The 140,871-nt window shown below is 47.9% G+C and overlaps 3 protein-coding genes and 1 long non-coding RNA gene across 11 annotated transcripts; 3 read left to right on the top strand and 1 right to left on the bottom strand.

The window, feature by feature from the left end:
- Window positions 1-8,166: 8,166 nt before the first annotated feature.
- Window positions 8,167-37,750, top strand: NOL6 (nucleolar protein 6). The gene is made up of 26 exons (XM_065046957.1): window positions 8,167-8,237; window positions 8,372-8,584; window positions 10,003-10,119; window positions 10,381-10,560; window positions 12,721-12,889; window positions 13,599-13,733; window positions 13,858-14,021; window positions 14,462-14,582; window positions 14,883-14,941; window positions 15,105-15,206; window positions 15,735-15,850; window positions 16,277-16,454; window positions 16,791-16,913; window positions 17,073-17,221; window positions 17,676-17,751; window positions 19,591-19,731; window positions 20,028-20,145; window positions 20,365-20,519; window positions 20,755-20,918; window positions 21,355-21,507; window positions 22,685-22,782; window positions 23,988-24,112; window positions 24,272-24,361; window positions 26,899-27,096; window positions 36,076-36,177; window positions 37,369-37,750. Exons 1-26 carry the CDS (start codon window positions 8,232-8,234, stop codon window positions 37,516-37,518), a joined length of 3,402 nt encoding a protein of 1,133 aa, XP_064903029.1. The 5' UTR covers window positions 8,167-8,231; the 3' UTR covers window positions 37,519-37,750.
- Window positions 29,829-36,081, bottom strand: LOC135577399 (uncharacterized). Of its 2 annotated transcripts, XR_010469180.1 has the most exons (3): window positions 33,347-36,081; window positions 33,126-33,235; window positions 29,829-32,603 (listed from the first exon to the last, which is right to left on the bottom strand). It is a non-coding gene; the product is annotated as an uncharacterized LOC135577399 (long non-coding RNA). The 2 variants fall into 2 exon arrangements; XR_010469179.1 differs by having other exon boundaries at window positions 29,829-33,235.
- A 48,099-nt stretch (window positions 37,751-85,849) lies between the features above and the next one.
- Window positions 85,850-100,023, top strand: LOC102092228 (aquaporin-3). The gene is made up of 6 exons (XM_005504615.3): window positions 85,850-86,094; window positions 94,741-94,867; window positions 95,038-95,175; window positions 96,671-96,789; window positions 97,506-97,723; window positions 98,439-100,023. The coding sequence occupies exons 1-6, from the start codon at window positions 85,987-85,989 to the stop codon at window positions 98,605-98,607; spliced, it is 879 nt and encodes a 292-aa protein (XP_005504672.1). The 5' UTR covers window positions 85,850-85,986; the 3' UTR covers window positions 98,608-100,023.
- Window positions 100,024-104,919: 4,896 nt separating this feature from the next.
- Window positions 104,920-139,323, top strand: LOC102092415 (phospholipase A2 inhibitor gamma subunit B). Of its 7 annotated transcripts, none has more exons than XM_065046949.1 (8): window positions 104,920-105,134; window positions 111,670-111,712; window positions 133,789-133,870; window positions 134,510-134,608; window positions 135,814-135,930; window positions 137,101-137,250; window positions 137,392-137,532; window positions 138,938-139,323. In XM_065046949.1, exons 1-8 carry the CDS (start codon window positions 104,935-104,937, stop codon window positions 139,159-139,161), a joined length of 1,056 nt encoding a protein of 351 aa, XP_064903021.1. In that variant the 5' UTR covers window positions 104,920-104,934; the 3' UTR covers window positions 139,162-139,323. The 7 variants fall into 7 exon arrangements, with proteins under 7 accessions (XP_064903021.1, XP_064903025.1, XP_064903027.1 ...); XM_065046955.1 differs by lacking the exon at window positions 104,920-105,134 and adding an exon at window positions 127,923-128,006 and having other exon boundaries at window positions 111,375-111,712; window positions 133,789-133,868; window positions 134,485-134,608; XM_065046950.1 differs by lacking the exon at window positions 104,920-105,134 and adding an exon at window positions 111,519-111,561 and having other exon boundaries at window positions 134,485-134,608.
- Window positions 139,324-140,871: the final 1,548 nt, after the last annotated feature.

Raw genomic sequence — 140,871 nt, 5'->3', positions numbered from 1 at the left:
GCAAGCACATCATGAAAGCATATCAACTTCCCATTAGTTGGCTTCATGTAATTCAGGCAACCACAGTTTTGAGGTAAAGCTACCAGAACCACTGACTTTGGACAGCCCAAATCAGTCTCTCCCTCTCCACTCCTGACTTATACATATGGATGGGTTTAGTCCTCTTTGAATTTTTGACCTTTCAGGTTTGGTTCCTAAGGCAGGGTGTATAGCACACCATCCCAGCCTACAACCCACTGACAAGGTCTCCGGCTGTTGTACCATCCCATGAACCTCAGGTTTATCCCTGTAAAGCCCCAGAGCCACCCCTGCCGCTGGTGGGGGGGATGCAAAGTGGCTGCTCCATCCCCACACAGACACGTGAAACTTAATAAACCAGGTGAGACTTAATGAAACATCATCCACGCAAGCAACAAGTGATGACTGAGGGTCATTTTAATCAATGTGACACTGTGTTTTGTTTAAGGTTTCAATGGCTAGAAATGTATATTTTACCACCTTTCCTTGCCCTGATGAGGTTTCCCACTTCTTGGTCGTTGTGAAGATTGCTTGTTAGGCATGTGTTTCTGTGATATGGCCATACTTCGGATGGGCAGCCAAATATTACAGGAGTGCTTTTTTGTGTCATTACCCCATGTACCACAATATTTTTGCTGGGGAGTTATGAATGCCTCTATCATGTGTTAATACTTGAGAATTTGAAGCCCTTGAACATATTAATACTTCAGAAACCAAAGGGAGGAATTATTTAATCTTACAATGAAATGCAGATTCTGCTGGGGTGGAACAGAACACCCTCTCTGCAGAAGCAAGAAACCCCATCAAATCTGGGTAAAGCTGTTGGGAGGGATTGGATGGGCAATGAGAAGTGCCACATCCGCACATGGCCAGACGATGGTTTCTGCCTCTCTCCAGGCACTGTCACTGAGGTCAGGTTTTGGGGAGCCTGGAAAAAAAACAGCCGTAGCCAAGGGGGGTTAGGGGTGGATGCAAACGTCTGATGGGAAGGGCCCTGGGCAGGAGCTGGCTTTGCCCATGGGAAGCATGAGATATCCACAGGTGACAGAATCATAGAAACACGGAATCAGAATTATTTTGGTTGGAAGGGACCTTTGAAATCATTGAATCCAACCATAACCTAACTCTAGCACTAAGAGTCTCATTGATACGTGTTTTAAACACCTCCAGGGATGGTGACTTCACCACTTCCCTGGAGCAGCTTGTTCCAGTGCTTCACAGCCATTTCTCTGAAGAAACGTTTCCTAATATCCAATCTAAACCTTCCCTGGCACAACTTGATGCCATTTCCTCTTGTCCTATCACTTGCTACTCATGAGAAAATGATGATGCTGAGCCTGGGGACATGCTGATGTTTTAGCTCCACGTTTTAGCAGCCACATGCCTCCCCACACACCCGACAGCCCCTCTGCCAGCTCTGTGGGTTCAAAGACTGTGGGCATGCAGTTGCTGAGCTAGTTGGTGTCATGATTCCTTTCTCATAGTCATCACTTCAGACTATTTAGTAATCCAAGAGTAGAATAATGAGAAGGTGAAAGACATGCAGAAGGAAGAAGGTGCATAAACAAATTTGGTAAAGAGAAGATGAACGTAAGAGGATATTGAAAGTCAATGATGTCCAGGAACGGATGAAGAGAGAGAAAAAGTCATATTAAAAACCACTATTGGCCAGTATAAATCCTTGTTAGTGTTCCTTCAGTTTATTGAGCAATTTCTGTTGGCTGAAATGAGGAGAGGAGGAGAAGGAACAGGCCTAATGATAGAATGAGACTAATGACAGAGGAATGCCAAACTACTTAACACACCATTTAGCACCCTACTTGCAAACAGCTTTGGCAGGCCAATGGTACTTGGGTCCCCTCAAAAAAACCAAAAACGTGCAGGAACCATGCCTGCAAATCACCACCAGGCTTTTTGTTCTGCCAAGCATAAAGGGATGGCAGGGAGCAGCAACTGCTCTTTTCTTCTGAAACTCTCCCTTTTTAGGACACCAGAGATTCTCAGCAGTGGTTCAACACCACCCCTGGCCCTTCTTGTGTCACAGGAGAAGGGCAGGTCTGCTCCACCAGCATGGTGAAGCAAGTGAGGAACAGATGGAAACAGAAATAACCCAACAGGGAGGGGAAAAATCTCAGCCCCAGCCTGTTGGTCCCACCAGTTCTGTTATCTCATGGGAGTGATTTTGGGTACTAACTGCGACACCAGCTTGTCTGGTGTGGGGTGGCACACTGTGTGCTTTATGAGTGACTTCCATTTGTGTACTGTGAAGGGATGGGTCATGGTTTTTGGTCTGGGGCAGGTGGTCATGTACCTTCTGGGGTTTGAGGTTGCCTGTAGAACACAGCATGAGGTATTTGGGTGGCTTGGCCGTCTACGTGACGGTAGTCAGGGGCTGTGGCATGGCTTCTTTAGTGTGGTATAGACGTTTTAAAGGAAGCATGCATATTACTTTGGGGTGTTTTGCCATTTGTAAGATGGTACTGTTGAATTTGATGGCGTTGTCTGGATAGCTGGTACTGTTGAATTTGATGGCATTGTCTGGATAGCTGGTGCTGATGTGAGATTTCACAGGGGTGCACTGATGCTGGCTTGCTGTCCATCTATGCCTCTTCATAAAACAGGAACTCCAGGATGTCATGCTGAGAAGATGCTGGTACACAGAATTTGAAGATCCTCACCCTTGGTGAGAAACTGCCTGGGAATGACTTCACCTGGGCTAGGAAACTGCAGATTCCTGGGGATGGAGTCAGGAGAAGGATTCCTCTGACTCTCCAGGGATTTCTGGATGTTGAGGAGGAAACTTGGCTGGAGCCTGGAGCCTGGCAGTGGGTGGGCAGCTGGGGTCACACTGCAGCTCTTCAGCAAAGGTGGGATGGTGGGAAGTATGTGATGCCTGTCAGGGTGGGCGCAGGGTGTGGAATGATGTAAAATATTTTTTTTTTACTATTAGTATTAACAAGCTAAGATGGGGTGCAATTAATGACTCACTAGGTGCTGAAATACTCTATGAAATAACTTGTTCTGGGAAAGACGTCACTGACCCCGCTCCCTGCTGCAGGGCTGGCCGGGCTGCCTGGCTGCCCCTGGGGGGCGTACCTCCAGGAGCTGGCCTGCTTCAGCTCCCCCAGTTCTCCTAATGCCCCCTAGGTCTCCCTAGCCCACCCCAGCATCCCCAGGTCCCCCTAGCCTGCCCTGGCACCCCCAGATCCTCGGGACTCCCTGGCTCCAGCAGAGCTGGCACCTTCTTGCTGTGGTTGTGTGTGCATGAGTGCACGTGTCTGCAGGTTCATATGTACGTGCATGCCTGAATGTATGTGTGTGTTTGTGTGTGCATGTGTATATGTGTAAGTGCTTGCATGTGTGTGAGCATGTGACTGTGTATGTATGCATACAGGCATATGTTTGTGCATGTGCACGTACATATGTGTGTATGTGTAGAAATGTGTAGAGGGTGTGTGCATATGTATGCGTTCCTATATATGTGTATATAAGTCTACGTGTGTATCTACAGGTGTGTGTGTGTTTACGTGTGCACATATGTGGACACGTGTGTCTAGAGGTATTTGTGTGTGGTGAGGTGTGCAGATGTATGTGTATATACTTGTTTGTGTGTGCATATATGCGCACATATCTGTGTGCGTTTGCAGGAGCACATATCCCATCCTGGAGGCTATGGCATGAGGGCTTTCCCCTGGAGACGGGGAATGCAGGGTGCTGGGTGGTGGCAGAAGGCCAGGGAGGTTCCAGGTGATGCCCCGTTATCCAGCCCTCCCCAGAGCCAGACCCTGAGCCCTCCCTGTCACCCCAGTTGGGCATTACACCCTGTCCTGGGTGGCAAAGGGGGGTTGCTGAGGGGTTTGCACAATGGGCACCCCAACAACCCACCCTGGACCTGACATTTATCCCCCAAGTGACCACGTCCCTTCTGTGCAGCACAGGGATGTGACCTTGGCCAGAGATGACCAAACTGGTTTTCCCAGCCTTAAAAGAATATTGCACAGGGCTATAATTACCCTCACCTTAAATAAGAGCGGAGTCAACCCAACACCGCAGGTATGCCTGCAGCACCCCGAGGTGTCAGGCAGTGAATCACGTCTTGGGAAGCAGCGCGTCACAGCGGGGATGGGCCACGGTGAACTGGGAATGGGGGAGAGGAATGGAGCTGGGACACAGGGGTCCTGGTCCCGTTGGGGGCAAGAGGGAAGGGGGAGGAACGGTCAAGGAGCTGTTTCTTTTGGGAACATGGAGGATAAATTCCTCCCAAATTAGGAGCTGATAATAATTCGTACTCGGCAGAGTCACTGGGGCTGTCCACAAGAATTACTTGTGAAACCAGCCGGGAGTTAAACACCTGCGCTAACTGGAAGTCAATTTTGGACGCAACTTTGGAATATGACGGTGTGTGAGGGAATATGTGCACTGACACGGATGGGTGAAAGGAGTTTGTCTCCCCAGCTCAGGTAACAAGGGTACGCCTGCAGAACCTGACCCAGGACACTGTGATGGAGGAAGAAGCAATCTGAAGGTTGCAATAGGCAAAAATCCTCCCTGGCATGCTCTGGAGAGGGCTGGGGGTGTTGCTGCCGCTGGCTGAGATTGAGGCCATGATGCAGCAACTGGGCAAGAGCTGCAATGAGCAGTAACAGGGACCAGAAGCCTCATCTCACACCTACAGCTGTCACCTGCATCCCCACCACAAAAGTTTGTGTGCAGGAAGTGTTCTCCGAATACAACAAAGGGTCAGTTCGGGTCTCAGGAGACTTTCCTTGGAAACCAGGAGCCAAACACCCACTTGCAGGAGTCCTGGTTCCCTGGCTGACACAGGCTGAGAAACCACTTCCAGCAGGTCTTCCTGCATGGAAGTTGTTAAATACTGAGTATGTGAGGGGCTCTTGGGCAACGACGCTGGCAATTGTGCCCAGCTAGGCAGCAGGTCAGGCGACACAGGGGCTGATACCAGCCTTTTCGGGAACAGAAATAATGCTGAGCCTTGAGCAGGAGCCCGGCATTTTCCAAGCAGAGATGCTGCACAGCAGCAGCCTGTGGATCCCAGCCCTGTGGGGTGAAAGCCAGGTGGCTGCCGGCACCATGGACGTGGCGTTGCTTTGCTTTCCCTCGCAGACACAGGGGTGAGAGTCTGCCCCGCTCTGCCACATGCCAGGTGCAGCAAAGACCTGCAGGGTGGGCAGAAAATCAGCTGCAAACAGACTCTGAACTCACAGCTTTTTTTTTTCTTCTTTGTTTTTTTTTTCCCCCTCCAAGACCCACCCTGCTTATTTTTCCTAAACCTTGCTCCTGCTTCCTGTAAGCACTGCTTGTGGGCTGGATTTGGCTTAGGGGTCTTGTGTGCACGACAGAGCTCAGCCCAGTTCATCTGGGGAGTTCTCTGAACTCCTACATTTACCTTCAGGATGAATATGTGATTTTCTACCCTCTGTCTTAACATGCCCACGCATTTGCTCTTGAAGAGATCCTGCTTATAGTGTTTCCACAGTGCAGGTAAAAACCGGAACCGAGGGCAGCCAGGGCTCAGGGAGAAGGATTTGGATCTGGCATGGAGATCATATTATGTTCTGGGTTGGAAGGGACTCGCGAGGATCATTGAGTCCAGCTCCTGTGCCTGCACAGGACAACCCCACAGTTCACACCATGTGTCTGAGGGTGTTGTCCTGTCTCTTCCTGAACACTGTCAGGCTTGGGGCTGTGACACCTCCCTGGGGAGCCCATTCCAGTGCTCCAACACCCTCTGGGTGAAGAACCTTTTCCGAATGTCCAACCTGAACCTCCCCTGGCACAACTTCCTGCCATTCTCTCGGGTTCTGTCATTGGCTACTAAAGAGAAGAGTTTGGCGCCTGCCCCTCCTCATCCCCTTGCGAGGAAGCTGTAGCCGCCATGAGGTCTCACCTGAGTCTCCTCTTCTCCATGCTGAACAAACAAAGTGACTTCAGCCACTCCTCATACTGCCTCCCCTTCAAACCCTTCACCAACTTCACAGCCCTTTTCTGGACACTCTAGCAGCTTTACATCTCTTTTACACTGTGGTGCCCAGAGCTGCACACAGTACTCCAGGTGAGATGACACACTCCAGGCTGGGATGCTATCCTAGAGCAGAGTCCTCCTCAAGAAGGTCAGTCCCACTGGGACTGACCACAACATCCCTGCTTCACAATGGTGCACAGCAAGGTGCGGAGAGGTGAATTAGACTTTTTACAGTTATGCAAAAGCCAGTCAAAGGGCTGGAAAGAGTCCTAAAATTATCTGTGTCCCAAACTGCTGGCTTCTCAGTCAGGGACACACATAGGGTGGGCTTTTAAACACCCTGACAACTCAAATCGGGTGAGGCCTGGAGCTTGGAGTTGCTCTGTAAAAGCACATATACGTACAGACATATATAAACGGGGTATTTCTCTCGCTCTGGCAGTCCACACGCAGCCTGCCTCCAGCCCGCTGCCGGTTTCAAGCCCCTCCGGTTGCTGGCCAGGCTGGGTCAGGCTGTGGCAGCTTTGCCTTGTGCTCTCTGCAGGTCACGCACGGGACGTCCATCCCGGTGAATCACTGAGCACCAGAGCCCAGCTCTGCGGCGTGTGGGCAGCTCCGTGCTGGCTCTGCCCAGGATCAGCCTGCCTGCTCTGGAAAATAAACCTCTTTTTTTTTCTGGGCACAGGGAACAGTTCTCTGTGTTCATTGTGCCTTGAAAATGTGAAATAACTCAGGGTCGTTCTACAATCCTCATGCGGCTTCACTGCTGAGCCACCGGAGAGGGGTGCACCTCCACTGGCTTTCCCCTGACACGACTGCTCTGGGCTGCTCAGGGTTGTGGAATGCAGGACACTGTGGAGTGCAGAGGTAGAACTGAACACTAGCTGCTGCCCCTTCAGAGCCTCAAGATTGAGTGTTACTCTCAGTTTACACCCGGTTTCAGCAAAGCCTGAGTCTGTTGCTTCATGCCATGGGTCTTAACAGGTTGCTGATGCAACAAGTTGCATTTCTTACCTCTGCACTTCGTGCATTGTTCTCCAAAGTGAGCGACACCTTCCAGGAGCTTCCACAAGCTCTGTGCTGTCCACCACGTCTCCAGCATCCCTAGTGTGATCTTCATCAGGATTTGCAACGGGAATGTTCTCCTGCAGGATATCTCCAGGCACCACCAGCTGGTCCATTCAGTGGTCACCTCCATCTGGCTCAGCGTCTTGGACCAAACACACAGGCAAAGAAAACCCCAGAATTCTGTCAATTGACACCAATTATTTGGGCCTGGGGGTTCTTACGTTAAAGAAGAGCCACTTGTTCTGAGACAGGAACAGGCTGCCCAGGGCAATGGTGGAGTCACCACCCCTGGAGGGGTTTAAAAGGCGTTCAGACGAGATTCTTCGGGACATGGTTTAGCGCTAGAGTGAGGTTGTGGTTGGACACGATTATCCTGAGGGTCTGTTCCAACTGAAATGATTCTATGATTTTCCAGTGCTGGTTCAGATATTTTATTTTTCCCTCTCTCTCGATATATATATTTTTAAAATATGATTTATTTATTTTTCCCCAGAATCCCATCCATTGTGCAAACCTCAGCTTGTTTTCCTGTGCGCTTACTTACATCTGGCAACTGCGTCACCGGCTGATGCCCCAGTCACCCATCTAACCTCACACACAAACAGCCCCAAATTTCCCTATGTCCAGAGCACAAACACACCAGGCTGAAAACCACAGCCCTGTGTGTTTATTAAACCTCACACACCTCATCCCCCTCCCTTATTCTAAGGTCCCTTTTGAACACGATGTGACAAGCGTGGCGCTGCTCACACCAGTAGGCACCGCAGGTGGGCACCGAGAACTCGAAACCACGCGGGGCTGCCCTGAGGACTGCAGTTTTGGGGTTAAAAATTGTGCGTTTGGCTTACAGCTCCCCCAACCCGCCACCCCCGTGCCCTCCCCTCAGCCACACTGCCGCCAAGCGCCGCAACCGCTGCAAAAGGCACAGCTCCCAGCACGACCCGCCGCAAAGCGAGGAAACACCCCCCGCCTCTTTCCGCTCAGGCGCGCTCGCCTCCGTGGGCGGCTCCGTGGGCGGGGCGGGAAGGCGGGGCGCAAGCCAGCGCGACCAATAGAAACCCTGCGCCGGTACGTGCGGCCAATGGGGAGCGGCGCTCCGCGGCGGGCGGGGTGAGTGGCGCTGCACGTGGTGGCGGTGCCCACGCGCGCGGGTGAGGCGGCGGCCATGGCGGTAAGGAAGCGGCGGGGCCGGGCCGGGCCGGGGTCCTGGGGGCCCCTGCGGCGGATCCGGGACGGGGGTCCCGGGGGCCCCTGCGGCGGGTCCCGCCGGGCTCCGGGCCGAACCGAGCTGTGTTCTCCTCGCAGGGCTCTCCGGAGGCGGCGGAGGAGGAGGCGGCGGCGCAGGAGGCGGCGGCGCAGGGCCGTGCGGCGCGGAGCGGGAAGAGGGCCGCCCCGGCCGGGGACCTGCAGCCGGCCAAGCTGAGCCGGGCCGAGCTCTACAGACCGCCCACCAGCGAGGAGCTGAGCCAGCTGAAGGAGACGGAGGATCTCTTCCACTCCAGCCTGCTCCGCCTGCAGGTCAGCCGGGAGGGCCGGGGGGCTGGGCTGGGCCTGGGGGAGGCCGGAGCGCGGCGGGATCCCGGGCACGGAGCTCCCGGGAGGCGCCTGCGGAACAGACCGCGGGCCCTGAGCGCCCCGGTGATCCCGGGCGGCGGCTGCTCCTCTCCAGGAGCTGTCACAGGACCGGGGCAGAGTCATGGCGTCGTTTTGGTTGGAAAAGACCTGCAAGATCATCGAGGCCAACCACTAACCCAACAGTGACACTAAAGCCTGTCCCTAAGAACCTCATCTATGCACTTTTTAAACCCTTCCAAGGATGGTGACTCCACTCTTGCCCTGGGCAGCCTGTTCCAATGCCTGACTATCTGTGAATTTTTCCTAATATCCAATATAAACTTCCTTTGGCACAACTTGAGGCCATTTTCTCTTGTCCTATCACTTGTTACCTGGGAGTAACCCTCTCCATGCTACAACCTCCTTTCAGGTAGTTGCAGACAGTGATAAGGTTTCCCCTCAGCCTCCTTTTCTCTAGGATAAACAGCCCCAGTTTCCTCAGCTGCTCCTCATCACACTTGTGCTCCAGATCCCTCACCAGCTCCGTTGCTCTTCTCTGAACTCTCTCCAGCACCTCAATGTCTTTCTTGTAGAGAGGGGCCCAACACTGAACCATTGGGCACAGAAGGCACAACCCGTACGAGGCACTCAGTGTATTACTGGTATTTCCGCTGTAATTCTTATTACCATCCAGTGTCAGGCTCTGTGCCTCTCTTACACTACTAGAATTGAACCCCTCCAACTGCAGCATGGTGGGAGCGTGGCCATTACGTCCCTCACTGTGTTGGTTTATTGCTTACCTGGGTGAAAAAGTAACATCAACAGGTGCACCTGGCTTCTGTCTTTGACCAGCTTCTGGATGGGACAGGAGAGTTTATTCATGTCTTGGGAAAGCAAACTGTCTGTATTAGGGGGAGGTCTGGCTGTTGGCTAGATGACTTCTTGTGGTTGTAATGTTGGTGAATTTTTGAGGAGTGGCTTTGATCTCCTGAAGATCTGCTGGGTTTGGTGGCAGAATCTCTAGGGTCTGCAAGGTCATTTTCTGGGGCTGATGCTTTGTCATATTGAAAATGTTCCTGACAGCAAAGCCTACATGAATCACTCCACTTTTTTTGTGACTGAATGTCACGCAGAAGCTGGTGAGATGGAGCTGATTTCCATCCAGCGCATCACAGGAGATGGCAGGAGCTGTGTTATCCTTCTGGCCATGGGTTGACTGGACTCTCAGCTCTGGGCATGGATTGTGGAAATGCTTAGATGTGTTCTCCAGCTCACCTGCTGCCTTCTTCACCAGGCTCATGGTGCGTGCTGGAGAACAAGGTAAAGGGCAGGAGTGATTCCAGTATGGCAGCTGACTTTCAAGGTCCCCTTTTCCCTTACAGATTGAAGAGCTTCTGAAGGAGGTGACACTGAAGGAGACAAAGAAGAAGAAGATTGATGCCTTCCTCCATGAAATTAGCAGCCTGCTGAGCGCTATCCCAGAGACCCCAGAAACGGAAGTATGTCCCAGAGGGATGGAGGAGATAGTGTGACCCTGTATAGAGCAGGTTTTGCTCTTGCTGTAGGGGCAGAGGTCCCTGTGGAGTGTGTCCTTTAGGGACTAAAAAAAATATTACCTTACTTCATGTTGGAGGGGAGAGGGGAATACTCCATCTCTAAGCCCTGGGTACGGGTGCCTGCAGTTGTGTGGTGAGAGGGGTCTTGGTTCTTGCACCTGTTGGTGATGTTTGGTGTGTTTCACATGTTCTGTCTGTCCACAGCTCACTGACCAGACCTGGCTCCCCAAGGGTGTGAAGGTCCCATTCCTGCAGGTGCCATTCAGCGTGAAGGGGAGGTTCCGCTTCCTGCCCCCAGCTGAGCTGAAGGTGGTGGGCAGTTACCTGCTGGGCACCTGCATAAAGCCAGAGATCAATGTGGACGTGGCGGTGACCATGCCGCGGGTGAGTCTGGCTTCCAAGTGGCTTGGAGCCTGGCTGAGCTCTGTCCCTTCTGTGCCCTGCCCTGTGCTCTCCAATCCTGAGTGAAGTTGCAGCATCTGGACATGCGGTGTGGTGACTCCATGAAGAGCTGGGGAGTACTCTGTCACCACTGAAAGTTTTTGGCTGCTTTGATTTTAGTTACTCTTGAGCATCTTCCTTCCCTCTGCCTGGGCTGAACCTCTTCCACATTGCCAAGGAGATAGATACTGTACAGCTTTTTGCCCCATTGCACTTCTGCCCCAGCTCCCAAGTCTGTGTTGCAGGGGGGTGATATTGCACAGAATCACAGAATGTTTGGAGTTGGAAGGGACCTCTGGAGATCATCCAGTCCAACCCATCTGCTAAAGCAGGTTCACCAGAGCAGATCACACAGGAAGGTGTTCAGGAGAGTTTTGAATGTCCACAGAGAAGGAGACTGCGCAGCCTCTCTGGGCAGCCTGTTCCAGTGTCTGTCACCCTCAAAGTAAAGAAGATTCTCCGCATATTCAGATGGAACCTCCTGTGCTTCAGTCTGTGCCCATTGCCCCTCATCCTATTATTGTGCACCACTGAAAGAGTCTGGTCCTATCGTCTTGACAACCACCATTGAGATTATATATATTATTCAATATATTCATTAACGATTTAGACGAGGGAATTGAGTGTAGTATCAGCAAGTTTGCTGATGACACTAAGCTGGGAGGAGTGGCTGACACGCCAGAAGGTGGTGCTGCCATCCAGAGACCTGGACAGGCTGGAGAGTTGGGCGGGGAATAACCTAATGAAATTTAACAAGGGAAAGTGTAGAGTCCTGCATCTGGGCAGGAACAACCCCAGGTTCCAGTATAGGTTGAGAAATTACATATTAGAGAGCAGTGTAGGGGAAATGGACCTGGGGGTCCTGGTGGACAACAGGATGACCATGAGCCAGCACTGTGCCCTTGTGGCCAGGAAGGCCAATGGCATCCTGGGGTGTATTACAAGGGGGGTGGTTAGTAGATTGAGAGAGGTCCTCCTTTCCCTCTACTCCACCCTGGTGAGACCACATCTGAAATATTGTGTCCAGTTCTGGGCCCCTCAGTTCCAGAAGGACAGGGAACTGCTGGAGAGAGTCCAGCGTAGGGGCAACGAAGACGAAGGGAGTGGAGCATCTCCCTTATGAAGAAAGGCTGAGGGAGCTGGGTCTCTTTAGTTTGGAGAAGAGGAGACTGAGGGGTGACCTTATTAATGCTTATAAATGTATAAAGGGTGGGTGCCACGAGGATGGAGCCAGGCTCTTCTCGGTGGCAAACAATGATAGGACAAGGGGTAATGGGATCAAGCTGGAACACAAGAGGTTCCACTTAAATCTGAGAAGAAACTTCTTCTCAGAGAGGGTGACAGACACTGGAACAGGCTGCCCAGGGAGGTTGTGGAGTCTCCTTCTCTGGAGACGTTCAAAACGCGCCTGGACATGTTTCTGTGTGACCTCATCTAGGCGTTCCTGCTCCAGCAGGGGGATTGGACTAGATGATCTTTTGATGTCCCTTCCAATCCCTAACATACTGTGATACTGTGAATACCTCTCAGCCTTCTCCAGGCTGAACAGACCCAGCTGTCTCAGTCTCTGCTCATAAGAAAGTTGCTTCAGACTCCTCATCATCTTTGTAGCCTGCCGCTGGACTCCCAGCAGTAATTCAGTAATCCCTTCTCAAATTGGGAGCCCAGAACTGGACACAGAATTCCAGATGCAGCCTCACCAGGGCAGAATAGAGGGGGAAGACAACCTCCCTTGATCTGCTGTCCACACTCTTCTTAATGCACCTCAGGTACCATTTGGCTTCTTGGCCACAAGGGCACGTTGTTGACTCATTTGCAGGCTTTTACCTCTCTAGAGCTCCCTCTGTTTGCTGCCCAGACTTGTTCAAGTGGGGTGTGAGACAAAGTGATGCACTGTTTAGCTGTATGGCTCTGCTCTGTCTCCTGTGATCCTGGAGCCTGGTGAGCCAGCAGCAAAGTAGAGCTCCTGACTGACTTGGAGCTCCCTGGGGCTTCAGCTGCATGTTGGAGATGGGGCTGCCTGTGGGGCTGGGGTGAGCGATGGGTGCTTTACTGGCCTCTGCAGGCATGCGAAATGAGTTTACCCCATCCCTCTCTTCCCAGGAAATCTTTCAAGACAAAGATAATCTGAACCAGCGCTACCACCGGAAGAGAGCTCTCTACCTGGCCCACATTGCCCAGCACTTCTCCAAGGAGAAGCTCTTTGGCAGTGTGAAGTTTGCCTATATGAACAGCAACCATCTCAAACCCATCCTGCTCCTGAGGCCTCAAGGTAGCACTTGAGCCTTGGCTCTGGTGGGGACTGTGAGTGGGGGTTGACGTTAGGTGGAGGATGGTGATGGTGGTCTCATACCATGTGACAGCCCCTTTGGAGAGGGGTCAGTCTGGGGCTGTTGTCACAACTGGTGATAAATTTTGGAGTTTTGATGTTCCCAGTTCTCCTTTGCCTCCACACAGAGCCTAGTCCTCAAAGTCTCTTTCCCTTCTCATCCTCTTCTGTAGTATGACTGGATTCCCCAGCCTTGGCCCAGGGAGTAAAGTAGACCCTACGAAAACATGTCTGTGTCTAGCGATGTCCTCTCTGATTTCCCCATCCCTGCTCCTTGCCATCTCTGGCCTTTCCCAGGCAGCTGCTCACAATATGGCTCTTCTTGGAGATGACAGGGAGTGCATGGGCTGCCGGGTGCTGCTGGTTTCCGCAGACCCCAGGTGATAGCGGGTTTGAGGCTGGGACAGGCGGTGGCAAGGCCAGGGTGGACAGGAAGGTGCTGGTGTACCAGGCTGGCCAGTGGGGATGAAGATGGGACTTGGACATGAATAACGTGACCTTGGGGTTATTGTTGGCTGTGGGATATGGTCACTCTCTGCTCTGAGATGATTTCCACTGCTGCTGAGTTTTGTTGGGAAGGAGCTTTTTCCTCTAACCAAGCTGGGGATGCTCCCTGTTTTCCTCCTGCATATCTGTTCCTTGGTGCTTACAGGCAAGGATGAGAAGATGGTCACTGTCCGACTTCATGCCTGTCCTGCCCCGGGTCTCTTCAAACCCAGCCGCTTCTACCCCAGTAAGAACAATGTCCGGATGGCTTGGTTCATGGAGCAGAGCACCCCCAAAGAAGGTAGGCCCTGAGGGAGCAGGGTGCTGCTCAGTTCAGCCAGAGGCTGCACCCAGTTTGCTGCAGCTGTTTTGTGTAAACAGCAGGTTTGTGGTTGGGTCCAACATGCTGTCATCTCCCTGCACAGGAGCCGCTGAGCCCCCGACCCCTCACTACAACAACTCCATCCTTTGCGACACAGTTCTGCTCTCCCACCTGCACTTCTTGTCTAGTGCAGCCACTGACTTCCCAGGCATGAAGGATGGCCTGGCCCTTCTCAAAGTTTGGCTGAACCAGCGGCAACTCAGCAAGGTATGTCCCGTGCCAGGGGACAGGGCAGGCTCTGCTTGCCTGGCTGACCTTCCTTAGGCCTGCTCTCCCTTCTAGGGGTGAAAAGGTGGTGTTTTGGTCCTGGTGGGTGGGCTGGTGGGCTTGTGACTTTGATCTGTGTTAGGTGTCAAGGGATTCCAGTCTGCGCTGTGAGTTGCAATGAGTCTGTGTGTACTGGGATGGTTCTTCTTTGAGATCCTGGGAATGATGTAGTGGGTGGGGAATTCATTCAATTTCTCAAAGAACTTTCAGTTGTTACCTTTCTGCAAGGGGATCAATATCTCTGCTTGTCATATAGGGCTTCACCTTCATGTCTTCCTGCTGGGGTTGGGGCTTGGTGGCTGAAGCAGCTACGTGGGGTGGGCTCTGGGGCTTTTGGTGCCTTGTTGAGCTCTTTTTGACTCAGCCCTTTGTTTTCACAGGGTTTGGGGTGCTTCAGTGGCTTCTTGGTCTCCATGCTTGTTGGCTACCTGCTGATGAAACGCAAGATTGTTAAGATGATGAGTGGGTATCAGGTGCTGAGAAGCACCCTGCAGTTCCTGGGTGAGTTTCCAGGTGTCAGCAGTCTCTGTGTGAAGCCTGAAAATGGCAGAGAGAAGGGGGAATTGTGGCTTTTCTCCCTTTGATGCTGAGTGGGGTGGGGTGGACAGAAAGGGATGAGAAGGCAGAGGAGGGCTGGATGGAGCAGCTTGCAGAGAGGTGGGTAGTGTTGGAGGCCAGCATCATGCTGTAGCACTGTTTATGTTGTGAGACCACAGTGGTATTGGTGTGTAGCTGTACCACCCTCACCAGAGAAGGACATGTGGATGGTGGTGTGACTTGTTCCTTCCTGTCTGCCCACAGCCACCACTGACCTGAGCGTGACGGGGATCAGCTTGGTGAAGGATGCAGATGTCTCTCTGGTGAGCAACGCTCCTGGGGTGCTTGTGCCTGTGTCTGGCTGTGCTGCTAGTGCTCCCCAGGCAGGGTTGTGCTTGTTACAGGGATGTCGGATGGCAAGGAGGTGGTGTTACTCTGGTGTTTCTGCTGCACTGTGACTCTGAGGACTGTTATTTGCTCTTCCAGCCTGTCCTGGATGATTTCCACCAGGCGTTTGAAGTGGTCTTTGTGGATCCCTCTGGGCTGGTGAACCTCTGTGCTGATATGACTGCCAGCAAATACCACCAGGTACTGGGCAGGTTGTGGTGGCTTCTTGAGATGCCATCTTGGGAGCAAGCTGAGCCAGGCAGAGGGTGGTTAGGACTCTTGGAGAAGGATGTTAGACATGGGGGAGGGGTTCAGTGTTGCTTTCTAGGCTTTTAACATTCATCTCCAGCTCTGAAGGTTGGAAGTTAATTTTAAGACTTGGATGTAGTGCTGCCTTACCTGTCTCGTTTGAATGGTGGAGGAAAGTTGTTTTCCTGGGCACTTTTAAGTGAAGCCAAGCAGCTGTTCAGCAGAAATAACTATTTTGGAGCAGAAAAAAAGTGTCTTCGTGGCAGGGATATCCAGGAGGGACTGTCTGGCCAGCAGTGATAGCTGTTAGTGATTTGGTTTCATGCTGAGAACAGGCTGACTGGGATCAGGGTCTGCTGGTGAGCATGGAGCTGGGCTGTCTGTGGTTGATGGAGGAGCATCGGTGACCACTGTTGGAGGGATTTACTTTCCTTTTCCCCTCTCATGTATGCTCTTGCTCTGTATTGTCGCTTTACTCAGGTCCAGTTTGAAGCCAAGCGCTCCATGGAAATTTTGGATGATCGAATGGTGGACGGCTTTCAGGCACTGCTCATGACCACGAAGCCCATGCTCAGAACCTTTGACCATGTCTTCTAGTGAGTTTTGCTGTGCTGGTGGGGTGATGCTGAGGGGCCTGTTCAGATGGTAGCGAGCTGCTTCTGGCTTTGGACTGGAGCAGATTCAGATCTGCTTGGGAGGAGGTGGCCCGGACAGCTCTCAGACAGACACTGGTGCTTCTTGCATTTGGCCATTCTGCTTTTACTGTCTAGATAGCTTCCCAGGAGGAGGGGGGGGAATTCTTTGGTTTTTGGGAATGATGAATGTCCCAAGAACCACCATCTCCTGTGGTGGATCCTGATATTCCAAAGTGCAGTGTTTCTTCTCGTAGCCCCAATCCTGGGCCAGGACCCTCTTCTCCCCACTTTATCTATCCTCTAGCATCTCTCTCAGAAAGGGTTTGGTGGCAGAGATGGGTGGCCGGCTTCTCTCCTTGGTGACCAGCTTCTGTCCTCCTCCTGTAGCCTGAAGCATGTCTCCAAGCTGCAGGGTGCCTGCAAGAAGATGCAGCTGCTGAACGAGCTGATGGATCGGGGTGGGAACTACGTGGCCGCAGCCCTTCCCTTCATTGTCTCGCTGCTGACACGTGGCCTGTCTGGGAGAGCACTGCTTGTAGCTCATTCCTTGCCCCAGATCCCTGAGGTAACGTGGCTCAGCAATGACACTGTGTCTGTTGCAGCATGTGGTGTCTTATATGTCCCTTGTGGTGCTGCTGGGCACAGGGAGGGCATCTCTGCTGGCTGGGGCAGAAAACAGGCCTGACCCTTTTGTGGGGAATGAAGGACTTGAGGTTCTGCATGCTGGGGTGTGGGGTGCAGCTGGGAGACTTGGTCTGGGGAGAATTTGTGGCCCAGCAAGGGCTTTCCCTGGCTGTGCTTGCCCAGGACCCAAGAGCTTGTAGCTGGAGGTTTGTCTAGCAGCCTGATATCCCAGAAGCCTCATTTCTCTTTTTGATTCATGTTCCCCATTTTCCCACAGTGGCCGATTGACACTGAGCCCCCAAAACACAAGGATGTCGGGCCCCTGACGTTTGGGCTTCTGTTTGTCCCTGAGTTTGCTGCCAGTGTGCTGGAGAAGGGACCGCAAGCAGATCTCCCTGAGGTGAGGGTTGCACTGCTTATGCTGAGTGGTGTGTAGCAGAGCTGCTGTTGTGCTGTGATTGTGGATGGCTGTGGGGCTGGCTGGTGGTTGTGGAAATGGTTTGGCCAGTCCCAGTGGTGACCTGTGTCCCTGACCTGGCTTGGCCAATGTCCCTTGCAGGCCCAGGACTTCCGGACCTTCTGGGGGGAGAAGTCAGAGCTGCGGCGGTTCCAGGATGGCAGCATCTGCGAAGCAGTGGTATGGGAGGCTGACACTGTTTGCCAGAAACGCCTCATTCCTGAGCAGATCGTCAGGCACCTCCTGAAACTGTAAGTTGTACCGAACGGCCGCTGAGGCTGCAGCTGTGTGTGGTCATTGCTGCTCTCCTGGCTTGTGCCATGTCCCTGGAAAAAATATTGTCAGCTTTGTGCTTCAGAGGACATTGTGGTTTGTTTTGGCTTTGAAATCTGTAAGTCATTTCAGTTCAGTTGTGGTCCTGATGCTGCAAGGTGCCTCTCAAAAGAAGGTGGGGAGGGCAAGGACATGGTGCTGTAGCTTCTGCTGATGGCAGTGCTAAGGGCAAGGAGGCAGCATGGTTCTGCCCTTACGTACAGGTGGGATGTTGGGACACTCGTTGGTGGAACTGGAATAAAAGCCTTGCAGGATGCTTTGTGAAGTCCTCTGGGACCCTGTAGTGGTTCACAAGGTTGGGTCTCCCTATGACATTGGAAAGCCTCCAATGCAGTTTAGACCTCTGATCCTCTGTTGTCTTCTTCCACATAGCCACATGGACGTTCCTGAATCCTCCATCTGCTACACTGGGGCCCTGCTGGAGTCCGTGATCAGGCCTGGGCGAGAGGTACAGTTGTTCCCCCAGTGTGGCTGGGTTTTTCTGGGAAGAGAGGTATGGGAAGGGCTGAGAGAAGGTCATTTTGGCATTGTAGCCCTGAGGCAGCTAGGTGGTTCCCAAGAGAAGGAAGCAAGGGTAAGGAAAATGCTTGCCGGTGAGCTCTTGGATGGGCAGCATGGTGTTCTGCTTGGATCTTCTGGGCCTTTTTGTGCCAACCAAGGCATAGCTGCAAAAGTCCTCTTGCTCTGGTAGCCCGCCCATTTTCTCCAGGAGGCGTCTGACTGGCCTCCTCTTTCTGCTTCTGTCCAGTATGTCCACACTGTCTGAGGATATATCACTGTCCCACTGTGCTCCTTTGGCTGCACCTTTCAGGTGCTGCATCCTTCAGGTCTTGGGCCAGACACTCTCGTGCCTTCATCCCATAGGCCCACCTGGGAAACCCAGAAGGGCCTTTCCTGACATGCTGCGAAGTGCAAGATCATGCCCACTGACCCCTCCCTAGTGTTGCCTATCTATCTGAAAGAAAAAGATGTGTCCTGAAGGCTGGAAAACATCCCCCTCCCTACTTCTGCTCTCCAGCTTGTAAAATTAAAGCCTGGAAATGAGACGTGGCACTTTGGCACCGCTTTGCTGGTCTTTCATGAAAGCAGCTCTTTAGCTGGTTGTTGGATGGAGAAAGAAATTGTTGCCTTTCTCCTTTTTAAGAGCAAAGGGGACCAAATCTGACTGAAAGTCTCCTGTGCCAGGACCAGTTGTGGTCTGGACAGAGCCACACGTCAGGTTTGGAATTAGATAGTTGTTTGTACAGCCTGCTGTGTGGTGAGGCAGCAAAATCTGTGTGTGCCATGTCCCTGCAAGCTAGCCGGGAGTGAGCAGGGTGGATGAACCCCATGCTGAGAGGGGATGCGCTTTCCCACAGTCGGAGGGGCATTTAAGAGTCTGACTGTTGCCAATCCTTGACATATGAAGGAGAAACTTGCTGTTATGTACGAGGCAGTGGGTAGGAGTGTCTGTGCTCCCCCAGCTACTTGTTTGCAGGCAGCTAGGGAGTCTGTGGTGGTTGGGAGACATGGGGGATAAGGGAAGGTGTATGGTACAACCAGCTCCAGAGACAGACAGAATGGGGGTTTGTCATTTGTGGTGCACCCCGCAGAGGGTGCTGCTGCTCTGCCATAAAGCACAGGCTGGCTGGCTGTGTGTGGCTGGGCTCGGCTGTGTCTGAGCTGAGTGGTTTGGTGTTAGTGATGTCTCCTTCTTATTCAGGCTCCTCTGCTGCACTTTGGGAGGTGCAAGCAGACAGAACAGCACCATTTTTCCTTTTGGAGCTTCTCGTTCATCCTCCCCAGGGCTCCTGCGATGCACTGGATATGTTGTCTTTGCTTTTGCCATGCTTCACAGCTCTACCTTGGTTAAGGGTGTAGTTGGAGCAGTTTTCTGTTAACTGCTGCCTGTGTTGGCAATGAGAGGCACTAGCAGAGCTCTCACCTGGCCAGTGTGTGGTCTCTTTGGCCCCAAATCACTCTTAGCTTCTCCCTTCCTAATGAGAATGCTGGCAGTACAGCTTTTTGCACCACCTAAGTGTCTTGCACAGGAAATAACTTCACTTGCTGCTTGAAACACACCCTCTGGGATGGATGCCTGTGGCTGCTGGGGAGCCACAGTCTTGCCCTTGGCTTCCCTCTGTCTCTCTTACCTCCCCATTTTGCTGAGTGCTCTTGCCAGAAGCTCCTTCCTGGGGTGTCAATCCTGGCTCCTTGGAGCTTGGCTGTGTTGCTAGCCTGGGAGGGAGACAAGGTGGGCATCCATGCAGGAGTAGGAGAGATGGAGAGGCTCCCTGTGTGTCTGCAGGTGTCGGGGACAGGTGAGGAGGCCATGGTCAGCGTTGTCTGCTCCTACGATGACCTGAGCCGCAAGCTGTGGAACCTGAAGGGGCTGCCGCTGACGGTGACTGCTGTACAGGGTGTCCACCCAGCCCTCCGGTACACAGACGTGAGTGTCTGCGGGCACAGCCCATGCATGGGGGGTCTGTGTGGAGCTGGGGGAGGCCTTGGACTGAGGGGGAACAGAGAATGAGTCACTCTCTGCTTGTATGGCTCCTGAGAGCCCTTGAGGTAGTGCAGTGTGTCTTCTTTGCTGTCCCATCCTTGGTGCTGGCTGTGCACAAGTTGGCCAAGCCCTCTGTGTTGGGGTGCTTTGCTGGAGCGGGAGTTCTGGGGCAAGGGGGTGTGTGGTGCTGGGGGTTTCTGCTCCTTGGTCTTAGTCCCCGGGTTGCTGTTCTCTCCCAGGTCTTCCCGCCCATTCCCATGAAGCCGATTTATTCCTTCCATACTCAAATCAAGACCAAGCACTTGCTGCTTCCCTCAGAGGAGAAGCCCTGCCCAGCCTACATAGCCCCTTTGACAAGTAAGTGGGGAGCAGTGTGAGTGGGAGATGATGTAGTGGGGGGAAGCAGAGGCAGGTGGCAATGCTGGCTCCATTACTGCAGTGTTGGTGTGCTGCAGGCAGGAGCAGAGCCCTGGCTTTTCCTGCTCTCTTGCTGCAACCTCTAATCCCAGCTGTCCCCTTCCTACACCTCATTACTGTGTGGGGCTCACTGACCTCTTGCTGTCCCTTTGTCCCCAGTCATCTGCCACATGGAAGGCAGTGGTCAGTGGCCACAGGACAAAGAAGCCATCAAGCGCATCAAGGCGGCTTTCCACCTCCAGCTTGCTGAGCTCCTCCAGGAGCAACACCACCTGGTTTGCAGACCTGCTGTCACCCACACTGATGTGTACAAGGTAGGGGCACAGCAGGAACCTTCTTCAGACCTCACTTGTTACTGAAGAGGCAGGTGGGGTCTGTGGGCATGGTCCCATTGGGCAGAACCAAGATTTGGATAGAGCGCATAGAAAAGAGCATAGTGAGACTCTGCTGATGCCAGGGTGCTGCTGTTGCATCCCTGAGGTGCAGCGTGGCACACCAGCCTGCTTATGTTACCACCAAGCCTGACCTCACTGTCTGCTCCCATCTCAGGATGGCTACGTTTTCCGTCTCCAAGTAGCCTACCACCGGGAGCCCCTGATCTTGAAGGAAGTGGTCACGCCAGAAGGGATGCTGAAGTACCAGGACACAGAGGAGTCTCGGCAGCTGGAGCTGGAGACATTGCATCTGCCCTATTTAACCAGCTCCCTGCATGGGTAGGTGAGGTGGGGGGTCCCAGAGGGACCAGGGCACAGGATGTGTGTGGAAGCCAATGTGGAGATGTCCTTGAAGTTGCAGAATGATGGTGGGGAGAGGAGCTCATTGTAGGAAGTGGCCCTTCTGCTCACCTCCTGAGAGGCTCTGTGGGAGGATGGAGGGGATGAATGTGGGTGAGAATGGCACTGGTTGTCCTTGTTGAGGTCACTGGTGTAGGGAGACAAGTACCAGTGAGCTGCATAGAAGAGCATGTGGCAGAATTTCCCCTTTGTTCCCCCAAAATCTCAACCTCCACAGAGTATGCCCTGTGCTTGTGATGCTGCACACATGTTCCAGGTGGATGTCTGCCTCTCTCTTCCCTTCTGCTGAATGCCAGAGGGCGTTTTGGGTCCTGGGAGGTGTGGGTTGAGCAGTGGCTTGTCTCCTTTCACACAGGCTCCAGCAGCAGCACCCTGTCTTTGGCAGCACTTGCCGGCTGGCCAAGCGCTGGGTCAGTGCCCAGCTCCTGAGCGACAACATCTCTGAGGAGTGTGTGGACCTCCTTGTGGCGTTTCTCTTCCTCCACCCGGCCCCCTTCACACCGCCCAGGTGAGGATGAGAAGCCCGGGCTGACCTAATGTAGATTTCATGCTTTTTTTCCTTACCTGGTACAGAGGAGGGATGGGATGCTGATAGGGCAGGAGGTGCTGGGAGAGTGCACGGTACTGAGTATGAGTCCACTGTGCTGCCAAAACACTGTTCCAAGCCCTGTTGGGAGCGGTTGGCCAGAGAAGATGGAGATTCTCCATGCTGCAGGGCTGTGGCTTCCCCAGCCCAGTGCACTGTAGGGAGGGGAAGGAGATAAGGATGGGAGCAAGTTTTGTCATGGCCTCCTGGTGCTGGTGGCACAACTGTGGGGTGCCCTGTACCTTCTTGAGGACTGGTGGGGCCCCTTGTCCTGCAGGGAATGGCTTGGAGAAGCAGGGGTGAGGGCTGTGTTGTGGCTACCAGCATGCTGGGGCTACTGGGTTACCTGAAAGGGATGTTACTGTGGTGCTGGTGGCTGCAGCCTCTCTGCTGGAGAGGACTTCTGAGGGAAGGCCAGGAGGCTGGCTGCTGAAAGCTGAATTGAGGTATCATGTTGGTAAATAATCCTGCAGTGCCAATTGCTTGCTGGCTCCCGGCAGGTGGATGGAATCTGGCCCAGAGGGAGCAAAATGAGGTTAAAGGGACTGTTATTGCTCTGTGTGGAGCCAAAAGGTTACTTTGCCCTGCACTTGGAGTCTGGTTTCCTTCCCCAAAGTAGCCAGGATTAACAGCCTGATGCCTGGAATGCTTTCCTCTCTCCTAAAATACCCTGCTAGCAGGAGCCGCATTGACCCAGCTGTCTGGCTTCACACACGTGTTGCCTCGTAAGGGAAGAGGCACAGTGGGAGCTGGGCTGGTGCTGTTCAGAGCTGCACTGGAGGTGGGACCAGCCCTCTCTCCACCTCCCTCTTACTCCAGCCCCAGGAGTCTGGGTCAGGGCAGTGGTGGGAGATGGGGTGACCTGGACAATGTTACACTTTTTGCCGGTTTCTGTTACTTGAGGAGGAAGGAACAAGGGTGAAAGGCTTTCCCTGGTGATTTAGAGAAGGGGAAGAGATTCATGCTTGTTCTGGATTTCCCTTTCCCACCACAGACATCTCTTGGGCTATGTATGGGCTGGGCATTGCTAAGTCACCCCCAAGCCCCTCTTGCTGCCAAGAGAGCAAATGCTGGTGTTGAACTTTTGTCTTGTCTGCAGCTCTCCTCAGGTTGGGTTCCTGCGCTTCCTCAACTTGCTGGCAACCTTTGATTGGAAAAACAACCCTCTGATCATCAACCTGAATGCTGGCCTCACAGGTGAGCAGGTAGCAATCAGGAGAGCTGTGGCATGAGGGTCTTGACCCCTCTTTGGTCAGTGCCTGGCTCTAGGGGTCTTGGATACATGGGGGTGTCACAGCTTCTGCTGAGGACAGGGAGATTTTGCCCTCCCTTACTCTTGTCCTGCCTTGCTTTGGAAGCCTTCTGCTCCTTCATAACTGCTGGGTTTGCTTGAGGCTTTGGCCTGGCTCTTGGGGGCCAAACCTTCAGTTGTGCTGGGAGAGCAGTCGGACTCTTGAATGGGAAGCTTCAAGGCTCCTGCGCTATGTCTGCTTTGAGAGCTCTGCTGCGCCACTCACATAATTGGGAGGATCTATTGGTCCTCTGTTTCAAAACCTGTGAGGGAAAAGGGCTGCAGTTCTCCAGGTTTCGTTACCTCCCAAGCATTTAAAGTTTCCTGGTGAAGATCTCTGGTTTCCAAAGGAACATGTTGATACGTCCAGGTGGACCTGCAGTCCTCCTCTCTTCCCTGTGTTTTGTCTGCTGACCGTCTTTTGGACACATGCTGTCTTTCCCCAGGAGCCAGAAGAGACCATGGGATTGTCTTTGTTTTGGGTGGTGGTGAGGTGGGGAAGCTAGATATGGCTGGCTTTTGAAGGTGATTTATGAGAAAAGGCCAAGCTGCTTGATGGTGGCGTATGCAGTGCTGGAGGGAGCAGCTGTTTCTGTGGGTTTCAGCACTCCCTCAACTTCTTCTTTTCTGATATGCGGAATTGGGTTTTGGAACCTGATACTTTTCTACACTTCAGCTTTTTTGATGAACTAAATAGGAAGTGGTTTTGGCCAAGAGCTAGTTTTTCCATATCTGGAGTGGGGGGCAAGTAAAAAGCTCTTTAGGTACAAACTCTGTTAGAAGCTTATGACATGAGTTCCCAGTCAATGTTGGTCCCAGTGCCTGCTGTGTCTTGAGCCATGTCTGGGCTTACCTGGGTTGGTTAAGAGCAAAGGTCCATCTAGCGCTCCATCTTATTTTCAAAATTTCCTGCAGGCAGGCACTGAGGAAGTGTGAGAGCAGAGCAAGCCCATGGTGATAGAACTCTGTTTGCATGTGGACCGTGGGATCAGAGGGTGGGAGAGGATAAAGCCTGTTGTTGTGCCCTTTTCTGGGTTGCGATACATGGGTGAGAAGGATGGAGGGCTGTGGTTGGGGCAGAGCATCTCACCCATCTGCCTGCGATCCCCAGATGCTGACTGCACAGAGATCAAGAACAAATTTATGGCTGCTCGCTCTCGCCTTCCTGTTATGTTCATCGCCACCCCCAAAGACCAGTGGAGCTCCATGTGGACCCAAGAGCGACCCTCAGCACAGGTGAGCTGGACCCTCTGTCCTTGCCCTGTGGTGGGTGCTGGCTTGGGGCAGTTCCCTGCCCCCAGTGCTGGAGCCAGCACCAGTGACATCTGTGTGAGCTGGGTTCCTGCCACATCCAGGACTGCCAGTTTTCACTCTCTGGCTTTCTTCCCTCCCCAGATCCTGCAGCGCCTTCTCGTGCTGGCCTCAGAGTCCCTCCGTGCCTTGGAGGAGCAGCTAATGGACCCGCTCAACAGCCAAGATGTGAAGGTAACGCCCCAGAGTGCCAGCATAAGGATTTTCAGGCTCTGGCAAAGCATACTGGTCATTGGTGGTCATTGCCGGGATCTGTGATTTGGATTCAGGCTGTGGCCACATGTGATTGCCCCAGGACGAAGAGCAGCAAGGATGGGAGCTGCGAGGCTGAGGCATCACTGTGCTACCTCACTTCTGGTGGACCCAGCTCTGGATAACATCTTGGGGTAGAATATAATTGACTGGGGAAAATTTATTTTGAATTGAATTGGTCACATGTCTGTGGCTGGAGCAAGTAGTATCTTGGGATACTCTTTCTTGGTGTAACTACAAATTTCGCTCATGTGCTCGAGTCTAACTAAGCCCAGGTGAGAGAGGCTTTGGTAGGACATTAGCACTCACTTCAAGAAGATGTTATTTTGATTTGAGCAGAGGAGCAAGGCATTATGTAGTTTAACCCTTTTCATTTTCTCTTGTAAGTTAAAGCATCCATTACTCAAATAGACTTGGGAGATGCAGACAGTTTTTGGCCCTTTGAGGGGAGATACGTGCGTTTTGCAGAGGAGCTGGCTGGCATACCGAATAGTGGCTTAGGCAGTTGATGCTGAGAAGACTCAATAAGCCAAACAATGGTTAGATGTGACAGATTCACATTAGAAAAATACCCCACATATAGTGGTTTTCTTTTTCCTACCTAGGCAATATAAAAAGGATTTATTGATGTTGCTTTCAGTTGTGCTGCATTTTGCACTGGTGATATTTCAGAGGTGAGATCTGCTTGAGGTGGGAGCAGTGTGTGTTGCTTGGGATGTGATGGGGTGAGATGCTGCACACCTGAGATGTACCTGCTGTGCTGCAGTTGCAGTGTGGACCCAAGAACAAAACCCAAGAGGTGCAGTGTGAGCTGGGTGGTGCAGTTAGTTCCTGAAACAAGCTGTCCCTGTGTGTAGCATCTTCTCAACCCCTTGACTCACCCTCCTTGGTCCTCCTTCCCCCTCCTCTCCCCTTGGCCGTTGCAGTGGACTCCTTTCTCATGCCCAGGCTGTCCCTCTGGTCCATACCAGCATCCTCCCAGACCTGCAGCTTTCTTTGGGGATAAACACAGGACGCTGTTTCCAGGGCTGCTAATCTGTAAGCAGAGTGTGGGGATGTGAGGAGGGAAGAGCCTTTCCGGTGCAACCTGGAGTTGCCTTCTCTTCACATGTATCTGAGAGGGTGTTCCAAGCTTTTTTTGTCTGCATTTGGGTTCCCTGGGGACACGTTGGCTCTCACGTGGATGCATATGTGGGTTTGTGAGATCTGTTTCTTTGCTCCCGGAAGGTTACAGTAAGCCATGGTCTTGGTCACCTGGGTGGGAAAGGGAATCTGTGTGGACCAGAGCTGGGACTCAGTGCTGGTGACTGATGTTCTACATGTGTGTTCTCCCCAGCCTGGCTATAAAGCAGCTCTGAGCAGTGGATTTTCTGCCAGCACCACATTGGGCGGTGTCCCACGCCTCTGTTTGTGTCCCTGCATCATTTATTCCATGAAAACATACACATAGCTTTATGTTTTTTTTTTTTTTTTTTTCCATTTTAATGCAGCACTGTCCAGAGTGCCAGATCCTGCTGTCCAAATATTTATGTGTCTGGGATTGCTCCCATCCGTTAAAGGGGCTTGCTCTCATCATCCTCTGTCTGCTTGATGGAAGATGCTGCTGCTGTCTGGGGCAGCTCCTGCTGGACAGATGGGACCATGCTGTTGTTGCACAACTCCTTGTGTCCCCTGGGTATTGTTTGGCTCCTGTTAGCTTCTTGACTCCCCTCTTCGTTCTGAGACCCTGCCGCATGCAGTACAGTTACCTGTTTCAGCTCACCATCTGTCTGTCTCTCAAATGCCCACCCAAAGGTTATGCACTCAGGTGGGCTTCCTGGCTTCTCTGGTCAGGGCTGAAGAGGACCACCTTGGACCTGTGGAAGGTTCTTCTCCAGGGACTGTCCCCAAGTCCGGGAAACAGCGGTTAGATTTTTCTGCTCACCTGGGAAAGCAATGGGGTAGAGAGCATAGTCCTTGTGGCAAGATGTCTGATGTGGGCTGGGAGTGTCTCCTCTAAGGGTTGAGCTTGCTGTACAGTTGGGCTGTGGCAAATGAGTGTGTCTTTCCTGATGCACTTTGGTGGTCCAGAGAACATTTAGCCTGCCCAGCAGGAGATGGCCATGGGGGAACCACCTTGCTCTCTACAGAATCCTTGTTACAGCACTTGCGTGGGGTGTAGGGGGGTGAGGGTCAGATCCTTCTGATGTCAACAGAGCCCATTCTGGATCAGGGACTTGCCTGAACCCAGGAGTGGGGTGGCCTGTATGGGCTGGAGGTTCCTGTGGCTCCACCACAGCTATGTTCCTCCTGTGGATGTTTTGGCAAACTTGTCATTTATCTCACAAAAAATTTGGCTTCGGCATACTACATTGTAAGGAGAAGAGAATAAAATGCAAGCAAAAACTTGGGAAACCTCTGTGATCTCGCCTGCTTTCCTATGTCCTATATTGAGTAGCACTGGTCTTATCTCCCTGCAGATGGTCTTTCGCCCTCCTTTGGACCTCTACGATGTCCTGATCCACCTGAATCCAAACCAGATTCCTCGGCATCTGGAGGGTGTGGACCGGCCACTAAAATCATTTACCCGGGGTGTGGTGAAGAACAGCGCTGCAGTGAAGATCCTCTTCCCTGTGGTGGATTATGACCCTGTACAGTGCTACCTCCAGGAGCTGAGGGTAAGCACAGCCCTTTGGAGAGGCACAGGGGACAATCTGCCTAAGGAGGAGCTGCCTTCTGTTATTTGTGTCATTAATTGCCTGCCACTGCAGGAGCTTGTTTATGACATCTTTTATGTATTTTGCATGAGATAGTCTCTTTGTGTGCATCTGAAATCACTTCTTCAGCAAAAGACCTGGTGATTGCATCACCCGTTCCATGGAAATGGGAGTGCTGCTGATATGAGAATGGCCACATATACAAAGCACCTGGAGCTTTTGCTGAAGAATATGATATTTCAGTGCAAAAGTGTCTTTAAGCCATTTGTCTCTGGTCTGTCAATTGATTTTTTTCATGGCTTCTTGTACCAAGTGGGGTGCCTGATGAGTGGTAGGTACCTGTATTTTCTGGGGGGAGGTACAGCAATCCATGGCGTGATACCAGCAGGGCTCCTGCTGTTAGACTGATGGTTGTGTGAGCCATAGAGGCTGAATATTGGTCACAGAGTGGTTTCTCTGGGGATGGTTACACGCGTGATGGCAGAGGAAGTTGGTGATGTGGGTATATGGAGAACATCAGTATCTGAAGTTATCAACCCAGTGCTTTTCCACTGTGTAGCCGTGCCAAAGTCTCAGCAAACTGGGGAGATATGCAAGATGCTGGGTGGCAGTGGTGATCCACACCGGATCTGGACAAGCAATACTTTGCAGATGTGCAGCCTCTGCCTCTTTGTTGCTAGTGTACAGTAGCTGAATAAAATGTTCATGTGCAGAGAGGTGGGGCTGTGATGGCCTTTTTTCAAAACCTGGCTCAACTTTCAAGTGCCATCATCCCTTACCCACAGAAGTGCTGCGAGCGGTGTCAGAACTGCTATAGGAACTGTAGGCTGGCTTTGGCAGGGTGGTGCTGCAGAGAGATCTGCCCCCTGTTCCCCACTCAGGGCAGAGTCAGCTTTGACATTAGATGTTAACTGCCAGCTGTGTCTGGGAATGGAGATTTCCCACCTTCCTGGCCCAGTATTTTATGACCGCTGTGAATATTTTTTTCTGGTTATCTGACTGGGATTTCCCTTGTTGCAGCAAGTGTTGACTCCTCAGGTCTCTGTGGCAGCTGAGCTGTGCTAGTGGCTGCTTGCAGGAAGGCAGAACTGGAGCTGGGGGTGCTCCAGCTTTAGCTGTGCTCTTGCAGCTCCTGGCTGGTGCTCCCAGGCTGCAGGGCAGGTCTGAGGTCTTTCATCTTGTGCTTCTCCTGACTGACACACCAGGAGGGTTTTGCCCACCTTCCCATATTCTTCTCTTGCCTGAAGCTTTGGTATCAGCTTCTCTCCAAGCTTGCACTGGGGAAGGAGTTGTGCCAGCAAAACAAAAATAGATTTTGGGTAGCATCTCTTCCTGGGATGCCTTGTACAGACTCTGCAGGTTTCAGCATTTGCTGGCCCCCAAGCTGGCTAATGCTACACAGCCACTAAGCATTTTGCTGTTGCTGCCAGGCTCAGGAGTGGTGGCAGCTGCAAGGAGGGATAGCAGAAAGGGTCAGATCTTGCCTCCATGTCTGTAGAAGGCATTGCAGAGGTGCTTGAATTAAAACTCCAGTTCAGGCTGGAAGATGCTGGGCTCCTCTTTCACTTTAACCCATGTAGCTCAGGAGGTGACCACAGAAGACTTGGATGGGCTTCTTTGAATGTTTCTCAAGCCTAGGCACAGACCTGTTACCTCCCATGCTGCCTACCAGCTGCTGTTTGTGCTGATCTCTGCCCAGTCTATGGGAATGTGCTGTGCCTTCAGTAGAGCTGCTAGGTCTAGCAAGGTGCGAGCTTGGTCCTTCTGTCTGGGACAGATTGAGGGATGAGGCAAGGAAGTGAGAGACAGGGATGCATGCAAGACATCTCTAAATTGAGGAAGACCTCAAAATTGTCCTACAGTTTCCCTGAAAGTAGTGCTGCTTGTTTAACTGGAAAGTCATGGAGGAGAAGAGAGAGGAGAGGAGATGCTCTCCTGCCTTTGAGAAAGAAGGTGATTTTGAAGCTGGAGGTCCCGCAGGACACATTGCTGAGAGTATGTGGGGCTTTCTTGAGGTTCAGGATATGCAAGAAGGAAGGGAGAAGCACCCTGCACAAAACTTAAAAGGGAGCAGGAAGCACAGCGGCTGGGAACCATTCACAATTTCAGTCTTTCCTGCCATCTATCCGAGCAGGAATATCAAGACTAGCCCCTCTCTTCTGTTCCCTGTATGATGAGGATTTAACCTGCCACCATGAAACCTCAACCAGGAGGCACAGATCTGGGTAGGGAGTTCCTGAAGCCTGAAGTCCTCCTCCACCTCATGCTGGAAGTCAGGGTTAGAGCTGAACGGAGCCTTTCAGCAGCTGCCAAGGCACTGGAGGTGCCTGCGTGCACGGGGCTGGAGCCGCTGTGTCTCTGGGGTTAAGACTAAAGCAACTCTCATGGGGACCTGACAGGACACTGACTTGGTGTGCGAAGAGGACCTGGAGACCGTTGGACAAGCCGGTGGGGACAGCAGGCTCCTTGGGGAGGCTGTTGGCAGGCTTGCAGCAAATCTGGCTGTCTGTCTCAGCAGGAAACTCATCAGGGTGTGTTGCAGTTTATAGGACTTCTTTGTGCCTCTGGTAAACTTGGTGTCAGCAAATGGCTTCAGAAGTGAAAGGTGTACAAGAGACTTCCCTGGAAAGCAACTTTTATTATCCTTTAAGCGATTATGACTTAATTGATCCAGTCAATTATGGCATCAAAACTGAATTTTACTACCTGTTATCTTTAATGCTGGTAATAATAGACTCGGAATAGGGTTTGGTTGGGTTACAAATTACGACTGGTTCTAAATCCAGTATGCTGACATCCCAGTGAAGAAACATGGATGTGAGTGAAGGTCACATTGCCTTATTGGAAGCAGTGTTGTGTTTCCTTGATGTCTCTTGTCCTTTGGCCTGAGGGTGCTCAGGAAGGAACAGAGAAGGAACTGGTCACAGTTTCTCTGAAGAGCAAGCTAGGGGGTAGAGAGCCTGAAGTCTGCCTTTGCAGCCCTGGCTGGGCAGCTTTTCCTCATCTTGAAGGCTCTGAGATAGGTACAGCTGTATTCCCTTGCAGCCATCATATTGAAGATATCTTGCAGTACCAGTTCACTTGGCTCTTGTAGCTTCTGGATCAGTAGCAGCCAGACCTGAAGGGGCTGATGAATATCTCTTTCTGGGAAAACAGGTGTTTCTTCCCCGGGAAGAGTGACAGAGGTGATGCTGCACGTGCTTTCCGATAACTCAGCTGCGTCCACCTGCGTTCAAAGTCCTCAAAAGCTGACTTTGCACTGTGGAGTCACCAGCAAATGGGTGATGCAGAGCTGTCGGTAGAAACTACCCCATCAGAATAATCCAGTTTTGGTTTGCAGTGTACAGTGTTGTTGCCTAAAGGGAAGACCTTTGCATTGGCTTTGTGCTTTGATCTGGCTTTGTTTGGTAGCCTCTCCAGCACCCGTGTGTTTCTCTTCCCCTTGGTCAGCCTGGGGGTGACCCATATGCAGTGAGAAGCTGGTGCTGGACAGCAGTGAACATGAGAAATTTTGGATGAGAAGGCAACTTGGATGCAGAACTGGTTGGCTTTGACTCAAGGTAATTTGCTCTCCTTTAATAGCACAAACCACAGAATTGAGAAAGAGGGTTGTACATGAGGCTGACAGGGCAGCTGTGGTGGGTTTACAGCAATGGAGACATCTGCCACGCAGCAAAGCTGTGGGATTTTGTTCTCTTCTGTGGGCAAAAAAGAAACCGCCCTTTTCTGAGCTGGCCATGTGAAAAAGGGATTTAAACGGGGACAGAGAGTAGTGTCTTGCCCAGTAACCAGGAGACGCATTTTTCTCCTGTCCAAGCTGTTTACTACGGAAGAAGAGGTGTCTTCTCAAATCAAAGGGGTTAGCAAGGCACCAGCACTCTGGAGCTGGAGGGTTGCTACATGCCTTCCCCAGGGAGCCTAATCAGAGGACAAAATGAAAGAAGGGGAGGCGTTGAGTTCTTACTGCCTTCATTTTTTTTCTTGCTCCAAGGAGACATGATGCAGGAGCTGGTCTGATCAAGTTGCTCTGGTTCCTGGGAGGCTCTGGGTAGAGATCCAAGTCTGGTCCTGGAATTCAGATGGCAATTTCTTCAATTCCAGGACAGATAGAAAAAGCCTGTTCTGGGAGTCTATCCAGATGAGAAGGCTTTGCAGACAGATGCTTTTGAGGGAAAGCAGGTTCCAGACATTCTGCAGAGAGGGCTTCCCTGGAGCTGTAGCCCATCACCGGCTTCCCCAGGGCCTGTGGTTCTGAGCACGCTGGTGAGCATACCCTGGGTCTGATCCTGGCAGGGACTCTCTAGAAAAGCTAAATTACGGTGTAAGTGTCTCAAATGAGGCTCCTGTGGCATCTCTATGACATGACACGGCTGGTCAGTGTCATGTTGGCTGTCGAGGAGCAGAACCCCCAGCCATTCACTGGACATCGCATGGGAAGACTTGGTCAGCACATCTTTGCTCCAGGGTGGTTTGACTGTCTTCTAGAGCTCAAGAGCCGATCCAAGGACACAGGACTTGTGGATACACTTGCCATGCCTATCTGCATGCATTCAGGAGCTCACAAAGCACAAAGACTCTGGTCACCTCCACAGGGTCCAGAGTTGTTCTGTCATAGCAAAGGACATTGAGTGAAACTGCCTGAGCCCTGTCCATCTGTGTGCCTGTAGCACCTGTTAAAAAACCCGATGTTTCTTACCATGCATTTGGTCTCATTGGGTCACTGGTTGTGAAGTGCCCTCTTCCGCTGAGAGTTAAGCTTCCTCTGTCTGCACATGTGTGTCAGAGATCTCATGGCAGAGGAGCTGCCCGTCTTGTACATGGCAGATCTTTTCCTGTGCAGATGGGTAAGAATATGTTTCCTGCTTTACTGTATGCATCCTTCCCTCTAAAGCAATGTTTTGCATTTCTTGCACCTTCAGACAAGACTGATCTGGAAGAGTTACAGCCCTTTCCTTTCTTCCTCCCACAGTGCAGGAATGTGTTTCTTGCTGCTGCATGTTAGGAAAGAATTAATGGTATTAAAAGCTCCTGGTCTCTTACAGTATATAAGTTGTGGTTATGGGATGTAGCTGGGACTGGTGGAATCTTTTCAGGTCAGACTACTCCCTTCCTGTTTTGACTGACAGGGCTGACTCCTCCTATGGCAACTTCCAAACAGGCAGAGACAAACTGGAAAGGCTGTGTGGGCCCTCAAAGCATGGAGGAAACTTTCCTGCCTGGATCTGTGTCCTCAGAGAAGCAGAGGTGGCAGAAAATTCCCCAATCTTACAGCCGTGGAGCAGCTCTTTGACCCTTAGTGTAGTGCCCAGGGTTGCAGGTGTATGCACATGCGTGTGCATACACGTTTAGACATACCTGTGTGCATCGAAGCATCATCCTTGGTGCTCCTTGGGTGAGTTCAGAGGGTGCCTGTGGCTGCATTTCTTCTGTGTTCTTCATGCCTTCCCAGAGGTCCTGTGGGATTTGTCCTGTAGGAAGTGACTGAAGACTTTAGTCTTAGATGTTTAGTCAGATTGGTGGACAAGGCGTGTTTGCCGACGCAGCCAGGAGAGCATTGGTGTCATTTTTCCTTGCCATACTTTGCCACTGCCCCAAAGCCCAGGACAAGGATGTGCATATGGCTCTGATGAGGCACTCAGAGGTGTGAAGGTTTGGATGGTTTGAAATTCCCTTTACCAGCTGAATCCCGAACCTTACACCCAGGTTTCTTTTCTCTTTTAAAACCCCTATGACACAGAAGTAACCCCAGCCTGGTTTTCTTGACAGTGTTCCTTGCTCTGTTTGGGTGTGGGGGAAGGCTTTGTGTTGTGTGACCTGTGAGCATCAGGGCCAGGTCACAGTAGGATAACAAGGACCATGAAGTATTAACCAAAAATGTAGTAGTTCAATGCAAGTAAGTAGATTTTAATATGTTTTTATACTGGTAGATCCTTCGCTGAGAGCACTTAAAATATTTTAAGTACTGAGTGAATTTTGATTGACCCACTTACCGCTTGAACTGCTGTTGCAGCAGGAAGAACTGCTACGTGCCTTTTGGGTGCAGAGAGCTCCCCAAATGGCTCTTCTTTTTCCAGCAGCTGTGGTGCAATGAGCCTGATCTCTGGATATAAGTAGGAGCATTGAAAAAAAATGGGTGGATAAATGGTTAGAGGAAAAAACCCCACCCCTAAACAACAACAGTGTGGTTGCTTAACTAACAATGAGCACTTACCTTGTTGCAAAATCCACATTTCTGTCCAAGCAGCTTAATCCACTAATCCCATTTAAGATCAGGGGTTTGCATTACTCGACACCATTCTCCATCCTTCCATTCTTGCAGCCCAGATGGCTCCTTACAGACCTTGAGCTAATCTTCCAGGTGCCGTGTACCCCTTCCCAGGACGATGAGCCTGCTCCAAATTGCAGCCCTGAGCTTGCAGGTCCCTCGTGCTTCTGTGAGCTGGGAACCCGCTGTAGGTTTTGCTGATGGCAGGGATCCTCCTGAGCAGGGAGAGCTTTTCCTGGGCATTCAAAACTGGATTGCAACCAAAGATACAGCAGTTTGAGGAGGGAGTAGGGCTTCATATGAACTCCCTGTCTTTTCTCTTAAACTTTCCCTTGAGGAAGGTGTTTTCAGGCTCAGGCAAGCTGGTGGCACTGAGCATGGGATGTGGAAAGGGAGGTGAACTGTTTGCTTTTACTGCCAGAGCCCCTGTACAAACAGAAGCACGGTGACTAACACACCAGACCCTTGTAATGTTGCAGTTTCCCACGAGATGAATGTGCGTCTCCACAGCTCTGCGAGGCTGCCCTGAAGCACCGTCAAGAGGATGGTGCTGGGAGCTGTGCAAGTGCAGAAGCTTGCATTTTGCTGGGGTTTTGAACGGCATGTCATCCTCTTAACATCTGCTCTCTGTCTGGTTAAAAGGTGCCGGGTATCAGGTCAGACAATGGTTTTACTGGGAAATGAGCTGAGCCTGGGAGGAGGGCTTCTTTCCCACCAATGCTTCTGGCTCGTGTCCAGCAAGACATGCCTGTAAAAAAAATTACCTTTCTCGTAGGGAGCATTGCGTGGCGCTCAACCTTGCCCTGTAGACTTGTGGGGCTTTTTGAGGTTCTCACATGCTGTGCTCCCCTCTGGTTCAGAAAGCTGCACATTGGCAGTCAGCGTGCCCTGAGCATCTTTCCCTTCCTCCTGCTGCTTGCTTTTCGGCAAGAGGAGTATTCCTTGTGGACTGCGCTCTGAGCGTAACCAGTGCCTCTCAGCTGAGAAATGCCAGGGCGGGTTACCTCTTAATGTGTTTTTAGACAGTGTTTTTTCTTGCCAGTTTGGCGCGATGATGCCTTGACCAGCCTTGCCCCTGTGACGATCCCATTAAGTGGGATGAGCTGGAAGGTCTCAGGTTCTTCCCAGCTTGATGGCCTAAGCGTATTGCCCGCTGTTCGTGATACTTCAAGTCTGAACTCATAAATGTGGCTCTGGAGGTTGCAGACAGCACCACCCCACCCTGCTTATCAGGTCTTTACTCCTAAAATACCACCCCACCCTTTGGGATCACTGGTAATACCAACCCAATCCACGTTCTTTTTCATTCTACTGCAATCCTGGTATGTCCATACAAGACCCGTTCCAAGCTTGCCTTGGAGGTTGAGTCTTTCACACACATCCTCATTAAAACCTCATGATACCATGATGCCAGCAGAGACCTTTGCTTTTTAAGAGTGTGACTGAGTTGCAGCTGAAAAACTAAGGGGATGGAGGAGAAGGATGAAGAGGGAGCAGAGGGTCTGTATGTCTTGCGGTAGTTTGCTCCAGAGTTGCTGAGGCCATGTGCAGAAACTTGTCCTGTGCTGGTGCTGGGGGCTGTTTGCCCAGTAAACCTGTGCTGTTGCCTGATGTTAATCTCCACCAAGGTGAACATGTGTCAGGGAGCAGCTTCTTGGCCGTCTTGCTCAGCTGCACTCGAGATGTGTATCTCCATGTGCCAGCATCTTGGGTGCTGAGCTGTAGCAACTGCTTGCACACAGTGCTGTTTACTTCTGCTGCAGCATTCATCACCTGCCTTCTACAGTGCTGGGAATCCAGCTTGCGTGGGCTTGGGGAAACCAGACTGTGGGCTTCAGTCATCTATTTATGCAAGATCTCTTTTTGAGCTTTCCTGCCCAGCTCTGCCAGAGGATCTACTCATTGACACAGCTGCTGGAACACAGGGGCAAGGGGAGCAGATTCCTGCAGTGCCTCCAGTGAGCATTCCACCTCTTTGCACTTCATTGGGCATTGTGTTACTTAAAATTTCTTCTGTTATGTTTCCGTTTAGACACTGTGTACTGACAGCAGGTGCTTTGATACTGTGGTTGCACAGATTGCAGAGCTCGAGATGTTGGCCTCCAGTGATAGACCCTTGATTTGGGCTGGTCTTCACTGCCGTGTAGTGAAACATATTGTGGCAGGGTTGCCTGTTGGGCAGGGTCCACCTCTTGCCATCTGAGGCACTGTGAGATCTTGAGCATGGCTGTTGGACATTGGGATAGGATAGCTTGGTTTTGCCAGGTCCAGCTGATGAGGGACCATGGTGAGGAACACTCAGTGGGTTGTCACCTGAGGGGTCCAATGTCCTTAACTTGGATGCTGGTTTCTGGGTGCTCCTGCAGGTCTGTGGGAGGTGGTGGGTCATTGTTTCTGCTCTCTGGGACAGAAAAGGTAGTCAGCAATGAGGTCTGCATGAAAAACTTGGAGGCAATGCACTGTATCCTTCAAGACTGGGGGAACAGAGGCATCAGGAGGCACCTAGGAATTATCTGTGGGCTGCCAGTTGCTTTCCTTGTGAATCCCCTGGAAGAGCTGCACTTTTGGTCCTGGTTGGTGTGGAGCTACCGTGTGTCCCTGTGTAAGGAGACTGAATCAGGGATGGGCTCTGGCTCCAGGATGTCTGGCACAACCTCTCTTTGTTTTCTACCCAGGACGCCTTCAGCGATCTTGCCTTGTTCTTCTATGACAAGCATGGTGGGGAAGTGATTGCAGTTTTGTGGAAACCTTTGAGCTTTCAGCCTCAGCCTTTTAAGGTGAGTTCCTGACTCTAGGCTTCTTGTTGTCTTTATGCCCTGAAAACCTGTGGCACGTTTTTTCTGCGTTGTGATTGGTTTGTCTAACTCTCGTCAGCTGCAAAGACCTTGGACAAATGGAGCTCGTATTTCTGTTCCTCCTTAGAAAGGGTGAAACCAAGACAGGGCTGTGGCCACAGTGCCACCAGTATCAGCAGAACTGAGAAGACCCAACACCATGATCATGGATCAGAACAGAGCTCTCTGTCCCAGGTGCTCTTCTGTGGTCTCTCCTAGGAGGCAGATGATGCCTTGTTTGCCAAAGACTTTCGGTGTGTGCAGCCCACCATCCCATTCTTGTGGCTTTGGGTGTCTTACCCAGAAATACCCAACCTGCAAGAAGCTGGGGTTGCAAGCCTAGTTCATACTGCCCAAGTCTTATTGATGTATGGAGATGTTTTCCAGCTACCTTGTGTGGGTTGGCAAGCTCTAGAGGGTGGTTAAGCTAGGTGTGAGGCATGCTGGAGTGATTCATGCTGCTTTCTATGAAGGAAAGACGCAAAGAAACCAGTGACTCATGGCTCAGAGTTGGCAGCCTCTTCTTCTGTCAGTCTCTGGGTGATTTATCTCCCTTCTCTTCATGGCCAGAGGGCATTAGCCATTCAGTTCAGCTGCAGTTGTGAAACGCAGTTATTCACAGGGTTGAAATGACAGGATGAGATGCTTGCATCTGAGCTGAGTGTGGCTTGATTAAACATAAGGGTTTTTGTCACTCATGGAGCCAAAGATCTCTTCCCACACAAGGTCTTGACACCCAGCAACAGCAGAGCAGAGCCCAGGCAGCTGTCACTCAGGGTCACAGTGTGGTCCCTTTTGCATACCCTGTCTGCTCTGCTTACACAGGCTACACCAGGCAGCTCTCCACTCTTTTCCCATATCCACTGTGCCCTTGGCCATTGCTTCTCTCCCTGCCTTGTGGTCTTTGTCTGTGGGTAAACACTAAAAGGGGCTGGAAGGTCCACTCTTGCAGCTTTTTAGCTCTAATAATGGGCAATGATGGTGCTGAGAAGTGAAGCTTAGAAAACTGGGTGTGGCAGGGGTTGGATGTGATGAGACAGGACAACGATTTACTTCTATTTGGGGCTTGCAGAGGTCGTGAAGCAGCTGTGAGCAGGTGCTCCCATTTGCACAATGTTTGTGTGTGTCCTGCAGGTCTCCAACGTGAAAGGAAGGATGGTGACATCTCTGAACAATGAGCTGGTCTGCGTTCCCAACGTGGAGGCAATTCTGGAGGACTTCGAGGTTTTGGGACAAGGCCTGGTTAAAAGCGTGGAAGCTCGTACAGAGAAATGGACTATCTGAGGGCACTGAGAGGTGTCAGAGGGACCTGTCCTGAAGCAGAGTTTGTTCACTCTGGGACTGTTCCTTTTTATCTGTCAGTCCTAGGAAAGGCTTTCAACTTTTTAAATCCCAGGACTGTGTATTTTACTCTATTTATCCTTATATGCCTGTTGAGAAAAGTGATGGGACCTTGTATGGTTTACAAGAGTACAAATGCCTTTTTATTTTGAAGAAAATACAAAGTTGAGATAAAGTCTTTGGAAGTGCTCCTGTTCATTGCAGGAAACAGAGCTGTGTTCCCGTGAAAATGTCAAGGCCTGAGCGTTCTGGCTGAGGTTTGAACTAGGAAACTGCCTTCCTCACTGCAACAGAGAATTCATGGCAGCTGTTAACAAAACCAAAGAAACACTGAGCCATTTAAAAATGACCAGGTTATTCCCTTCAGCACTGGTGAGACACATCTGGCACGCTGTGTCTAGTGCTGGGCTTGCCAGTAAAAGAGACATGAACACACTGGAGCGAGTCCAGTGAAGGGCAAAGAAAATAATAAAGGGGTTGAAGCCTCAGTCGTATGAGGAGAGGCTGCAGGAGCTGAGGTTGTTCAGCCCAGAGAAGAAAAGGCTCAGGGGGATCTCGCCGATGTGTATAAATACCTGGTGGGGGAGTAGGGAAGATGGAGCCAGGCTCTTCTCAGTGGTACTCAATGATGTTATGAGAGGAGTAAATTGAAATGCAGGAAATTCTACTTCAGACACTCGTTTTTGTGTCATGAGGGTGGTTGAACACTGGCACAGGTTGGCCAGGGAGGTGCTGGAGTCTCCATCCTTTGACATATTCAAAACCCAGCTGGACATGGCCCTGTGCAGCCTGCTTTAGGTGACCCTGCTCTTAGCAGGGGTATTGGATTAGTTCTTTCATGTGCAGTGATCATGGGGACTCCTGATGGGAAAACAGAAAAAAAGAGGGAGCGAATGCGCTAATCCTATCCCCTCTTCTGATGGAGGTGGCATGCGTGTTCCGACAGCAAAGTGTGTGCGAATCATATAGAGAGTAAATAAACCAGACCTGGTTACAGCAGGTATTGCAGAAAGCAAAAATAGATCAGGCTTGGAAAGGCAAGTAGATGTTCAGGCAATTTGATAACTGTAGACAGTTGTCACTTGGTAAAGAGCATTTCAGATGGGATGTTGAGTCTGTTGCTTCCAGACCTACTGGCCTCTCCAGCTGTTGGAAGCAGGTCTGAGGCTTTATGGTGGAGCTTCACAACTTATTGTTTGAATGTTTTCTCTGAAGCATTTGAAAGTGGGCTGTGGCAGAGATGTGGCACTGGGCTGATGCTGCCTACCTGCTGCCCGCTGATTTAGGGGCTGGACACACAGTGTGTCCTGCGGGGTAGATGTGTGTGGCAGCGTCTCCGATTTTAGGATATATCTGCAATATTAAAATCACAATGAATGTTTTTCTGTCTTCCGTGTGCTGGTGGCTGAGAGAGGCTGCAGGTGAAGTCCGTTGTCCATCTACTACTTGCAAGAGCTTTTTCAGTACACTTGAAGTGAAAACATTGAGAGCACTTAGTGGGCAAAATAGATTATTCAACCTGAGAACAAAGCAGCACTTTCTGTTGCTGCTGTGACCCCTGCAGCCGAAGAAGCTGCTGACAGGTCCAGCAGCAAATAAGATGCAGGCAGTGATTACGACAGGTTTCAGAAGCAGTTAATTGAGGATTAATTTTTAAGCTTTTCTTTGTTCTGTTTTATTATCCTCTAGATGTTGGAATCGCCCAATCTGCCTTCAGCGATGGCTGTGATTTTCGTCAGTAGTCAAGATTATCCCTGCTTTTTGTGCCTATCTGCCTTTTCTCCAAATCTGCAGCTTGACACTGGGATCCTGTAAATTTGCCAACGCATCTGTTGGACAACACTCCAGTTGCTGCACGGGTTGCTTGTGCCAGAGCTCTGCCTGTTCCCTCCACGCCCTGTCCTGCTCTCGTTTCTCCCCTTGCTGTGTGTTGTGGATGTAAATGTTTTTGGGCCAGGGTGCTCTCCTCACTGTGTATATCTGCTTTTCCCTAGGGCAGAGGTGTGTGCTGAACCTCATGTTGGCTTGCAGGGGATCAGAGTTCCTCCAGCCCCACTGCTGCACCAGGTGGATGGGAAGGTCCTGCTCCCCCTTTCCCAGAGCTGTCATGGGTTGCAGCCCATCGCTGGCTCATCCCCTGCCTGGCAGTATTTACAGAGAGGTGGTCTCCGCTTTTACTGCTGAGCAGCGATGTAGTCCATGCCCAGCCCAGCTCCCATGGCAGGGTATCTTGTGGGGTATGCGAAGGATATATTCTGTAGGTGTACCCCTGCAGGACCTCCTTATCTGCTTTTGTTATGCTGTGAGGTATTCTATGGCTGCTCCTTCTCCTTTTTGCTTTTAAAAAGGTGTCAGACTGCATAACTTCAGTCTACTGTGTCCTGGGTGTCCTCTCTGCTCCTCTATCCTTGGTAAAACACTGTGGTTTGCAGCTTGCAGCGAAAAGGTTGGGCAGTGTCCAGGCTAGCCTTCTGCAAAAATAGCTGATGATAAATGAACTCACTTGTAATCAAACACTCATACAAGTACCAACCTGTTAGTGTTTCACAAGGTAATGCCACTCTGCTCAGCAGCCAGATGTGAGCCTAGGCCAGGCCTATGCTGCAGATGTTTGCTGGTGTGTAGGTCCATTTTGGTGACAGATGATGGTACCTCAGCAAAGCCTTGAAGTAAATTGCACTTAAGACTGGCAAAACTGACCACTGCTAACCCAGCTTCCATCACCTGGAGGGAATACAGCAAAAGGTACCCAAGTAATGTGTTATCCCAGCTGTGCTCACAGTGCTTCTTATGTTGCCCTGAAAAGGGGAATGTTGGGAGGCAACTGGTGCTGTCTCATGAGAGGGGGTGATGGATGATGGGGCCTTTCTTCTGCCACCAGACCCCTGCTTGCCAGGTACCCTGGTCAGCTTTGGGTGCCAATCCCAAGATTTATGAAATGAAGCTGGAGAAACAAGGTGATGAAAGACAGCTGGGATGATGGGATGATCAGGGTGCCGTGGAGTTTTCCTGCCAACTGAACTGTTCAGCTCTCACGGATCAGGGCTGCTGAGATCTTTTTGGAAGCAGTTTGGGGTCTCCATGGCTGTCTGGCTTGAGACTGACATCCTGAATCCAAGAAGCATGTGCTTCCTGGAAATAAAGGCACTTGCAGGGAGCATTTTGCTCAGGAACCCACAAGCACTGTTCATTTTTGAAAACCCTTGGGCTTGTGGGTTGAGAAACAGACAGTTTAATAGGTACAGCAAAAGCCATGCATGCAAGCAAAGGAAAGCAAGGAATTCATTCACCACTTCCCATGGGCAGGCAGGTGTTCAGCCATCTCCAGGAAAACCGGGCTCCATCATGTGTAGCAGTTATTTGGGAAGACAAACACCACCCCAAATGTCATCTCCTTTCCTTCTTCTCCCAGCTTTTGTACTGAGCATGATGTCATATGGTATGGAATATCCCTTTTGGCCTGTTTGGGTCAGCTGTGCTGGCTGTGTTGCCTCCCAGCTTCTAGTGCACCTGGCACAGCATGAGAAGCTGAAAAGTCCTTGACTGCTCAGAAACAACTAAACCATCAGTGTATCATCAATATTCTTGTAACACTAAATCCAAAACACACCACCGCACCAGCTACCAGGAAGAAAGTCCACTCCATCCAGCTGTTCTGTACAATTCATGTCATGCTCAGGTCTCACACTATCCAATGCTTACCCCTCCCATCCTTTGATATAGTACACAGATATCATTCCCTTGGTCAATGGACCAGCTCTGTGAAATGTCTGTAAAATGTCCATAAATGTCCACAAATGTCCATAGAGTTCATGTAGTCGATGATCTTGGGCTCCATCTGTTATGGTGGTCACGCAGGACAGGAGAGGTGGTGTCTGTTTTGGAGTTACTGGGCACCAAAGCCAGCTCAGGTTGGGTCACTACTGTACTTGCACTGCTTCCTGTGGGGCTCATCCTACACTGGGTCAGGTTGTTCCTGCTATGGTAATTTCCATAATGTGCAACTCAATTCCTGAGTTTAACATCACTCCCAGTTTCTCTACCTCCTCCCTCCAGCCCAAGCAGCACAGGGGGATGGGGAATGAGGGGTGCAGTCAGCTCGTCACACATTGTCTCTGCTGCGCCTTCCTCCTCAGGGGGAGGACTTCTCACCCTCTTCCTTTGCTCCAGCGTTGGATCCCTCCCATGGCATACAGCACTCCACAGACTTCTCCAACCTGAGTCCTTCCCGTGGGCTGCGGCTCTTCATGAACTGCTCCAATGTGGGTGCCCTCTATGGGATGCAGCCCTTCAGGAACAGACTGCTCCAGCCTGGTCCGCCCGTGAGGTCACAGCCTCCTTTGAGCACATCCACTTTCTCTGGTGCGGGATATTCCACGGGCTGCAGGTGGAGATGTGCTCCACTGTGGACCTCCATGGCTGCAGAGGGACAGCCAGACTCACCATGGGCTGCACCATGGTCTGCCAAGGAATCTCTGCTCCGGCTCATGGAGACCACCTCCTCCTCCTTCTTCACTCACCTTGGTGTCTGCAGGGCTGTTTCCACTCGAGTTCACACTGGAGTTCCAGCCTGTCCGGTACAGCAGCACAGAAACAGCAGCAATGCCCTGGCCACCTGCCAGCCCAGGCACCCATTGCTGTTATCATGAAGTTCCAGGCATGGCAGAGTAAGATGATAAGCAGCACAGCGGTACAGCAAGCAACGAAAGCAAGAAGTGGCCATTAACAAGCCCAAGACTCTAATTCACATTAAGGCAAGCAAGTCCTGTGGCAACCACAGAAGCTGGTTGAGTAACTGCTGAAGAGTAATAACAGCTATAATTTCAATCTAGCATACTCCAGTCAAACCTTGAATCCTTTGAGCCCCTGGCTGGGCACCAAAAAAGACTGACGTGGTTTAACCCCAGCCGACAACTGAGCACCACGCAGCCACTCACTCACTCTCCCCTGCTGGGATAGGGGAGAGGATCAGAAAGGTAAAAGTGGGAAAACTTGTGGGTTGAGATAAAGACAGTTTAATAAGTAAAGTAAAAACCATGCACACAGGCAAAGCAAGGAAGTCTTTCATTACTTCCTATGGGCAGGCAGGTGTTCAGCCATCTCCAGGAAAGCTGGGCTCCATGCAGCAGTTACTTGGGAAGACAAACACCATCACTCTGAATCATCACTCTGAATGTCCCCCCTCTCCTTCTTTCCCCACCTTTGTATACTGAACATGACATCATATGGTATGGACTATCCTTTTGGTCAGCTTGGGTCAGCTGTCCTGGTTGTGCCTTCTCCCAGCTTCTCATGCACTGGTGCAGTGTAAGAAGCAGGAAAGTCCTTGACTGCTCAGAAACAACTAAACCATCAGTGTATTAACAACATTCTTGTTATACTAAAGAGAAAACACAGCACCGTAACAGCTACCAGGAAGAAAATAAATTCCCTCCCAGCCGAATCCAGGACAGCAGGTGTTGATTTACTAGCTAGATTCTCTCCCTTTGGCCTAATCTCCTGTTGTTTCCGTTCACATTAAAATATTGAGGATTGCAGGAGAAAAACTACAGTGATGGCTCTGCTGGGCTGCAAGTTTGTACCTTGCTGTCTCTTCCCTGCCAAAATACAGAATCACAGAATGGCTGGGGTTGGATGGGATCTCTGGAGAGTCCAAACCCATCTGCTAAAGCAGGTTCACTTCAAGTAGATGACACAGGAATGTGCTCAGGTGGGTTTGAATGTCTCCAGAGAAGGAGACTCCACAGCCTCCTCTCTGGGCAGCCTGTTCCAGTGTCTGTCACCCTCAAAGTAAAGAAGTTTCTCCTCATAGTCAGATGGAACCTCCTGTGCTTCAGTCTGTGCCCATTGCCCCTCATCCTATTGTTGGGCACCACTGAAAGGAGTCTGGTCCCATCGCCTTGACACCCACCCTTGAGATATTTATAAATAAGGATGAGATCCCCTCTCAGCTTTTCTTCTCCGGACTAAACAGACCCAGCTGTCTCAGTCTCTCCTCATAAGAAAGAAGCTCCAGGCCCCTAACCATCATTGTAGCCCGCCACTGGACTCCCTCCAGTAGTTTCTTGTCCTGCTAAAACTGGGGAGCCCAGAACGGGACACAGAACTCCAGATCTCACCAGGGCAGAGTAGAGGGGGAGGATAACCTCTCTCAACCTGCTGGTCGTACTTTTGCTAATGCACCTACACATGGAAGCCGAGCTTGGTTTTGCTGAAGCTTGACCTGCCCCATATCAACACAGTATGAGAATTTCATCATGTGCTGGAGATGCTGCCACGGTGTAACCATGTCCTTCTGCGTGTTCAGAAACCCTGGTGATGCTATGAGGTGAGGAATTAGGGACAGGCAGCCAGGTCCCTAGTGAAACCAGGGAGCATCAGACCCTGTCCTGGACTGAGGAGACCCCTGCAAACCAAAGACCCAGTGTTGGGAGTAGGTGGTGGTGGGTTTCCTCCATCCAGTGGGATCAGGGCTCACTGGGAAGGATGTCCCAATGCGAGGGCTGTCCTAAAGTGCAGGGCTGAGCCAAGTCTCACTGTTAGGTCTTGTTGGCAGGGATTAGCTTTGCTAAAGACTCAGTCAGGTGGAACAATGGTAAACAGAATACCGGGCTCTCTCCCACACCAACCTGGCACTCTGGAAGGGTAAAACACTCCTCCCATGGCTGGAGACCCAAGATCTCATTCCTTCTTCCTCTGGTAGTCCCGTGCCAAGGACCTTTCATTTTGCTTTGCATTGCATGGACACAGGGCAATATATTGCCTTGCCTTATCGCTGCCCTATACCTTGTATTTACATAGGGATGCCCGCACCTCTTCCTTCACTTTTGTGAGGGTGCCCAGGTACCTATTGGGGGATGGTGAGGTGCTGGGAACCACACTCCTTTCCCTGGAACAGGTCCTGGGGGGACTGGGTGGCCTGTACTGTACTGTCACCAGGCAGTAGCAAAGACCAAGGGCTCTCAGTCTCCATCCCTGCAGCTCCTGCCCCTGGCCTCTTTCGACCCAGACAAAAACAGTTCTCCAAGCGATTAATACCTGCAGCTGCTGTCTCATGACGGTGATGTTTCTCATCAGAAACTGCAATTTGTTTAGTGCCAGCGATCTGCCATGGCCCATCGGGAAGAGGCAATGAGATACTTTCCCTGCCCTGCAGCACCAACGGTTGGAGGGAGGTGGGATGAGACATGGAGGGTGTGAGCGGCTGCTGAGGAGGGAGTGTTGAGGGAGCATGGGGTCCAGGGCAGGGATGGGGTGGTACACCACAGCCATGGGTTCTACTGTGGCAGAAAAGCCTTGGAATTACCCCCAAAATGGTGGGAGCCTGTCCCTGTCAACCAAGGCAGGAGAATCTGTCTGGACTCTGCAGAGCTCACACCTGGCTCCCTCTCTTGCTCATTCTGGCTTGCAGTGAGATGGGTCTGAGGGGTCCCTTTTCCTGCTGTGGACATGGACCTTATTTCACCCCTCAACAAAAGCATCCAGAAACGTGTTTGGCATGCCTGTTTGCCCTGGCAATGTGCTGCCCGTCCCATGGTGGGATTGCCACACTGATGCTGCTGCTGTGCTGGGAAAAAGCGGTGACAAGAGAGCAAACTCAGCAATTTCCCTGCATGGCTGCACTCTTTGACACCTGTATGTGAAAAGTGCTATAAAAATGACCTTTAGCCATGGTCTGGCAGTCTGGGGACACATCTGCCTTTATCTTCCTGTCTCAGCTGGCTGCTCTGATGCTCGTGGAGGTGGTTGGGCCAAAGCCATAGGGCAAGTCCCTGGTAGGGCTGGGAGTGGGGACATGGCTCCAACCTCTCTAGTCCCTTCTTCTTGTTCCCGAGCATGTATGTATTTCTATGCTCCTGCTGCTGCTCTGGAAGCATAACATTCAAAGCTGCCAGGAGAGTTTCCTTCCAAGGGGTGAGGGATGGCCAGCACTCAGACATGATCTAAGATAAACTATCAGCCCATGACAGACTTGTGTGAAGCCCCTCCTGCACCTCTGGGTGCTGGCATGCAGCTGTGGGGCAACTCCATGGAAATGGGATGCCACAAAGCTGCTGTCCCTCATGTGGTGAGGGCAGAAGAACACCACCTGGGTGGGGGCATTTCCCCTACAAGGCAGTTGCCCCTGGCAATACATTGTGGTTTTGCATGGGCGAACACTTACTTGGTGGTGGAAGAGGAGGAAAGGGTGAAGAAAACAACCTGCTCAGCAGTGAGCAGCCCTGAATCCACAAGCCACAGCATTTCAGGGATGCAGGACAAGAGATGGAGCAGCTGGATGATGCTTTGGGCTTGCAGGTCCCAGTGGCAGCTCTGCCGGAGGGGTGGGGGAGGGTGTTTGGAGCGGAGGTGCCCCAGGGGCTATCAGGCATCGTGGGCATCACAGCAGGTCAGGCTGGTAGTGGAGCGGCACGTGAGCTGCTCGCCCAGCCCCAGCTGGGTTTTGTCGCTTGTGAGCCAGGGGCCACCCCGTGTGTCTCTGCTGCACCCCTGGTGCAAGCTGGAGAGGACTGGGCTGTCTCCCTGTCACCTCATGGGGAGAGACCCAAAATCTGGGACCTGCAGGCTACCAGGACACCCTGTTATTGCAGTTATGAGGTGGACTGTCTCCATTCTGCCTCCTGAACCAGCCCAGCTGCTCCAGACTTGGAGGGGCCGGGGGGCCAGCCGTACTCTCAGCCGTCACCCCTGTCTCCCGGTGCTGTCTCGACTGTGTCCTGCAGTGGTGCTGACTCCTGCTGCTGGGGGTGACACCAAATCCTGGCAGTGAAACTCGTCTAAAGGACTCGTGTGTCTTGAGTTTCATCTGAAACCACAACGCTGTTGGTAGGTTTCTGTGCAAACCTCAGCAAGTTCCTTCCGGCTTGTGCCAGCACTGCCAGTAAACCTTTATTTATCAGTCTTAGTTTTTCTTTAGGAATTTTGGCTGGGCCATGTGAACTGGCACGGCTCACTTGGGCTGATATTTACAGCTCGAACTAGTACCCCTGGGGCAAACGGGTCACGGCGTGAGCCAGGACAGACTTTGGCTGTGCCAGTGCATGTGCTGCAGCCCTTCACTGAAATCAGCTGGAGACAGTAAAGGTGAGTTCATCTCCAGAGCAGCCCTTCAGGCTCCTGAGAGGAGAAAACTGTTTTGCTTGTCCCGGAATTGCTGGGTTTTGAGCAGCTCCGATAAGGAGCGCAGACTGCACAGCAGGAGTGTTGCGACATACTGGTGCCAGGACTGCTGAGGTCTGTTTGGGGATCACCCACACCAAGTTACCAAGAAGACGTGTATCCAGGCTGTGCGCATTGCCAACAATACCTAACCGGGCAGTGGGGGTGGTGAGCATAGATGTATCATCGAGGGGAGCATAGAGCTTGCACTGCCCAAGCTGCCTCCATGCTTCCTTCTGTAGCTTACCCATCTCCAGCTAAAACCTTGGGCTTCAGGTTACCCCTGCACTGCCCACTGGGACAGCCTGAACCCAAAAGTTCTACAATGCCCTGAGAGGAGAACCCTCTGCACGAACTGTGCCCATCCACCCCTTGCCTTGAGCCCATGCTTGGGTGTTGAAGCAGCCAGGGTTGCTGGAGGTCAGCATCTACCTTCTCATCAGCCTTCTGGGAAGACTGGGTGACCACTGTCCAGTCCCAGGGTGGGAGCAGAGTGGCCCTAGCTGTACTCTTAAGTTCCATGAATTCCGCAGCACTGTCATCCCAAATGCTGCTTCTGTGCCCTGTCACATCTCCTGGCACACAGCAAGAAAGGCTGGGAAGGGCAGAGCACGTGGAAACTTACGGTGCTTTCTCTGCAGCAACACAAAGGACATTGGGCTGCTCGGAGCAGATGTTTGTGTTTATTCTTTCCAACAGGAGTGTAGCAACATTGTGTGGTGTTCCCATATTCATCTTTAGTCCACCTGGGATTTCATCAGTAACACATTCAAGGAGTGATGGTCAGATGCTGCCTGTGCTCTCTATGTGCAGGGTGGGTCCTGGCTCTGCGGAGAGGTTTGCCCTGATCCTATCAAGCTGTGACTTCAAAGGGATGTCACCGAATGTCACACAAGACATGCAGCTGTGAGCCATGTATCAGCTGTGGCATGGTGTTTGCTACTTTGGGGCTGAAATTTGGCTCCTGCAGTCCCTGAGGGCTGCAAGTCTCTTACGCCATGGGAGATGCTCCTCCAGTGTGTTTCTGAAAGCACACCAATCTGGATGGACAAGCTTGGGGTGGCAATTGCTGGGTGTGGAGCAATTTGGCCTGGGTGATGCCAGTGGTCAGCCTTGATGGTTATGGTCCATTTACCTGGCAGATCTCTGGATGTCAATGTTTATTCTACGGTGGTCAGCAGCAATAGTGCCTGGAATGGGACATAGCTGTGTGTCCTGGCCTGGCCTAAGGAATCGGACCTGCTGCCCATGTTGTTGCTTCATCCTTCTGCTGTCTTGCTTAATTACCTACCCTTGGATAATCCTAAGATGTCCTTTCCTTTGGCAATGCCCTGTGCAATAGAAATGAGTTTTGAGACCACCTGCTTTGTTGGGCACCGTTCCCATTGCAGCACTTCTTATAAGGGGGTTCAGGTGACTTCCCATGGCTCAGCTTCTCCAGGGTAAAAAAAAGTGTATGTGAGACTAATTGTGAAGAGAGTTGCAGTGTCTTGAGAGCCCTGACTCCTTAGTGAGGCTATTTTTCCACCAACGCAGTTGTCATTGCCAGAAACCGAGGCCTTTTGTGGTGTGAACCCCAAGAGTTGTTCCCAAGGTGGAATTTTGGTGGTCTGTAGCATGAGATCCACAGGCTGGTCCTGCAGCTGGGCTTGATCTGTTAGGCAGAGCTCATCACAGGGATTCAGCTCTTCCCTTCCATATGCAAGAATGTGACAAGATAAAAATGCGTGTTCCTCCCCCTGTTTTCATCCTGACGTGCTCCCTGACATGCTGGACTAATGAGGACAACAGATCTGCTGCCGCTGATGCCTCTGTTTTCTCTAATTTGAGAATTGCCCGTGGCCCATGAGATCTGGGCTGTGCACGATGCAGCGGCAGATAGCAGTGCTCACGCCCAGATACGCAGGAGGCGGTTTTGGCCAAGGGGATCTGCCAGTTATGAGTGGGTTCAGCCCTTGGAAGAGGATCTCTATCAGTTCCCGTTTGCACGTTGCAAGATACTTCCTGGATGAATAGGTAGTGTTTGCACTTGGTCTGATGAGCTGATCTTTCTCAAGTTACTTTATTTATTTATTCCCCGCTTTTGTCATTGATCTCGATATGACAAAGAGCCAGCCCCAACATGCAGAGATAGGCAAGTGCAGAGCAACTGTTTGAGGGTGCAAGGAGTTCCTGGGTGACCTGAGGAAGGAGAGATGAGTACTCCCATGTTGCATCCATGATCTGCCTACCCTGCCCGTAGCTGTCCACGCCTGATGTCTCTGAGAAGATGTCAGCTTTCCTTGCTTTGTAGCACTTCCTTAGCCTTGACCTAAAAGGCTATAGAGAGGAAGATAAGGAGATGGCTGGGCAGCAAGTGGTGACCCAAAGCTCTAGCAGTAGATGAGCAATAGATTAAAAAAAGCAAAAGGCTGAAAAAGGTGACAAGGAAGAGACCCTGTTGCTGAGCTGTCTGACAACCTGCTTCCCCCTGTCCTCGGCACCGCGCTGGTGTTTCTCCTGTGCCCATGAAGGAAAGCAGCAAGAGTGGTGGTGCTGGGAAATCTTTCCCTGCCCGTCTTATGGCATGTGCAGGGCGGGCACAGAATCATAGAATCAGTTTGGTTGGAAGGGACGCTCAAGATCATCAAGTCCAACCAGTCACCCAACCGTGGCACTAACCCATCTCCCCCATAACTTTATCTCCGCATCTGTTAAATGTTTCCAAGGATGGTGACTCCACCACTGCCCTGTGCAGCCTGTTCCAACATCCAACAGCCCTTTCTGGGAAGAAATTGTTCCCAAGATCCAAGGTTGGCTCAGCAGTGCCCCTTGCCTGGTGAACACTGCTGCTTCTGCTCTGATCAAAACCAAACACGCTACCTTTTTGTCAAAGATTGTCTGCAAGCCAATGGATCCCCTGTAAGACACAGTTTCTGAGCAGCAGGAGTGGCACTAAAACCAGTGGTCTGTCAGCTGAGTTGGACCATGCAGCCAAGGTCTTGTCTGCTGCAAATCCCTTGGGCTTCCTCCCTTCACATGGTGTAGACCATTCCCATCATGGCTTTACACTGTGCCTGACCTTGTGCACGTAGGTCAGAGCCCCAAAAATGCCTTATCATTTGCGGTAACTGATAAATTTAAGAGAAAAAAATGCTGCAAATGTTTTACTGTGGCAAGAAGTATATGGTGATGTCTGTATAATTGATAACTATCACTGTGAATGTCACTGCTACCTGTCTCTCAAAATACACACGTATTTCACTTTCCATAGCCATTCCTTAGCGAAGCAGTGGATCCCAGGAACAAGGAGAGGAAGAAATATGTTCCCTATTCTGGTAGCACCCAGGGAGGGGTGGACTACGGGGCTTCTCGGGGAGCAGCTGGTCCCATGCAGGGGGCAATTTTGGACTTGCAAGACATGGCTGGCTATGGTCTCTAAGAGTTGCCCATAGATCACCCTGACTCCAGCGGGTGCTTTAATGTCCACCAGATCTTTTCTGCACCGCACTGTAGGTGACTTGAGTGTCGCTGCACCTGTGTCTTGTGGTCGTCTGCCCCATGAGCCTCCTGCACAGCCCAACGCACAGCAGCACCATCGTGGCAATTTTCAATGGAAGCACATGCGAGGGGAAGGGGACTGCAGTGGGACAGAGACACCTAGAGCTGTAGAATCACAGAATGTCCTGAGTTGGAAGGCACCCACAAGGATCATCAAGTCCAACTCCTGTCCCTGCATATGACAACCCCACAGTTCACACCATGTGTCTGACGATGTTGTCCAGTCTCTGCTTGAACACTGTCAGGCGTGGGGCTGTGACACCTCCTTGGGGACCCTGTTCCAGTGTCCAGCACCCTCTGGGTGAAGAACCTTTTCCTAATGTGCAACCTGAACCCCCCCGGCAGGCACATCTTCCTGCCGTTCCCTCGGGTTCTGTCATTGATTGCCATAGAGAAGAGTTCAGCACCTGCCCCTTGTCCTCCCCTTGTGAGGAAGCTGTAGCCATGATGAGCTCTCCCCTCAGCCTCCTCCAGGCTGAACAAACCAAGTGACTTTAGCTGCTCCTCACACAGCTTCTCCTCCAAAGCTGTCACCAGCTTCGTAGCCCTCTAACCCCAGTGGCCTTGCCCATCTAGGAAACATGATATTAACTGCTCTGGCCTCTATAGAGTGCACAGCTGGGAAATTACCCAAATTCCCAAAATGCTCTAGTCCGAGTATGGAATTGTTTAAGTCAAACACCCACCATTCCAAATCACCCTTAATTCTGGGCAGGATACACAATCTTGATCTGTTCTCTCCTACAGCTGGATTCTTCACCTGCTGCTTTCTTACTTGTACAGTTTTACCTCTCTATCCCATCCTGTTGTTGCAGGAGACCCATGTCCAGCTGCCTGAAGAGACCTCAATCCAAGTCTCTCATGAAAGCCCAAGTGGACTTGAGAGGGCACTGAGGTGAAGGGCTCTCACCAGCTCTCCTGCTGAAGGCCCTCTGCCATGCCATTTCTGATGAAGGTGATTTGCACTTCATTTTCTGGATTGTTTCATGAAAAGTGGGAAAGCTTTCCAAAGGAGAGATGTGAAAATCTCACATGTGGCCATCTGATGCTCAGGGTGGCTGTCAGCATAGGGGCTGATCTCTTCAGTCTTGGATCTGATTTCTTCAGGGAGAGAAGGGATTGAAGTATGGATTCCCCTGATCATCAGGTGAAGAACATTGGATGCAGAAGGTCAGTGTTGACTCCTCTACATTGGATCTGAGACTTGACAAAACCTTGGGTGATGGACTGATGGGCCAGTGCCTTACCAGAAACCCTTCTCATGCACTTTCTATTTTGTATCAACTGAGTTGTTGCTTGGCCAAGGATGTGTCGTCAGTAATTTCCATTGCATGGCTTTGATGAATAGTTTGACCCTCAGAGTCTGCAGTGTTCTCCTCTGAACCTTGTTCTTTGGCGGAAAGTGTGTTCATCATCATCAGTTCCCTGATGCAGGAAATTCCTGGTGCGGGGTGGTCGGTTCTGGTCTGTGTCGCCTCTGTTGTGGCCCATGGAGGGTTCCTCTGCAACCAGAGGGCTGCACCTCCCATGTGCCTATTGGCAACGTTGGACTGCTACCCACGGTGACAAAATTCCCCTGAAAGGCATTGGCATAGGTATCAAATGGGGATCTGGATTACCAGACCACCACTGAGGCTTGCCGGGACCAATGATGAGAAAATTTTGTCAAACACTGTTGGGTTTTGTTTGACTTTGTTGGGAGCTTTGTGTTAGTAAGAGCTTCAAAGCCTGATCCTAATAAAAATATCATGACCCTGTGATTATCTCCCCTTGTGCAGGTCCCAGTGCAAAGTCTGTTTGTGTTGGTAATTAGCAGGGATCTCCTGAAAGCAACATCTGTGTGAGACAGAGGCGTAGGTGGCACATCAGTCTTTTTGGGGAGAGCATGAGTGGAAGTGCCTGTTCAATGCCATTTCACAGAAAGGCAGGATTTGGGGCAGGTACCGCTGGGGCCAAGTTTCCCTGGTCATGCTGCAGAACCAGTTTCCCGACCAGACGAGCAGGAGGTGAGGCCAGCCTGAGCCTCCCACGGGTTGACATTTCATGTCTGCCCAGGGAATTTTACTTGAAGTATAAAAACCCACTGCTTTCTGCCAATCTTGGAGCCATTCATCGTTGAGAACCCAGTGCCTTGTGCAAGACCCCTCTTCTCTTGCATTATACGCATTATATCCCCAGTGGCACGGGTTTGCTTTCCATCTGGTGACTCAGCGAACTACCCTTGAAACAGAAAAGCCTTTATGTACTGAATAACCCCTAGATAAAACCATTTCTGAAAGAAAAGGAGGATGATTGGAAGGAGTAGCTAGGAGCAACCCCCTTGCCTCTGGCCCCCAACCCAAACCTATTTGCTATTGCAGCAGTCACTGAGGTCAGGTGAGTACCAAGTGTGTGAATTTCTCCTGGTCCCATAGGCAGGCCTCGACAAGTCAATGCATTTGTGGTACCTCCACTCCTGAGGGCTTGCTTGGCTCAACCCATGGAGACCTCGGCTGTAAAGAAGATCTCTTCAGTTATCCTCCCTGTTCCCATCATCCAAGGAAGAAATACAGCTCCCTGCTCTGCCTGTGCACACCCGCGTGCCCTGTCATGCCTGTGGTAACTTCTCCTTGACTCATTAATTCCCGCAGAAGATGTGGTGGGAACTCCCTCCCTGGAGAGGACTGGTTACAAGGAATGGTGCTTTGGCTTCCTTTCTACCCCTCATAATTTCCCTTTTGATTTTACAACACAGGGCAGGGTTTCTAGTTTTTTTTTTACCCCAGCCAGCTGTTTTGAGATGTACCAGAGAAGTATAACACCTGTCCATCTGGGTGTCATCCGTTTGGCCCACCTCTGTGTTCCTGTGTTGACAGCTGGTGTTTCTGTGACTGAAGGAAAACATGTCAGTGAATGAAATCCCAGCTCCACTTGGCTTCCCTTACGGTGGTTCTTCTGGGAAGAGCTATTAGAAACCATTTCTCTCCAAGGCCCATGAGGACTTCTCTGCATCACCCTTGCTGTTTCCTGCATCTACACCTTACTTTTCAGAATATCACCTTCTGTCCTTTGAGAGGGCATTTCTCCTCTCTGTAAACCTCTCAGTCTTCCCACTGGTACAATGAATTTATTCTCAGCAGACCTGTCATAATGGACCAAGTGGTTCACAGTGTTTCTTTGCCTCTGGGCCTTTCCGTGGTACTTCAAAGAGCAGTGAAACCTCACTGTTTATTTTCAGTGTATCTCCCCTATAGATTTATTGCTTTTTCTTTGTAATGTACAGTATTATCACTAAAATGGCAGCAGTAACAAATTAATTTCACTGAGATCCCTGCTGATTTGATCTGACATTGCTAGCCACAGGGAAACTTTTGCAGACATTTCCTGCCCTGAAGTGCTTCCAAGCTCAAAATCCTGCCCAAGACCTGTTGAAGCCGATTGAAAGAGTTGTACTAAAACCACAGGGAGATTCAGTGAGTGGGGTTTTCCAAGTGAAGGAGCAGGTTCCACCTGCAGTCCCTATGGTGGTTTGATTGGAAATGCTGGGTCTAATTTAATAGGGCTCTCGGGCTTTAAAATCTATGAATCCCAAACCTTTTTCCTGGAAAAATCTGAATACTGGGGCACAGAAACGAGGCCTTTGGCCTCCATTGTATATCTTGGGGGCATCTCTGGCTCCAGACTTGGCAGAGCATTCCTACTTTGTTTTGATTTCCACCTTCTGATGTGAAACTTGCTCTATTACAGCGAGCATTTGAATGTTCCCCATGGGTATTTCCAGCTGATTTGAAATCAAGAGCCAGGAAAGAAAACCAGTCCTTTTTGAGCAAGGCATTGAAGAGACTTTTCTCTTTTCTCCTCTCCAAGATGTGTTTCAGTGACGGATGGGCACCATTTGCCTCTGGGAAACTCGATTAGAGCCAGCCAAGGTTGACGGTGAGGTGGTAGCTATTTGTAGGTCAGTTTCCTGTGGGATGCCTAACCCTCCTTCCACTTTGGGTACCTTGTAGGCAGGATTGAAGCCAAAAGGTAGGGTCTGGCTGGGAGCTGCCCCTCTTGGGCTGGCTCAGGGGTGGAGGTGGACCTGGTGGGCAGGTTTGCCATGACCAAAGCTCCTAAAGAGAAGGAGAGCATCCTTCTTCTTCTTTCTCTTACTTTCTGCTCCTTGAATTGATTTATTTTGCTTGGTGTAAAGGAGCTGAGTGCTCTTTGATTGGGCCATGACCTGAGGTTTATATAATGTGTTGTGCAATGCACTTTATGTAATCAGTTTTCTTGTGTAATTTATTTGCAGGGCATTCACCGAATTGATGACTAGACCCGATTATGTGGGAGAAGGCTAGCAGGAGGGGCACAGATGGGTTTGCTATTGCTGGGCTGTCACTGCCTGGGAGTGTGTAGAGTTAGAGGGCCAGGAAAGCAAATCCATGCAGCTCTGTGTCTGATAGCTCGTGATCCACTTCCATCTCTACAAGGCTCACTCCATTCTCCTTGAAAAGCAAGAAGGTGGGGCTTGTGTTCATCCTCCTGAGTGCCAGGTCTAGAGGAGACTCAGCTGCCCCCAACTTTCCACTGGTTATAGTGGGAGCCTCTCAGTTATGTACTCGAAGCGACCTCTCAACATTTTCTTGCCAAGGGGCTGGACCGTGCTTGAAGTGGGCCAGGAATGTGAGGTGAGGATGTGATTCAGGCTGTGAGCTGAGGATATGACCTCTGCAACATGAGATTAAAATTCAGTTCCTCTTGGCATCTGCAGCCTGAGTGCACAAATTATGCTTGCCGTTCATGCTGCCCACTGAGGTGGTTAATCCATCAATGGGGCCTCATCCTGTGCCCCGGGAGTGGAAGCATCCACACCCGGGCTGTGGTGGAGCAGCTAATGGGCTGGAAACAGCTGATGCAGATGCCAAATGGAAGAAAAATAGCTATGGGGCCCTCTCATGAAACAGACTCTGGCTCAGCAACACCGCTGGGTCTTTGTGCAACTAGTGCTGGAGTTGTCCTGCGATGAGGGAGGAGGGGTGCGGCAGCACCCCGGAGCGTCCCCAGGACTTCTGTTAGTAATCTCCAGCCTTCCTTGTCTCTTGTTGAAGGAGAAGTTGGGTTCTCCTTGCTGAGATTTCTGGAAATGCACTGCAAGCATGGCCTTGGCATGGCAGAGCTTGCACAGCCCAGCAAGGTGGGACTGACCCATCCATCTCCCTGGGCACTAGGGCCCTTCATGCTACAGAAGCTGTGCACATAGGAAAACTTGTGATCTTTTATTTTTTTGCATTTACTTAAATTACAGGTATTTCACAATGGCAGCAGAACCTGACACCTGGCCGTGTGTGAGCCTGGAGGCTAACAGGACTGTCAGGCATGTGAACAATGTCCTGCATGAAAAACTACAGTGTGGAAGGCTGCAGGGCTTTTGGGTGCAAAGGCATTCTTGCCCTTCGTTCAGTTGAGGTCTAATTAGTAAGGGAAATTCTAGTGATTAGGAGAACCCGACACAAAGCAAAGATCGTATAAAGACAATGTGATGAACCTCTGTCTTAATCTTTGACCTTGAACTAGATGAGAAACTTGATGGTAGTTCACATATACTTTATCTGAGAAGAAGACAGACAAAAAAGGGAAATTTAGTGAGATGGGGATTACCAGATCCTTTGTGGATCTGCTTGGCTTGTCCTTACTGCCTGGCCTCACTGGCAATCATGGTCTGTACAAGACACTATATGTGAGGCACCCCACAAAACTCTTGTCCATGGGGCTTTTCAGAGTGAAGGCATTTGGTCAAAAGTCTCCAGACTTAACTCTTTTGATAAAGCTAGAAAATTTCCAGTGACTTCCCCTTCACCCATCCTCCTGCTTCTTGCAGCTGTTTTGTATTGTATTTGGCTTTTGTTGAAGCATGTATGAAAGGACAGGATGACTCTGGTGGGATTCCTGGTCACTATTCTCAAGAGACACCATCACTTCTTTTATGCACCTCACCCACCAAGCAGCCCAGGTGGACATTGAAGCTCCACCTTGCTGGGAGCTCACAGGGTCGGTACCCTTCACGGATAAAATGTGAAGCGAAAATGGATGTTGCATCAAGATGACATCTTAGCAGTGAGATTGTGCTGGCTAATGGCTTAGGCACTAGGAAAGCTGCGTTTTTCACTTTTGCTTCTGGGAATCTCTGCCAGAACTTCCTTGTTCCTCGGAGGTAACTGGAGCTGCATGGTGTCAGCATTGCAATCACATGCTCGTTTGTGCAGGTTGTTATGAGACCTGCACTGTTTTGGGTTGCGTCTTGAAGACCACCAGCGAGGTGTGGGGAGAGTTTCCCACTCAGAGACAGAGATTTAACTAAAAAATAAATTATGTGACTCATTGCAGATGGAATAGACGTTGTCAGTGAGATGTTTACTGTAGTGGTCAGATGTCTCTGTGGAGAGGATGAACTAAGCAATGTTTTGAGTAATTCAACCTTTTTTCCTTGCAACTGGCATTATTCTATGCAAATGATGAATAAAAAGGGTTAATCAAGAGAAAAAGAGTAGAAAGGGGGGTTCTGTGCTGTGAAGAAGGGCCAAGAGAGTTTGGATTACTCTGCCTGGAGAAGAGAAGGCTCCGGGGAGACCTTATTGTAGCCTTTCAGTACCTAAACGGGGCTTGTAAGATAGGGACAGACTTTTTAGCAGGGCCTGTTACAACAGGACAAGGGGTGGTGGTTTTAAACTAAAAAAGGGGAGATTCAGGCTGGACACAAGGAAGACATTTTCTACAATGAGGCTGGTGAAACACTGTCCCAGGTTGCCCAGAGACGTGGTCGATGCTTCATCTCTGGAGACATTCAAAGCCAGGCTGGACGGGGCTCTGAGCAGCATGATCTGGGTGAAGATGTCCCTGCTCATTTCAGGGGGGTTGGACTAGATGAGCTTTGAAGGTCCTTTCCAACAGAAACCATTTGATGATTCTGTAATTCTGTGGAATTCCATCTGACATTGTCATAGACTACTGTACCGTCACCATGCCCAGCCCTGTTAGCTCTTTGCTCACTGTATTTATTACCTCTGACCAGAGAGAAGGAATGCAATTTGAGGAGGATGGCACAGGTTTCAGTACGGATGCAGGAATAGCCCTCTGGGCAAACAGGGGAGAGGCAGACAAACAATTGGGTAGGCTGCAGCTGTATAGAAAAGGCTTTGCAGGTGGTTATAATAATTATCAGTTGACCATAAGTCAACAGCACCATGGTGTTGCAAAAAGAAAAGGAAAAGTTAAACATCCCTGGGATTTATAAACAGCAGCATTGTTCACAGGACACATGAAATACTTCCAACAACTTGTTAGTATAGACCATGCCTACACGGCAGTAATATGACCAGCTCTGGGCACTGCCCTTCAGGAATGATATGTACCAGTGGGACAGAGTCCAAGGGAATGCAACAGAAGTGTCTGGAGGGAGAGGAAACATGATGCATGGAGAAAGACTGATGAGACCAGGGTTGTTTAGTCTAGAGTACTATAGTCCGTTGTCTTCTGGTCTATTTTTAAAGGATCTGGGAGACTTGAGTAAGAAAAGCAGTTTTCTATATACTTTAGACCTGCTGATGAATAAAATATCTCTAAAAAGATATACACTTGCAGAAGAACTTATTTAGGGTCCAACAGTGACGTGAGACACAGCAAACCATTGCTGTTGCACAGAGAAGACTGAAAGAGGCCCAGTGCCAATTTTCAAATGCATGAAAAAATAATATTGAAGGAAGAAACCATTCCCTCAGTTGGAGGGGCAGGAAGTCAGTAGAGCATGTTGTAGCAATGGTGGTGGAGGGATCGAAATCTCACAGGCAGCAGGATCACCAGGTGCTGGAATGTGTCATCTGAGGAGGCCTGGGATTCCTGACAGGTAATCTCAAAGAACAGGCTAGATAAACATCTCTCCGTAATCACAAGAACGGGACTGACCCCTTCTTGGCTCTCTCAAGGTCACTTTGCATCCCAATGTGCTACGGTTGTGTAACTGACTAGTGCTAACTTATGGTCACTGTTATTTAATACATTTATAAACACAGTTGAGAAAGGAGGGAGCAATGAACCACTCGTCACCTAATGGCTCGCTTCCCTTTCTGGATTAGTTGAAGTATATTGAGCAATACTAATCCACCAATCCAGCTGCAGGAATCAATGAATTACTAGGCAAACCTCCCCCAGTCTATTTTTCTATTTTTTTTCTACATCATAAGACTGGCATGTTGATTCTGGGAGGTAAATGCAGTGACCTCAGGTAGTCTTTCTTTACAGCATCTGATTTGATCCTAACTTTTCACAGTGCTGATGAACAAACCTTCCTGAACATTATCCACTTCTCCCATAATCAGCAATGTCTTGAATTTTATGTGGTACTAGTGAGACAAAAGGTGATTCCAGGGACAACAGTCAGAAACTTTGGCTGTGGTGCTAATGCTGTTGTTTGACAAGAATCCAGTTCTTCTGAAAACACTTGCTGTGGCTTGAAGAAAGCAAGAGCTGCAGTCATTTACCACAATAGCTCTATTTGCTCATGAGAAAAGCGGTTTGAAGCCAGTCAGAGCTGTGCTGTATATATAGCTTTTTTAGAGAGGCAGAGCATCTTGCAGAGGACCTCACTAAGAGGTGGCAGGAAGAGTGGAAGAGCTGATGGACTTGGAAAGTGGTCTGAGGACAGGGCATTTAATGAGGGCGAGCCAGGTGAGGTGAGACACTTGCACTCCACATGGGCAGATTCAGGACCTCTGTAATTGCAGTGCAAGGCCAGGGGCCTGCTCTTTTTTCCTTCTTTCTTTCTCTTTTTCTTTTTCTTTTTCTTTTTCTTTTTCTTTTTCTTTTTCTTTTTCTTTTTCTTTTTCTTTTTCTTTTTCTTTTTCTTTTTCTTTTTCTTTTTCTTTTCCTTTTCCTTTTCCTTTTCCTTTTTCTTTTTCTTTTTCTTTTTCTTCTCTTTTTCCCTGTTTTCCTTTTCTTTTTCTTTTCTTTTTTTTTTTTATTTTTCTTTTTCTATTTCTTTTTCTTCTTCTTTTTCTTCTTTTTCTTATCTTTTTTCTTTTTTCTTTTTTCTTTTTTCTTTTTTCTTTTTTCTTTTTTCTTTTTCCTTTTTCTTTTTTTTCTTCTTTTTTCTTTCTTCTTTTTTCTTTTTCTTTTTTCTTTTTCTTCCCCTTTCCCTTCACCTTCCCTTTCCTTTTTTTCCCCTTTTTCCCTTTTTCCCTTTTCCCCTTTCCCTTCCCTTTCCCCTTCCTTTTCCTTTCTTTCTTTTTTTTTTTTTTCTATTTTGATTCTATTCCAGTTACATTCACTGCACTTTATTTACAGTTTTAAAATATTCTTGTCTTTCGCATCCTTGACTGACATGTCTAAAAGGCTTTGTTAAATTGAGGCACATTTTATGAGTGGGGCAGTCATTATGTCTCTAGCATGCAATAACTCATTGCCCCAAATTAGCTTCACAGCTCCGGCGAAAATGCATCTCACCCCACTGCGGAAAACACTTGGGGCACTTACATGTGCTGTCTGATTTTTCTTAACAGATTATATTTTAATCCTGGTTCATGGAGAGGGGTTTTCCACTCTGTAGAGTTTCCTGGGTATCTTTGCTCAAGACCTACAGGGCAACAGAAGCAAAGGCAAAGTTATTTCATAGGGTGATTTATTGTTACAGTAAGCAGAAAGCAAACAGCATTTCAAGCTAGCTGCAACCCCTTTGCAGAAAGGCCTTGCAGGAATTACAGATCTAAGCAAGCTCACCCTTTTGCCCAAATTAGTAGAAGAGCTGCTGCAAGTGTCATCAGTAGCTAAGAGGCTTCACAGGCAGCAGTACCATTTCCTTGTCAGAAAATACTTACGGGCATGTAAAGAATAAACTCTAAGGTTGAAAGGACAAGCACAAGTGCTATTAATAAGTCCTGTGAAATCAAAGAAATCCTCTAAGCCTATTACTCAGAAGTCATCTAAAGACTTGTCTTGAGATAGCAAATTTCAATACCTAGCCAAAGCACACTCAAATCCTACTGATTTTCTTTCCCATTTAAATTTTGTTTGTGTTTCACCTCCAGGAAAACCTGTTCCAATCATAAGATTAACAAGGATATACTGAATTAACCAGAATGCTTTAAAAAAATCCATTAACATCTATAAAGGTGTTGGTCTGATTCACGGGCAGTGGTTTGAATACTTTGCCCCACCCAGAGCACAGAAGTCTCTGATATGTCAATTTGCTGAAACTTTGCTAAGTCTGACAATTGTGCTTTGTGATTGGTAAACTCTTTTATTTCTGTTGTTGCTCTTGCTGAGTTTGTTTGCAGAGGGTGTGATGGGTGCTGAGGGATGAGGATAGAGGACACATTTCAGAGGCTTTTTTTCAAGATCACTTCTTTCCAAATACCCAAAGAAGAAAGAAAATACAAATCTTTTATACTTGTCCGGATTTGAAGCAAGCTGTTGTGTTACCTCCAGGTTCTTGCAATGAGTCACTGTCCTCTTGGGGTTAACTTGTTGAAATTTTCAGCTTATGACTTTGTGGTCTCTTTCATTCTTGCAGAAGATATTTTTGTGTCTTTCTCTTCTTGGGTAGAGTAATTATTTGAATGGATTTCAGTTTGATGAAATGCCATTCTAGGATCTTACAGGAGTGGAGATTTTGTTCCAGATAAATGAGACAAACTTTACTCTTTGTATGAAAGTCCTCCAGCACACAAGTTGTCTTGTTAATTCTGTTGATTATTGAAGAAATTCTTAAACTACATTTCTTTTTTAAAATACCACCATATTTTCTTCCTAACATCCTTCATATCTCTCTGAATATTCTAAGGAATATGTCTCTGTGCTGCCAGACAATAATTTCCTGATTCTTATGAGTACTCTGTATTCTGGTGGTGATCATGCAAAACTTTTTTTTGGGGGAGTTCAAGATATACAATATAAAGCCTTTCAGATTTACATAAAAAAGCAATGAAGGGGTAATTACACAAAGGTTTGTATAAGGTGAAAAAAAAACCAAACTAAACTTCTTCAAAGAGCTTTGTCATTACAATCAGTTAAGGAATAACCAAGGCTAGTTAGAGTCTTGAATCAGAAAGATAACCAACACCTGTAGAAACCTTCCAAGCTATTTATCAGTATGAGATGTTTAGGGGATAGGAAGTGCCTCTAGAAGAACACACTTTTCATACAAAATCTTCAGTCCCTTTTACCCATACTTAAACTAATACTTTCTCAAAGTAGCGTCTTTCTCAAGCAGAATGTAGGCTTGTGTTTTTCCGACATAGCTAATGGCTGTAATGGCTCTAATAACACCCTCCTACACATTTGCTCCCAGCCAACATGCTATATAATATTTCTTGCACAATAATGCCTCATTGAAAAACATAACTTACAAAGCTTGCTTTCCTCATGTAGATGTTGTGTCTACGCTAAAACTGGTGTCTTGTATGTGTAGGAGTTGCCTTCCCATAAGAAGACATTATTTCTTCACCTTTCAGACCAAAGGATCCCTGTTTTTATAACCTGCTATGAAAAGCAGGGTTTTAAGTTGCATGTAAAGGTTTTTTTCTGGCTTGTGATTGAGTCCAGGTGAATGTCTTGATCTGCTGTTTTGCATCTAAATTAATATGCACGCCGGCACCACATCTCAGCTGGGAGGTGGCAATTGGCTGAGAGCTTCCTAAACCACATCTCAAGCTCTCTGTGGTTGTCTGGGTTTCCTTGTCCACCTTGGTACAAAGTAGCATGAATTCCTCATGATTTTCAAAATAGCCCACCAATATGCGAGCACTGGGTTTTTAACCCCCTCCCAGCAGTGCCCCAGTTTGTATGTATCTCTGAGCTGGGACAAAGGCTGGTCTCAAGAGGTTCAGCAAGGGCAGGTCTTAGCACTGGAGACCCAGGGAGTGCCAGGTCCTGGTGGGACCAATGCTGCAGAGGTGAAAGGTCTTGAGAAACCTCATGGAGCCATGCATGGTTGGATGGAGCTGAATATGAGGCTCTGTGGTTGCCCTGGGAAACATGAGCAATGGAGGAGTCTCTCTACAGTAGGAATTGATCCGGGAGGGATTTTCTTTAAACAGCTTGTTAGGGACATGGGGGCTGGCAGCACTAAGTCCTGCCCCTGCATGGGATGGGGAGAGATATGTTGGACTGAACATGGAGAACATGAAAAATGTTGGAGGTAGGCCTGATTAGTTTGTCACTTGAAGGAAATTCCAGCAGCCATGCTAACTGGGTGGTTAGGGATGAATTGTCTCTTCCGTGTTAATGACAAAAACTCTACTTTTAGACAACATGAGGAAGAAAGGTACAAACTCAGGAGCAGCGACCTGTGGAGCTAGTGGTGAAGGATGTCTCACATGCCTGCAAATTAAGGGAACTCTGGGGAGTAATTTGGATTAGGTGGTAACTCCTACCATTTCATAAGTAGAGGCTCAGCAAAACATGTAGCTTTGTGCTGAATAGCCTGTGGTGGCTGAGGGTTTTTTCTGAAAGACAGACCCATCCCCAAAGGTTTCTGCTCCAGCAATGAGGCACACGGGAGAGCAGCCTGGGTGCTGGCTATGTAAAGTAAATTCAGAAATGAGGGGTGGCTCAGGTTGGGGGCAGATGACACACGGCTTGGACCTAAATGTCAGTATGAACCTATTCCTTGGGTGCATGCCCACCTTTTGGGTAGGTCTCCTTCCTTTCCTTTTTGGGTTGTGAAGCTTGAAACAAGCTGCCCAGGGAACTGGTAGAGTCACCATCTCTGGAAGTGTTTAAAAGACCTGTAGATGAGGCTCTTAGGGACATGGTTTCATGCTAGATTTGGGTTATGGTTGGACTTGATGATCTCAAAGATCTCTTTCAATCAAAATGATTTTATGAACCCCTTTAATCTATGATTCAATGAACTCCTTTAGTCTATTGCAGCAGCCACCTGATAAGACTGGTGAGCACCTGCAGCCTGGGAAAACATCTTTCAGTCCCACAAAGATGGGAATATTTGCTCGATGACCTTGGCTTATCCTACTCAATGCCAGCTGTGGAGGCAATCCCCAGGGGAGAGAATGGCATAAAAAAATTTAAATCACTGTGAAGGTAAAACGCAACTTCCCTTTCTCCCGTCTGCCAATGAATAACGCTGTTGCATCATGAGCTGGCCAGGTCCCTTCAGTGCAGGTTGTCTGAGGACAAGCTGAGGCAGCACCGTGCTGGGGAGGGGACGGGTGTTTGGAGGCCCTGGGTGCCTGGTGTCTCAGCCCAGCTGGTGCTGGCAGAAGAACTGGGGGTGGCAAGAGAGACAGGAACCTCATGTGGAGCTCAGGCAGAGGTGTGCTGCCCCTGTCCCTCCTCACTGAATCACCCGCATTGTGTCACCTGGAGACGTCAGCCAGGGAACTGGACTGATGGGCTGACAGTGACTCCTTGCTTCTTCCCTTCACCCTGCTTGCCTTCCTCTTTTGTGCTTTCCATCAGCCCCTGTTATTAGTAGATGCCTGCTGCTCGACAAGTGCATCCCTCTGGTTCCCAGCCAAGGTCTCACATCCTTGGGTTGGTTCGGGTCAAGCACCGGGAGAAAGATCTGTGCCATAAATGGGTGATTGCTGGAAACAAAGAAGCTCTAGTCTATGTGAACAAAAGTGAAGTCTCTTCCATGCAAAGCACTGGCATGCTCAGTGCTGTTTTACTTTAAACTCAGCAGCAACTTACAAAGCCTCTGGTGAATAGAGCTACTCTGGCATGAAGCCTAGAGGAGGTCTTGTGAGAGTGGGTCAGTGATATCAGCACATGGAGACCACAAATACTTCACCAGCGCCCTGGTGATGCCTGCAGGACCCGCTCTTGTGGGTGCCCCAACCCTGCCATGTGCAATGCTTGTGGTCCTCATGGTGGGTTTCTGGCAGCTGGGAGCTGTGCTCCAGGCAGCTTGCAACTCACACCAAATCTTTCCATTTGAAACCTACAACCCTTCTTCCTGATCTGTCTTGACTACCTCTGGCTTGTCTGTGCTGTTTCAGAGGTGCAGTGCCTGTAGTTGGACACTGGACTCCAGCTACAGCTCCATCAGCACTGGAAAAAGCAAAATAATTACTTCCCATGCCCCAGTTCTGGCTCTCCTGTCCTTACCACCCACAGATTAGCCAAACTTTTTTTTTCCCTGGGCTCTACAGCCTTTTAGTTTCACAGAATCACAGTATGTTTGGGATTGGAAGGGACCTCAAAAGTTCATCCAGTCCAATCCCCATGCTGGAGCAGGAACACCCAGATGAGGTTACACAGGAAGGTGTCCAGGCGGGTTTTGAATGTCTGCAGAGAAGGAGACTCCACAACCCCCCTGGGCAGCCTGTTCCAGTGTTCTGTTATCCTCACTGTAAAGAAGTTTCTTCTCAAATTTACGCAGAACCTCTTGTGTTCCAGTTTGAACCCATTACCCCTTGTCCTACCATTGGTTGTCACCGAGAAGAACCTGGCTCCATCCTCCTGACACTTGCCCTTTATATATCTGTAAACATTAATATGGTCACTCCTCAGTCTCCTCCAAGCTAAAGAGCCCCAGCTCCCTCAGCCTTTCCTCATAAGGGAGATGCTCCACTCCCTTCATCACCTTTGTTGCCCTGTGCTGGACTCTCTCCAGCAGTTCCCAGTTTGGTTTATTAAAGAAATTTATACTCTACCTGAGCCAGTTTTCCAAAGCCCTCCCAGACTTACTTGCCAGTGTATCCTTTTTCTTCCTGGGACCCAATAAAAACACAGAATAAAAGTAGGCCCAAGGCTGGCCTCTCGGAGCATTCTTTTGAGATGCTCCCAGATTCGAGAGCATGCTTTGCAAAATGAAGTATATGAGCGCAGACTTCTTTCAACGAGGACTACAGCCACTCTCTGTTGATTTTGTATTAGGATTTAATGTAAGACAGTGCCAACTGTGGTATCTCATCTCCTGATTCCTCCCAGACCACGAAGTAATCTGCCAGGAAACGGGTTTGCTTTGACGTGGTTTCTTCTCAACAAGCCCATCTTGGCTTCACCTCATTATGTTCCCAGCACTTATAACTGGACCAGTTAATAGGGCAGGCGGAGATTTTCCGGGTACAGAAGGTGGCTTGACAGAGTTGGGATTCCCACTGTCTTCCTGGGCCTGCTTTTTAAAGATCGATATTGTGTTTACCCTGCACCAGTCCTATGGGAACACCAAGAGATCTCACAGATAATTACTAGTGGGTCCAAATTGTCTCTAGCTGCCTTCTTAAGAACCCCTGGTTTATTAAACTCTGCCTACTGGGCTTCGACCTGTGTTTTTCCTATTCTGAACTCCTCTCACACCCCTTTTTAGTACTTTCTGTTGTTGGTATCTTGTCCCAGTTAATCTTTTCCTACTTTAGAAGCATGGCACAGGACATAACAGTTTTCACTCACTCACTGTTTGCTTTGTTTTCCTGTAAATAGCAGCTCTGCATTTCGTCACCTTCCACTTACTTCCAATGTAATTCAAGAACCTTTTCTAGAGAGCCCTCTATATATTTTCTCAGCTTCTAGTCCTTCTGAGGTTCTTCAGCATGAGTTTATGCTTGCCTTTCCATCCTGCTCATCATTACTTGTATGACAACATTTCCATTTATTGGTACAATTCCTTTCTGATTCCCAGGTCACCAGCCAGCGCTTGATGCTGTCACTGTCATCTCTCACTGTGCTTACTCTCTCCCCTGCACATCAGGACAGTTTGGCTCTGTGTGGCCAATTAAGGGCATGTTCACCTGATTGCAAGGGAATTAAGTCAACATATCATAAGAAATTATTACCTGTCAGATGAAACATAGTAACTGACTCTCTCCTTCTGTTTGAGCCTGTCCTGGTTGTGAAATTAAACGGGTTAGTTTAAACACCTTCATGGATGGGTTAAGCAAGCCCTTTTTATTGCATTTACAATGGACTAGTCTTTTGTATATGGTCAATTATCACATCACTTAATTGACAGTAATACCTTCCGATGCACTAATTGATCTCATATAATGAGTAAACACATCCAGAGTCTCTTTTTGTAGCACACAGAGTTTCTTTCACATGCGTTATCATTTTAGATTTTTTTTTTTCCTAACATCAATTCCCCAAGTTTGACAACAACTCCCCGTTTTGAAGCCCATTATCCACATTTGAAATCCCCTCTTTGGGGCCCACTGTCCTTATTCTGCTATTGCCACAGAAGATCGAATAATACAAGTGCTGTGGGAAGGCTGGTGTAGGACAGTTCAGTTTGATATGAGGTATGTATAGGGAAACAACAAAGCCCACCTTGTCTTTTCTTCTATGGCCTTCACCAACCTGCAGAACACAGGGGAGAGTTCCTACCTGACATGGTGAGGGCAGCTGTCAGTCCTGTCCCTTTTGACACAAACACGTCTTCCAATGTGAAGTTGTTGGTCAGATCCAGTAGAAGTCTCATAGAGGAGGAAGTTGTGAGATCTCATAGATGGTGGAAGATGGGAACTAAGTGGCCTCACCTTTAAAGGCCACTTGTGTTTCCTTTCTTCTCTTTTCCTCATCTTGGTGCACATTCACCTTACAACTTTCACTGGGGTTGGGGACTCAGAGCAGAAATTCATGTCATGAGTAGTGCAGACATTTGAACAATCTCAACTTACCCAAGGGTCTAGGCAATTTGCAGATGTTATTTGATAAAGTGTGACTAGGTCTTGTCCTCCCTCATAAGCAGATCTGTATTGCGGAACACAGGAACACTAAAAGCAAGTCTGCTATTAGGACTGAATCTGTAGCGTTGATGAGGCCTTGTTTCAGATGAGGTTCCCTTGCAAGGGTGATCAGGGGGCTTAGCTTCTCTGCAGTGAAGTGAGGTCAGCTGTTCAGCAAATATAGAGATGGGGAAGGAGATATGATGCTGCAGGGGGTGTGATACAGTATAAAAGTAGTGAGCTCGGACAAACAATACAACAGATGCAGACGAGGTGGAGTTGCTCAGACGGAAATCTATGTCTTCTTAGCTACAGAAGCATAAACAGGAAGATTCTGTGACTCATCATTTATTTGTTTTTGTTTCTTGTTGGACAGTAAAAGACAGATTGTCTGAAATTCACTTTTTGATTTTGCATTCATTGGGGTACCAGAAAAGTTCCCTCTGTAATGATCCCTGCCATAATCCCAAGCTCTCCACCTTGGAGATAGTAATGTTTATAGCCACTGGTATGTCTGTTCTCAGGATCTCCAAACAGAAGAACAGAAAAGAATCAGATTCCAGAGTAGAGTGGGGCACAATCTCTGCCTTTTAATCAATTTATTTCTGTTTAGCACAGCTTAGTCCTATTTATACTGAAGTCATTAGATCTGTTGGCTTAGGTTTTATGATTGAGCTAGTGTTATAATGTGGACATGAGCCAGATCTATTCATGGCTACAAAACAGATCTGTAAGAATAAATTCTGCTTGTTAAGACCTAGATTTTCAGTCAAAACTGGTAAAAGCACTGAACATGAAGGTAAGCCACTTGTTTTTGTAAGAAAGCAACAACAACAAAAAGAGCGGATTCCTTTGGAAATCTGGGCCCAGACATGATTGGTAATGCTTTAAATGTTGGCTCTTGGAGGTGTTTTGGAAATACGTGGTTCCGGGATCTTGAGGGATGGGAACAAAAAGGGTTGTAGCTGTATAAAATAATACCCCTGAAAAATCAGTCCATACTCTGAATGGTTAAACTCATCGCAAATGCACAATGGGATCCTGACAGTTCAAAAGACTCAACAGAGTCTCACCGGATGATGGAAAATAATAAGGAAGAATATTACTCCTGAAAGCGATGTTGCAACCAAGAGAAAACAGTGTTCCTGAAAGCACCACAGCCACCAGCAGAACTTATGGCTGAACTTCGGTGATGTTCAGGCTGCACAAACTGACTCCATCATAACCAGTAGTCACTGGGGAGCAATTTATGAAGAGGAGAATAGGCATGATAGACACATGAGGTGTCAGTGTGGTGGTTCAGGTGTCAGACAAAGGCATTTTAGTACCTGACTCTTTGAATAGCTTTGAGCAAATATTCTGACTCTGAACTTTCATCTGCAATATAAGAAGGAGACTTTCTCATCAGACTGAGGCCTTCCAGACTGATCATATCTCAGAGACACCCTGAAGCTTAAGCGTATTTCCTTGGGCTAGACCTCTTTGTTAGAGATGGGAATAGAATCAGGAGCTATATCCCCACAACAGGATCTTAGAGGATACATCATCATGTCTCAGTGTCTCAGAGAACAGCAATGATTTTCTGATGAAAGATGCTTGTTTGCTGTACATCTCTTCTGGGGAGTTAGGCAGAAGTCACAAAGCAGGAGAAGAAAAACAGTATTTGATGGTTGCTTTGACCTTGGTTGTCTACCATGGTGAATGTCAATAAGGGTCATGCACTGAGAGCTGCATCACCATTTCCAGACCACAACATATGGGCTCTAGGGAGTCCTCTGGCTTTGTTCTGTCATGTGTGGAGGACATACTGTCACTGCACTTTTTAGTTTAGGCCTGTTTGTTTTGGGGCTCTGGTTGGAAGAGACAAAACAGCTTGAGCTCTCCATGGGCCCCTGGCCATAAGCCAGCTTGGGTCCTGCTGATACATTTCCTTGTGAGGAGAGTTGTTGGCTGTTGCCATTGACTTGAGCACATTCTTGCTCTGCATCTGGTTTCATGGCACAGCAACTGCCCTGTCTTTCACGTTACTGAGTAGCATCAACACGCATGACTCCCTTGAACTAGTATATTATAGTTACTAAAGACCCCTGAAAACAATTAGATTGGACTTGTGGATCCTGCTTTTGTAGATCAGAACCATTCCTGTTCCCCTGAAGACCTCCTTAGGGGAGTTTATCCAGCTTCCCTGTATGTCTGCATAGAAGAGCTGCTCAGGTTGCCGACAGTATTTGTACCTGGCTCTGAACCGACCTGCAGAGAACATCACCGTGGCTTAGGGGCACCTGGTGCTCTGCAAGCAGCCAAGCAGGAGAGACAGCCACAGGCTTCCAGGTTGCTCTTTCAAGCCTTCATAGGGAAGATGATTTTATATGTCAGTGTAAATGCTAGGATGCAACTTGAAGTGTTTAAGGATGCTAAAATGTCTAAGGGATTTGGTAGGTCCTCTGAGGTCAGGTGGTAGTTAGGAGACACCTATAAATGCCTGAAAACCTTTGTAATGTAAAGCTCTTCATTATCCGTGGCATAGATTTCCCAAACCCAGACTCTGCTTTCCTTCATGAATCTATAAGACCCTGTCCACCCTTTTCCCAAACCTCCTGTGTTCCTCTGTGTTTTTTCCTCCCTTTCCTGGTGCTGCTTGCAAAGCATAATTCCTCTGGATCCAGCAGTGTGAGCCCTGCACCCCTCAACAGGCCTCAACAGCCTGCAACAAGCTCTGTATCCCTCATCTCGCTTCAGTGTCCTTCCTAAACCTGTCTACCAGAGTTTTCCTAGAATTGTCTCTTTTCCAGTAGAGTCAGTCTCTTTCGCTCCATCAACATGATCAGCCCTAAACATCAGAAGGTATCACCTATGTGGTCCTTGTTTGTGGAATACCTACCCTACTCCAGTCCTCTGACCCCCAGTTGGCACAAAGTAGAACTCAAAACTAATTTCTATTATCCTGCAAGAATTTGACAAAATACTAAGCTCAGTTTCTTCTCCATCTGTCTGTCAAGTTCTCCACTTCTGGATGTTGTTCTCCCTGTCTCTTTCTCTCCCACCTGTCACGTATGGTCTGTTATCTTTGACAATGAAGTTTTCAAGCACACTGTGAGAATAGCCTGTTCTAGCTTTGTAGTCATTCACAGTAGTTTTTTACAGCTTTGACTACTCGAATTCTCTGTGGCACATGAACATGATTTTCAAACATGTAAATCATTGTTAGATATCCGTTTTCCCAGCTAGATCTTTGGCAAGATGAGTTTTTGCTCATCGCCACAGACTTTCAATTCGCATGGCTTTGACATGAGTAGGGACTAATTTGGCCTGGGCCTTGCTGTGTTGGGGGCCTTTGCTCATGCACACACACACACACATGTGTCGCTGTACAGGATTAACTGGACTCAACACCTCTGTCTTTATTAGTCATCATCCTTATTCTGCGTCATGGCTGAGGCAGATGAGCACATGGTTTTGCTATTGACTTCATGATAGTAAGTAAACAGTAATTAATATTTTGCAATCCTATAACTCCTTATATTGGATGATCTGGAAGCACTTACTTAACATTAATTAGTCATCATTGCATAGCCCACATGAGGTAGATAAGGTCTCATTGTGCAGAACGGGAAACTGAGGCAGAGAGGAATACCAAGATCAGGCAGGTCGAACTTCTGTCAGAAGGGTCTGTAGTGCCTTGATGCTTCTCAAAACCTGTTGTAGTCCCATTTTGTAGACACCAAAGCAAAGCTGAGGCTAAAATCCATAGGGCAATATCCTGCCTCCTTGATGTTCAGAACAGAGCCCCATGGAATTACTGAGATCTTGATTCCTGCCAGGTTGTGCCTGTCCTCTGCCTTGGATCTTCCTACTTTTGCTGCTGTTTGATATTTTGTGCATGACGGAGACGTCAGTGCAACAGGTCAGATGGGCGTCTAACAGAACCAAAACAGTGGGGTGGGTCTAGACCTTGGCTGGATCTGGCCTGATATCTTAGAGACATCTTTTCAGTTGCCCAGAGACAACATTTGCCAAACCTTCCAAATGACTTATGAATCAAAGTCCTTCAGAAATGCATGACGGCCAGCAGAAGGACCAGATATAGATCAAAGTATTTAGGTAAAGGAATATGTGTCTAGACATTGCATGGAATTTACAAACTCACACCAATGTCTCACATTTGGGCTTTGATTCAGTTGCCTAAACATAGATGTTCAGCGTTCTTTGATATGACCTGATGTCCTTCCTGACCTCCATCTGCTCTTTGGAAGGACAAGGCTCTCCTGAAGTTCTCATGTCAGATCTGCTAGTTGCTTTAGTTATCCCAGGGCCCCTCAGAGACAGCTAGTTTGGGATAACTGAAGTGTGTCCTGGTTGTCCAGCTTAATGGCATGTGTTGTCAGTGCACATCCAGCACATGTTTCACATAATCCAAGTCTATTTCTCTAGGGATGTAGCCCTATCTTAGACATTGGACAGGGTGGTGTGAAAGCTCTCTGAAAAGTCTTTGAATTTCTCTGGGTGAGAAGCCTAAAGACTTTGTTGGACCCAGTTCCTCCCAGTTCTGGGCCCAAGTCATTTAGGAGATTTGGAGAAAATCTCTATGTGCCTGCTGATGCTACAGCTATGCAGTAGGAACAAGGTCACTGCAGGACCTCCTGTTCCTCTCAGAGCCATCAAACCCCCTGTTATTATCCTTAAGGCTTATAACACACACAGTGTCTTCCTTCCAGTATCCTTCTCATTCCAGTGTTTTCTCTATTGAAATCAGTATCACCAGGAGGATTTAACACCAACAAGTCAGATTTAACACCCCGGAGACTGTCATTTGTGGTTCTGGTTTCCTAGAATGTCAACTGGCTTCGTTACTTGCTTGTGTATATGCCTTTCCCAGTTAGAGGAGGTCTGCAAGACAGTGTTAACCTTGCTCACCAGTGACTTCAGCAATTGACCTCCTACAAGAGGGCTGAATTGACAACTCTTTATCTTACTGGTCTCACTGTGAGTGTACAATGCTGGATGGCAATGTGAGCTGGGCTGGAATGTACATCACTGGGTGCTCTCACACAATGGACCTGGAGAGCACCAGACGAGGGACCTACAAGAGTTTATTCTGTGTCTAGCTGAAAAAGGGATAATACCTCCCTCCATGCTCCCATCCCAAGAAGTGAAGGGATCTAAATGAACTGCTCCAGCTGGAGGGTGGTGAATGACCCAAGAAAGGGTCATGATGGTCCTCTGGAGCAGAGGTAAGCTGTTTGAAGGCAAACGAAGGGCAGCAAGAGCAAAACAGAAGATACAAGTGCTGCTAATCTGTTGAGCACTGATTGTTGCACACCCCAAAGGAGGGAAACATAGAATCATAGAATCATAGAATGTCCTCAGTTGGAAGGGACTCACAAGGATCGAGTCCAACTCCTGTCCCTGCACAGGACAACCCCACAGTTCACACCATGTGTTTGACGATGTTGTCTAGTCTCTGCTTGAACACTGTCAGGCGTGGGGCTGTGACACCTCCTTGGGGACCCTGTTCCAGTATCCAGCACCCTCTGGGTGAAGAACCTTTTCCTAATGTCCAACCTGAACCTCCCCTGGCACATCTTCCTGACATTGCCTGGGGTTCTGTCATTGGTCACTAAAGTGAAGAGTTCAGCACCTGCCCTTCCTCCTCCCCGTGTGAAGTTGTGGACCGTGGTGAGGTCTCCTCTATCGGTGACTATATCTTCATGTGTAAACTCAAAGGGTGTTTTTTAAACCAAGACTGTGTGGGTGAACTTCAGGCTGGCTGAGCTAAGTGGAGGGCTGGACTTTAAAGCATCTGGAGCAGTTCTCTGTGGTTAAAAATACCCGCCCAACTGATCAGATTCCAGGTCTTACTCAGTCCTCCTGACTCATTACACCCCCTGCCCTTCCACTGGTGTGGAGAGAGCCCAGGACAACTGGTTGCTGGGAGGCCCCAGTCTCTTCATGAAGTGGGGTTGAAAACATATTTTGCCTGAAGGTCTTTGCCACGGCTCTCTTGAGGCTCAGCAGCAGAGCGTGTCGTGGTTGATACAGATTCGTTTCTCTGGATTCATTCCTTTTTGGTATCTCCTCCTGTTTGATTCAGTCTTTTCTTCCTCCTCCACATCGCTTTACCCAGTTCAAGGCTTTCAGCCCCTCAAGCCCTAAATTGGTGCCTATTCCCTTCTCTGTCTCTCTGCGAAGACACTTTCCTCTCTCCCTTTCTTGATATCAGACCCTTTATCTGCCAAGTCTCAACTCCCAGCTTAAGCTACTGGTTTAAAATGCCTCTGTGCACATCTTGCTGCCGCCAGTCCCTCTGCTGTGTGTCCCAAGTCCCTTATCAGCTGCACACACGCCTCCGCCCTGCCCTCTGTCGCAGATGCTGCATCTCCAGTGCCAGGTCTCCTCAGAGCCATCCCATCCACCTCACATCCCTTCCTATGACCTCCACATCCTGGCAGTCCCTATCACCTGGTCCAGCCACCCCTGGGTCCCACTGCCTTCTCATTTGTCTTGGTTTCTCCCTGAGGAAGCATGAGGTGGTGTGTCCAAGAAAGGTCTTACCTGGCATCACATCACAATCCTCATCTCAATGCTCATGCATTCTCTTTCCATCTTTTTGCCTTGTCACTCTCTCTAAGTACCAGACACTTCCTCCACCTTCCCAGTCCTGTTGTCACTTGGGTTCATTTCACAGTGTACTTGCCCCTCTCCTCCCATATGGAGCCTCAGGTAAACCCAGATGGACACCCTCAGATAAACTTCCTTCCTTGTAGACAACATCTCATGGAGAAAAGCATGGTCAGGGAAGGTAATCAGTTCCCGTTTTTTATCCCTGGTGCCCATCTTCTGCCTTAGAACCCTCAGGAGCTGCCAGATTAATTTTCTTTGTGGGGACAGTGTTGTGAGTGCTCTTATCCTCCCTAGGAGCTGAAGAAATTTTCAGAAAATAAGTGGATGAGTGCCAAAATTTGAGGAGAGTCTTGTCTGCAAAAACCTGCCAAGTTTCTGCTGAGGTCACCTGAGCTGCACCTGGACCTCACTTGGGTGGATTTTCACCAGTAGGCAAAAGCACTTACCTGCATCTGTGCCTCCTAATCATATCTCAAGTCCCAGATACAAGACACGGTCACCAAGGCTTTTACAAATATTATTTTAAGACAGGCAAATCATAGCTTTGTTACTAACCTACTTTTGGAAAGTGCTTGAGATTGTGTCTGGCAGAAAGAGGTTTATACGTAGATACTTGAGGCAAACAAACAAGGTAGAAAACGTTCAGCCCCCAGCAGTGCCTCTTTGGCAACACTATGGGCAAGCTTGGGAGCAGAGCAACAGGCTGTGCTGGCAGTCATGCTGATAAGGCACAGCAGAAGCGCTTGTGCGGGCAGATCTCTGAGCCTCACAGGCAGAAACACCCCCATCTCCTTTATCCAGAAGTTCTTGCTCTGTGGCAGGTCCCTCCAGTGCCCGTCCCATCCAGGCTGCCCCCCATGGCAAAGGAGCACCCCACGCATCCCACTCCCTCCCTGGGGATGCAGGCACAATTTGGCTCGCACCGTCATGGGCAGGACACCCACCTTTCCCTGCCCCAGGCATTGCTTCTGTCCCACCCCTGCCTGATTTGGGCAGGGGGACAAGTGGCCCTGCGATGTGTGTGCCCAGCCGGTGAAGGAGGAGGGCAGTGCCCGGTGCAGTGCGTGCACCCAGTGCGTGTGTGCAGCACTGGGCACCTGCTGTGCCCTGGGAACTGCGGGGACGTGTTTGCCCATCTGCATCCTCCTGATGTGGATAGTCCAGCCGTGTCTGATGGCATACAGCGTGGTGTGAAGGGGGAATGAGTGGAAGAGTAGGAGGCTGCAATGGAGGGTATAAGGAGAGAAATCAGCTAGACCTGTTGGGATGGTTGAAATTCTGGTTTTGGGCTTGGATGGGGTGTTTAAGCACATTTCTCATCCCCTTGTGGGAGAAGAGAAGTGTCTCTTCTCTCGAGGCATGGCCCTGCAAATGCATCCCACCCTTCACGCAGGGGAACTGGGGGGTGTCTGTGCCCCATGCTGGGGCAGCGCCTGTCCCCTGGCTCGGGAGGCTGCTCTATTCCGTGCAGATCCACAGCCGGCAAGAGACGACTGGCCCCCAGGCACTGCCATTATATAAGAGAGGGGAGGGAGGTTTCCCAGTCATAAAAGTGTTGCACAATTAATTATTCTGGCTCAGCTCCAGATCCCTGGAGCTCAAGGATGCCACACAACGTGACTAGAGCAGCACAGGCTCAGCCCAGCTGAGCCTCAGGCTAGCAAATAGCTTCTGTTCGTGTCTGCCTCTCTTTCCACTGAGGTGTATGTTCCTTTCGAAGGGGGACATGATGGAGCATGCTCTGGAGCAGCAGCACCCACAGTCAATGAGCAGCTGGAAGAATCTTCCAGCTGTTTACACTGGTGACTTCCCTCTCCCTCACTGATAAACCCACCAGCTCACTTGCCCCAGGATAGCCAGCAAGGCACTGGGAAGTGAGAATCTCCATGCCTGGGCTTCTCATTTGTGTTTGTCTGACTCAAGGCTGAAAGCCATTTGGTCTGACATGCCTTTGTCCTGGAAATTAAAGACCTTGTATTTTTCTCCCCACAGTGGTATTCGTACCCTGTAATCAAACTGCCTCTCCATCTTCTCTCTGAAAGGTTGAACATGCTGAACTCTCAGCTTTTCTCTGCAACAGGTATTTGATTTAGCCCTCAGGTGAATTTCCTGGTGCTGTCTTCACTGTCTTTAACTTTTTAACATCTTTCAAAAAAACAAAATCACCTGAATCCTCACAGCCCTGCACTTGTCGAGGCTGGGTGCCGACACTCCTGTCTTGCTGATCTCCTGTCATGCGAGGCTCTCTTACCCTCCCCTCCACACTCTCCAGCTATCCTCCAACTTATGGATGTCTACTACACAAGCAATGTCAGCAAGGAGGTCAGACACTGCAGTGACAACCTTTTCATTGCCATGGCCTTTCAAAAGCTGGCCCAGGTGACCAGAGAAGTCACAGGACAGCAGGGCTCTGTGGTGGCTGTCCAGCTCTTGCAAGAACAGTCCTGGTGGAGGGCAGGGTTGCAGAACCAGAGCATCATTATTGTTTGTAATCTCAGCATTAAGAAGTGTATCTTATGTCCACGCAGACTCCTGAGCAGGGCTCTTTGAACTTTATTGCAATTAAGTTTTGTGGCCAGTGAAACTCAGCGTTGGTACACACATAGTGTCTCTGCTTTCCTCCACCTTCTTTCCCATGAAAGGAAGCAATAGCTGAAGCATAATCCCAGGCAGTGACCAGGGCTTTTACACATGCTAGGGCAGAGCTCAAACACGTCTTAAACCACCTGTAGCATGCTCACAGGCCAATGGTGCAGAGCACAAACAGGGGAGCATCCTGGGCCCCAGGGCAACCAAGTTTTAGGGGCCAAAATCTCTGCTGCTGAAAGCCAAAGACGCTCTGGTTTACACACACAGAGGATTTAGCTCAGCATTTCTTGTTATATAAGTTAACAATAACCTTAAGGTGTTGGTTTGGAGCACGTCCATTGAATGATGCATTGTCCCAGAAACAAGGATGGAAAGTTACCTGTTTACCAAGCAGCAAAAACAATAGTGATGAAAGACAGAGCAGAGACCCAAGTTCAACAGCTCCAGCAGCTGGAGGTAGTAATGACAGATGTGATCATTTACCGTCCAAGTCCATGAGCTAGTTTAGGGTTTCATGGCCCAGAGTCATCCTCAGGGCACTGCAGATTGCAGAAGTGTCTTTGAAGCACCTTATGGTAAATGGAAATGAGCAGAAAACAATCAGGGCTGGTGTCAAGGGAGCCCTCCACGGCCTCTGATGAAACTCCATTTCAGTGAGTAAAAATTGATTTATTTCTAGATATGGAGCCTCGGGGTGAGTTACCAGCAATCGGTCCCAGTTCCTGGGTCCCTCTCAGCAGGGTTTGCTGTGGTCCAACTTGAAGTAACCTGCAAGGCTGTATACACTGACAGTATGTCTGCATCTCCATTCTGGGACACCACTCGAGTAGAGCCATGGTGCCTCCTCCAGGACATGGGTCTTTTTTCTCTATTTGATGTCCTCTGAAAAGTACATCTCAGCTGAGGGGTACCTTTCCTCTCCAGCATGGGTAGCATGGGTTGTGCATGGGTACAGACTGCTGGGGATTTCTTGTCTCTTAACTGAAGCTAATGATGAGTCTTGGCCCATTTCTGAAGGAGCCAGGGCAGGCTGTTGTTGCCACTGCTGGGGACAGTACAAGACACAGCAGCAAAGGGCTGTAGTCCCAGAAGCAGGTCCCACCACAACCATCAAGGTAAATCCGTCTGCTACAGCTTTGCTCTCCTGCATGCCCTGGGTCTGGATGCTTGGGGGCTGCTCAGAGCCCACTACCCTTGGCTGAAATCCCAGTGGTGTTTGCTGAGTCTCTGCATGAGCTGACTCCAGAGAACTTGTGCTCAGAGGCCTGCTGAGCTCAGCCACCACCCTTTCACCAAGGTGCTGTGTCCACAGGCCATCGGGGATGGCCACTGGCAGGGCTGCAATGTGCTCTGCTCCATGATGCAAAGCTGCACAGTGGTCGGCTTTTGGATGTCACATCTTTGGCCTCTTGGGTGTCTTAGGCATGCTGGGATGGAAAACCCCACCTGAGGAAGACTTCCGCCTCTCCTCCCCCTCACACCCACCTTTGCTCTTCTAGAGGAGAAGCAAGGCATGAAATTTCCTATATAGGTTAATAACAGCCTTGAGCTCAGATTTCTCGTGATTTCTCTGGCAGCAGCTGAGACCAAATCTTCCTGGCACATCCCTTAGGGAAAACTCCCACAAAAAACTAGCATGTCGTATTTCTCCCCAGTGGTCCACACTGGGGTGTCCCACCAGGTTTTCTCTGACTCTCCACCCTTCCCTTGTCATTGTCGACTCCATTTGCTGGGTGGAGGGATGAATGAGCAGCGCGATGGCCATGCCAAGCCCCACATCCTCCTTTCTTGCATTGTCATTTCTGCCAGCTGAGTGTGTTCATTGTGGGAGGGGTGGGAGAGCAGGTGTGGAGCCAGGGATGATGCCTCTTCACAAGGGGTTTTGCAAGGCTGAGCGGATGCCCCAGGTGGGTGCCTGCGTAGATACTCCCCCAGCCACAAGCAGGATGAGTGTAAATGATCTTATCTCACCGTTCAGTAATAGGTATCCAACTTGCTGACTCCAGTTGCTAAACTCAACTCTGATTCAGGACCCTGTGGGCTTCCTGCAGGATGTAGTGACAGGAAGGGTGGGTGCGTTGTCTGAGCAGTGGGCTCAGGAAATGGGTGGACATCAAAGACCCCTCACCTGTGCCTCCCAGGAGGGGATGAGGGGTTTGACATTCCCAGCCTGGAGCTGAAAAATGGGTACATTGGCATGTAGGTTAACAGGCAAAGCGGAAGAGATGTTGCCTGTACCCAGAGGATGGAGAGCTCCTGCATGGAAAGCCCCAGCCACACACAACAGACTTTCATTGACAAATTTTACTGGGAAATGTTTTTCCAAGGAGGGTGTGTCGCAAGAGATGTTGCTACAGGGTGGGCATTTTGGTACCTTGGCAGCATTGCCTTGTTCCTTCCACCCCACAAAACACATGGTACAGCAAAGTGTCTGTGATGGGGAGACCTGGAGCTGCTGCCAGCCTGGGGAGGAGTAACCTCTCTTCTTCTCTGTGGTTTTTGAGTTCCCTGGACCACTGCTGCTATTGTCACCTTCGCATTGCTACTTCTTCTCCAGCCTGGAAGTAAACAGGAGCTGTGATGGGGATGGGACTCCACTATTGACATTTGCTGGGACGGCTGGAGCTGGGAGATGTGGGACTGCAAAGATGGTGGGATCCATCCCCTCGGCATCCGAAGGGGAGAGAGATGCAAGGGTTGTCTGTGTGTGGAAGGAGTGGATCACTGGTTCATGCCTTTGGTACACTCCATGCTTTCCTCTATCTGGTCCTGCTTTCAGGTCTCACCCTGCTCTCCCCAAGTGCTGGCAGCCAGCAGAGCTGGGGGTTTCCTCACCCGAGGACTCCAGGAGGAGGCGATTGAAGTTGGGAGCTGCTGCCAGTACTGGATACTGGCCCTGGTGACTCACCACAAAGCGTCTGCTCCTGTCTGCCGATTTCTGATTCTCAGATCCATGGTCCTGTGGCAGGGCAGGCAGCTCCTGTGGCTTCTGGGCTGGTTGTTCTCAACATCCAGCCCTGCCCTCAGATGTAAGAGGCACATCTAGGTAGGCATGTCCCTGCCACGTCCTCTTTTCTGCTTCCATTTTGATTTGACAGTGAATTTCTTACAATAAAATCCATCCCTGCCTCGTGTCATGAAGCAAACTAGGACTTGTATTTCTGGGTATAGTATTAGCCCTGTTTCAGTGTTCCTAGTTTAGGACTGAAATTCTGAATATCTCCTACATCCTATTTTGTTACCTACTTGGGCTGACTTTCCTTAGGTCTTTCAGTGTGTGAAACCCCACTTTTCTTTCTTCTGGGCAGGCCAAGAAGAAAAGGTCAGGGCATTTTTCTAAGCAAACATTGGCTTTTTACTCTCTGGATGTTCCAGGTAAGCCGTAGGATCAGTCAACCAACATGACTCCATCCTAGTGGAAGGAGGGAAAGATAGTGGCTCTCATCACAACAGTGTTCAAGTTCTTTGCTCTTCCCTACCCACAAGAGCAATCCTCCAGATCCAGTCCAAAAGCCAAGGCCCCAAACCAGCTCATGTCCCTTGCCTGCTGGTGTGTACCTGTGCAGGATCTTTCAGGTAAGGGACACTTTCCCTCTCTTTGGGAGAGGGATTCTCCAGGCGGATTGTGAGGTGGATGCTTATACTTCTTCAGACTTTGGGTGTCGTATCCACTGAACAGCCCAGCCCTTCTGTTTACAGCCCTGTTATCTGCACAGCCGCGGGCCCTCGTCTCAGGTGGCTTGTCCATGCCAAATCCTGTAGCATTATGGAATCTCAGAAATGCCCATTACAATGCAGTTCCTTAATGCTTGTTTGCTTAAGTCTGATGTTTAATACTTAAACTACCCAGGGGAAAAAAAAAAAAGGCAGTATGGAAATTCCCCTGGGATTCAGGCTGATTTTAAATTAGTTGGGGGAATGGATGTCCCAAAGAGGACAGCAGACTTTGTTCTCACTTGCACCAAGAGTAATCTAGCTCACTTTATATTTAGAGAGCGTCTAGGTGAACTGGTAGTTAAAATCCTTTGATGGCCCTGAAGCCCTAAGAGACAGAGAGTGTAGTTTGCTCGAAAGGTGTTTTTACAGTTCAGGAGCCCAATTCTCTTCTCTTCTCTGAGGGTGCAGGTTAGTAGCAATTCCCTTGCAGAGACTATATGAGGGTAAGCAAGACTTGGGATGTAGAGTTGGGCCAGGGTACAGAAATTGAGGAAAAAGAGTTTATTACCTCAGGGAGTCCCATGGATCCTTCAAGATTTAACCATCTCGTACTTTCTATGCTTGCATCTCCTCAGAAAGGAAAATATCTTCCTGGAAATAGAAAATATCTACAGAACATCCATGCTCTTACATTTCATCTCTCTAGCCTAAAATTATCCATGTCTGGTTCATCCCTAGTTGCACCTGTGCCAACACAAACAGTTCTTTTGCCTCCTGATGTACTTACTGACTGTGGTATGTCCCAGTTGGCCTTGGCTTTGTCCCATTAACTTATTTGGGCAGTTTTGGCGCATACTGGAGTGACTCCATTCACCTGCTTGTCTTTCTGATAATTCTTTGCAGTACTTCCACTTTCAGTTTGTCTTTCTTGGGTAATGTGAAATTCAGGTGGTAATGCAGAGGGAGCCCCTGCTGTGAATTGTATTAAGACTTCTCTGCTCCTACTGCAAATACCTCACCTCCTCTATGGTACAAATACCTTCGCATTTTGCAGGTCCATGCCTCCCTAGAGACTGAGGATGGGTTACACTGACTGCTGTCTCCATCTGGGATAGTTGTTTCAGGATTACTTTATAGCCAATAAAGAGATGCTTCTTAAATGATCACATGGTGTAGACACCTAAAATGACATCTCGGTGGTTTTTGCTCTTAAAGGGATTGTTTCTGTGCCCAGGGACATCTGTGCTGAGAGTACCTATGTTTAGGTTGGAGAGCAGGCTCACTCTCCATTCCTGGACATGTCCTCACCTGGTAAGGAAAGTTCTTGTCATTGCTCTTGACTCACACTTTGGGCTGGTGGAGTTTCACCCCATTTATGTGTCTTATACCTTCAGGGTCTTTGAACTCTCGTGTTGCGGTGCGCAGCAGCAGCAGTGTCTCCAAGCCAGGACTGGCTCTGCAACTTTCAGAAGAACGACTGTCTACACAGAGCAGTTTATGGGAGAAGGTCCTGCCAAAACTATGTTTCAGGAGAGCTGTTTGTAATAGCTTTCCTTTCAGATGTGTTATTAAAAAGCTTTCTTCTGGAGCAATTGGTCCTTTTCCACTGTACAGTAGTTATTCTGGTATGCAACTGCTTATAATGGAATATGGCTTCTCTGCAGGAACGGCATGTGATGAATGATGTTTATTCCTGTAAATTGGGACCAGCTTTGGGATGAGGAGGAAATAATGTGTGACAAGGAACTGCCAGTGGTAACAGGCTGTGCGCCCATGCTCCAACACAACTCTGGGGGATACATCCCTATGGGACATTCTGAACAAGACTTACAGCCTCAACGCAGGGTCACCTTATGCTCCTGAGCAGTGGACTTCATGAAGAACTGTTTTCAAGGATTTTAAGTGTTATTTCAACTACCAAATTGCAGTGCAAAGTCCAAGCCCAGTTTGCCAACTTCAACTCTGAGGAGACTGCATTAGGATTGCAGCTTCACCTTAAGTTTTTCCAGACACAGACGCCATCAACAACGCTCAGCTGTGCAGACCACCCCTTTCCCTGGAGGAATTTCTCCCGTTTTCTAACTCAAGGTGGAGGGCTAAGCAGACCCAGACATGAAATGAGCACCTGACTCTGCAAATCTGGAGATTCGAGGCGGGATGTTGAAATCACCACACTCGCCCTACAGCTAAAATAATTTAGAAGGCTTATAAACTTTCTACCCACTCACTTCCTACCCTGCCTTGCCAGGCAAGCTATAATTTTGATTTTTAATGAAATCTTCTGAACGTGTCACCATATTGCTCTGTCAAGTAGATCATGGGAAGGAGATGATCAGAGGTGTCTTCCAAAGGGAGATTGCACAAGGATGGATCCTATCATGCTTTCACCCAGTGACCTCTCAGCGTAACGGCTTCTGCACCAGGTGACCCAGCAATGAGTGTGTCATTACAGATTTGCGTGATTCACACTTTTCTCTTTATTGTATTGCACCATCCATGCCGGATGAGTGAATCAATTTGGCTTGGACAAGATATGGAACCCATCAGTCCAGATTTATCCATTTAGCTGCTTAAGGAAAAGTCTGGTTACTTTGTTAAACTTGTTTTTTTAATAGGAAAAACTACATTGCTGGAGGCTGATTCAGCATTCTGCAGAAACCAAGGAGCTCATGAGCCTCAGTTGATTTTGTGGCACTAGAGCCAGCAGCAAAACAGCTGAAGTAGAGCAGCCAAGGATCGGTTCTTCCTCTGAAATTTCACCTGTATTTTTTGCCCTGGAGTGGAGTGAGGAGTGAGGGAGCCAAGCTGCAAGGCTGAAATGCAAACAGCTAACTTGGAACCTGGGTGTTGGTTTTGGATCATGTCTAGAAATAACAGCCTGAGCACAGCGAGTTTTTTGTGGCATGTTGCATGGTTCTGCAGGAGAGAAAGGAAAGGAATAAGAAAGTCACAAAAATTAACAGAGAAGTGCTCTGTTGGACCAGGCTCAGAGGGCACAGGTTCAAATCTTGCTTTATCCCCAGATATTCCTATATTTGTGGGTCCAGGAGATACTGGAAGAAGAGTGAGATTTGTGGAAGGAGCAGAACAGAACAGTGTTGTTTGTGATTTCCCTGTTAAGCTGAACTTCCTTTTTCTCTTTGAATATTCCTCTGGGCAACCAGCAGTTTCCATAAATTAAATTTTTACTTTTTCCCTTCCTTTCTCCCTTGCCCTGACTTTTTTGGCACTGTACAGGTTGATAGGGGTAGTTCACTCTAGGCTCTTTAACACCTGATGTTTGAATCAGGACATGATGGACAACAGAAGTTCCTTGATTGGGCTTCCATAGCTTTGGCACAACCACCAGGATGTCAGACATGAATTGTTCTGATAGAGGTTTGGAAATTTCCTTTTTTTTCAATCCTTTGTGCTATGAAATAACATCTTTAATGTCCACACAAGGCAACACTAAAGGCATGGACATCTTACTGTGTCCACACAACACCAGGAAAGCCCAGCATCTCTGAGGTCCTACTCTCCTAGTCTTGCTGCTAAATCCTTCCTTGTTCACTTCTACTGACCTGTAGACTTCTTCTAACAATCAGGGTGGGCGCTAGTAACCTATGGACCAGTTACTGTGGGACATGGGCTTGTTTGTAAATCTATTGCTGCTTACAAACATCTTTAACTACTTTGTGCTTAGATCATGTGTCCCTGGACCCCAGCTGAATGGTGTGGCAGGGCAATTCCTACCCTGGCACAAAGAAGCTCGAGTTGGGGTCTTTCAGCCCTTACCCAGACTTTGATCAGACTTTGATTATTGCTTCTGAAAAGATCTTTGGCTTCTTCCAGCATTGCATCACTGTCCCTTCCCCAAGATCCTACCTAGATAATAACATGGCTGTCTGTCAGGAAAGCAATTGCATAAGTCCCTGTTGCTCATTTGAAGTCATTGGATCTTGGGTTTCAGTGATTCACCCTCACAACACCCGTGAAGGGAATTTGATGCCACTCTCTCCTGCGTACTGATGGAGAAGCTGAGGTGTGGAAAGGTGAAGGATTTCCTCAGGGTCAGGTAGTGAGTCAGCAGCAGATATGGTGTTGGAGCGCCCACCCCACTCTGGCTCCTTGGGCTTGCGTCTGTCTAGACTTTTCCAAGCACCAGCTTTGATGCGGGTGTTACCACCATCTTCTATCATCAGCCTGGGAGCCTAGACATCTCCCTTCCCTTTACTAGCCGTGAGGAAGTTTCTGTATCCTCAACTCATAGCCAGAAGGGCTCCAATGCTGCATTCGGGAGACATGTGCTTAGCTACCTGGAGAACATCACACCTTCCCATGCCTCTTTCTCCTCACCTGGCTCTCTCTGGTCTTTTAGTACTGTTCCCATCACCAGGGAAGGAATGGCACCCAGGACCCAGTGTAAATACATCTCAATAAACCTACACTACAGAACACAGCATCTGCATGTTGGTGGTTCAACAAATCATAGAACAGTTTAGGCTGGAAGGGACCTTCAAAGGTCATCTAGTCCAACTCTTCTGCAATGAGCAGGGACACCTTCACCCAGATCAGGTTGCTCAGGGCCCCGTCCAGCCTGGCCTGGGATGTCTCCATGGATGGGGCATCCACCACTTCTCTGGGCACCCTGTGCCAGTGTGTCACCACCCTCACTGTAAAAAATTTCTTTCTCATATCTAGGCAAAACAGCCCACAGGCCTCAGCTTAGGAACTACCAAACGGGAAAAAACCAACATGCAGCTTCATTTCTGACTGTGACCACTGTGGTTGAAAAGGGCAGAGTGGAGTATGAAGGAGAAGGGAGTGCAGGAGGTAGAGGAGCAGTGATACCAGACCAGCCCTGAGCACAAAGTAATGAGGAGGTTTTCCTGTCCCCATAATTTAGTTAGCACCTGAGTGTTTCTGTGCATTTGATTCCCCACACATTATTGCTTTCTTAACCAGACTCCTGCCTCCACTCCTCAGGCTGGCTGCCCTTTCTGTGTGAAGTAAAGGCCCATTCACTGCCGTGTTGAAAAGCTCTGCTTTTCCAACAGGGAAGCTGATGGTTAAATAAGGGGAAGAGTAAAGCCGGGCATCTGTGGATTTGCAGAGGAGGTGGGGGAACAAATCCAGGAAAGGGGTCCCTTCCAGTCCTGCAAATTCGTCTCTGCTGCTCTGCGTCAAGCCCCAGTGAGTCAAAGAGCCAGGGGAATTTTTACTGCTCACTTAACAGAAACCAGATGCCATGGGTGGCAAGCGTCCTGCTAGCAGCCTTCACCCCAGATGGTACAGACTGGGACAGCTTTTGTTGCGGCTTTCCCATAGAACCAGCCAGAGTGAGACGGGATGTTACTGAAGACAAAAAGGCAGCAAAGGTTGATTCCTGCAAAGCTCAGTGAGTCGCTGGTCTCCTTGTCAAAGCCCTATGATGGGGGGACTGGTCCTGCACTGAGGATTTCTTCTGTCTTTTCTTTTCTTTACAGCTTTCAGGGAAATGGGGTGCAAAAGCACTCCCAAAACCCTGAGATGGTGAGACAAACTGTAACGATACACAAGAGTTTGGATGCAGATGCAGATTTTCATGCAGCAAGGTCTGGACTTGCTCCTTGATACCAGCTTTAGTTGGGTAATTGCTGGAGTCAGGAGGTGCCTTGTCCTCAGCCTGCAGCTCAAGTGTGGGGATCAAACCCTCCTGCCCCACAATTTTGCTGCAAAAGCACCGGAGCGCTCATCGCTTTGCCATCCTGCAGGAGCTTAAAAGGAAAAGAAAGAGGAAAGCAGGGTACCCTAGTCACATAAATGCCTTAAGACACTGTTCGGTCCATACATTTAACTCTTAGAACCTCAGATGAAGCTGGAGAGGAGCAGATATGGTCCCATGTTTTAGATAATAAGTGATGAAAACAGCAGGGGTTTGAGTGGGACACATTTGCCACATTTAATTCCTTGTTTTTATGAAACTCCTGAATCTTTTGCTCACAGATGCAAGCAATAAAGAAAATGAAGAAAACCACCCACTCTGTCTTACGCTGAAAAGGAATTAAAAAAAAACAGTTGAGTTTGAAGGGAGGGTGGAAGGGGTGTGGTTATCCAGGAGGTGTGTCAGGCATCGCCAAACTTATTTATAAGCAAAGGCAGCTGTGTAGGGCAAGAAACCTTGCTGAGGCTTTGTCAGCTGCTGCTTTTTCTCTGACACCGCTCGAAGGGCACCTCGGCTGCAATGGGGAGGCAAAAGGACATTCTTGCTACTATTGAGGAGCACCTGAGGATCAGGAACAAATTAGTGCGGCAAGCGCTGGCCGAGTGCCTGGGGACACTGATCCTGGTGGTGAGTCTGTGGTGTTAGGATGTTCTCTAACCCCTGGGTGAAGCAGGAGGTTGTTCCGGTGAAGGGGCTGCGCTGATGCTGGGGTTTGCACTGGGCATGAGCCTAGCTGCAGTGCAACCTGCCCTGTGAGGACTAGAGAAGTCCTTATCCACAGGGAAAAACTAAAGCAAGTTGTCATAGGATGAGATTTGGTATTGCTGGCAAAGGGTGAGCTCTGCAGAGCTCAGTGGGTGTTTGGGGGCTTTTGTGTGTCTACAAAGTGCAGGGAGCAAAAGAGTTTCTGTTGAAGCAGCAAATATTTTGATAGAGATCCTGCAAAACTTCCTTTCTGTCTGCCCTGGAATATTTTCTTGGCACTGAAATACTTCAAGTGTTATCACCTAGGGAAACAAAAGCTTTTTCCTCACCTTTCTTTGTTTTCTTTATGTATCCTATGGAGAAGTAGCTAGAATTTAAACTGCTGTAGTGTTTTTTTTTTTGCTGTTGGCTGCTGTTTCCCCAGGGTCTTATCAGCGGTGCTGCACGACACCGCAGTGGCCCGTGCCAGGAGCTGATGGGGAGGCTGTGCTCATCATGTGTGTGACAGAGCTACGCAGTCAGCTGACGTGTTTTTAAGTGGAAAATGGCAAAAACTCCCTCTTCTGCCTCTTAATGTTCTTTTTCTAAAGGGATGGGATAGAAGGAATGAAGCGGGGTGGATATCTGCATAATTGACTTAGTTTGAAGATGCTTTGAGCACCTCTGGCTTGCTTTGAAGTCAAAGGCAGATGCAAGCAGCTCAGACAGTTGTGTGTGATAAGTGGGGAATAAATACTGGTGTAGCAAAACTGGCACAGGGATATCATCTGGCTTTGGGAATCTGCATCCAAAAATGCAGGACTGTCCAGCAGGCCATGGGTTTGATGCTTTGATCTTGCAGAAGAAATGAGTTGATGTTCACTCAGTGAGTATCTGCAGGTGAAAGTTCCTCTGAAGTGGTTTAAATCCCAAGAAATCCTGAAGGTTTCAGTGGAGTCACTGCAGGTTTACACTTCTCTGTAACCTGTGACAGGACTGTTTGGGGAGAAATCTAACAGTTGAAGGAGCTGAAAGCAGAGGAAGGCTTGATGAAGATGCATGTGGTCTTGGAGACAACACAAAGGGATCAACATGCTGTCTTACACTTTAATAAGTAAGATCATTTACAAATGAAGAAAAGGGGGGTACTGGGTCTTTTGTGGGAGGGCAGGGGGCTCAACTGAGTCCCCATAAAATGCTACCACTCTTAAAAGAACATTGCCTCTCCAGGGCGGAGAGGACCTGGGAGGGGCTCAGAACCTGAGGAAACATTTGGGCCAAAATCATAACCACCCTCCAAAATGAACGTGGTAATGAGCACCCATCAGCCAGGTTGGCTGCTGCACTGGTGAAAGTGGTGACCCTTGGGAGCATAACACCTGCTATGTTTTAAACTGTGTGTAAGCGTGCAAGTAGATACCTCCCATTGTTCAAGACATCCTGAGCTAGTGTCTGGGGGTGAAGAATACACTGATGTTAGTGACACACTCAACTCCATCTCATAGGCATTGTAAAATTCCCCTCGGATCTCCTGCAGCAATTCTGCAGTGGATGGAGGGCTGTGGGTGCTCAGTGTCCATGTGGGAGAAGATGGGGTGGGCTGGTGGGAGAAATGGGGTAGTCCCAAACACATCGAATGCTCCTGGAGTGTCAGCAGGGAAAACCAGAGTATATGGAGAGGAAAATGAGTTCCAGGGCAGCAAGCCTGAATATGGCTTTGCTGGGCATCAGTCCCTTGGAGCTGCCCCAGTCTATTCTGTTAATGAGGCGGTGCTTACAGACTTTATTTTACTAGAAAAAAAAATTTCTTTGCTCCCTACCATGCAGATTCCTTTTCATTTTTTGATTATATCACCTGCCTGAAACACAGACAAGCTTAGAAGTCAACTTGCTAGTCCTTTCAGATGATCTGGGTTGTAGTTTGAAGTGGAGAATCCCAGGAGAGATTCTGTACCTTGCAAAAGTCCCTGCTGCCCACCCTGCCAGCAGGCTGAACTGGGTGTGAATGCATTTAGCTGCATTTGAGCCTGGTAAATAGCTGTCATGGGCTTCAGGCAACAAAATACTTGAGGAAAGACCTGGAATCCATGAAACTGTCTTCATGGGAAATGGGGTTTACTGAACACAAATACATCTAGAAGAGGATAATATTAGGGATTGATTTAAGGTTTGATATCATTCACACGGAAATAAATTTTCTGAGCTGAAGGGAGTGAGACTGCTTAAAGTTTGCAGCTCACTTTACATTTAACTGTGTAATGTAAAACTTGTCCCACCGTGCATATTGGCACAGTTTCAGCTTCTTCCCTCCACCCTTTCACTTGCATAATGACTGCAGCTCTCAAGCTCTTCTTGAGCAAGGTTGTTCCAGACCCCTGCAAAGTGTATTTGCCTGTAAGAATTAACCTAGTGCTTGATTTTATTTAATTTATTTATTTATTTATTTATTTTAAAAGGAGGTTGTAAATGTAGCAGAATGTTAAAACAAAACAGTGCCTCTTTTAAGATAAGATAAGAAAAATAATCCAACTAAGGGAGCTGAGCTCTGAATAGCGCAAAGGCAAGGTGCTCTCTGCTTGCAAACTGCATTCGCTGCAACCAGCACCTCATACAATGTGCTTTTAGTTTGTGAGTAATGTCCTTACTGTTAAAAGAACAGTAATGCTGTTTCTACCTTTCCTCTGATAATTAAAATGATTTTCTTTTTTCTTTTTTTTCCTTTCAAAGTGCACTTTCTGAGTGGTACTTCAGGTTTGAACGTTATACTTATGTCAGAGGCACCACTTGCTGGCAATAGTTAAGCAAGGCAAACGCTAAAGGCATTTTTCAAGTCACTTGTTTGTGTTATTACTGTAGCAACTCTCTAAAGCCAGTTTCCAGTGGCCTCTCTGCCTCCCTTAAAGGCTTGATCTGTTTGTCTTCCTCTACTGGCTGTAAATACCAAAGCTGGGCTCTGTTTGGTTTTTACATTTGCAGGAGAAGTAACTTACTGTTTATAGTTGATTTCCAAGTCAGACTAACTGTGATTCACTGCTCTTGAGGCACAAAGAAGGACAAAAACAATTCCTAATGGCTTTTCAATCAGGGCTGCCGTGACTTTGTGGCCAGGTAGGAGCTTTTTGGTGTACAAGTGTGCTGCAGACCACAGAAACCAAAATAGTGAAGTGGTTGGGAAGGTGAAGGAGCCTCATTTAACTGTTGGCAGTGCAGAACTTGCAGTTGTCACTCATCCCACAGCCATCCAGGGTGGCACAGCAGTTCCCACAGTTGCTGTTTGATTTTTTTTTTTGATGATTTTCTTGAATCCAGCTGGTTGCATTTGAAAAATATTATTTCTCTTTTCCCCATTTTTTTTTTTTAGCTTTTTTCCTTTGTTAATGCTTTGCTAGGATTTAAAAGGGGCTGGAAGTCTTTGCTGTTAGCATATTGAGTGCTGCTCATCCTTCTCTGCAAAGGCTCTTGTGCTGCTGGGTGTGGAGGTGTGGGGAATAGCACTGCTGCTACTCTCCCTTGGTTCTTCCACCAGAACTGCTCAAAGCTCTTCATTAACTGTCCAAAACTGTTTCGCCTTGTTGCCCCTGTGCAGGAGCAAGGAGGTTTCAGCTTTCTACAAACATGACGGTTCAGGTACTTGCCCTCAGGGGGAAGGCAGCTTTTCCCCAGCAGTTCCCAAAACCCCACCAGAAGCACAGGTCTAAAGACTCCTCATCTGAGGAATACCAGGGACAGGAGAACAAGCATTTTTGCCTCTGTGTGTGGAAACAAGCTAAAATAGTGAATTTCCTCTCTATGTCCAGCTCCTCTGCTGACGGTTACCAAGGTTTCTTGCACTGCGTGCCAATCGTCTCTCCAGCTTTGCACAGCGTTGTTGTAGCACGTGATGTACGTGCGACAGAACTTTCCTCATACCCTCTTATCTCTCAAGTCCTGCAGCCCTGTCTGGCTCTGGGACAGCATGTGGTGCAGAAAGAACCATAACATGACAGACCATCTGCTGCTGCCCTTCTCCATAGGTGTGCTTCTGTCCAGGCTGGTTCCAGCCATGCTGGACAAGAAACCTGGCTCTAGGTTCTAATGTTTCTCCTTGCTTTGCAAATCGTAAATGATTACCAGCGTGCTTGTTCAAGAGATGCTTTGAGGAAGGGCAAAAATGACGGTGCTCCTTGCCCTGCTTTTGTGGCTGGTGCAGGTTGTCTTGGCCACACGGGCCATGGAGTTGAAGATCTTCACATGCTGCTTGAGAATAAATAGGAATCAGTATGGGCCTGTCTTCAGGTCTACCCAGCTGGGTTCCACTCAGGGAGGGCAGAAAGAGGCCATGCAGTGCCTCTAACCACTTTGCTTTGAGCAACAGAGGAGTTGGGAGGTTGTTTCAAGCTGCCTGTGAAGTGATAGTCCTCTGTTCCCTCCCTCCCAGCCTCTCTCCTTGAAGGGACTGTGGGATAGTCCTAAGTTCCACTCTGATATGAGAAGAGGAGTCCCTTTGTGTGTTTAATGCGTAAAACCTTCCATTAGTCTCTCAGGGTCTCTTCCTCCGGAGTAGACCCCTGGTTTGACTGCCCTTCTGGCATCTTCCCCACTAAGCAGAAGGCAGTGAGGGCTGAGCAGCCTGTCCCATCCACTGGGTTGATTAGGGAAGGTTTACAGCAGGCTTCTTGCCTAATCCCTGCTATATATGCTGTCTGAACAGGAAAGTTGTAACTCAGGTAATAACACTCCTGGGCTATGCCAGCAAAACTTTCCCATCTTGATTTAGAGATCAATCTGTCTGAAATCCAAGAGCAAATGCATCCAAGTCTTTTGTGTTGCACCTGAAGGTGTGAAAAAGCGCTGGCAAAGAAAAGAGGAGGCAAGCGAGGGAGGAAATCTGGCTGTTGTGCATGGGAGCGCTGAACGCCTTCCTCCCAAGTTCATGTACGGAGCTGCTCTTACTACATGTGCCTAAAAACTCAGGTAGCCTCATTTCTTCATTAGCTTTTTCCACTTTTTTAATCCTCTAGGTTCCCTTCCTACCAGCCTTGACTAGCTCTGGAGCCTCTTGTCTCCAGACATTGAGACAGGGTGTTTTTACCTTTGGTGATAAAGCCACATGGCTGGTCTCCAAACACTCCATAGAGTTCAAGGTTTCCCTGAGTGTGAAGTTTCACCCAGCAACTAGCTACTTTTTCCTGGTGTGGCTGCTGCTTCTGTCTGTCCCCTTCCTTGTCCAGACTTTGGAGTTTGTCAACATGTCCACCCTTGAACCAGTTCAACTCACGGCTCCTGCAGAACATCAATTTTGTTATTTTTTTTTACAGGGCAAGGATTTAGATCAGCTTGTGAGGGAAGAGCAGTGAGGAGCCTCCTTGTTGGCACGGAAAACTATTAGATGTGCTAGAGCCAGTAAGATGACATTAAGGAGAATGCTTCCATTAACCTGGTTAATGGGTGCCTTGACCTCAGTTCCCAGGAGAGTAGCTTTAATACATCAGAATAATGTGTTGTTGCAATTGTTTTATTAGCACCTTAAAACTGCTTTTGGGCTTGGCTAGGGAGTCATGGGGGTATAAAAACTGACTGCTGCACATGATGCTGTGTGAGGTGCTAACCTGGCTTTCTGTTGGATGGGATGTTCTTACAGTAATGTTTCCATGTGTTGGAGTCAGGTTTCTAAAACTGAGAGTGAGTCCATTGCATGGACTTAAAAGCCACTGCGATAAATGTTGAATTGTTTTTCTTTGAACTCCCTTACCTTTCAACTGCTCCTAAAAGCTTCTCTGTAAGCATTGGAAAAGAGAGACTTAAAAAAAATGTGTGCTGAGTGTCTCTTTTCTCATATGGCCTGGGAAAAGTGATTGTAAGGAAAACTAGCAAACAGCAGACATGGAAATGGTGTGATTAAAAACCGTAACAGCCACTAACACAACAAAACTCTGTAACGTCAAGCTGCTTGCCACAAAATCACGGGTGAGCATGATTTGAACTGGTTTCTGCAAGTCAAATGTCACGGATGGATGTCATGCATAAGAATATCTCTTCATGCTTAGTGGACTTCACTGTTGCAGGATGGAATTGCACACATGCATATCAAAGTTCAAACCTGTCCCTAAATATTACATTACTCTTTATCTGCTGAGAGTCAAATTTTCTACTGTTACGCTGAATTAAGTCAAGTAGTGCTCAGGGCTCATCTGATAAATAATTGTAATGGTGCTGTGGAGTGGCTCCAGGGTGTTTTTGCATGGCCCATAGACTCTGTTCTGAGGAAAAGCTGGAGAGGTATTGCTAGGTATAGGATGGGGCAAGAGGAGAATGGGGAACAACCTCTCAAGAAACGGCAGATCTGGCCTTCCTCCAGGTTAACCAAAGACCTTTGTGGGTGGAGGGGGGAAGCTTTACTCTGTGGTTCCTGCAACTGAAAGGCATGTGGCTAACGAGCCAACCACTATCCACTTGCAGAACTGCCAGTTCTTTCAGAGTGAATAACACAAATACCTTCATCAACTGGAAGGAAGAACTTGTGGCCAACCCTGCCAAACTCAGGTGCCCATTGCAGCTTTTTGTGGGCTCACCCCCTCCCTGGTCAGACTGATGTGTTGTGTGGCATTAGAGAGGTGAACACCATGACCAAGGACTCTCTCCAGATCTCTGTTAAAGCATGCTGGGGCTCTTCTGGGGTAAGGGAAAGAACATCTGTCACCCTGGTCATTAGCCAGTATTTATTTGCTCAGCTGGAGCTACATTTCCCTCAGTGGTTCGGGTGTAGCTGGGAATGATGGGTCTGTCTGTTGCACAATAAAGAAGATTCATCTTTCCTGCCTTTGCCTGATGTCTTCTGTGCCATGGTTTCCCAGCTGGGCAGCTCAGAGTTAGGACATTGAAGGGACTCTTCTGACTGCACCTGGTAGAGAGCTGTGACAGACATCCCCTCTCATCAGATAACAAGTTCTGCAGGTTCCTTTGTTCTTTCTAAGCAAGGTCTTGTGTTGGGGACCTGGCTCCTTGTCAAGAGGCACCTGTGTACAGAGTGTCCACCTCATAAGCTAGCCTGCAGCCTACCTGGCTTCTTCTTTCCCAGAAGACTGAGTGCCATATTTGCTTTATTAGTAATTCATCAGTTGTCAAGGGGATGGGAGGGGATGAGCTAGGTGTATTTTGGCTTTGCCCCTGATCTGGTTTGTGATTTACTCAACGGGCATGTCCAGCATTGGCAGGAGACGTGAAAAGAGCCACCCCTGCTACTCAGGTGTCTACTTGATGGCAGTTGAGTAATTCTGGGATGATGGAGATCACAGAAGCAGGAAGTCTTGATGAATGTGTAGATATAGGCATGGGGTTAGGAGAAGCAAGGCAAGCCTTGATCCCTAGATTTGAGGATCTCAGGAGCAAACGGGTAATCCCTGCCCTAGTTTAAGGATGGTCTCAGTACCTGCTGATGTGATAATCTCTGGTATACACAAAGAATCAATTCAGGTGGAGTCAGTGGAAGATAAAAACATACACATGATGAGGATTAGGGTTCCTTAAATTACATAGTGGGTAGTGGAGAGACTTGACCAGGCAGAAAGTCTCCAACTGGATAAGTGATGAACTGAACTACCAGGGGAGACTGGTCTGGGCTGTGAAGGGTGAGCATAGGAAGGGTGGCATTTGAATGTGGTTGGGAAGAGAAGAATCACCTGTTTGTAGCAAACATCTATGAGCAAGAGCACATATCTCCCTTAGCTACTAGGAAACACGCCATATCACCCATCAGAAACAACTTCTGTTCTCCAAAGTGCTCAGTGCACTCCTGATCTTGGACAGAAGGCCAAACATCTGGCTATGCTGGTGGCAGGATATCTGTGGAACATGGGCTTTTCAATTGGTGGTGCCTGTGCTATGCTGGTGCTGCAGGAACAGGACAGCTGTGTTGCCCTTATCCTTTTTCACATGGTTTTGGCATAGGAAGGATATGTTTGGTTTGGGATGGCGTGGGCTGTGCACACAGTGCCCACAGCAGACACTGTAGCTTGGGGCTGGGACAACTGCAGGTACCTTAGCCCAAGAAGGCAGCCCCAATCCCTCGCTGTCAGCCAGACCCACCCGAAAGAGGACTCTGTGAAAGTCAGGCTGTATACAACCTTCAGTCATATCTGTATTTCAAGGCATTAGCAAAATTGTCCCTGGCCAATCCATGTGTTACTCTGTCAAACAATTAGCCCTTTTAGCAACAAGGTACTCACATCCCTCATCTGAACAATTTCAGTGTAAATATCTCATTCCAGGGTGCTGTCTGGCCAATTCTTCTCCCCTATCACCTGAAAATTAGATGGTTGGATAAAGACTTCCAGTGTCCTGGAGAAGTGAACTGTGGTCTGATCTTGCTTTTGCCCCTGGTTTTGTTTCCTCCTGACAGGAGACAGGCTTGTCCTGTGTCCTTTCTCCTTCCCTGCTAACCCTGGAGACATCTAGATACTTCAACTGAAGGTTGAAGCTTTCAAGGCTTTGGGTCGTAGGTGGGCTCTGGTGGTGCATGCAGGTATAAGTGCGGCAGGGGCAGGCCCTGGTCAGCAGATGACCATGATGTGAAGCAGAGAGGGTAATTTAAATCTCTTTTTCTCCTCCTAGCTGTTTGGCTGTGGCTCCGTTGCACAGATCGTGCTCAGCAGAGGGACTCATGGAGGTTTCCTCACCGTTAACCTGGCCTTTGGCTTCGCTGTGACACTCGGTATTTTGATTGCGGGACAGGTATCAGGTATGTTGTGGCTCCATGTGGGATGAATTTTGCTTGTGACAATGGTTGTGTAGGCTTAGATGGCTATGCTTGTTCCGTGTAGCACTGGTATTGAAAACAGTGTTACTTGACACATCCCTAGGACCACATCTCTGCCCATGAAAATGCAATAACCATCATCCTCTCTGCAGGTGGACATCTGAACCCAGCTGTCACTTTTGCCATGTGCTTCTTGGCCCGGGAACCTTGGATCAAGCTACCAATTTACGCCCTGGCCCAAACCCTGGGGGCTTTCCTGGGATCTGGCATAGTCTTTGGGCTGTACTATGGTAAGTGCAGAAACTTTGTGTTTTTTGGGGTGAGATGGATGTTCTTCATGACTCAGCACAGGGAGGCTGGTTCCCAAATCAGAGAGAAGCATTTTCTTGCAGAACAGAGATGTGAGATATTTCCTTACTGTGTTTCTGGCAAGGCTTTCCTGGTCTTTCAATGATGATGGGTTCAAATCAATCTGAAGGTCAACCAGCATTATCAATGTGTGCAAATTTTTGTCCTTGAGTAATGATCACTTTAAACGGACCACTGGATGGCCTCTCTTGTAGGTACTATTTGGATGAGAACATATCTTTCAGAAATACTGATCAAACACTATTAGTAATAGAGATTTTATATCTGTGTATTGTTCTAGAACAGTTTTATCTACCTTGTCTTCTGCATTCTTTTGTGTTAGCTTCCAGACAACAGGAGTTCTATCAGCTTTTGCTGCCCTCAGAGTTATTCTGTACTGTGGAAAGCATCCTAGAAACACAGTTCCTCATGCCTGTTTGTTCCCAGCGGTGTTCCCCATCATAGGGCAGTATTCAGTGGGCAAGAACTGACTCTTTGTGCTGGAAATTGCTCTTCCTCAAATATCAAGGATGACATTTTGACTTGGAGTTTGCCTCCTTGTGTCTGTTTTTGGCAATAAGAGCAACGTTCCCTGTAGCCGAGCAGAACATCTGGGTCACTGTAGCTTGCACCTGAAGGGAAGAAACTGCCATCCTAAGCACTAGCACCAACTGCTTTTCACTTTAGAAAGAAGAAACATCAGGACTCTAGTTCAACACCTGTTACATTTCTATTTGGTGGCTGAAGTCCCCTCTTCAGAGGAGTTAATCCCATTTTAGCTGTCTAAACCATGGAAGAGCTACCTTTGGGAAGTGTCTGTATTTCTCACTAACCTAACTTCCATCTTACTAACCATGGAGGGAATCTAGACAGTTCACCTGTGTTAGTTATCCCACTTCTACACAGTGGTAGACAATGGACAGATTGCTCTACAAGGCAAGCTTGAGAGGTAAAGCTAATTGTGTATTGGCTTAGAGGGAACTGCAAGATCAGCCCAAATTGTGTTTGCTGCAGATCAGATCCATAGCAATATCTCATGTTTTGACACTGAGAGTGATACCACAGGCATTTTGGGTACCTTTGGGGCGAGATTTGGAGTCAGCTTATTGTTTACTTTTTGGCTCTGACTTTTTCTTGGTGCCTGGCAAACAAGACATTTTAGGAACAGCGACCTGGCCCATCTGCATCTGAGCCTGACTGGTAAACCACTGTGGCAGATCACACCCTAAGTTTTCCAAATGAGTGCTCTACAGCAGGTGGTTTTGCAACACATAGCAATGGCATGCTCAGGGAATTCTATCTCAATACTCATGGCTCTTTGGAGACTGCAGTTTAGTCATCTTCCAAGCAGGGATCTCTCTCTCCATGCTGGAAAATGACCGACCTATCTTCCTTTGTTTTTCCTTCCTCTCCACCCTGCCTCCCCCTCACCTCTAGATGCCATCTGGGATTTTGGCAACAACCAGTTGTACGTAACAGGAAAAAATGCCACTGCTGGTATCTTTGCCACCTACCCATCTCAACATCTGAACATTGTGAATGGATTCTTTGACCAGGTAAGAGGGTGCTGAGAGGATGAAGGTGCCTCTGAAAAGGAATCTTTTGGGGTGGTTCTGGGCTTCTCCTTTCGTTAGAGAATGAAATGAAATTTAAAGAGAAGATGTCCAGAACTGACAAAGGTATCTCACTAGCCCATAGCTAGAGCAGAGCCAGAGAGTACCCTTCAGCAAGAAAGCTTGTGTTAAGGGGACTGACCAGCCTCACAAGACTGGCCAACAGTGAAAAGGACCCCACTTGGTCTCAGCCCTGAAGAGTGATGGCATGAGGAAGGATAATTATTCCTCATGCCCACTCTACTATGGCTGTGGCACAGCCCAGAGGTTGACTGGCTGTGGTGTGGTGTCGGAGGTGACTGTCTCCTCCTTAAAGTTCCCATTAACCGCAAACAGACAACAGCCACCCAGCTCTGACAGGTAGGAAGCACATTCAGGAAGATGTCTTCAGCCCTTCTGGCTGCCGAAACAGTTATTCACAGCTCTCCTGCGGGTAGGGAAAAAGGTGTGGGCTTGATATGTAGGAAGGAGCACGTTCCAGTCTTTCATTTCCATGGGGGCTCAGTCTGTTGTGGTCTGATAGTGCCATGGGATGACTTTGTGCAGGTCTTTCAGTTCAGAGGAGGAGTCCTAAATGCACAGGACTGCAAAGGAGTTAAATAATTAGGTTAAAAGACTAACCTGGATTAAATTTTTTCTTTTTCTTTCTCCCTCCCCAGTTCATTGGCACAGCCTCCCTGATTGTTTGTGTCCTGGCTATTGTCGATCCCTACAACAACCCTGTCCCCACGGGGCTGGAGGCTTTCACAGTTGGCTTCGTTGTCCTTGTTATCGGAACCTCCATGGGCTTCAACTCTGGCTATGCTGTCAACCCTGCCAGGGACTTTGGGCCTCGTCTCTTCACAGCCATTGCTGGCTGGGGCACTGAAGTGTTCTCGTAAGTTCTTGCCAATGAAATTGTTGTGCACCAAGGGGAAAAAACAGTACAAGTACAAATAGGTGGTAGCTCTGGCATCATAAATAGACTTAGCACCCATATCTTAGCACTAATGTATCTTTTAGATTTTATAAACATATTTAAAAGACACGGTTTGCTCTGATTTCTTAAACATCATAGAAACTCTGGTTTCCAACAGTGAGACCAAATGACCTAACTTTGTTATCAGGGAGGAAATCTTGGAGCACCCACGAGAAATTCAGGTGCACCTTAAACTTGAGCTTATAATAAATGTTTTTAGCAGCAGAAAATGTGGGGCATTTATGATATTTGGATTTTGGTTTTGCTGGAGAAAACTGAGAGCCATGACCAGTACAGACCATCTGCTGTCAAGCCATGTTTTTCTGCAAGCAATGGGAGGGATGTTAAAGTGCCTAGTCCAGGCGCTCCAACTGCTTCTCGCCTTTCTTGGTGGAGAGGCAGCCTTGGAAGTCCTGGAGCTGCCTGTTCTGAATTGCTCATCACCTGAACTTGCAGTGTGGTGGGGTAATATCCACCTTGGAAACTGCTGCGACCATGGGGGTACTGTTGTCTTTTTAAAGTGAATGGTGGTGTTCGGAGATGATCAGATCTTGCATTATTCCAGATCCAAACATGAATGTCCTACTGCACAGGCTGCAGTTCTCATCTTGTATCTTTTATTTTTGTTTTCCAGAACTGGTAAACAGTGGTGGTGGGTTCCGATCGTTGCTCCCTTCCTTGGGGCCATTGCGGGAGTGATAGTCTATCAGCTGATGATTGGATGCCATGATGAGCCTTCTCCACCTGCCTCTGAGCAGGAAACAGTCAAGCTGGCTAACGTGAAGCACAAGGAAAGGGTCTGAGGAAGCTGCCACCCAGATCTGGCAGACATTCATTACTCAGGACTGCAGTTGGCAAGGAGGAGGAAGGAGTTAAGAAGAGCTTCAAGACGAGCAGGAAGAATTTTTTTTTTCCTGTCTTGAGATATTCTAGCCTTATTTTTATTTTTTTTTTTTTTTTAATGTATCCCTCATGCATTTGCTTTGTGCATTTTCCTGTGAGCTGCAGTATCATGTAATCTTTCCCTAGTAGGAGGAGGTTGAGGACTCTAGGAGTCAGAAGATAACAATGCATTGCTGTCCAACACGGGCCAGTTGTTCAGGAATCTGGAAGCCTTTCAGGCTGTGTTGCTGGCCTTGCCCGCGACCTTGGCAAACTCTTTTCCTCCAAACCTGTGTCCCCATCTACAGAGTGGGGATCATGCAAAACTTAAAATGTTTTGCTAGCATGGAATGGAAACTTCTACACTCCAGAAAAAAAATTGCCTGCAATTTGATCAAATAATCAAATTCATGCTTGGTGTTGCTCTAAAGTCAATGACTTGGCACCAGGAATGAACTTGTTTAAAGGATTTTTATTGGGTAGACTTTTACATCTCCCATGAATTCACAGAACACCATTTGAATCAGTTGATCCATAATGTCAGTTAGAGAGTAAGAATGCACTGGATTTTAATCTAATATTAACAAAAAAATGTTTACAAACCACTGTACCCTGGTGTTCTAATAACAATTATTAATATTGCCAGCTCCTAGAAAAAAACACACAGGAAATCCTTGTTCTATCCAGGGGCTAACCTAGAAAGAAAGCTTGGCTCCCTGTAGCAGCCTTTCTAATTAATCAGCTTTGTATATAAATTCCAAGCAGCTAATATCCAAGTTCCCCTGGAAACATGGTGTTGCTAAAGTTGTGTGTGTTCATGTAAATTTCACAATAGTTTTGTTTTGTTTTTTTAGAGTAGATTTATATATAAATATACTCTTTAAAGCTGTTACTAAATGCCAGGGTTGGGATGAGTTAATTTAAAGATGTGTGGCAACTGACTAGTCTCTGACAGTTTTGAAGTACTGTTGGATTTTCCTGGGGTGGCCTTAGACTATGGCCTTGTGTTGTTAGAGCATCTCCTTTTCTACCTTCCAGAATTACTAGGGTATCCCAGGTATTCATGGCACCTCCTGTACTAGCAGTGCTGCCATCACAGGGGATCTTTGGCTCTCCCAATGCCATATTATCACAGAATATTTGAAATAAGCAGTATCGGTTGTGAAAGAATTTGTAGGTCCCATGCCACTGCATTAGACAAACTCTTTCAAAGCCTGTTTCTTTAACGTGTGAATTCCTTGAAATATGTTACTTTATATACATTTCCAGTCACTAAGATGATGTATTCTTTTTTTTTTCTTTTTGAAAAATAAAATGTCAATACTCGCACAGTAAAATGCTGGTGTTGGTTGTATTTTTAAGCAGCTGTTGTAAACTTTGCTATGAAAAGGAAGTAATCTATAGCAATAGCTTCCTCAAGACCTCTTCAGCCTGTAAAAGCAAAATGGAGTTAACCTTTTCAGGCAATTCACCTACAAGGTCCATTTGTGCTTTACTTCTTTCATTTTGGGCTGGGCTTTTGGGGCAGGTGGGAGGAGACGGGGTTCCTGCACTCAGTAAAAAGGTCAGGGTATCAGTATTGGGTGAGGGTGTACTGCTGTCAGGCATCTTATTCTTCAGGAAAAAGGAACAAGAGGTGAGCATTTCTCCCTTGCTCTTTGTACGATTTAACTTCTCTTACTATTCTTTCAATTAATGTAGTTCCGAATGTGCAAACCTACTCCGCATACTGCTGAGCATCACCCAGCATGCTTCACTTGTCACTTTGTGGTAGCCATGCCATGCAACAAAAAGTATCACAGACCTGAACCCAGTGCTCACAGAATTACAAACGTCTTTCTTTCAGTCTGTGTCCCCCGTAAATAAAATTATTGTTGTTCTTTGGCTGATATGTGTCCTGCTGTATTTTTTCCTGTATTAATTGTACTGCCTTAAAATAACTCATAATTTCCCATATGGTGCCATACTGAACAATTCAGTGAAGTCTGGATGAATGTGATTTCCTCCAATTCACCAAGTAGAAATCAAATCGCTTTTAGCAAGAAAGTTGCCAAATTTATTTGGTATGCTCTATCTGCAGTCAGCATGCTGCTTTATTCCATGTCTGTTGAATGCTTATGTCTCAAAATATGTGTAGCAGTCTTGACCTCTTGTAGAGGCCAATTCCCATATCCCTTCAGGACTGCTAGTCCTTTTTCTACTCTTCTACCACATGGTATCTTCCACTCATCTGCCTAAAGTATTAAAATTCTTACTACAGACCTTGTGACTTTTTATTCAAGGTGTGTTTGGTTGGTTTGTTTATTTATTGTGTGTTTTGTTTTGTTTTTTTTTTTTTTTTTCCTTGCATTCCCTCCTGCTTCCCCCTGGCATGTACCTTTGCCTTACTTGTGCCTCAATGGTTGTATGTTACTACCCTTACTGAAACTGCAATAAAATAGCAGTTTCAGGTCAGAATTTTTGTCTTAACCATACTCCCACTGTGTAAAACTTCAGCCTTTCTGGGATCTTTTGGAAAAGCACCAAGCACTGCTGACTATATCCATTACCATGTGGAAAGGAGCAGGCTCAGCCTGCAGTCAGCGGAGCAGGACCAGTGGAGAACTTAGCACCATCTTCCAGATGAGCATGGCCCATATGAGACGTGATTAGGGCAGCTCTTTGCCAACCATGTAAGGAGAGCAGTGCAGTCTGATATGCCAGATTTCAAGAGCTTTAGAAATGCTATTAAATTTTGGGAAGGGAAAGACACAGTTAACTGCAGATGGCATTTTCCCTGGCAGCAGGCACCCTTCAATTGCTGCAGCTTGTGGTTCTGTTTGTTTTCAATGTAGCTGCCTTGAGCGAGCTTCTGGCCATTATTCATCTGGCAGGCCCACACAAACTAAACCTTTTTTTTATCCTTTATACTTTTTCTCCATACCTAAATTTCAAAGGTGATGAATCATCTTGTAGTTAATGTCTTGCTTTTGGAGTCACCAGAGAGGTAAGCCTCATCTGGCCAAATACAGTCATCCGGGTTTTAGGTCAGATGAACTCCAGCTGTCAAGCTATTTAAATAGACTTACTTTGTAGGAAGAAATAAATCTATGATTTAAGCTATTCATGCTTGACAGGGAGAGCTATTTGTCACTGGAACAAAATGTTAAAAGATGTTGTGGATTCTCTATTGTGTGAGGTTTTCAAATTAAGTCTTGCCAAAAGGTCCCTCATTTAAACTGCAAGCCGTTTTCCTAATAGCAAGTCCGGTTAGAGGAAGTTCCCAGACCTCTATATTACAGAATGTCAAGTTGACAGGAATTGCCCCTTCTGACTTCAAAATCTACAAAATTTATAAGGCAGGCTGAAAGTGGCCAAGTATTCATTTCCTCTGGGTTCTCAGCTGGTCTAAGCTCTTTGCTGCAGGTGTAATATGGTGGCACATTAGCTGGGACCTGAAGAAACCTGCTTTTGGTTCCTTGTTCTCCTGGTGCCTTGAGATTGGTGCCTCAGGAGGATTTTCCTGCTCTGTTTGCTTTGTCTGTCCATGCAGCGCCAGCAGTAGTGCTGAGCTCTTCCAGACCGTGTTCTGCTTCTCCTTGTAGGAGCAAGGTGGCATCACGAATCAAAAGGCCGAGTCTGCTGGGCACTGCAGTGCAGATGGGAGAATAGTACAGCCTCCGTTTGTGCAGTTCTTCTATCACAAAGCACGTTTTACTCTGCCAGCGGTGGGTGATGGGGCTGCAGGAGCAGGCTGGCACCTGCTTGACCACCTCCAGCTGAGGACAAGTTCCTTGACTGCCCTCCTAGAAAGAGGGTGAAGGACTAGACTCTTGAGGGACAACATCGACACAGACCACAGAATCTCAGAATGTGGGGGATTGGAAGGGACCTCGAAAGCTCATCCAGTCCAATCCCCCTGCCGGAGCAGGAACACCCAGATGAGGTTACACAGGAAGGTGTCCAGGAGGGTTTGAATGCCTCCAGAGTAGAAGACTCCACAACCTCCCTGGGCAGCCTGTTCCAGCGTCTGTCACCCTCACCAAGAAAAACTTTCTTCTCAAATTTAAGTGGAACCTTTTGTGTCCCAGTTTGTACCCATTACCCCTTGTCCTGTCATTGGTTGTCACCGAGAAGAGCCTGGCTCCATCCTCCTGACCCTCACCCTTTATATATCTGTAAACATTAATCAAGTCACCCCTCAGTCTCCACTTCTCTAAGCTGAAGAGCCCTGCCCTCCCTCAGCCTTTCCTCATAAGGGAGACGCTCCACTCCCTTAATCATCTTTGTTGCCCTGCACTGGACCCTCTCCAGCAGTTCCCTGAAGACTATGAAGGCTGTTGTATTCGCCGCTGTCTCCTGTAAGTCCTTGGTCGTTCTGCATGCTTAGGTCGTGCTTGAACTCCCAGCTCTTACGTGCGGCCAAGTATTTTGCCCTCATTCTGTGTCTCAAGGCAGAAAGAAGTCCCCACCCACTGCCCAGTTCTGGCATGGCCGCAGGCCTGGTGCCTCCAGGGCCTCCAGGTTTATGGGCATTCAAGACTTTAGGAGCCTCTTTAGCCTCGGAGAATTCTTGGATGCATGTATTTTGGGCTCTATGATCTTAAAGTTCTTTTCCAACCTAATTGATTCTATAATTCTAATTAAACTACCTCATTTATTATTTACTGTGTAAAGAACAATAAAAATCCTTCCTGGTGCCACAAACTCCTTGTTGAGCAGGAAATTCCTCTCAACTCTTCCCCATTCAAGCTCCAGTTCAGGAACCCACATGATGGTTTCTCTGGGTACAGAGTGTGCACGTGCGGAGGACATCAAGGAACTCCAGGCATATGTGGCTGCGACTGAGCTGCTGCCATGTGGCTTTGTCACCACTGCAAGGGATTAATTTGGCTAGAGAACTGAGCACAACCATCTCACACTTGGAGGCTGGAGAATGTTTATGCAGCCAAATGAGCTTATCAGATAGAAAATATTTTCATATCTAGCCATATACTAAAAACAAAAAAGCCCCACTGAAAAAGAGAAGGTCAATGGCATAGAGTTGTGAAAGCCACAGACAGAAAGACTCAATCATTTGAAAGGGCAACACTTTTATTTATGAAGCAGCTGAAATACTCTGTCAGCAAAGTTTTGTGGTGTGGCTTTTATTTATCATTGTCAATTAGAGTGTGGAGGTGAATTCAAACTTTAGTCCTGAAAGATTTCAAGTTTGTTTGTTTTGTTGTTTGTTTTTCTTTTTTTTACTTGTAAGACTGGGTTGACTATTTAGGGTTTTTCTTCAGTCCTCTAATAGCAGCCTAAAGAAGGAATGAAAATGGGAATTCCCTTGCTAAATTGTGTAACAAGCTCAGGGCTAAGCATTTGGTTTTGATCTGTTGTTCCTAACATTTCTAAAGAACTTAATAATAATCAGTGTCTCATCTTGGTAAACACATCTTGACATCCAACTGTCCTGGCTGCTTAAGGCAGCACATCTCCACTAGCACCAGAGCCCTCCCCCTGCAAGTGGGACTTCAGAGGCTGCATGGACGGCTCGAAGTCCACATTCGCATTTGGATAGGTCTGTGCAGACATGCTACTGAAACACATCCAAGCCAAGAGCTGCTGCACCACTGAATGAAACCCTTGATCTCATTTGCCGTAGTTTGAGGCAACCCTGCAGTACCTCTATCCCTTGGGTTTGGGGTATTTATCTGTTTGTTTGTTTGAGTTCTTTTTAATGAATGGTAGGTGTACAGAGGTGTCTGGTATTTTGGAAGTAAAACCAGCTGCACAGAGTGGTCATTGAGCAAGATACACAGATACCTGAGAAACTGTATGACATTGAATTAGGCAGGTTATGAAATCCAAAATAAACAGCACTTATTAATTAAAAAGAAACATCAACATGAATGGGAAGACAGAGTCAATTTTGGATCCTTTCCCTTACCAGGAAAGCTACACAGTTGTACGTCAGCTATACCTAGGGGGGAGCACACGCAAAATAACATGATTTCTGTACCTGTGGAGCCCATGGGTATGTGGTCCTATCCCTCTAGATGTGTTTTCAAATCCCACTGAGTGGGTACTTGCACTTGTACAAAGTACCTTGGTAAACCTGGGTGAAATGATGTGAAAGTCTAAGTTGTTGTGGGGTTTCCTCTAATTCTGCCATCACTCATTAGTTGCATTGGGAATTTCAAGGTGTCTTCTTTAAACAGTCCTTCTTGCAGGTGAGCCTGTCTTGGAGACCAACCTCCTCCTCATCCCCATTCCTATGTGGGAGGATGCGGGTGCCCTTCAGCAGCTGCAGTTTCTCTCATGCTCAGCTTTCCCCCTCAGTGCCTGAGCTGTCTGTTCCTCCTGGCTGTGGCTCTGGCTTACCAACCTCCCCATCATGGTCTGTGGGTTTGGAGGATGCTAGCAGAACACAACATCTCCCTCCCCAACTCCTGCAGCCTGGTGCTGTGGTGGAAAAGCCTAGGAGGTAGGTCAAGTGTGGTGTGATGTCTCCTTGGGGTCTCTATGTCTGGTGAACTGCATGTCAGACCCTTTCTTAGCTGGAGGTTGTGTCAAGAGTATGGAAATCAGTAATCACTCCTGAATACATTTGCCCTAAGGCCTTTTTTTGATCCATTCTTAATTTTGGCTCTGGGGACATCCTGTGGCAATGGGCATTTGCATTTTGTAGGAGTTCACTATTTGAATTGCTCCTTTCAGTGAGAAGAGCCAGTCCTCTCTCTATCCTACCCATGCTCTCTTCCGTACCTTCTCCAGAGACCCGGTCCCTTCTCAGGCTGGGAAACTGCTAAATGCCCTATGAGAGCGTCAGGGAAGGGCGATGGAGACTTCATCCTATACAGCAACAAATTCTACTCTCTTATCTACTTTATTAATTGCTGCGTGGAATTTATAGTTGACGAAGGAAAATCTTCCCTAAGACCTGTGTTGAGTGTCCAAGTGTTTGAGCTCTTGTCTTATCAACTGCAGCACCTCCTTTGCCCAGAGAGATGATAGGGAGTGGCAGAGGACATAAAAATAGTCTTGCAGCCTTTACATTGAACTGCTCCAGAAAATAAAGTTTAGTTAAGCCTGAGTTAGTTTTATTTCGATGTCTATCTTCCAGCTGATCTGAGGAGAAACAGCTATTAACAAGGCATTTCCCCAGCAGAACCTGTCCAGCTGGGGCTGGGAATCTGGCAAAGGAGGTGAATAAAAGAGAAATAATTAAATGGGAGGAGGATAACCAGGAGAGCAAGCTTGAAGGCTAAAGATTGCCAATTAGAATACACCTCTGAAAACATAACAAGAAATGTGCTACCTGACATGGTGGTTTTAGTGGTTGCAGGATCACAAACTACCTTAACTCTTTGCAGGGAATTTGCACAGTTCCCACCTACGTCTTCTTCTACTCCCCCAGCTTTCCTGGGATAACCTCTTTCTTTCTTCTCATTTCTTCTGCTGGCATGCAACTGGCTGAAACGTCTTCCTTGGGATCGGGGAAACATTCTATAAAGTGTCCCCCCACTCCCCTGAGCTTTGATTGTCTCAAATTAAAGTGTCTTTGACTTCTTTTGCTTGCTTGTATTAAATGTTTTAATTTAAGTGCTGAGATACAGCTCACCTGTCTCTAAGTCCAGGAGTTAAGCCCAGGCTAGCTGTCTCAGGGGACCTGTGTGGTTAAGTGACACCAGACTTTGTAGCTGGTGGCACACGAAGGAACAGGCACCCTTTGAGTGCAGTTGACAATCCTGACCCATACTGAGCAGAGGAGGAGAGTTCTTGCCTGGAGACTGGGGTGCGATCTTCCTCTAGACCCCAGGGCAGATAAGGGCACCTTACCCTCTGCCTCTGCTTGCCCATCAGTCGGTGCCATGGGAGCCCACATCAGTTAACTGGGTGTTGTGGGGTGACTTGGTGACCCTCTTGTCTTACACTGTTCGGTGGCTGCTGAAGAGCTGCAGTCCAGTTATAAGATGTGACACCCAAATGTAAGCCATGAGACAAAAGAACTTCCAGTGTGCTCCCACCTAACCACCTCCAGGAGGAAAAATGTGTGTAGTGTGGTTGTAATGCACAAGAATGGGATGAGGTAGAGAGACAGCTGGAGGACAGGTCAGGTCTTGTCATCCTAAAAGCTCTTTTCCTCCAAGAAAAGTACTGAGTGCAGGTTAGGTATTTCTCTGTTGTCAGGATTTACACTCTTTTAATGTGGGACATTCAGCATTTACTCACTCTCCAGTGCCTGGAACACCACTAACTCTTTAAATTCATTACTCTGTCACTGGTGGAAACGCAAGATAACAGAGTCTCCTCTATCTCTGAACAACAGGACACGAAGTGACGTCTTGCCAAACCTGTCACTTACGTCTGCTGCCTCTTAGTCCAGATGCTCCAAGCACTGAGCAGACATCAGGCACTGCAGCCCAGCCCTGTGCTTACCCAGATGAACAACTGAGCTTGAAAAACACACCGCAGTGATGAATATTCCTGATACTGGGGTGGTGTTTGTCCCTCCAGACAGGTGACAAAGACACCACATGCAAAAGTGAAACACTGTGAAAACCTCTGTGCTGCCTCCAGGGAGTGGAGGGTGGAGGGACACGTGAGCAAGAGTGCAGGAAGACCTAGAACAGGGGATGGGTACAGAAGCTGATCGTATCTGAGCCCTGTAGCCCTTGACAGTGAGATAAGCACAGTGCAAGAGGGGTGAATAGCAGCTGAGGGAACTATGGGAGCCCATGACTTGGCCCAGTCTGGCAGGTGACAGCATGAATTTTCACTAAGTATATCTGCAAAGGGGAGCTGAATGGCTTAGCTGTTCATGCTGACTATAGGCTCAATTCAGATGCCTAAATGTAGGTGTCTGGAGACATTTAAGATGCCCTGAGGAATATCTGGTGACATTTGAGAAATCCTGGCTCCAGCTGGCAGTCCAGAAGGGCTCAGGTCTCCTGCAGGCCCTGTGTCATACCTCCAAGCCCTGTGTAGATACCTTTGGGTCTCCTGTGTGTGTGCAACTGGGTCAAGTCCTGGAGAATATCAAACTGGAGCTGAATTCCTTCCCAGGAAGCTATGGCCTGGACAGAGGCAGAAGCTCATCTGATTTCCATATTCCTGTTTCCTTTGTGGTAGGATGCCCATTGCCATAGAGGCTTAAGAACTGCACAGAGACAAGATGAAAGGTCTGTCTTCCCCTGCACCCTCTCTCCAACAACAGCCACTTGCACCTCCATACCTTCTTCAGGAATGTTGCAACAGAGAGCAATGAAAACCACATGGATGAGGTGACTCCCAGAGCTCCCAGATATTCTTCTTGTTTTGGTCTGAGTTGTGACAGACTTGGTCGAAACCAGCTTTCTTGAGGAGCCAGAGTAACACTGTATTTACATAGTAATTGGAAGGAGTGTGTTGGTTTATACTGGGAGGAACAAACGCACTGTCCCAAGGAGAAACACTGATGTTTCGTAATTAGCACTTCTTCTCTAGTTTTCTTGTTGGGAGACACCTTCTCTGCCAGACAGGCTTTGCTTGTCTGAGGAGATCTTCACCTGTTCTAAGTTGTACTTGAGAGTACAGCAATGCCCTTCTGGACAACCTTGCAGGGAACTCCCCAGGTGCCCAGTTTTATGGCTCCTGTTGCTGGGAAATGGCCCCAGGTGGTCCTTCCCTGCCTGATGCAGCAGGTAAGGCTCAGACAGGGCTGTTGGAGCTGAAGGAGGTGTAGTTTGAGTCAAAGAGGCAGGATAGCTGGTGAGGGCTGTACCCAGTTTCCCAGTCCTCCCCGAACGGACCGCACTCAGGCATCAAACACATAAACATGTCATTTCAGATATTGGGCTCTTAATAGGACTGTGCACTGTCTCTGGCCAGGAGATTCAAACCCAGAGCATGGATTCAAATGGCTAATAGCTCGTAACACTCACGTCTCAGGTATGAGTCATTGGGTCGACTTGTAATAGTTGAATTTTGTGTCTTGGCTGGTGTCAGCTCAGTCCCTTAAACAATTACATTTTCACTTAAACCTCCTGGGCTCACTTGCAACCTCTGACCTCCACCCAGCACAGAACTGCAGAGTTTCTGTTGACCTTTAACTTGCTTAAGCGGTCTCCAGCCAAATTGTTGCGTGTCTGGGTCCTTTCCTCTCATTTACCTTGTGCCCACTCAGGAAATGTTTGGAGCTGTATTGGCCCTTCAGGAAGAAAGAAGCTGATGGGAGAGAAGACATGATGATAAAGCTCCACTAAGCCAGAGGAGCAAAAGAACTAGACACAGGAGAGCCACAACCAAATAAATCCCAGCTCAGCTGCTCCAGCATGTCTGGAGGATCCCTGTCCAGAAGAACCTGGCTCTTGTACCAGCCCTGCTAAGCTTCATAAGCTAACTGGTCCTGTGAAGGGTTGCAGGATTCCTGCTTGCCTCAAGTGCAAGGTGCTTGCCTGGGTGATGCAGTCTCCCACCTTCCCTTCTTTTGAGCCTGGGCTTACTGGGAGGAAAATTCATGGGATAGAGAGCATGAAAGCAAGGGACACCCTGACCCTGATGGGGTGAGAACAGCAATAGTTGCACTTGATTTTAGTTTAGTGACTTTAAAATCTTGAATTGCACTCCCAGAAAGAGTGGCTGAGTTTAAACAACAAGAAAAAAAAAAAGGGCTCAGAGGATCTATGCTGAACTGTAGAACTGAGGAAAATACGTTACATTTTGTATATATAACCAAGGGGAGGTTAACACAGGATGTAAAGTCTTGGGAGACTGGAGCTGGCTTTGGGAGGGGTGGCTCTGTCTCTGTATTTGTGCTATAGGGCACTGGTGTCTCTCCTGCAGTGTGCACGCCAGGTGCCTGGAAGTGTGGGGTGGTGACGCAGAGCTTTCCCACGGCCGAGACCCTTTGCTGGTCTGGGCACGAGCCTTTGTGTGTCTTTAAAGCAGAGAAATCAGCACCACCCTGCCCCTGGGCAGGCGGGGAGAAGGTGCACGCCGAAGATAGTGTCGTGCGCTGGTGGAGACAGCCTGTACCCAACATTTGGTATTCAATCATTTTGGTTAAGTGGCTCAGTGTTTTCCCTTCCCATGACCTCTTCTCCACTCAGCCCTTTTATATGCCTCTTCCTTGTTTCAGCGTCTCTGAGATTAATTTGTCTTCCAGGTTTTGTCCTCCTCCTCTCTTTCATTAAGTCACTCTTCTCCTCTTCAGTGTTTTTCCCTTCCCACTTGATCCTAGCAGAGCCCCTCAGCCCCATTTGTACTTGTGGGTCACGGATACAGGAGGAAGAGGACCAGCCCTGACGAAGCAAACTGGGAATTTGTGGGTGCAAGAGATCTGGGAGCTTTTGCTCCAGGCTAGCAGCCAGCAGCATTTCTCTGTGGAGCTCTTGTAAAATATTCCCAGCATTTTATCAAAGAGGTGATGCTGTCACGGGTTTGTTTATTATTTCCCCTCAGGGCTTGGTCTCTTCACTGCTTCTTCCTTTCATTTTTGAGGAGGAAATGTTTGCAGCCCTGTCAGCCCCTGGGAGGAAAGTCAGCTACAAAGGGAGCAGGGGTAATGAGAGCCTTTTCCTGAACCAAGGTAATGCAGCTTTATGGTCACCTATGCTCTAAAAATGTGGGAACTGAGCTCAGCCCCCAAGGACACTGAGCTGGGAAGTGGTCACTGGAGGAAAGAGCCATGGCAGGGCATCAGGGACACAGCCTGTGCACTGTCCCATGGGCCCTTCGGGCTCTGTTCCTCCACTTGTTCCTCTCCATCCTTCCATCTCCTTCCAAGATCCCTGACCTTGAACAGGCTTCTCCTCCTACCGTACCCAAACCTTCCCCACTGAAAGGGTCCTCACTGTCTCCTCACCTCCCACTCAGTGCAACTAGTTTCAGCTATTTTAGCTGATCTTTGAATGAATCCATCCAAATCCTTCCCTCCTCCTTCCTCTCCTGTTGAAGCCTACATCAATGTGGTTTTCAGTGGGCAGGGGTGCACAAGGGACTTCTGCATGGTGGAGGCAGATAAAGGGACAGAGGCAGGTGGGTTCCCGTCCCCTGATGTCTGCCTGTCCCTGCCTTTGCTCCACATGTGTACCACGCCATGGCTTTGCCTGGGACACCACGTGAGCCTGAGTCCGTACCTCCTTCACCTGATGCCTTTGGGCTGTTTTCTCTCCACCCTTGGTGCAGCTTGTTCACTTTGCATCCTCCCAGTGTTTTTGAAGGAGCTTCTGCTTCTCTATTAGTATTTCTATTTCTTAACACATTTTCCACATTCCCTCAGCCTCCAGGCCACTTTCTAACTCATGTATTCCTGCTGAAGGTCTGTCTCCCCGTCACCATGTCTGGAAGTATTGCACATGTGAAAGAACAGCAGCAGGAGGCTCTCAGGGTCCTTTGAGAGACTTACAGTTTGGAAACCCTCTGTTATTTTCTCTTGTATCATCTTCTTTTCCTTCATTACCTTCTTTCCCTTGTGCACATTTGTGAGCACCATGAAGCACATAGCTGAGAAACTCTGCTTCAAAGAAGGAGAAAGCATGAACAAGGAAACAAAAAGAGGGTGGGAATCTTCTTTCACAGTGTGTGCTCTTGCTAGTAGCTTTACTATCCTATTTTATTTCCTTCTATAATCACAGATGTCCCATGTCAAAGGGGGCAGGGAGGTGTCTCTGGTGGAAGGTTTGTGTTGCAGATGAGCTCTTGGCTATACCTTGCAGTATCAGCCATAGACTAGGTAGATGAGAAGACAATTCTCAGTAATTTTTGCCTACGAGATTTTCCTTCTTCAAAGGAAGCCCAGGAAAATATTCTAGTGTGATATATGCGTGCAAACAGGCTATCAGCTTCAAAACAAGATTCATCTCTGCCTTGGATCCGGAGCTCACACAGTACTTTTCATCTCATGTTTTTAGTGTGTGAGCACTCCGCAGGTGGGGAAATCTACCCACACAAGGAGTGATCTCTTTTGCACGGGATAATTTTACTCTTGAAGTTATACAATGAGGACATGATTACCTGCTTCTATCTGGCTTCCACAGGAGACCAGGACTATGTGACCACGCAGTCTGGATGTGCGAGCAGGTGAGTGTGTGTGTCTGTCTGTTCCCTGACACTGTTGAACCACTTGGCCCATTGCAGGCAAACGTGGAAGAGTGGCAGACAAAGCAGAAGTGGTGAATTCTACAAATTGCATAAAAGTCTGCGCCTGGATTAAGTACTGAAATGGTGTTACTGACCCCACTGAGGGGGATACTAGTAAGCATTTGATTTATTGGATAACAGAGTCTATGTATGCATGCAAGCCATCAGAAAACAAATCTCTGCCATGCACAGATAAGCTCATTTTCAGTCAGGAACAGTGGATCTCCTAAAGTCGTGGAGAACTGATAAGACCAAATAATCACATTGTGCTTGTGTAAGTCCCCATGGCAGGTATTGGGAGGCAGTCACCTGTGATAATAGGGTCCCAGAGTTGCAAAATGTATCTATAGATCTATATAGATACATATATATAGTTTTTGGAAACAATCTTGTTTTTAAAAGTTTCTCCTGTTTAAAATGGAATTGGTGAAAATGGATGAAAAGATGACTGGGCTTTTCAGAGAGGAAAACCTGCTTTCACCATGCAGGCTGCTGTGGCCCAAGGCTCTGGTCTGGTTAGACATGTCTGGTTAGACATGTCTGGTTAGACATAATCCTCTCCACATTACACTGCTGACTGAAGAAGCTCAGTTCTTGCTTGTTTTCCCCTATGTATGTGTACATACATCTATTAAAAAAATTAAAAAAAAAGGAAAGAAAAGGGGAAATAATAAAGAAGGAAAAAAAAATATGGCAGCTTTTTAGTAGCTTTGCAAATTAAAACTGCTGGCTGACTTCTATTAGTTTTATTATTTAAGGACTTTATTTTACTTCTAGCCACAAAAGCAATGTTCTGTGCTGATTAACCTGCCCCGCTGCTCTGCACCAAATCCTTCCAGTTTCCAGAGTCTTTTGGCTGTTTTGGGGTGTCATGTTACCCCTTGGGCAAACCAGGCCCAAACACCAAACCTTGACTCACTGCTGTAAGTCAGCTCAGAAATATCTGTGATCCTCTGCTGTTACTCATTTCTGGGAAGGAGAAGACAATTACGTTGGTCTTTCTGGTTTCAAAGGAAAATGTGTGCTGTTCCAGGGAGCAGAGTTGGCTCGTGGAAGATGCTGCTGTGAGATTCAGGCACAGCATTGCACCCACCTGCCTGACACCCCGTGCTGTTAGCTGCCCAAGCCTGTATCCTTGGCACCTGGTGGCCATGGAGCAGGTTCCTTCTCTTGCGTGTTTGTCAGTCGTCTTTGTTATTTTCCCTCTTGTGAGAAAACAAAAATGAGCAATGAAGACAAGGATCAAAGCTTTGAGGCCCTGGAGGAACCGTGGGTGAATCACATGGATCCTCTCCAGATCATGTCATCAGGGAGCTGCGGAGATCACGACAGTAAGGGGGTGACTCTGGTGAGGCTGAAGTGAAACGAAAATCCAGTGTGGGGAAGGCAAGTGACTTTCTTGCTGCTGCTTCCTCATCAAAGTCCTGCTGTGGTACTTGTCTGAGGAACTCGGAGCTGTGGAGTTGATGAATCACCTCCATGGACCCATTGTCTAAGGTGTTTTAGTGCAGCTGGGTGATGCAAACCTTGAATTTAGGCAGTGTTTACGCTAATGCATGGTTAGTGTTGGAGCACAGCAGTCTCCAAGGTATAAAAGCCATGAGTATAAACCACATGTATTTCTCACCTAAATTTATAGCAGAAAAATACTTTTAATGGAGGGTGGTGTGTGGTTATTTCACATTTCTTTTCCCATTACTGGATGCCTCGGTCCACAGCCTACAGAGCTGCAGCTCCAGGGTGTTCAGTCTCTCTGTCTGAGGTACAAAACCCGTGGCATCCTGCTCCAGTTGTTTGGGCAACACCCTCAGGTATGTCCCCCAGCTCTCAGCTCAAAGGGGGATTTGGCCAAAAGGCCAAAAGACCTTTTTAGATCTGTAACAAGACACATGTATGGTCTAGAATTGGAAATACAGTGATGTCTACAGTTAGTTAGAGGCTAACAGCTGTGGCCATGGTTCAGTGAGTGTAGGGAGATCTGGTGTAAGGCAGCAGCTGTTCTTTTGTGCTCCCTTTCACCTTACGTCTTTTTATTTTCTTACCTGATCTGCTTTCTTATTCGTTGCCTTTGGGGATGGACAGGCTTCCTATTGGAGCAGGTCTGTCTCTGGCTTTTGACCATCTTTTATCTATCAGCTGCTATGGCTCCAGTGTCTTGTAGAAAATGAATATGATGTATAAAGCCTGGACCAGAAGCAGCTATAGGATGACTCGCACTGTGTCTTCCAGCTTTGTCTGTGTTCAAAGCAGGACTTCTCCTCCCAGCAGGGCTTTGTAGGATGCTATATGGGCCAGACCTGCAAGCTAACCAGAGCTGGTAGTTTGCCTAACGTGACTGTTCCTGGGGAGCATCACCCTGGCTCCTCTGCACTGAGCTCCAGAGGTGTGGGTGTAGTTAAGCTTTTGGCAGAACTTTCCCATTTCCTAAGAAGGCCACATCTGACTGAAAAGTGATTTGAATAAAAACATCGACTGACCCATCTCTCAGATGTTGGCTCTACAACCAAGGAGGCTTTGGGAGTCTTCCAGAGTCCATTTCCCTAGATTATTGTTAAAAAGTTTGTGCATTTCTTCCTCACCTCCTCCTCTCTGTTGCCATAATAGAAAAAAAGTGACCTAAATATGGACGTAGACTCCCCTGTGCCTTGCAGTGCTAAAGGACACATCTCCATTTCATTGTGGTTGCAGCGGATACCAGACAAGAACTGACAGATGGATGAAGACCCATAGGGCAGAAGAAGTGAATGAGACCCTAAGGATCAGCATGACAAATGGTGGTTTTAACACAGAGGGATGCCAGAAGGTGGGGGGCGGGAGTTCTGAGGTTTCTGGAGATTGTATTTGAGGAAATTCCCCCAGGAATGAGGACCACAGCATGAAATATAATGGCATATGTTTGAAAACTGGTGGGTGATGGCACAGGCTACCTGGACTACTCAGGGTTGGGAGCCAAAGCACTTGAGGTGACCACTGATGGCTTCCTACATGGGGTTTGACCAGCTGGAGGAAGTGATCACACATCCTGGTGACTGTGATAACTCCCTGTCACCCCAATGTCTGATAGATCCTTCCAACTCTGTGCTCAGTTCTTGGTGTGATAGTTGTGAAGTGCAGCCAGAATGTGTGCTGCCACACAAAACCTTTGCTGAACTCATTCATCACTGACTTTCACTCTTCCAGCCATACTCTGACACTTATTCCTTGGAAATCTAGATTGGAAACATATTTCTGGAGCAGTTATTAACACTGTACAGTGCAGCACTTATTGTCTGATGCTTTTGGTCTTGTAGTGGACTTGGGATGTGACGAGAATTCAGATTTCCTGATTCTCTTTCCCTCAGATTTTCTGATTCTCCTTTCCCTTTTGGCATACTCTGGTCTATGGGCACGTGAACAGTAGCAACCAAGATACAGCACCTTATGAGTTCTGGTGAGCAGCAATAACTGTCTGGCCCTGGTCTCTTCCACTTGTCAAGACATCATTTGTTACTCTCTCTTTAGCTGTGGACTCATAACATCTACAAATGATCCACTATTCCTGGGTTAGGCAATGCTATTATCAAAAGGAGGGAAAAAGAAGCGCAATTGGCTTAAACGGAGGAAGGGTGTGAGACCAGAAACCCACATTTTGTACCTTGATGCTGTTCTAGATGAAGCCAGAACCACTGCAGGTCACAGGCACTGTAAGACTCAAGTAAAGCCACCCTGGGGCTCTCCCCACAGTCCTGATGAATTGCAAAGAACTTTCCCAGCTAACATGCCTTTTTACATGCACTCGCCATTACCTGTGCCTTATGCGATCCATTCAGGTGGGTGAAGTACAGCCCATAACCCTTTAGTTTCCGAGAGTACTGTAATATCATGGGCACGAGAGAGCGTTATCACACCCGTTCGTGTTGTCTTCTTGGAGTGGCAATTAATTTGACAATGCCAGCAATGCCAGCTAAGCTAAAATAAACAAAGAATTTGCCTATGAAAGCAAAATAAACAGAAGAGCTGAAATGCTGGAAGAAGCAGTGAATGAGAGAAACCACTTTGTACTAGTCGTCCTAAGCCTGGCCTGCATGGCCTTTCTCACTGTGTGTCACAAACCTGTTCCAGGACATGTTTCTCTACCTGTCCTGTTGCGCTTTTCTTATGCAAACTCTGCACCATTCAATTACCCTTCATGGGAGAAAACAAACATTTCAATATTTATCTTCCTTTTATACCCAAACTCATTGTGAAGTTCTGTTCAGATTCAGTTCTTGCTCCCTCTCCCCGTAAATGACCTCTTTGATTACCAATGATTACAAGTCAGTCTTCTCCCTGTGAAATTACTTATGCTGAATTGTTATCACACGGTGAGACAGGACTCTTGTTCTTCCACACAGATCCACATATGTGGCTCATTACAAGCCCTGGATTGAGGCTGACAAGCAGTAAGTCAAGAATGATTTGGCTGAGGGAGACTGACTCCTAACCTAGGTTTTGTGGGCTACAGCCTTTCATTTGTATTCTGCAAGGACATGAGACTGCTTCAGTTAGGAAGCCACAAAGCTTTGTTAAGACCAAAATGTAAACTTCTCTGAGACAGGTTGTATCTTTGATTACTAGTGGTCCCGTATGTTTTGTTGATAGTGGTGGCAACCTGGCCAACATCTGCCAGAGACCACTCATCTGTGTTCCTAGTCTGGTATGGGAACTCTTACAATGAATCTGTCTGAAACAAATAATTATTTTTTAACTAAAGCAGTTTTCTGACCCCTTGTGTGGCCCTACAGAAAGCTGGCAAAGCTGATGGGAGGACTCTACCACAGACACTTTCGTCCCAAGAGGTGTCTGGAAACCTGCCATCCAACCTCCTGGTCTGACTAGCTGGGCTATCAGGTTGTCTGTGGCTTTGTTTACTTGTGTCTTGAAAAGCTCCAAGGATTGAGAAATGTCTGGTGACCTGGACCAGGGCTGGTCCTCCTTCCCGCTTGTAAAGCTCTTCCTCATGTCCACCCTGAACTTCCCAAACTTCACTTTGTTGTCCCTTGTTGTGTCAGCTGCCCCTGCTGAGGAGAGCTGGGCTGCATCATCTTTGTAGCTGCCCATTGACTAGTTGTTGCTTGCTATTAGATCTTCCCTTTATCCTCCTCTTCACCAGACTAAGCAGTCCCAGCTCCCCCAGTCCCTGCCTCTGGGACATGTGCAGCCTTCCTCTGCTCTTTCTCCAGGCTCTTGATACCCCCTTTAAAGTGGAGGCCCAACAGTGGAGACAGTAACTCCTTTGGTCTGCTTGCCACAACTGTCCTAACATAGCCCAGTATGTGGTTTATGTAATTGGTGATGAGAGCACATTGTTGGCTTATATTCAACCTGGCATTGACAATGTTGTAAGATATGGTAAGGTCAGGGTAGGAAAGGAATGTCGTTCACCAGCACCTGCACTGATGGTGGACCCTTCCCCACAGACTCAGCAGGGTGGTGACATGGGTGCTCAGTTTGCACACCAAACATGGATTGTGCCAAAAGACTGTTTTTCAGCTATCTGTGACAAAAAAAAAAAAAAAACAAGCCATAGCAGCAACCTGCACACAAAGAGATCTCAAAGAAAAATCCTACTTGCTTTGTGAAGAGAGGTGTGATTTGACTCTTCATTCAGGCAGTGCGGTGTCCCAAAAGCATTTTAAGGAGTAGTGTGGGAAGAACCATAACTTTAAATAATGCCTATGTTCCTTGTGGTCTGTAAAGATCTCATCAGATATTGCTGAGGATGTTAGCTCTGATACCCTGGGAAAGTTCCAGCACAGATAATTGCCTCCTGCCTAACTCGATTCACATTTAATAGAGTGGCAACACTCAAGTGAATGCCCCCAGGGTAGATGAGTGGTGGGAATCAAGAGTGTACAGAAAGAAGATTAAGAAACAGAGATGGAAATCCACTGAGAATCAATGTTTGGGGAAAAGTCCTCCTCCCCTGCCCCAGGAAGTCCTGAGCAAATTTCCCGCTCTGAGCTTTGCCAGCCTGAACATATGGAAAGAAACCTTGGGTTGTTCTTCTGGAAGGGTGATGTAATGAAGGATTACATCCTGGATGGTGCCAGCAGGGGTGCCACAATTCTTTCATGAAAACTCTTCTTCACAAACCTCGTGAAGGAGACCTTGTTGTAGGTGTTATATAGACCACAGGCTTTTGTTTCCACGTCCTTGCCGAAAGCCCTAGGGGAAAAGGGAAGGTGTTCAGTTTGTCACCACATGTGGGAGAGAAGCAATAATGTGAGCACACAGCACTTTGGTAATGTGGCTATGGGTGCTGTTCCTCTGCATTGCAGAACTGACACCATTTACATCCTGTGTCCATCTTAATGTATGCAAACATGTTACCTGCAGAGGAAAAGCAGAAATACTGCTAGAATAGCTGGAGATAGGTATATCAGAGGGACATGGCTAAGCTGACAGTTGCTCCTGTGTTACACATTCCTGTACAGTCCTTCCACCCCACACATTAAGCAAACTGAAATAGGCTGGTTTTGCTAAAGATCTCCCCTGAAATGCAGAAAAAAAGGTCCTGCCCTGGCAGAGGCTTGATCTCTTGGCTCTGCATTCTTTGAGATTATATCTATTATGTTTATTATTTTTTCTTAATAGATTGGGAGCCTTGCCATGCTCCAGATTCCTCTGTGCCAGGTGTTGCATATACATTTAGTGAAATATTTGTTGAGAGATCCTACAGCCCCAGATAGGTCAAGGCAGGACAAGAGTGATAGCTGCTTCATACTGGCTTCCCATCTTTGCTTTTAGCTAGTCTGGGTGCTAAATGGAGGCAGAGAGTGATGCAGGTTACTTTCCCTTGTCTTTGGGGTGAAGAATTATACCATCGCAATTCCTGTCCTGAATAAAAAATCGGAGATCTCCTCAACTTTCTTGTAGTGCTGACACCCTCCTGTTTTGTCCCCAGGGAGGCACCTGGCTCCTTGTTGGCAATCTCTTTCCCCAGTTGACAGCAACCTAGTCTCCTTTCCAAAAGTCGTGTCTAAGCTGTACCTTGTGGTTATTCCCAACCTTACACCTTCCAGTTAAGTCTTTAAGGTCTGAGCATCACCCCATTGCAAAACAGCACTTCAGATAAGCCCACGACCAGAAGAACTGCCTCCTTTCCATCCATCCAGCCCTGGGGTTCCCTCTCCCAGCTTTAAGAGAACAGATGCTTGTGAACCCCAGGTGGTAACCCTGAGCCAGTCAACCTCTGTGGGAGAGTTAGCCCAGAGTCTTCAACTTGTCTCTGAGCCTGGAGAACAGACCTGCTGTATTCTGTGTAGGTTCAGGAGGAGAAAACTGAGGGTAGGACCCAACTAGATTTTTCCATTTCAATCCAAATTGTATCAATTACTCATCCAACCATGCTTTCCTTGTTATGAACTTAAGGGATATTCTCACTTAAGTGATTTCTGAGCCAGAATCTTATTTAAAGGGTGTGTTATAATTCAGCTAGCACGCTGGGGCAGCTCTCCCTGGCAAGCTGGAGGTATTGAAAGGATCTTGGCTTCAAAAGATGAAGATAATTGGGGAGATTGGAAGAAGGAGAAAGAAGAGAGGGGAGAGAGCTTGTTTTATCCAGTTATGCATACAGAATGTTAAGTAATCACATAAGTTGGTAGCAATGAATCATCTTGGTGGTGCTTTGTTAAAGTTCTGGGCTAGTTGAGTCTTGCACCAATGCTCTAGGCTGAAGTGGGGACAAAAACATCTCTGGCTTTGAGAGCTTGTTAAACATTGCATAAAGGGACTCAGCTTCCTTTTCTAGTGGAAGAGAGGCTAACTCTGGAGGGGCTGATATGCCTGGGCCATGGCTCTTGACATGGCAGGAGCTGCCTGCTGGTGGTGGAAGGTGTCTCTGAAATGACGAGAGGCATGTTCTCCTAAAATGTGGAAAACATGGGCCTTTGCCAGCAGGCTGCTCTTGGCAAAGTGTGCTCTTGCCAGCTGTGACCTTTGTAGACAGCACATATGAGCTGCGCACACGCCTTCCTCCGAGTGACATTAATTGGATAGCCATTTCCTTAGGGCCAAAGGAATTTTTGATCTGTAAGCACTGGCATGTTGTCCAGAAGCCAACCCTAACCATTCTGTGATTACTATGTTTTAACCTTGTCTTTGGTTTTACACAGTTTTGCATCCTCCTTCATGGAAACCACTTCCTCTGTCTGCAGCCTGTGAGAGGAAGAAGCAGCTCTCTTTGGCCATGACACTATGGGTACACAGTGGGGAGCAAAAGGAGGAGGAAGAGCTGTCTTTTGGTGTGAATGTCAGCACAGACAGCACAGCACAGAAGGGGATCTCGTCTTATATGCACATTTGTGCTATTGGTGATAAGCTTAAGTATCATGTTCTCAAGTTTTAATGTATAGAAGACCAAACCCTGGACAGTCTGGATCACAGCAAAATCTAGCAAATAGGAATCACCAGTTCATTACTGGAATGGGGGTGTAGTGAGTGACATATGTTGAGTGACCTCAGTTCAGCCTCATGTGATGAGGAATCCATTTCTTAGCTTCCCTTGCAGGAGGGCCACTGAGTTGTTCTGTCCATGATGCAGGTGTGCCCACATCTCAAAAGATGAACCAAGAGGTTGCTGCAAAAATGCCAGGGACAGCATAAACGATGGAGATGAGGGTTCTGCTTCTGTAACCCTCATTACCAGGTCTGTATGCTGCTGTGCCATGTCACAACATGGATTCAAACTAAAATAGGTTTGAGTCCTGAATAAATATAAAATCAATTAGACAGGATGCATAGAATCACAAAATAGTTTGGGTTGGAAGGGACCCTCAAAGGTCATCTAGTCCAACCCCTCTGCAATGAACGGGGACATCTGCAACCAGATCAGGTTGCTCAGAGTCCTGTCCAGGCTGGCCTGGGATGTTCCCATGGATGGGGCGTCAACCACCTCTTTGGGCAACCTGGGCCAGTGTGTCACCACGCTCATGGTAAAAAATTTCTTCCTTGTATGTAGTCTGAATCTTCCCTCTTTTAGTTTAAAACCGTCACCCCTTGTCCTGTTGCTAAAAAGTCTGTCCCCATCTTTCTTATAAGCTCCACTTAAGTACGGAAAGGCCACAATAAGGTCTCCCCAGAGCCTTCTCTGCTCCAGGCTGAGCAACCCCAACTCTCTCAGTCTGTCCTCACAGCAGAGCTGTTGCATCAGTTTTGTGGCCTCCTCTGGACCCTCTCCAACAGGTCCGTGTCTTTCCATAATACAAACTTCAGCCAATGGGTATGTTTTTTGTAAATGCCTGACCCAGCACACATGCTGTGTTGAGACAGAGTTAGTGTGTGTCTCCCTGTCACTGTCAGCCAAGCCAGACTTGGGCTGCTTCCACCTTGTCCTCTCAGTCCTCACCAGCTTGGCCACGTGGCCTGACCGTATTGCCCTGTGCATTGTTGGGTGATTGTCCAACGGATCTGCTCCCTGAACTGCCTTGCTGGGGGAGGATGACACCACTGGCAGTGGTGCAAGAGAGAAGAAGGAGGAGGAAACAGAAGGAGAAGGAGGAGGACACACAGAGCAGACAGTGTGGGAGAAGGAAGTAGTGATCTTGGCTTAACTGCCGTGGTGTGATACTATATGGGCTTAGTGCACTTAGATGACATCTGATTTGATCTAGAGACAGAGTAGTACAGACCATGCTGGGTCTGATTGAGAGCAAGACCTGCCAGGTCAGACGTAATCCTCAGGATACATTTCTGCCAACAGTGTCAACTTCTGCTGCACCAGAACTTTGCTTCACATGACTATGGCTTCTTTTTCTGGTACTAGGAACCCTCTTGAGCCCTTGGATGCACAGAGAGGACACAGGCTTTCTGCTTGCCCAGCTCCATCCTCAAGATCAACTAATCTCTGACAGGCCAGTATCACAGGAAAAATCTATTCCTTGGCACAGACAAGAGGCAGGTCAAGACCTGTATCCCCACAGCTGTTTTCCACCTGATTTGTAAGTACCAGGTCTTGATGGATACAAACCCATGAGAAACACAAAAGCTATTCCCTTAGCAACAGATAGTATATGGAGAGACGTGTTTAGATCAGAGTAGCTGGAGCAACCCTAGTGTGATGCCATATGTCTTGGCTCACCTGTGCATTGCTTTCCGAGCAGGAGAGACTTCTTGCCACGTGAGGCTGTCACAGCAATGAGGCTGTCATGGGGACTGAGTGATGTAAGTACAGGCAGCAGGGCCTTTGCAGCATCGCTTTTGGCAGAGCACTTGTGCTGTCTGTGAGACCATGAGCGAGTCACTCAGCTCTCTGTGTTCAGGTCTCTTCACTGAAGTGTTTAGAACCTTTGTGTTGCCTCTTTCTGTTCATGCACACAGTGCTGGCATAACTGGATCTTGTTGCAGTTATATTTCCCTAGGGACTGTATAAAGCAAAGCACTATCAGAGCATCTTGTGAATCCGTGGTTTTGACAACTTTGCATCACCTGATGTGGGGAACATTGTAGAGACTTCAGGGACAAAGCAATGTATAGGCTTCTCAGATGGGATTCAGCTTGCAGGACAAGACTGATGCGTTTAGATGCCATTTGAAATGCCCTGCAGTATCTGAAAAATCCTCTTGTCTCTATCAGAGCTGGCACAGGCACTACAGAAAACGCATAGCAGCAGCTTGGCATAACATCTTGAAGGGAGCATGCAGCAGATTTGAGTCCTGTCTAAACAACTCTGCTCAGGTTCTCATACTATCTCTGTAATGCTCCCAAACAGAGCATCTTTCAAAGCCCAGATGTGTCCATAACTAACAGATCACAAACTGGGGGTGCTTCATGTCAGTATTTTCTGAGCTTTTTGCCCACCTATATTAAACTGAACTCCCATGTCTGAGTCAGACAGGCTAGTGGGAATGAGAGAAGCAGCATTTCCCAGTGTTCGGTCTGACCAGAGACAATGCCTCAGAAATTGCTCCTGATGACCTGACCTGTGCTCTGCAACACAAGCTCAATACTGGACTACTGGATCTGAGTGTTGGGTGTCGTGTCTTTGGTTGGCTGGTTTTCTCCAATCCTGTTCCTGATCCACCTGCCAAGAGGATCATGATGATAATTTCCAACACAGTCTCCATGGCCACAGCTCCCTAAGTGCTGTCATCCCATGAGACAATGTGTGACTCCTGTTGAAGCTCATCTTTTACTTCACTGGACATGTCCTTTTGCAAGAGAAAAGGCATAATACAGCGGTCCCTTTTGCCCACCACATGTAATTCCTTTCTCTTAATTGTCTGCTGGAGACAGAAGTGGACCGCCCTTCAATATGTTTTTCCTTGTTTGCCTTCACTCTAGACGCCTCTAGGGTTTGATTACTGTTGCTCTGCCTTTTCACTGAGGGGGCCCAGGGGGCTTCTCCAGGAGCTACAGAAATCCAAATATATTCTGGTTTCCAGAGCACTTTCTTAGAGCTACCTACTGCTTGCTGCAGACTTTCCAGTACCTGAGTTGTCATGGGCATTGGGTAAAAGTCCCAGGGGACAGATGTATTTTACATTCATGAAGAAATGCAGAGCTGGTGTATGCTGGCATGGCAGTGGACAGGACAGCTGACAAGGTAATGGTTTGGAGACTATTTTAAGAAATAATTTTTTCCCTTCACAGTTGGCCAAAACTTAAAAAAGGAGAAAGTGTAAAAATACTCCTTTGAAGTGAAACGGAATCTCTCTCTAGATCCAAAAGACATTGCTTCCTACTTTCATGAGTTTGGTTAATGAAGCGGAAGAATAGAAAGAACAGTCTTTCCACTAGATTCGTTATTGGCTTGTTGTGATCCAGACACAGCTCGAGAGATGTCAGATATCTGCATGTTGTCTGCAGGTCTTCCTTGGGATCATGACTTTAAGAAGCTCCTGTCATGGAGAGGAGGAATATTGCTCCCATGGTCTCACCAAGGTACTTCCTGGCAATATGTCCCCTCTCGTAGACCACAAATCTGCCCTAGAGCCTTTCTGAGGAGGCAGCACTATAGTTTTTGTTTTGTGTCACCCTCACACTAAGGTTTTCCATGTAATGAGCAAATATGAAATTGGCTTTTCTTAATCTGAGATAAAAGGTGAGGATTGTGTTTGATTTATCTTTATACAGATATTTTAAAGACCTCATTAAGACAGTGCAGAGACATTGGTCCCATTTGCATTCCTCAATCTTTCACTCTATGTTCATGCAAAAGTTGAAATATGAAAACGACAAAAACTTTCCTGAAAAAAGTTACCTTACAGAGAACTTTTTGCTCTAATAGAGAACTGCCCTAGTCTTTTAATAATCTTATAATCCCTGTTTTACATATCTGTCTTTCTTCTTTCATATTTGTTTTTATTTTTTTTCTGTAGCCACCTAATTAAAATTTCCATACATTTCATATCACTAGCACTGGAATTTCCCATGTCTTATCTGTGTGGCATTATTTTTTATTTACTCATTATACTGCATGATTAAGTTGTTAGGCAAAATTCTTTTAATCTGTTCCCATAAACCTAATGTCTCATTAAAATCTTGTGGTTTCCCAGATGATTCCTTAAGGCCTAAAAGACACACAAACCCCAACCATTTATCAGTATATCACCCCTATCTGGTGTGTCTGTAATATCCCAGGTTTGAAGATGTGGGGTAGACCAATTAAAGACCAGATTTATGGGATGTTTTTTTTCACTGATGTCATTGATATGTTAAGAAAAAGTTTATTGGGATATATTCTGGTTGTAAGACTTTGATTTCATGTAAACAAACAGTTTGCAAAGGACCCCAAGACATCTTGCAGTTTAGTCTCCTGACATGCCGAAACTAGTTGCTTTTTGGTTGGTGTAGCAGAGTGAGTTCCTGTATGTGAAAATGTATTTATTATCATATGTTATCCTGGAGAGAGCTCCTTGCCAGAATGGTTTTTATGCCAACAACAAGGATGTTTGTTACGGAGTGAGAAACTCTGCTTCACATCCTTTTGGGCTGAGTAGGTAGGAGCATGGCATCCATGGAAGAATTTGATTGTCCCTTGCAAGGTCACTCATCCTTTTCTGCTCATCGCTTCTGCCTGGCTCTTTCCTATCTGCCCAGTTGAGGACAAACAATGACAAGGTCACTTGTCTTGTTTCGTGCGCAGCTCTGGACACTGGCCACCAGCAGCTGCCACTGGTTTCTGACCCCCCGTCAGTGAGGCTGTTGCATGAGCATCTCTATGGGGCACAGGGCAGCACGCTTTGCTCTGGATGCTGGAGGTCAGCACGGCACCTCTGCACCCGCCCTGCTTGCAGGGCCTGAGGTGATGTTCCTGCGTGGTGCTGTGCCACAGGCTGTACCAGCTCCTGCTGAGATACCGCAGGTGTGCCCACACTGGGTGCTGTGGAGGTTTGCTTGGATCTCTTGCCCTGACATTCATTGTTTGCTGGTTTAGAGTATTCATCTGATGTTTGCTGTAATATTTGAACATCCCACAGTATTAGAACTTGTCAAGTGGTTGTTTTGCCTGGAGGCCCACTCTGCCTTGAGTAATGGATGCATTTCCTCGTGGATGCGTAAGAAAATGCAAGAACAAAGAACATGTTTTATTCAGCTCTTAAAAACAACCAGGCAAACAGAACAGCTTTTGCTTTCTGAAAGTGACTGTTGACTAGAAAATCTGCCCAAACCAATGCAGGTTTTGAGAAAATGTGTTCTGCTTAGTCCTGTGTGACAGGCTCGTCTGGGAATACCTTTATTTTATAATGCTTATCACACAATGAATAATGTTGAATTAGAAAGTGATGGGAAAGATGAACATCATTTGGAAAGCTGGAAGCATGTCTCTCAGTGCTGCAGGGCATGGCTTTCCAGGCTCTTCCTTATGCAATGTGTCGTGCTTCACAATAAGGGACTGGAAGGAGGAGGCAGAAGCTGGCACTGATAAGCACATGACACCTGAGATCATTAGAAGTGACATGTGCCTTGTACACATAGGAAAAATCCCACAACAGAAATGAACAGCATTGATGAAGTGAAGCCACATCTCAGAGATGGGATGCCAAAAATTGTAATGAGGGTTCAGTGAGCTCCAGATCACTCCAATTTAAGAAAAGGTGGTAAATGAGGTTGTCTGGATCTTCAGACTTCAAAGACCTCTGGTATAAAGAAAGCCGCTGCATCTGTGTGATGGTTCAAATAAATACCTGAATGCAAATATTTCCCACCATCGGGAGAGTTCGTAGCCACAGCCTGCCCTTTTGTCCTGAGCCTATTGGTAACACGTTTATTTTTCATTTTTTTGAATTGGCTGCATCTGCCTGTTTCTAATGCAAATCTTACTCAGCCATGACTACTACTTTTCATGGTAAGACCTTGTTTCTTGCCAGTGGGACTTGGTTAGTAATTGAATGACTAGGAAGAGAAGGTGGGAAAGTAATAAAGTCACATTTTTTAAAATAAATGCAATTAAGAGCACAAATTAATAGCTTTACTCATTACACATATCCTGTTTCCAAATATCTTGTTCTAAGGAGGCTTGCCATGCCAGTGGTGCTCAAAAGGGAACAGTGGATAGCCAGAGGGAAGGAGTGGATGAATAAAGATCTGAATGAATCTTTGTCCTCCAAAATCCCCCAGACCAGCCTAGCATCTGCAGTCCATGAATGCCTCATCTCCAGGTTGGCTTTGGCACTACCCTTTTTTAGTGCACAAAATTAGGCTTGTAAGGGAAGTTTATAAATTCCCATTCTCTTTGTTGCTTCCTCCATAAATTGCAGCACGATGCAAAAGGTGGCTGCTTGTGCTTCCCAGGACTTGCTTGTGCTTCCCAGCTGCTGTTCTGTTGATTGCTTGAAGAGGACATTGCTCATCATTCATGCCAGAAAAGAAAGTTTGTCCGACACACTAATTTCTATGCAGGTATCTTCATTCCAGGGTGCCTGAAAAGCAGCTGGATTCCCTCACAATTATTTAAATTGAAAATGTAATTGCTGGCCAGGCTACTAAAAATTCATCAGTATTAATGCCACTGTTGCCATAATTGGTATAGGTTCAAAGGTAGAATAAAATGTCCCTCGTACTCCTTTAAATGTCTTGAACTTTTGAAAAATGAAGCCACATGATTTGATAAAATTCAGTAATTTGAGTGTGTGTGTTTCCACTAGCGTGTTGTTGAACATACGCAATAACATGTTAAATACCATCTTTTTTAGCCATGGAAGAAAACATTTTAGCAGTCATCTTAGATTTTTACATTCATATTATTTACTTCTACTTTCCTGATTCCTGAATCCTTTGCTGACAGGAACTCTCACCTTAAGGGACTGACCTAGCTGGAAACCTAAGGGTGTTTTCAGACAGGGCAGGTCAGGCGCTGGCCGGCTGAAGCCCATGGCTGAGGATGGGAGAAATGACAGGTCTCTGTGCAGCATGATGCTGTTGGAGAACACCTTCACCCCAGGGGGGAAACCATTGCTGTCACAGCCCCCTGCAGTTCTCTGCCTGAGCTCCTTTTTGGGGTGCGGTTCCCCCTTGCCAAGTTGCTGTTGCTCCGTTAGTAACAGCAGCATCACTTGCAAAGTGAATACATGGCTGTGCATGCAGGAGTCTTCGTGGGAAATAAACGTGTGACAGTTAGCACCCTATTACAGCCATGCTGCTCTTCCAGGAATGGACTAACTTCCTCGCCAACAAACCTTTTGGGCTGGGGGCTCCCATGTAGACAGCAGGGATGGCTTTGCTCCTTGGAAGCATCTGGGTGCCACCAACTCTCCCTCCCCAGCTCTTGTTCCAGGCACTGAGCCCAGATCAACAATAGGTGGGGAATGACAGTAACTCCCCTCCTCTCCGGTCTGCGGGGAGTTGGTGATGCACTGTGAGGAGAAGACAGCTCAAGGGTTGTTGGGGAGATTTTCATCAGGACTGGCAGTTAGATTCGTACTGACCTCCCACCACCTGGCTGGTTTATTAATTTGTGCAATCACAATTGAAGCAAACAACTGTCAAAAACTTCTTTAGCCTGTAGCCAGTGAGATTCCTCCTGTTCTCACCCTGTGGGGCGGGTGCACTCATCCCTGTGCGTTGTGGTTAGGGTTGCTGTCTTGTGTTTCCTTGCCTGGTTAACCAGATTGGCAGGTTTTGACAGTCTCTGATCTGGAAAACAAGGAATCAGCTCAGAAAATGGGTGGATTTGATTCTTCTTCTACAGGTGTTTTATGGGCTGTAGATGACTTCACTGTTGAAATGTCCCAACATGTTGTGGCTCTGTCATCTTCACCACAGACGGAGGCAGGTAAGGAAGATATCTTTGCTCTGTTGTTTCCACAGAAACTGTGCCTTGGATTTTTGGACTTGTTCTCTCTTATTGGTGGTGTTAGAGTTGTCAGGGGTGTCCGTGGTCCTGCGGTCACTGGCAGCCGCATGTCAGCACAGCACAGATGTTGGCCTAGTGAGGTTTAAGAGTCAGGACTGTTCTCTTCCAGAAAAAGAGGTACATTGTGGTTAAAAATGGATATTATGGGCATGATAGCCCACGCAGCTGCTTCTTGAGCTGTGCCTGGTAATGTCAAGACACTGGGGACAGTAATGCTGTGGTTGCCACCAGCATGGGTGACCCTGTGGATGTAGCTGAACAACCAGGCCACTCAAGGTCCCTGTCTACAGGGCTTCAACCTGACACAGTGACATACATCTGACCACATCATCCATGACCTGCAGCATGTGCCTGATCATATTCTTCCTCAGGTCTCTGCTTTGATTTGAGCCTCACCTGCTCCTTGTCTCTGCTCAGCTACAAGCGGAGGCAACAGATGTGATGGGGGATGCTCAGCTGAGTCACCCCAACCCTGTCCAGCTGCTGCTGCAGCTGTTGAGTGGCTGAGCCTTACCCAAGAGCTCCTCCCTAGAGCTGGCTGCAGGATGTGGTACCTGTGCTCTGCTGGGGATAGAAAATGGAAAAAAACCCGACAAAACAAAAAGCTAGTGGACATAAGTGAAGCCCTGAGGAAGAACAGAGCAAACATGCTAAAAGGTGTTTAAACGAGTTTCTTAGGGACATGGTTTAGAGCTAGAGTTAGGTTAGGTTATGGCTGGACTTGATGATTCTGAGGGTCTCTTCCACCTGTTTTGGTTCTATGGTTCTTGTCCTGGTTTTGCTAAAAACAAGTTTCTCTTTTAGTGAATTTGCCTGTCAGCTAAAGCCTTCATATTAACTGCATTTTCCTGGAGCACCAGACACATGTTTTGGTAAACCTAGCAATGGAATGCAAACTTATTGATAAGCACAGATGGACATCTCACGAGAGGGGCGACGAGAAACAAATGAGCAAGAAACTGACCAACTGTGTATAACATTCATTCACGTGAATACTTCATATAAAAGTGGGAGATCACGAGGATCTCGTTGGTTTTTCCCTTTTCCCTTCTGCTTATGGCCGACATTAGGAGAGGACCTTGCTAGTCGTCCCTGCGAACTGAGGCCTAGTGAGAGACTGAATCCAGCTCCGATTGGCTGCAGAGTCTAATCCAGGACTTCAGGTGCTGGCTCTGCAGTTGCTGAGACTTTCAAGATTGGTTTTGTATATTTTGTATTATTTTCTCTATTCTTATTAGTAGCATTAGTAAAACATCTTTAATTTTTTCCAACTCTCTTCACTCTGTGCTTCTTTTCCTCCCAATCGCCTCTCCTTAGTGAAAAAGGGGGGAGAGGGAGGGGGAAGTGTGGGAGGGGGAGAGGGGGTTAACAATACATCTGCCAGGGTTTTATTGTCACCCCGCAATCTTAACCCTCGACAGTTCTATGTATGTTACTCCTGTCTCTGTACCACTCTGCCAGCCTCAGCTGCTTCAGTGTTGGGGCTTCCTGAGCCAGACGTGGTTTCACAGTTAGTGATCCCCAGTTAACCTCAAATAAATACAGCCATTTTCCCAAAGGGTGTCTGCAGACCAGGGTATCTGCAAATGGGACACATCAGTTGGATTTAGATTGCCAACATGAGCTGCATCTTCAAGCTGAGTAGTGGCCTTGCAAAGGCCTCTGCCCAAGTTTTTGTTTTCTCTACCATTGCAGAAAGTGCTTTGCTGGCTTCCCAGCGGTTGGGAGGGGACCCTCTGTCATGGTGCTGCGGTCCACTGGAGTGACAGTGACTGCGAGGGAGGAGAGCTGGCAGCCAAGCACGCGTGCCTGGTCCCAGGGCTGTGTTGGCTTCACCCCCAACCCCGGAATGCGCTGTCCTTCTGGCTCGATCCCAAGTGTTCCAACACAGGAACAGGGTGCCCCTCCTGGCCCCAGCTGATCTCACTGTTGGAGAGTTTATCCTTAGCTCTGATCTAATTTCTTCTTTCTTAAAGCCATCACTGTCATTTTCCCTTGTCATCTCCTTCTGTTTCAATCCCACTTAGGTCTGTATAAGGCTTTTCCCCAGCATCTCCTATGCCAGCTGTGCACCACCACCCCTTTCTCTTTTCCTTTCTTTGTCACACTGTTACCACTTCCCTTACTATTCCCAGAGCTTTCTGACCTGGATTCTTCAGCTGTGATGTAAACCTGATTAATTAGCTTCATGATTTCATGATATATCTTTATGATTGGGCTCTTAGGACAAGGAGGAAAGGCCTCAAGTTGTGCCAGGGGAGGTTTAGATTGGATATGAGGAAAAAATTATTTACAGAAAGTTTTGTCAGGTGTTGGAACAGGCTATCCATGGAAGCAGCTGAGTCACCATCCCTGGGGGTGTTTAAAAGATGTGTAGATGTGGCGCTAAGGGACATGGTTTAGTGGTGGCCTTGGTAGTGTTAGTTTAAGGGTTGGACTTGATGATTTAAGGGTCTTTTCCAACCTAAATGATTCTGTGACATCCACTGGCATTTTCTGCCACAAACCTGCATGACAAAGTCACGTACGATTTTTGTCCATGTTCTAGCCTAGATAGGTGTTTTTCTTCTGTTGAACATCTTTCTTTTGAACTTATCCCTTTCTTCTCACCTTCCTGCCAATGCTGTTTCCAGGTTTGGATTTCTAACTTTCCTCACCTCATGAATTTCTGTGACCTCCCCAGCCTCTGCATCACCTCTCCTTGGAGCGTCACTATGGTATTGTCACCTTCCTCTGCTTCTGGAAGTGTGGAGGTGCTGCAGAAGCCAGGCGCTTTGTGCACTCCCATGAAATTAAATTATAGCAACCAATTTAGAAAGAATCTTGAGAGAAGGCATCTAATCCACCTCTCATCCCTGGAGCAGGATCCTATCAACTTAAATAATTCCCTAGTAAGTATTTGTCTAGCCTGTTTTTCTAACCCACCCAGGATGGAGAATCCACGCCTTCCTAGGCAATCAACTTCACCATTGTCACTGTTAGAAAATTCCCCCAACACCTAATGTAAGCATCCATGATAGTTTTTCCTATTCAGCCCTTGTTTTTGCAGGTAAAAGTTATATGACTGTGTGTCCCCTGAGCACTTTCATTGTTTCCATCTTCTCTCATAAGTCTTATTTTCCAAGTCTCTTATTGCTGCAGATTGTGGCTCCTCCTTGTTATGCTTGTTTTCATCTCTAAAAAAGCACAAGAAAAGGCTGCAGCTTCACACCCTCTCTCCATAAGAGGTGGGAAACAGGTGAGTTCAGTGTAATTCAGTGAGGCTAGTGTAGTCATGTCATTCAGGGAAAACTGCCCAGGCACTTCAGTAATCATCTTACATGAAAAGGCATGAAATTAAAATCACCAGAGACGGTCACATCCACCCATTTCCCTATCTGTATCTGCAGACCCACATGTGGTTAAATGGCAGGATCACCCTGATCTGAGTACCCCAGCCTACCTGGGGACAGGATTTAATTCAGTCTGAGGTTTAACATCAATGGGGTATGAATATTAAACCTGGACTGGCTGCAGTCAGAAGTTTGACTTCATCATAACATACCTACTGTGGCATGAGACCCTTCCTGAGCTAAAAAATAAGTTCAGGGTGGTGATATAAGCCCCATACCTGGGAACATTCAAGGCCAGGCTGGACAGGGCTCTGAGCAACCTGATTTGGTTTAAGATGTCCCTGCTCATGGCAGGGGGGTTGGACTAGATTTGACTCCCAACACAAAATATTCTATGATTCTATGATTGTATGATTGTATGATTCTATGATACCATTCTCTCAGCTTTATGGGCATTGAAGGATCTAGGCTTTTATGCATTGTAATTATAGTAATTTCTGTTCTCATAGTGCCATGGGCTTAGCCAAGAAGAGATCACACTGGACTACTCAAAGTATTTGGAAATATCACGAGATCACTTTTCCTCCAAAGAGGTCACAAATGGGAAAAGCAGATAGTAAGGCAGGAGAGAGAAACAGCAAAAGAAAGCAAAAAGAGTGAATGGAAACATAAGCAAGATCTGTGATTTTTCTCTGTGGATTTGCAGGAAGACTTTGGTAGAGCCAAGAACAACACTTAGCTCATTTGCACATCAGCAGGAAACCTCAGCAGTGAAACCCTCTCTGCTCCTTCCCAAATACCTAACCCTGCCAGGTTCGAAGAGAGACTCTGTCCAGATCAGATTGGATTTCCCTGCTATAATACATGATACATCCCCACAGGTAGCTCTGGTCCTGTGCTAGAGGTGTCCTGGGCAGTGGAAAGGACTGGGTGAGCCTCAGAAGGTCTTTGCACCTCATATTTGTGATTCATTAACGCTCTGTATTTATGGTCTGCATGCCCCTGCTATGGAAAACTCATTGTTTGTGTTGCCCTTTTGTCTGGAGGCCAGATGAGCCCAGCACCCCTGCTGTGCCACACAGCAAAAAGTCCACCTGGAGCAATGTCTCACCCAAGGAACTAAAACGGCAGTTGAGAGGGTCCACAAGGGCATTTCAGTTCTTCTTTGCTGTCCATGCAAATAGTCCCAGAGGACCATAAACTAACTGTCTGTGTCTGATCTGGTGTAGGACAAGAGTAAAGAGGATATCTGCAGGGTGGGGAATAGTTTCAGTGAGGCAGCACGTGCTGATAACACAGGCACAAGGGGAAGGGGACTTTTAGGCTGATGACAGGTTGGTCCATGCTGCTTAGCATCAGCTCATCATGAGATCTTAGTGCATGGAAAACTTGCTGCAATGTTACCCAGGCTGTGACCAGGCGGTCTCATAGCCTGATGCTTTCTCTCTGATGGCTGGTTTGATTCGGAGCCCACTGGTACAACAGAAGAGTTCCTTATCAACCTCCAAGTGTTTTGTATCAAAACCAGCACCCTGAAGGTCCTGTTTGCAGCTCTGACAAATTAAACTCCAGGAACCCTTGACTGAGCCTGCTCCAAGGTGTGCATTGGCAGTAGTTTCACAAACAGGAGCTTCGTGCCAGCTTGGAGAGGAAGCTCCCTGCTTTGCTGCTGTGCTCCAGGTATGAGAGCTCCTGACTGTCTGATGGGAAGGGAGTTGGGAAACCAGCCAGCAAAAACTCAGCCACGAGGAAAATTCCCAGCTGGCCCTTGCTACACTTCTCTTCTTTGGGCCTAACGGTGAGAGCACAACAGGGCTGTTCAAATGGTTTCTTCTCCATCATTCATATGCATGGCGGAGGCTGAACGTTGTTCAAACAAAGTCTGTGCCGTAGACATACCTGATAGACCCCAGGCAAGCCAGTTTTGCCCCACAGGCTGCCTAGTCTAGACTAGGGAAAGGCAAACAGCATTCCTTGTGCAGAGGAAAAGGCAGAACTTGTGCTTTAAATGAAAAAAACCCAAAAACCAAAAAACATACACTCTGTGGCAGAATGCAAACCCCTCTCTATCCCACTCTCTCCTTCAGTATGGAAGGAGTAGGCACATCTCCCTCTCTCTCTGCTACTTGAGGCTAACAGCTTCTTTTGTTTGGCCCCAGAGCACTCTGGCCAGGGCCATTAGGAGAAGGGAGTGCCGAGGCGCCACTGAGCCGCTGGGCACCTGTGGCCGGTATGGGGGATGTTTGGAGGCTTCAGGGGCACCCACAGCCAGGGTGGGGGTGCAGAGAAGCTTCTAGAATGCCTACAGTTAGATCTGATCAGCCAATATAAAAACGGGATTCTCGTTGAGACTCCACCCATTGTCACAGGTCTCTCGGAGCACGAGCAAGATGCTGCCGCCGAAAGCCCCCTCCCCGGGATGGAAACTGCGCTCGCCTTGCCGACACGGGTGTGAGTAAAACTTCTCGCAGGATTGCGAGTATGTTTATACTTTCCGTGCACATATGCACGCGTAACTTTCCGTGCTCAATATGAGCACGTGTATAAATTATTTCCTTGCACAATCGTGAGTGTATTTTCCTCCCGTGCTTCCACATAAGCACGTGTAAGTAAATTAACCCTCGCAGGATTGTGAGTGTATTATAAATTCACCCTCGCAGAATCGCGAGTGTACACTTTCCATACTCACTACGAGCATGTGTATCTCTTTAAAAATAATCCCGCACCATGTTTAGGCCAGTGTGTACTTCTCCGGGACTCAGGGACGGCTCCAGCATTGTTTTGAGTGAAGCCATGTGCATGCATTCTGTGGATCGCCTGTTGTATTAGTTGCTGTCCCTTAATAATTTTCCTCAACTGATATCTGAACCTGTATTTAAGTCACTTTTGGAGTGCTAAAACCCTGTTTCTCACCGGTTTAATAAAAGTTGTTATGGAACCTGTTGTCCTTTAAACTAACATCAGGGTGCCTTCATGACACACTCATGCTAGTGTTCTGCAGTATCTATATTCTTCAGAGCACTTCCCCAGCCACCACTTCCCCAAAACACCCTGTTTCCATCCAGTTTATAAAGCTCTTGTGGCACACAGTGCTGTGTTCAGCAAGACTTGGCAGCTCCCTGTGCTTACATCCTGTCAACATGAAAGTGTTCCTTGGCTTCAGCTTCTTCTTGGCTTTCCTGGACCCAGGTGAGTTTTCATTGGGACTAGAGGGGTGGCGAGATGTGGACGTGGTCTGGGAATTCGTGCTCCACGTGTGGGGATGTTCCTGCTGTCTGAGACATAGGAACCCCTCATCCAGAGGGATTTATACTGCAGAGGGGGTGGCTGGTCTTGGGGGATCTTTGGTGCTATGAGCCAATGTGCAGATGAGGGTTTAGGCATTTTCAATTTGAACTGGCTGCCTAAGCTTCCACAGCGGTCACTGGTGATCTAGCTGGGACAGTCACAGGAGTGATTCAGGTTGCCCTGAGGCAGACAGACCTTTGGTCATCTGAGTTGATCTCCAGCCACCATTTACCACAAATTTAGGGGCTCATTTATTTTGCTCATGCCCATGGCTGTGTGAGATTTTGGACATTATATGTCATCTTAGATATCCTTCAGCTGTGCTCCAGAGAGTACTGGTTCGTGTCATACATGCCACCTTATGTAGATGTCCCAGCCACCATCGGTGCCTTAGATGGCACCTGGGTTTAGGGAACTGACACATTCCCTGGACCTCTTAATCTATATGCTGAGCCCCTGTGTCCCCAAGAGTGTGTGTCAGGGAGGAAATGCTGTTCGTTGATAAACGCTTTATTATTTTCTAATTGTTTCCTGCTGACTGCCTGATATTCTGGTCTTGTTGGGATGTTCCAGCAGGCAGTTGATAAAGTGATTTCCCCTAACACCTACAAAGAAATATACTATTCCTCAGTTTGTACATAGCACAGTTAATACCCACGGGCAGACTCTTTACCCCCAGATCTTGGTTGTCCCTGCTCACTGCAAAGAGAGGATTTGGGGTCTGGGAATCCAGGGACACCTGAATTCCTACCAGGACAAAGGGGTTTGTGGGGACGTTTTCCTCAGCAACCTCAGGAAGACCAAGCAAACATCATTGTATAGAAGACGAGAGAAGCTGGGTGGATATTGGTGGTTAAAATGTAAAATTCTATCCCAAATGGCTTTTCCTCACTTGCCCAAATTCAAGTTCATACTAGAATAAATAATAATAGAAATAATAAGTAAAAAAACCCAAAATCTCTCACAAATTGAGCAATGAAACAGGGAAAATAAAGGAAGAGGAATGTGAAAAGTGCTGATCAAATGCTGAATCAAAATATCGGTGAAAGGGGAAGTGAGATCCTTCACGACTGCTACCCAAGAACGTGTCCTCTTTCTTTCCCCAGTGACATCCCTTCAGTGTGAGGTTTGTCACAGCATAGGAAAAAGCTGCTCTGGCCCCATGAAAACCTGTACTGGTGATGAAGATACCTGCGGCATCATTCTGCATGAGGTCATGATAGGTAAGGGAGACATCCACCATGGCTGTGTGCCAGCACATCTTTTGGAATGGGGCCAGGGGATGGGTCTCTCTCTCCACTTCTGTCACTGGCATTAGGGTGAGTCCTTGCATAAACTGTCCATTTTCCTTTTCAGTGACTGTGCACTCAGAGATCAGGGTGCTCCAGGATGAGGAAAGCTCTCTATTCCTCTATCTTGAGGAGCAGTTTCTTACTTTGTTCTTAGTTGTGGAGGGGAGGACTTAGGCAGTAGGAGGAGACACTGGCTTTTAATTCTGGCTAAGGTGAGTAGATGGGCTGAGAGTCTGGACTGTGAGGGACACAAAGCTGCTGGCATCTAGCACTGAATATGCACTGGTCACAGGTGGAGGAGAAACCGGCCTGCACCAGACTTCCTTCTTCAGGCAGGGAAGGGGATACCAGGTGGCCTGGTGGCACCACCAGGACTGAGCTTTCACCATGTCCCCACAATTGATAAGCCAAAGACGGGTGCTGAGTCCCGATACAACTGCACACTTGATTGTGTTAGTGGCATGGCCACAGTCATCGCCCAGCTTCAGTAATGTGATCATTGGCTTTTAGGCTGGGAGTTATCTACCAGCTTTGGTGCTGGCAGCTCCAGTGCATGTCTTCCCTCCACTTGTGCAAAGCCACATTTCTTCCTCGCAGCACTGGTGGGGCCTCAGTAGACTGCAATGTGACTGATCTGCCCATGTTACACATTTTGGGTTTGTTCATGAGAAAGACTAGATTGTCCTGTTTAAGATTGCTTGTGGCTGTGATAGACTCTGTGCTCTGAGGGCGGCATGAAGAAATGTGGGCTGTGGGTCAGAGACATGTGGGTCACCTCATATGCTCTGTGGTTGGGGCATCTGGCCAAGGTGAATATCTGCAACAAGGCCAGCTGGCCATGAGGAGCCATGCTTTTCCCCTGCCTTTAAGCATAATGTGGAGAAGAAGAGATTCCTCACTGGTGTCTCAGATGCGATGGCACTCTTGGTTCTCTGAGAGAATCACCAGAATCACCAGTGCTACTCTAAGTGTGGTTCCGCTGTCCCCAGATCCCTCTCACATCCCAGGAAGGCTACTTAGCAGCTGCTGTAGGACCTAAGGGAAGGTGAAGTGGGTTATCGTGTGGTTAACGACTTGGTGCTGCGTTCCATTTTGTTACAGGGGGGATGACAATCCCTTCATCCATCAAGACCTGCCTGTCATCCAACATTTGCCACCTTGGCCCTATCACCATGAACTACGGGAAGGTAAAAGCAAGAAGCCACTTGGGTTGCTGCACGGGTGATGATTGTCAAACAATCTCTGTCTCTTGTAAGTGCCCTTTTTCTTTATACCACATCCCCTCTCTGTCTGCCTTGACCTGAGGTGAGGCTTTCTAGGCTAAGCCATCACCTCATTTGTCCCTCTTCTTCCTTTCTTAAAACCAGTTTTGTTCTATCTCTTTCTTTCTAGTGCCACCAGATGACAACATGCCCAATGGATACCAGTGTCCCGCCTGCTACAGCGTAGACTCCTTCCAGTGTGGTAACGAAATTGTAAACTGCACCGGATCCGAAACTCAGTGTGTTGACCTTGCTGGGTTAATGAATTCCGGTAACTGGCTCTTGTTCGGGGCTACCTTTCATCTTTTTTGTTAAATGGGTGAAATTAGTCTAACTTGAAGCATTATGAAGAAATAAAAATGGGAAAAAAGTGGGAAGGAAAAAGGAGGAAGAGACAGGGAACTGAAAGAGGACATGCTTGAAGCTGATAAAACAGCAGGTGAAAAACTTCCAAGTTTCATGGCAGTCCCATCTTGTGCTCCAGCAGGCAGAAAAGATAAGGTGGAAATTAAGAGCAGTGGCACTTGCTGTAGCAGCAGACTGGGAAAAAAAATACCTATGTATGGTTATAGATAAAGTTTTCCTGAGTTGATAATATTGCCAGGTGATGATGTGATGCCTGAAGGTCTTTCCTATACACTTCATAGTTGTGTTGACCAAACCCTGCATTAGAAGCTCTTTCACAGAGTAAACATGAGGGAAAACAAGCATTTTTTTAGTCACCACAATGGAATTAGAGTGGTGGAATTAATTCCCTATACCACTGAGATAAAAAATGCTCCAAACTTATCTTGACTTGATTGATCACCCACTGCAAATAGAGGAAACCTGCACAGTGTGTTGAGCTGTGCAGAAGAAACAGCAGGGTCGGGGAACAAAGGAAGGTGAGGAACTAATGATGTACCCTTGTGTGTTATTTGAATTTGAGACAAAACATCCAGCAGAATATTCCAGACTGCCTGTGCAGCAGAGAAACATGAGGAGTGTGAGCAAATGCAAGTTATGGGAGCAAGAATATCTGAATGGGGATTTAGGCACCCAGGACTTTCCCAAGTCTCCTTCTTAGGCAGACGTTCTGACATTGGTAAAGGAGAAGTTCAGGCTTCAGGGTCTCCCTCCATGGACATTTGAGGGGGTCTTCTCTGTTGGTTTCGCTAAATCCATTAAGGCCTTAGATAATGGATGTACCTGAGTAAAGGGCTCAGCTGTAGTGTCTTTGAGACTTCTCACTGCCATGTCAAATTTGGCCGGGAAAAAGTCATTCAGTCCAAATGTCATGAGAAGGTCAGAGAGAGGAGACAATTAACATCTGGAGTACTGCCACACAGCCCTTTAGGAAGATGGGCAAGGTTTGAACAGAAGAATATTTAAATAAGAGAAAGAAAACTGTTGAAAAGCTTTACAATTTTTTAATTTGAAATGTTTATATATTTTAAAAAGCACCTTTATTCAGCAGAAAGAAAGAAAACACAAACCCTAAGCCCTTTTTATTTCAAGTTAACCAAGGTGACCCTGCTGCTTTTTCAAATACATTCAGGGGATGGAAACAGACAGCAAACCAGACATAAGGAATGTGCAGTTCTTGGGGTGGAAATGGGGACCTCATTGCCCAGGAAGGGAATAGCTATGGAGACTGGTTACTCTGATTCATGGCATGTACTTCTTCTCCTGTGTAGGTGGACTGTCTCTGAAAGCTGCCATGAAGGGTTGCACCACCATTTCTGAATGCAGTATTGTAGGAGATGGAAAAAACAATCTGGGAGTGATGGACATAAAGTTAAGACGGTTCCAATGCAAACAAGCTTCTGCCGTGGCCAGAGTCTATTCTGGGTCTGCCCCTCCAGACACCCTTTTCCTCCCTGTCCTGTCAGGATTCATCTTGGAGAAGTTACTTTTCTGACTCTTTCTAGTACTGGATTAATCAAAGCCCATGACAAACTCCAGCACTGGTTTGCACGGAGTCTTGTTTGCTTTGGCTTCGCCTGTGTGGGGATCTTGTTTTCAGATTAGCTCTTCGTCTTTTATAATTTCACAGAATAAAGACTTGCACTGATTTTGTTTACTCATTGATTTAATCTGATTTAAAGCTTCGTCAGTTCATTGTGGTTGGTTTTGTGTTTCATTGAATGCTTTGTCCACACTGGGGCCAGGGGAGACTGCAAGAGGTGTCCCAACACTGCACAGGCAGCAGGAGCTCTCAAGACAGCCTTAGAGTCTACATCCACCTTCTCAGGATTAGTGATGAGTTTCAAAGCCACTTTTCCAGGCTCTGAAAAGGGCTGAAGGTGAGTTGCTGAGAGGTTCACTCTAATCAGACAGGTAGCTTGCACCTTTCCCCCTCCTTTGTATCCTCTTTGTCCATGGCAGGAGGAGTCCCTGAGCTCAGCGGGCTGCTTGTTGCCTCTGGCAGTCTGAAGTAGTAGTCTCCATTTCAGAGAAGAGTAAGTGACACTTTGCTACGAGGAAGATGCTACTGGCAAGAGTCTTTCTCCTTGTGATTGTTCTTGCCTTACCAGACCCTATCCCATTATATCTTTGGTTTCATGATTTTCTGGAATATATGCTTATCTTAGGAAGGTTTAATTTCATAAAATAGGCAGTTTTCTATGGTGGCAGATTGTTGGGAGCCCAAGCAATGGAAAGCTGTAGCCCAATGCTTATTTCACTTCTGTTGGCCCAACTATGTTCATAGCTGGAGTAGCCTCCCCTCTTCCATACTGGCCACCACCTGGCTGTTCTGCTCCAGCCACTGGCTGCTGTAGAGGGTCTCCTCAAGTTGGTCCCACACAAATGCACTGAAGAAACCCAGTACATCAGGCAGCATCATTGTACCTGGCAGGTAGTATGGGCTGTGGGCAAAAGGATAAAGCAATGGGAGCTCCAGGAGATGCTGGAGGGGTGTTAGCGAGCATCAACAATTCACTATTAATCTGTTCCTGGATGAGAGGCTAATTTTTGGAGCAGACTATAGGATTATTAAGTCAAGTGCACGATTGTGTCTGTTCTTAATAGACCTGACTCAGAATGCAAGAGTGCAGTGTTTTGCACATTAAGTTACAGTGATCAAACAATATAATTTTATCTCCCAGTTCAACGCTGTGGCAGAAAGCACTATGGAAATCCTTGGCTGCTGAAACCAGACCTTAATGTGTGGCAGGAGTGAGATGACTACACCTACTTATGTACACATGAATATATATGTGATTAGCTTTTAATTTGCAGCATGGGGACTGAATGTTCTTGTAATTTCTATCTCCCCCCAGACTGCCTCTTCTTCCCAAACAGGCTGAAACTTCTTTCTTCCTAATATTCCCACCAAATTATTTGGGAGGGAATTTCACATTATTTATTATAATACAGGCGTGTGGGTCTGAGGGTGAAAATTAATTATTGGGGTGGGAAGTGAACTGATAATACAGAGTTAGTTCAGGGAAAAGAGTCTGGTTAGTCTCAGTTAATTATTTGCAGCAATCACAGTGCGGATGTCTGAGAAGGAATACAGCTCCCCCTTCACAGTGTAGCAATAGACTGATACTGCATCGACGCACTCGTTCAGCATTTTTCCAGATCTGATAACACCCTGGAATTAAAAAAATTCTCTATCTATGCA

This window comes from Columba livia, chromosome Z, assembly GCF_036013475.1.
Source record: "Columba livia isolate bColLiv1 breed racing homer chromosome Z, bColLiv1.pat.W.v2, whole genome shotgun sequence".
NCBI lineage: Eukaryota > Metazoa > Chordata > Aves > Columbiformes > Columbidae > Columba > Columba livia.
This window is presented reverse-complemented; position numbering and strand designations above follow the sequence as displayed.

What these genes read in the sequence shown, in the direction of transcription:
- NOL6 (XM_065046957.1), top strand. An exon ending in CCAGCCTGCTCCGCCTGCAG is followed by an intron (nt 8,585 to 10,002) that starts GTCAGCCGGGAG and finishes TTTCCCTTACAG; the next exon opens with ATTGAAGAGCTTCTGAAGGA. An exon ending in GTCAGGCACCTCCTGAAACT is followed by an intron (nt 17,222 to 17,675) that starts GTAAGTTGTACC and finishes TCTTCCACATAG; the next exon opens with CCACATGGACGTTCCTGAAT.
- LOC102092415 (XM_065046949.1), top strand. Translation starts at nt 104,935, where the DNA reads ATGCGGGTGCCCTTCAGCAGCTGCAGTTTCTCTCATGCTCAGCTTTCC. An exon ending in CTCGCCTTGCCGACACGGGT is followed by an intron (nt 133,871 to 134,509) that starts GTGAGTAAAACT and finishes TGTGGCACACAG; the next exon opens with TGCTGTGTTCAGCAAGACTT. An exon ending in CTTGGCTTTCCTGGACCCAG is followed by an intron (nt 134,609 to 135,813) that starts GTGAGTTTTCAT and finishes TTCTTTCCCCAG; the next exon opens with TGACATCCCTTCAGTGTGAG.
- LOC102092228 (XM_005504615.3), top strand. Translation starts at nt 85,987, where the DNA reads ATGGGGAGGCAAAAGGACATTCTTGCTACTATTGAGGAGCACCTGAGG. An exon ending in GATTGCGGGACAGGTATCAG is followed by an intron (nt 94,868 to 95,037) that starts GTATGTTGTGGC and finishes TCCTCTCTGCAG; the next exon opens with GTGGACATCTGAACCCAGCT. An exon ending in TGAATGGATTCTTTGACCAG is followed by an intron (nt 96,790 to 97,505) that starts GTAAGAGGGTGC and finishes CTCCCTCCCCAG; the next exon opens with TTCATTGGCACAGCCTCCCT.